The sequence below is a fragment of the Adiantum capillus-veneris genome, chromosome 20 (genome assembly GCF_014529385.1).
Source record: "Adiantum capillus-veneris isolate H3 chromosome 20, ASM1452938v2, whole genome shotgun sequence".
Taxonomy (NCBI): Eukaryota; Viridiplantae; Streptophyta; class Polypodiopsida; order Polypodiales; family Pteridaceae; genus Adiantum; species Adiantum capillus-veneris.
In genome coordinates this window covers 64,048,086-64,192,264 of record NC_140950.1, presented here as the reverse complement: position 1 = coordinate 64,192,264, position 144,179 = coordinate 64,048,086, and the positions used below count along the sequence as shown (strand labels likewise).

General features: G+C 43.6%; 1 protein-coding gene and 2 pseudogenes across 2 annotated transcripts; 1 reads left to right on the top strand and 2 right to left on the bottom strand.

Annotated features, from left to right (window-relative positions):
* Nucleotides 1–2,998: 2,998 nt before the first annotated feature.
* LOC147432622 (syntaxin-52-like) lies at nt 2,999–3,927 on the bottom strand (annotated as a pseudogene).
* Nucleotides 3,928–4,711: 784 nt separating this feature from the next.
* On the bottom strand, nt 4,712–5,634 carry LOC147432621 (chaperone protein ClpC1, chloroplastic-like; annotated as a pseudogene).
* Nucleotides 5,635–55,049: 49,415 nt separating this feature from the next.
* Nucleotides 55,050–118,678, top strand: LOC147432620 (uncharacterized). 2 transcript variants are annotated; one of them, XM_086491613.1, is made up of 3 exons: nt 55,050–55,174; nt 117,339–118,036; nt 118,179–118,678. In XM_086491613.1, exons 1-3 carry the CDS (start codon nt 55,105–55,107, stop codon nt 118,296–118,298), a joined length of 888 nt encoding a protein of 295 aa, XP_086347739.1. In that variant the 5' UTR covers nt 55,050–55,104; the 3' UTR covers nt 118,299–118,678. The 2 variants fall into 2 exon arrangements, with proteins under 2 accessions (XP_086347739.1, XP_086347738.1); XM_086491612.1 differs by having other exon boundaries at nt 117,339–118,090.
* Nucleotides 118,679–144,179: the final 25,501 nt, after the last annotated feature.

Sequence of the window (144,179 nt, the reverse complement as noted above, 5' to 3'; positions counted from 1 at the left end):
CTTGGGAGAACGAAAAAATGGAAAACGTGTCTTGAATCTTTTCTTGTTATGAACCATGATTATCACTCACTAACCTTTGGAGTGTGTAGTTAGTCATTGTTAACATATCAGTACTAAATTTCACTCTTAAGAACATCCTAAAAGTACAAATATCTTCCTGAGGGTATGCCAAATCCCAAAAAAATTGCCAGCGTTCTGTTTGTAAATCGACTACTTTTTCAAAATCACCCATAGACTTCCATCTTGCAAGAGACCCTCACATGAGGTTGAAGGCATCTAAAAAGATATTTTATGTTTTCTATTTTCAAACTATTAATCCTTATTATGTCACTAAAGCCCTGATTCTCAAATGTGATAACATACAAATTAGATGCAAGAATTCAAGTGGGACATTTATCACAACCTAGTCCTGGTAAGTCTCACGTCTCTATTTCTATTTGCTGAATGTATCACCATCAAAAAAGAAGGATTTATCAAAATGTAATTCACAGAAAACTACAAGCATATACTACTTCCAATTTTACTGAGTAGGTGCAGATGCACCTACCTATATGATGATAATTCCTTGTCTGTACCCGATGGATCATAAGGGTTTGATGATTCACGTTCATCGAGAATGGTGTTCAGCTTTTGAGTGGAGAAAGGTTGCACCACCGGATCATGTGTGCATGTGAGTGTGAAAATACGAGGAGAGAGAGCCTACAATGATTTTGCAGATAGCGAGCTAACGATATCAGGAGCAGTTTTTTGACGTTCAAGTGTTTGCCTCGTATCTGCATAAGGGCGAGAGGGTGTGTGTGTGTGTGTGTGTGTGTGTGTGTGTGTGTGTGTGTGTGTGTGTGTGCACACGTGCACACGTGCATATCGGCATCATCTCTAGCCTAAGAGCATGTCTGTGTGTGTAAGAGAGAGAGAGAGAGAGAGAGAGAGAGAGAGAAAGAGAGAGAGAGAGATGAAGAACCCTACAGGATGCGCGCGAAGTTGAGATCTTCTGTGAAAAGGATTATCTTTTATGGCATTCGATTCTCAACAGAGGTTGATCTGATGCAAGTTAAAGGCTGTATAACAATAGTATGTGTAATTCACCTATTTTTAAATATGTTTGTGCTCATCACATGCATTTCCATGTGCTGCCATCTTGTGCAGGGCCTAGCCATGTGTGTGTTCCCCATGTATAGAAAGAGTACTCACTTCATTGCAGCTCCCTGAGTGCTGCAAAAATTTATATCAAGAGATCATAGTTGGATTGTATATCATAGCCACATTATGCGGGCCCTAGCCATGTGCGTGTGCCCCATGTGCATGTATAGAAAGAGTACTTACTTAATTGCAAATTTCTGACTGATGCAAAAATTTATATCTAGAGATTATAGTTGGATTGTAAATCATAGCCAAAAATGGTATTGTGTGTGTGTGTGTGTGCATGCGCGCATGTGTGTGTGTGTGTGTGTGTGTGTGTGTGTGTGTGTGTGTGTGTGTGTGTGTGTGTGTGTTTTTGAATTGGTTTATTGCTTCCAATGTGAGCTGAGAGGGGCGAGCATAGATCATGCCAGAACGTGATGCTACTACAAGGATGAGCATGAGTAGCCAAGGACAAAACCCGCTCTTAATAGGGCTTATAAAATGAGAGTGTTACCATGCACCGAGAGATTTTTTCCGAGCAAGGACAAACCCGAGCAAGTGTTTGGACACAATATAGTAAATTTTATCATCAATAGATCATTTATCATTTGTTATATATTCATGCACCACAACAAAAAGGGTTATCCATGAATAGATTACCTCCTAAATTCCAAAACATCAAAGTTTACTTTTAAGAAAATAAACACAATATTTGAAAATATTATCTTCTCTCTTAGGCGCGCTTGGGCTTCACATGTTTGAGCATAAAGTAAGATTGATAGAATAATAAGAGCTCTAGCCCTGTACTTAATGTTCAAGTCATCGTAAGTTTCTTTTTGTAAGGTCATTTGTAGTGCTCCTATGTCTAGTACTTTGGTTCTTGATTGTCATTTTTTATACTTGAGAGCATGTGCATCCTTCCTCATCTTAGACGCATCAATTTGATAGCAATTTATTGCACCTCATTAGTTCATTTATACACCAATCATCTTTTCCATGTCGTCTTGTCCTATCTATACTCTACAAGGCTGTGATCTTCATACAAAGACACCCTTCTTACACTACACATCACTGACAAACACCATAACTAATTATGAAAGGCTTCTTTTGTTACAATAAAATCATGTTTTTCTCAATTGACCAATATAGGAATTTTTTAATCAATTTACAAAGACAACAACAAAAATTTATAGAGTTATATGCCTAGAATTTTCTAGAAAGGCATCGTCCTAGGTGTTTGGGAAAAATGTGTCTCAGCTTAATATCATGTCCTTTTCGATTTCAAAAATGCCCGTTGACTCTCCCTCTCCCTCTTATTTTTAGAAAATGCCAGGCACCCCACATGGTGCATGAAATAACTCTCTCTCTCTCTCTCTCTCTCTCTCTCTCTCTCTCTCTCTCTCTCTCTCTCTCTCTCTCTCTCTCTCTCTCTATAAAGAAAAAACTAATCCGTTACTCTAATTCAAGACAAACATCACAAAATAAGACGTCTCATGTCTTGCTGGGTATTCGGTATTAACAAACCAGATACCAATCTTTGCTTACACAGAAGGCAAAAAGTAGTTCAGCCTTGATAAAAGGTGGTCCTCCAAACAAGAAATTACCCATAGCATACACACACGCTATGTTACAGCTTCCTTTTGAATCACCGACCATAGTCAATGTTGAGGCGGCTTTGATAGAATCATAGGACATGATGATTACATGCATTACTTATTTGTCAAATTTGTTTTTGCCAGCAGTCACTTTAGAAGTCAGCAACAGCTTGTGAATTCCAAAGGGTCACATACTGAAACCTCACCATCAATCCTTTGCTCGCACAAAGACACCTCACACAGTACCCGATCAGCACAATTATGACGAGGGCTAGCATACCTCACAAATATCGAATCAACGCAATTATGACAAGGGCTAGTATCACAATCAGAAGAACCATCAAGATGAGGGACATCACTGAACACCCACTGCTTGTCTTCTGCCCCAGTACGCCTAGCCTCCTCTGCATAGCGTTCAATTGTGTATTTGTTCTATCTGTGTCGTCATCTAAATTATCCAAAAGCTTTGTGTGCAAATCCAACGTTTTATTTACAGCCAAGGCAATGTTTTTTGTGCTTGTCACTGTCTCTTCATGATTCAAAAGGTCATCATCTTGCTCCCGCATGATGTGTTAGACTGTCATTGAAGCCGAGCAATTCCATAGTTATCTAAGAGTGTTGTTCTATTGTTCTCTTTAGGTTCCCCTCTCCCATCCTGACCCAATAAATTAATCCTGTTAGAAGCTTGGGAGGAATTTAGGCTGTTTGACATCTGATTCATCCTAGAATGAAGACTCAGAAATCTGTCTTGTTGTTTGCTTAAGTCCTTTTCATTCAAATATTTGGTGAGGGAAGGATTGCTCAAGAGGGATTGAAGGCTGTCAAGGTGGGTACCAAGCATGGTGATATTCCGTCTGCAGTCAAGACACAACAAGCAATCATATACGATCAGAGTGCCATTGAGCACATGGACAACTTTAAGGGATCCATTAGTAAGTGAGGCAATTTTGGATTCACAGACAACCACAACACAAAGTTTCAAAAGAACAAACATGCAATATCACTAAGAGATGACTGAGTGAGCATAGGAGGTCAAAGAGAGAGCAATGTATTACTAGCTTGTGGCAAAAACAAGGCGGGAATTGTTAGCAGCACAGGACCCACTGCCAACGGGGGCTTCGGAGTTGCGCTCTGCAATGCAGGCTGCTATATCCTCTACAAGCCAGACTGCATCTTCAAACTCTTGGATCCATGAATCATTATGTGCCATCATATATGACCCTACAATGACGTGCAAAGGAAGAGCGGTCCCAAGGTCATGCGGGAACAAAGGGCGGGGGCACCTTCAAAACGCGTTCACAGTCCCTCACATCACGCCAATGTCAAGTTGAAAAAACAATATGCTCTCTCTCTCTCTCTCTCTCTCTCTCTCTCTCTCTCTCTCTCTCTCTCTCTCTCTCTCTCTCTCTCTCTCTTTCTCTCTCTCTCTCTCTCTCTCTCTCTCTCTCTCTCTCTCTCTCTCTCTCTCTCTCTCTCTCTCTCTCTCTCTCTCTCTCTCTCTCTCTCTCTCTCTCTCTCTCCTTCCTCTGCAACCCGCCACCTCTAGCGGCCTCCTTTAGGCGTCCCTTTTCACCTTTCCATGCGAGGCTCGGCCCTCTCAATTCTGCAGACCCGCCCCATCTAGGCAACCTCTGTAGGCAGCCCCTACTCGGCCAACTCTGGCTTCGCGACTCGGTCCTGCTCATGATAATTAAATGAAGAGAGAGAGAGAGAGAGAGAGAGAGAGAGAGAGAGAGAGAGTTTTACAGCAGAGATGGTTGGAGAGAATATGGGGGTTTGGTCTCTTAGTTTTTTTTAAAAAAAACTCTCTGAAAGAGCGCGCGCGCGCTCTTTCAGAGAGTTTTAAAAAAAAAACTGAGAGAGAGAGAGAGAGAGAGAGAGAGAGAGAGAGAGAGAGAGAGAGAGAGAGAGAGAGAGAGAGAGAGAGAGAGAGAGAGAGAGAGAGAGAGAGAGAGAGAGAGAGAGAGAGAGAGAGAGTCATTGTGCGAGAGCTATCAACTGAGAGCGAGGCGTTTCTGCTGTGTGAGGGGGTTATCATTGTTGTTGTGTACTGAGGGGGTGTAGAAATGGAGCAAGGGCTACCTCAGAAAGTGATCGAATGTCCAGGCTGAAAATCCTCTTTCCAGCTATAGCCTGGGAGACATCTGCACTGCAAGCGATCATTTGTGCAATGCCCTCCACAATGGCAGTCTTTCCCACGCCAACCTCGCCCACAAGGCATGGATTGTTCTTAGTCCGCCGGCCGAGAATTTGGATTGCGCGCTCGATTTGAGATTTTCTACCAATGACAGGGTCGAGCATACCTTGTCTTGCGAGCTTTGTGAGGTCAGTAGCAAAAGCATGCAAATAAGACATGAAAATTGTGTCTTTTATTGCTGGCGGGAGTGATGGTGATACCCTCAGGCGGGAATATAGAGATGCCTTTCTTCCGCCTAAAATATCGATTGGGAGTGTTTGCAGTGGTACCGCGATCGAGCATGTCAAGTGCTTCAATATCTTCGTATAGGGCCATCATTTGGATCACTTCACTTCTGACACGAATATAATAAACTCCAAGTGTGTCTAACATAGAGATGGCAACGCTACATTCCCTTTCTCTAAGTAGTCCCAGCAGCAAGTGCTCGGGGCCAACAAACCGATAACCCAAACACCTTGCTTCAAAGCAAGAAAGCTTCTCCACGACGTGTTGTGCTTCGAGACTTAGCTTGATCTGAGGAAATAACTCTTCGTCTGCACTATTAATGGAGCTGCATCTGGCAGGATAGTTGACCGGCGCTTGTGCTGTGCTAGTGTAGGTAATGCAGTCCTTAGTGATGGCGCGCAGGGCTTGCAAGTGAACGGAATTGGAGGTGAGAGCGATGGCGGGGATAGAGGAGGCATCGTGCAAGAGAGCGATCAAGAGATGGTGGGAGCCCATGCACCTACTTAATTGTGTGCTCGTCCACCACCAGCTACTTACACGACGTCATTAGTAAGCCTTAAAATTCTCTATTGGTCCCCATTCTCATCCGCTTTGTACCAAATCTGCACTACCCAGTTTACTGCAAAATGTGGGATCTAAGAATGCCCCAAATCAATCCGCAGACTGATTGAAGGGGTTTTTGCTTAAATGATTATAATATAAGGCCCCCACCACACACACTGAGATGGAAATTTTTGATTCAAAGTTGTGACTTCCATGGCTCCGTCGGTGGCTCGACCCCTTGCCCATTCCGGAGGGTCATTGGACACAACCAAACGCAAGGGTGTAAGCGTGCTTGAGCCGAAGAATTGGGGCCTCCATGCCTAATAGCTGAATCCAAATGTCGCCAATCCTCTACCGTCAAATGCCCTATGCAAATATTGTGGATGTCCTTCAGGTCCTCAAATTCCTTGCAGATGCCATCCCTCAAATCTTCATTTGGAAAGATTCAATGGAGTTTATAAAAAATTGATTAGCTACAAAGTAGTGCTTGAATATATGGAGATGGAAAATTATTTTGTCGACCAGACGGTACCATTTCTCAAAATTTTGGTTTACCTGGATGGAGCTTTAAGTTTTGATTGTTGTGTGTGTGTGTGTGTGTGTGTGTGTGTGTGTGTGTGTGTGTGTGTGTGTGTGTGTGTGTGTGTGTGTGTGTGTGTGTGTGTGTGTGTGTGTGTGTGTGTGTGTGTGAGAGAGAGAGAGAGAGAGAGAGATGTGGATGGACTTTTAAGTTTTTATTGTTGAGAGAGAGAGAGAGAGAGATAGAGAAGAAGAAGAAGAAGAAGAGAGTTCTAACATCAGAGTGAGTCTACTTCTGATAGATAGATTTTATTATCGTCCTTGGAGGTCAAATATGACCTATGGGACCAAAGTTACATGTGATGTGGTATGTGTTTGAGTGATGAGCGACTCTCGATGCTCCAAAACTGTGGTGATGAGAGTCGCAATGGAGAGCCCACACTGTGGCTAGGAGAGGAAAGTGTGTAGGTCTAAGTCATTGCTGCAAATGTGAGAGAATAAAGTGCGGATGTGACCAAAAGCTGAGCACTCTGGTACTCAGACTCTGGAACTTGCAATGAGCATAATTTATGCACAATTGATTTGACTCTTCTCCATTGCCCCAACACCCTATCTCGCATCGAAGGGAATGTGTGTGTGTGTGTGTGTGTGTGTGTGTGTGTGTGTGTGTGTGTGTGTGTGTGTGTGTGTGTGTGTGTGTGTGTGTGTGTGTGTGTGTGTGTGAGAGAGAGAGAGAGAGAGAGAGAGAGATTCCTTTCTCGTTCTCAAAGGTCAAATACAGCCTCTAGGACCAAAATTTAAAAATTATCATGTGAGTGCAGTCACTACAAGAGGTTATGTGCTCTTGTGACGCTCTTAGCGACGGAAATACACTGGGTTTTTATAACCCCCGGCGTCGCTATAAGCGTCGCTAAAAGCGTCGCTACGAGAGCGTCGCTATGAGCGTCGCTATAGGCGTCGCTATAGGCGTCGCTATAGACGTCGCTATATAGCGACGCTCATAGCGACGACTATAGCGACGCTTATAGCGACGCTTTCACAGAAGAATATAGCGACGCATATAGCGACGCTACAGAGCCATAAATAGCGACGCATATAGCGACGCCTGAGAGAATATTTTTTTGGTGGCAGGACATTGAATGCCTGCCACCCATCAACCATATTGTACTTGATTCACTTTTTAAAAAAAGTGCAAAGGTAAATAATAGACCCAAAATAGTCACCCACAAGACGCATTGTTTGCAAAATTGACAATTGTACACATCATAGACAAACTGAATTGATTGGCAAATGTAATAATGACAATTGTACAACATCATAGGCATAAAGAATTGATTGGCAAAAGGAATTGCGGTGACAAATGTAATAATATACATGGTTCAAAAAGACGTATAAAATCCGTCTCATGATACATAAGCTATGAGAAACCCTAAACTAATGCTATCTAGATACGGCTAAACTGACGTCGTCTAATCAGACGTCTCATCGCGTCCAAGCGGCGTATCTGTCGGATTCTGCAAAAAAAGAAAATAAGACAGTTTTCAGTAAGTATAAACATATAACGACATTTATAAAACAATACAAAAAATAAAAAAGAGTAAACCCTAATACTAACCATGCCGCTGCGAGAACTGAGAATGTCCATCAGGGCGTTTAAGCCCTTCCTGCCTGCGTACTCGCGCTCGTACGGTGTGGGATCACGTCCTGTCATCGACCACTGTCAAAACATACAAAGATTTCATTATGTTAGAACTAAAAAACTCATAAACCCTAAACTATCGAACATGCATAAAGAGCAATGTGAAAAGACTTACAAAATCGGCCTCAAATGATGCCCATCCACCGCTCCCCAAGTGGTGCGAGCTCCCTGCCTCTACTCGCGCTCTGGCTGCATCCTTTTGTTGCTTCCACTTGTCGGGATTCTCGCGCGCTGCTTTCTTCGCATTCTTCCAATCTTCTTTGGCCAGCCAATCTGGCCTATTCCACCCATTCTTGATTGCTTTTTGCACTTCGGAACGCTTGTGTTTGCAGTATTCGCGCATTCGAATCTTCATCAGGTCTTCATTGAAGCGCTGATCCCGTGTTGGAACGGGAAACTCATCATGAAGTATGCTGATGACTCTGTTTTTTAAATCACTTGGTACTTCACTCCATTTGTTTAGTATATAGTGTCTAAACAGCTGAGAGCAAAGACCACGCATGCGCGAGATCACCTTCTTGCCGTCATCATCCATGATGATGCCGCCGCTGATGTCGACGGAGTAAGGCAAGCCCTCTGGCCGGTGACGCGTGAACCTGGGTGTCCCGGCAGGGGTCTCTAGCGGCGTGTCGATGGGGGTACGGACGTCAGGTGTCTCCACCGGCGTCTGGGCCCCGAAGCGAGGAGTGTCGAGTGGGGTGGCTCCTGGCGGAGTAGGTAGAGGTGTGTAGCTTCTAGGAACAGTCAGCCGTGCAAAACCTGGCGTAGACGGCGATGCTGTGGCTGGTGTGGGGGCGGGCAAAGAAGGGGAGGGTAAAGAGCCTCGTCGAACACGAGGCGGTGTGGAGGCATCGGTGGCGGAATCCCCACAACAACCGCCACCGCCACCACTAGAGCGCCGGTGTCTAGAAGAGTGTGACGCTCGTCTCGTCGACGCCGAAGCTTCGGAGCGCGCCGAATGCTCCGAAAGAGAGGGAGATGCGGATGGTGTAGGAACGCGCGATGATGCGCCAGAGCGATGACGCTCCACGTACCACTGTCTCTGCTGCGGTGACAAAGAAGAAAGAAACTCCTCATCATCCATACCTGCATTAAACACACGAATATTTAAACTTAATATTGAATGAATAGAGTAGACAATGACGCAAAGACCATTAAATACAATGACGTAATGACGCATATAAATACAATGACGCAATGAATCGAGTGGTAGAAGAGGCAAGTCGAAAACTCAGAATTTTCAATCAAAAGATGTGAGCGCGAGTAGAAAAGAGCGTTACACAGCATGGAAGCTACTTAGAGAGCTAGAGCTTTTACAGCACGGAGCAAAATTGTTCAAATACAATATTTGTGGCTTTAAGAGATCTCTCTCTCATCCTCGCATAACTCAGCATAACTTCCTATATCTATATAGAGCTCTCCGTTTAAACACATATCCTCTGTTTCATTTTGTAGCTCCTCTGCATGCACCCCATATAGAGCAGTAGCATCTTGATGCTCGTCTGGCACCACCGCAGCGGCTTCTGATTGAGCATCTTCTCTGATCTCCTCCATTGATGTCGTTGTGATTGGCACATGGTAGCCTTCATACGTCCTTGCACTACGAGGGGCTAACTCTATGACGTACCACCAGTTTGATGTAGACTTTGTAGGATGAAATACTACCTGCCAAAGCCACATAACTTACATGAGAGCTTTCAAGCACATAACTTGTAAAAGGGGGATGTTAACTATTTATATACTTACTTGTTCACAATGCTCGGGTAGTACGAAAGTGTCTCTTAGGTCAGTCCATTTCTTAGTAGAATCCACCTCAAGAAAACCAGACTCTCCTCTACGCACAGTAGCGTTTCGACCCTCCATGATTATCTTGAACCATTGCACGTCGAACAAGTCGACAAAAAATCCTCTGTAATCGATCCTCAAAATCTCTTGCAGCGTGCCGAAGTAAGTGAGTTCCGCCACCACGGGATCTGCATCAGAGGAACGTCGTCGACTAGACTGTTCAAATTTTGCCATGATTCCACAATCTTGAGTAAAACGCTTTTTGTCGATTCGTTCCACCCTAAAATGTCGACCTTTACACCATGCTGCTGTGTATGACTTATACTACAACGAACAAAGATTATAGTGGCCGTTCAAACGTTTATAAATAGTCACTTGCTAGTCGTACATTGCAAACTTACCTTGGTCGCGCAACCCCGAGAGTACTCCCACTCTTCTTCAGTCACTTCGTCACCGCATTGTTGTGCGCTTTTCAATTGGTTGTGCAACCATCTTAAGCTCATGAAGGTTGGTAGGCTCTCCAGAACCGCTGGATAGTGCATCGGTGGTCGTCTTCCCCGTCTCCACTCGATTCGTGCCCTTTGTCGCTCTTGCTTTGCATCCTCATATTGTGAAATCCACTTTTGCATCACTGGATTGTGAAGCATGCAAAATCGGTTGATTTTAGCCTCTAGATCTTCCGTCATCTTCTTCTCAACACCGAGATTGCACATGACAATCCCAGATATGCGCTCATCATCTATGGTTCGCCATAGCGTGTCCCGGGATTTATCAAATCCGTCTAGCCACTCTCCAATGTACACTAGGGACTCTGATACCAACCAACCTTCTGCCATGCTACCCTCCGGACGTGCCTTTTGACGCACATATCCCTTAAGCGTTTTCATGAAACGCTCTAAGAAGAACATCCATCTGGAATGAACTGTGCCAGCTATTTCCACCTCATCAACTATGTGAATAAGAAGATGCACCTGAATGGTTAGCATTGTAGTAGGAAAATGTTTCTCAAACATGCACACAAGCTCCGCAGCATTTAGTTTGGCGAATGGTATGGAGTCTACGTCGATCTCCTTTTGTGAGATCCATTGCACCAGCTTTGCAAGTTTGTAGATTGTGTTACGGATGTCGAGAGACAAACATCCCTCAATGGCAACCGGTAAAATAAACTGTAAAGTATGTGCAGCAATGATATTAAAGTCTACATTTTATGCAATGATATTAAAGTCCACTATGAACGTACCTGACACATTTTATGCCAATCGTGTGACTTCAAACCGGTAAGCTTTCCTTCTTTAGTAAAACACGTTCGGAGCGAGTGCATTACGCACGTGGGGGTCCGCAAAGATCGAATGGCCTCTTTTACTTTGCGTTCTTGGGCTCCTGTGAAAATCCATGGTGCTTTAGGAAGTTTTATCGATCCATCAGACGCTGTTTGCGGCCAATATTGCTCCATACGATCCACATTTCTAAGGTCAACTCTGGCTCCCAAAGTATCTTTCTTGCCGGTCAAATGGTCCCATAGTAGATTACCCACATTCTTGAATATGTGCATTGGATCGAGCAAGTGATTGATCACGAGTCGAGGCCAGTATGGTAACTCGTACCATAGAGATAGTCTCTTCATCCCTGGAGGCAATCCGTCATCGCACATCTCCTTCTGCTCTAACCATGCTTGTGCAGACATCCTTGGTGGCTCTCTTCCCAAAAAGCCGTCGCGTAACACATGATTCTCCGGAAGATACGCTTGATGACCTTCGTAGATTTGCTTCTTCAGTGAGGGTGCCCTACGTGCATTCAGTCTAGGTCCACATGTGACACATGCTCTGTATCCGCTTGTTTGAAGCCCTGCATGTATACACATGATAATAGATCAACTATGGGGAAAAACCAGATTTACAGTGTCTGAGAGAGGAGTGTCAATAGATCACCTGAGCATTCTGTTAGCCCGGGATAGTCATGCATGGTCCACATTAGAATACCTCTGATCAAAGCATTCCGTCGTCCTGTGTGTCGGCTCATATCCACCACCTCTATGCCAATCCACAATTGTTGTAGCTCTTCCAATAGTGGACGAAGATACACATCCATATTCCCCACTTTATATCGCCCTGGCACAATCAAGCTTAGCCATAGGTGCCCCTTCTTCGTAGTCAACCACGGGGGAATGTTGTAGTTGACGATGACAACGGGCCATACACTGTAAGATGTTGATCTTTGACCAAATGGATTTACGCCATCCATAGCCAGGCCTAAGCGCAAATTTCGAGCTTCCCTGGCAAAATCCGACCATGTTCCATCTATATGTTTCCAGGCTGCGCAATCTGCAGGAATTCGTAGCACACCATCCGAAGATTTATTCTCCTCATGCCATGATGCTAGGGCGGCCATGGACTTACATTCGAAGAAATGCTTGATGCGAGGAAGCAAAGGAAAATGTCGCAAAACCTTTTGTGGAATTTTTGTCCCGTGGAGATCTACTCGATATCTTTCGGAATCACATTTCGGACACTTCTCCATGTCTGTGTATTCCCCTCTGAAAAGAATGCAGTCATTAGGACAAGCGTGGATAGAATTGTAATCCATCCCCAAGTTTCGCAAAATCTTTCTTGCTTCATCTCGGGAATCTGGCATCACATTGTCAGCTGGTAGAATGTGCTCTTTCAGCAATCTACACAACATAAAAATATGATACAGTCGTGTAAAAATCTATCAGATCATTATACACCATGAGTTCTATTAAAGTAAACTAATTGTAATAGATCACCTGAAAAGCGCTGTGACGCTAGTGTCACTCCATCCAAACTTTGCCTGCATGTTGAGAAGAACCAGGAGTGCTTTCAATCTAGACATACGTGCTCCATTATACAATGATGTATCGGCTTCACTTTTCATATCATCATAGATAAGCCTTTCTGAATCCATGATCGTCTCGATCATTTCATCAATCTCGGGCTCAAACATTGCCTCGTTGGGAATGTGCTCTGCATGATCATCCCCCGAGCTGTCAGAGGCTACATCTTGTGGCCTCACATATGCTGCTTGACCAAAGCGCCTGCGAATACGTCTATTGGGTTGCAAGATTGCTGCTTGTTGGCCAGCGTCAGAGTCCGACGAGTTATAATTGGCAACAACTCGATCTATAATAGATGGATCGAACTCGCCAAATTCACGAACGTGCTGCAAAGAAACACGTCTTGTCCGTCGCACAGCATGCTTGCATTGATTACAAGGACATAAGACCCTCGTTGAGAGATAGGTGTTTCGGTTGGACGGTCCCACATCCTCGTCGCTACTCATAATGAGGATAAAAAACTTATAACCTAGACAACAAATTTAATATTCTATTGGCATTCTTCGTCTTATCTCTCTCTCTCTCTCTCTCTCTCTCTCTCTCTCTCTCTCTCTCTCTCTCTTTACCTCACATTCTCTAGTCATGTCCAATCCCCGCACACCTCGGTCTAGAGGTGCACGGAGATCAGAACCACCGGGTTATAATCTCGTCTTTATTGGTCAATACCTATATTTGTGGGTACAAGAAATCTAGACACCCACGTCTACATGATACTGCATGTAGTGGACAAAATCCCTTTGCCTCTTCTCTAGCTGTAGCACTTCACTTCATCTTAACATCTTTTCACAGTAGATCTTTTCACTGTTCGTCTAACTCTAAACCCTAAACCGTAAGTAATTCTTGCGTGGACTCGATCTAACGTAAATAAGCGTAAATCTAAATAAACGTAAATCTAACTAAAAATAAAGCTAAATCTAATTTAACGTAAGTCTAATGACTAGAGGTTGTCTAGATGGTCATTGTGTCGGGGATGTAGTGACTCTTGCCGCCCTGAAGATCCACCTTCTTCCCTATCTTCTGAAGACATTTCACCAGTACTTTTGGATCGACGGAGCCCACTATGAGAGAAGGCAGCAATACCCTATATTCCATTGAGGGCTTTCTTCACCCGCTTCATGCAGGCATCGCAGTCTATGGAGACCCGCATCTAATCTAATATAACATAAATCTAAATCTAGCTTAAATAAATGTAAATCTAGTTAAAAATAAACCTAAATCTAATTTAATGTAAGTCTACATATAACCTAATCTTTAACGTCTTTTAAAATAGTTTCCTACGACGTTATAACTCTCTTCTTCCTGTGTGTGTGCGCGTGTGTGGATGTGTGTGCCAATAAAAAGAGATAAATGGTATAACCTTTCTATCACCCATGCCAAGTATGATAGATTGATTATGCCATTTCTCTTTTGAATAATAGGTCTTCAGTTCAACTCTTCGTCGGCTAGATCTTTAGGTCTTTTAATTTTAATTAGTTTCTTACGACGCTCCCTTAGTTTCTCTTTCTTTCTCTTTCAATGTGTGTGCGTTTTTTTGGATCGTATGCATGTTTTCTTTCTCTTTTCCTCTCTCAATGTGTGCGTTTTTTGTTTATGCATGTTCTCTCTCTCTTTTCCTCTCTCAATGCGTGCGTTTTTTGTTTATGCATGCTCTCTCTCTCTTTTTCTCTCTCAATGTGTGTGTGCATTCTTTGTTTATGTATGTGTGTGCGTTTTTGCACTCTCTCTCTCTCTCTCTCTCTCTCTCTCAAAAACACTATATGTGTGTGTGTATGTGTGTGTGTGTGAGAGAGAGAGCGAGGGAGAGAGAAAGAAAGGAAGGGAACATGAGAATGAGGAGAGGGAAGGAGCATACCTGTCTCTCCTTCCTCTCCTCGTGCGTGTGTGTGTGTGTGTGTGTGTGTAAAAGAAAAAGAGAGAGAGAGAGAGAGAGAGTGAGGGAGAGCGTTACCTGCTCTTTGCTTGAGGGCGCCGAAAAACTCAGATCTGAGATCTGAGTTTTTGGGCGCGCTCGGTTATTTTTTTTACCCCAGCTGGCGTCGCTATGAGCGTCGCTATAAGCGTCGCTATGAGCGTCGCAAATTTACAAAGAAATTTGCGACGCTCATAGCGACGCTTATAGCGACGCTCATAGCGACGCCGGGAATTTTTTTTTTGAGCGTCGCTGTGTGAGCGTCGCTAATGTGAAGAGCCTCTTGTAGTGAGTGCATATTATTTGTGACTCTCAATGCTTGTGAAAGAGAGAGGGAGAGGGAGGGGGAGAGAGAGATATACATGGAATGTGTACACCTATAAGAAAATTTGGTTTTTCTTGCATACATGCAGATGCCTCTAGATGTAGAGAAATATTAATAAGAAAATTTTATATTGTTTACTAACTTATTGAAACTTCATATGAAATTAAGTATTGCCATAATGTATCAAGAGTTGACAATGATATGTATGCTGTCCTCTTTGATTGGCTTATTTTGCTCGATTTTTGGTTCACTCGACAAATCTTGCTCGGTCTTTGGAATTCCTCATAAAATGAAGATGGGTGAGTTCCAAATTTAAGTTCCTCCTTGCGAGCCATGTGGAGAGTGTGTTTGTGTGTGTATATGCATGTACATAACAAGCAGAAGCGCCCTTGTTTTTATCTGCCAAGTGCCAAAAACCACCTTTAGATAACTAGGGTGTGTGTGTGTGCGCCATGGGTCATTATTTTCCAAACTGAACAGATTATGGATAAAGTATACCGGTGCATTCAAGCTTTATCTATAGCCAACCAACGTTTACCAAAGTCACTATTGTCCAGATAGACAGAGCTAGATCACCAAAGAGGAAAGCAGTCAGCCAAAGGGTTAGTCAAGGAATTTTCAGCTAGATAAGTGTGTGTATGTGTGTGTGTGTGTGTGTGTGTGCGTGTGTGTGTGTTGCGGTGCGGTGCGAGAGAGAGAAGAGGAGAGAACTGTGTGGGTGGAGCAAGCCTCCAAAATGGTGATGAGCTCCTTTTTCTTTTGGTATATGAAGAATAAGTAAAGATGCACAATAGTGGGCGGCTGCCCAGTCCCGAGTAGAGGTGTAATGCCTTTACCCCAATAGAAGGCCTTCTCCTAATGGAATTCACTTTGGATTTATCCATATGTAGCAGCTGAAATCACATGCCCCAAATAGTGAGTTTCCTTTTTGAGAAAATCACACTTAGACTCCTTGGCATATATTTATCTTGCCATAACAAGTCAAACACTTTCTTTAGATCTTGTAAGTGCTCTTCCTTAAAGGCACTATACATTATAATGTCCTCAAGGAAAATGATAACAAACTTGCCCATGTATGGTTTCAAGACACTTTCCATAAGTGTCATGAAAGTAGAGGGTGCATTGGTTAACCCAAAGTGCATAACCAAAAACTTATAGTGTTCAAACCTTGTTTGAAAAGCATTTTTGGGTGTATCAGCAAGCCTAATGCATACTTGATGATACCTCGACTGCAAAGATATGAGAATGGGTGAGCTTATCAAATAACTCATCCAATAGCCCAATGTGTTCCCAATATTATTTTGGCTTTATGTATTTATTTTTCTTATTTGTCAAAGTATTGGGTAGAGCAATTTATTGAGGGGGTACTTAAGGGTCCCTTGGGACAATATTCAGTGCCAGTTGGTTGGTTCAACAGTCTCTCTCTCTCTCTCTCTCTCTCTCTCTCTCTCTCTCTCTCTCTCTCTCTCTCTCTCTCTCTCTCTATGTGGGCACACGTGTGTGTGTGTGTGCACGAGTTTTGCCTGTGTTGGTTGCACATTTTGCTACCTCTTGCACCCTTGATGGCTTGGGAGCTTGTTCATCTTCCGTCTACGCTCATAGATCAGATTTCTCCTTTTCTTGTTCACCTTCAATTATAGCCGCATGTGACCCTTGTGGTTATCAAGCCCTCATGCGGCATCAATCCTTGCACCACCACCTCTTTGTGCTATGCTCACTCCCAGTCCAACCCACTTCATATGACACCACACATCTTGTGGTCTATACGATGCCCTCCACCATGAAGTCTATGCCGACTCCACTCCTCCCCATGATCATTTTGCATCAAGAAAAAAGTGAGAGAGACGGGGGGGGGAGGAGTTGTGAGCTTTGATATCAATGCGAGATAGAGGGAACTGGCCTACTACTACCTGACCTTCCACTTACATAGCTTGTATAAGTGGCCCCCAAGAATACATACTCCACATGTGACCAGCCTTGCCCTTGGTCGGAACCCTTGTCCTCACATCTTAATTGATCTATGGAAATAGACATTATTGGTAAAGCTTGATCTCATAAACATACATCATACTCGATGGGAATAACATATGTGCTTCCATAATGACACTCACCTCCACTTGTGAATCCAAAAGATTATCCAAAGGAGTTTTTCCATCTAGACCTCAAAACCTTAAGCTGATGGAGACTCCTAATCTACCTATTTTGAGTCATCTTACATATTTTAAAGACTTTACTCAATACCCTCTTTGTGCCAACCATCCCCAAAGTACTTCTCACCTTTGACCACATTTATTAGATCAAAAGCTAACGAACGGGATCCATTTTCATTCAAGTTGCACTGGTTATTGATCTAGGGAAATAGCCATTATTGGTAAAGCTTAGTCTTATAAACATACATCATATTGGATGGGAATAACATATGTCCTTCCATAATGACACTCACCTCCACTTGTGTATTATCCAAAGCAATCGTTCCATCTAAATCTCAAAACCTTAAGTTGATGGAGACTCCTAATCTGACTATTTTGAGTTATCTTCCATATTTTAAAGAGTTTATCCAATACCCTCTTTGTGCCAACTGTCCCCAAAGTACTTCTCACCTTTTGGCCCACTTTTATTAGATCAAAAGCTAACAAATGGGATCCATTTCCATTAAATTTGCACTAGTTAGGACTACATCAATGCTAACAATGCTACCATGTATATGGTAGTGATGTGTGTTATGACACATAAGACCACCTAAGCACTTTTTCCCCTCACAAGGAGGTTTTCTTCTCCAGTTATTTGTATATATGTCAATCACTCTTAGGCTAACTGATCTTGTAGTCAGACACTTAGTAATACATCCTCTATTGTGTGCCTTGAGCTTCCTCTCCATCTCCAAGTTGTGTGTGCATTCATGCAACCCTAAATCCAACAATTGGTATATCAGAGCAAAGTGCGTCCTCGTGAGCTTTGATATCAATGCGAGATAGAAGGAACTGGCCTGCTACTACTTGACCTTCCACTTATATAGCTTGTATAAGTGGCCCCCAAGAATACATACTCCACATGTGACCAGCCCTGCCCTTGGCTGGAACCCTTGTCCTCACATCTTAATTGATCTATGGAAATAGCCATTATTGGTAAAGCTTGATCTCATAAACATACATCGTACTGGATGGGAATAACATATGTGCTTCCATAATGATACTCACCTCCACTTGTGAATCCAAAAGATTATCCAAAGGAGTTTTTCCATCTAGACCTCAAAACGTTAAGCTGATGGAGACTCCTAATCTACCTATTTTGAGTCATCTTACATATTTTAAAGACTTTACTCAATACCCTCTTTGTGCCAACCATCCCCAAAGTCTTCTCACCTTTTCTACACATTTATTAGATCAAAAGCTAACAAACAGGATCCATTTTCATTCAAGTTCCACTGGTTACTGATCTAGGAAAATAGCCATTATTGGTAAATCTTAGTCTTATAAACATACATTATATTGGATGGGAATAACATATGTGCTTTTATAATGACATTCACCTCCACTTTTGTATCCAAAAGATTATCCAAATCAGTCGTTCCATCTAAATCTCAAAACCTTAAGTTGATGGAGACTCCTAATCTGCCTATTTTGAGTTATCTTCCATATTTTAAAAAGTTTATCCAATATCCTCTTTGTGCCAACTGTCCCCAAAGTACTTCTCACCTTTTGGCCCACTTTTATTAGATCAAAAGCGAACAAATGAAATCCATTTCCATTAAAGTTGTACTAGTTAGGACTACATCAATACTAACAATGCTACCATGTATATGGTAGTGATGTGTGTTATGACACATAAGACCACCTAGGCACTTTTTCCCCTCACAAGGAGGTTTTCTTCTCCAGTGATTTGTATATATGTCAATCACTCTTAGGCTAACTGATCTTGTAGTCTGACACTTAGTAATACATCCTCTATTGTGTGCCTTGAGCTTCCTCTCTATCTCCAAGCTGTGTGTGCATTCATTCAACCCTTAATCCAACAATTGGTATATTAGAGCAAAGTGCGTCCTCGTGAGCTTTCATATCAATGAGAGATAGAGGGAACTGGCCTGCTACTACTTGACCTTCCACTTATATAGCTTGTATAAGTGGCCCCCAAGAATACATACTCGACATGTGACCAGCCCTGCCCTTGGCTACAACCCTTGTCCTCACATCTTAATTGATCTATGGAAATAGCCATTATTGGTAAAGCTTGATCTCATAAACATACATCGTACTGGATGGGAATAACATATGTGCTTCCATAATGACACTCACCTCCACTTGTGAATCCAAAAGATTATCCAAAGGAGTTTTTCCATCTAGACCTCAAAACCTTAAGTTGATGGAGACTCCTAATCTACCTATTTTGAGTCATCTTACATATTTTAAAGACTTTACTCAATACCCTCTTTGTACCAACCATCCCCAAAGTCTTCTCACCTTTTCGCCACATTTATTAGATCAAAAGCTAACAAACGGGATCCATTTTCATTCAGGTTGCACTGGTTATTGATCTAGGGAAATAGCCATTATTGGTAAAGCTTAGTATTATAAACATACATCATATTGGATGGGAATAACATATGTGCTTCCATAATGACACTCACCTCCACTTGTGTATCCAAAAGATTATCCAAAGCAGTCATTCCATCTAAATCTCAAAACCTTAAGTTGATGGAGACTCCTAATCTGACTATTTTGAGTTATCTTCCATATTTTAAAGAGTTTACCCAATACCCTCTTTGTGCCAACTGTCCCCAAAGTACTTCTCACCTTTTGGCCCACTTTTATTAGATCAAAAGCTAACAAATGGGATCCATTTCCATTAAAGCTTCACTAGTTAGGACTACATCAATGCTAACAATGCTACCATGTATATGGTAGTGATGTGTGTCATGACACATAAGACCACCTAGGCACTTTCTCCCCTCACAAGGAGGTTTTCTTCTCCAGTGATTTGTATATATGTCAATCACTCTTAGGCTAACTGATCTTGTAGTCAGACACTTAGTAATACATCCTCTATTGTGTGCCTTGAGCTTCCTCTCCATCTCCAAGCTGTGTGTGCATTCATACAACCCTAAATCCAACAATTGGTATATCAGAGCAAAGTGCGTCCTCCTGAGCTTTGATATCAATGCGAGATAGAGGGAAGTGGCCTGCTACTACTTGACCTTCCACTTATATAGCTTGTATAAGTGGTCCCCAAGAACACATACTCGACATGTGACCAGCCCTGCCCTTGGCCGGAACCCTTGTCCTCACATCTTAATTGATCTATGGAAATAGCCATTATTGGTAAAGCTTGATCTCATAAACATACATCGTACTCGATGGGAATAATATATGTGCGTCCATAATAACACTCACCTCCACTTGTGAATCCAAAAGATTATCCAAAGGAGTTTTTCCATCTAGACCTCAAAACCTTAAGCTGATGGAGAATCCTAATCTACCTATTTTGAGTCATCTTACATATTTTAAAGACTTCACTCAATACCCTCTTTGTGCCAATCGTCCCCAAAGTACTTCTCACCTTTTGACCACATTTATTAGATCAAAAGCTAACGAACGGGATCCATTTTCATTCAAGTTGCACTGGTTATTGATCTAGGGAAATAGCCATTGTTGGTAAAGCTTAGTCTTATAAACATACATCATATTGGATGGGAATAACATATGTGCTTTCATAATGACACTCACCTCCACTTGTGTATCCAAAAGGTTATCCAAAGCAAACGTTCCATCTAAATCTCAAAACCTTAAGTTGATGGAGACTTCTTCTGCCTATTTTGAGTTATCTTCCATATTTTAAAGAGTTTACCCCAAACCCTCTTTGTGCCAACTGTCCCCAAAGTACTTCTCACATTTTGGCCCACTTTTATTAGATCAAAGCTAGCAAATGGGATCCATTTCCATTAAAGTTGCACTAGTTAGGACTACATCAATGCTAACATTGTTACCATGTATATGGTAGTGATGTGTGTTATGACACATAAGACCACCTAGGCACTTTTTCCCTCGCAAGGAGGTTTTCTTCTCCAGTGATTTGTATATATGTCAATCACTCTTAGGCTAACTAATCTTGTAGTCCGACACTTAGTAATACATCCTCTACTGTGTGCCTTGAGCTTCCTCTCCATCTCCAAGCTGTGTGTGCATTCATGCAACCCTAAATCCAACAATTGGTATATCAAAGCAAAGTGCGTCCTCGTGAGCTTTGATATCAATGCGAGATAGAGGGAACTGGCCTGCTACTACTTGACATGCCACTTATATAGCTTGTATAAGTGGCCCCCAAGAATACATACTCGATATGTGACTAGCCCTGCCGTTGGCTACAACCCTTGTCCTCACATCTTGATTGATCTATGGAAATAGCCATTATTGGTAAATCTTGATCTCAAAAACATACATCATACTGGATGGGAATAACATATGTGCTTCCATAATGACACTCACCCCACTTGTGAATCCAAAAGATTATCCAAAGGAGTTTTTCCATCTAGACCTCCAAAACCTTAAGCTGATGGAGACTCCTAATCTACCTATTTTGAGTCATCTTACATATTTTAAAGACTTTACTCAATACCCTCTTTGTGTCAACCGTCCCCAAAGTACTTCTCACCTTTTGGCCACATTTATTAGATCAAAAGCTAACGAACGGGATCCATTTTCATTCAAGTTGCACTGGTTATTGATCTAGGGAAATAGCCATTATTGGTAAAGCTTAGTCTTATAAACATACATCATATTGGATGGGAATAACATATGTGCTTCCATAATGACACTCACCTCCACTTGTGTATTATCCAAAGCAATCGTTCCATCTAAATCTCAAAACCTTAAGTTGATGGAGACTCCTAATCTACCTATTTTGAGTTATCTTCCATATTTTAAAGAGTTTACCCAATACCCTCTTTGTGCCAACTGTCCCCAAAGTACTTCTCACCTTTTGGCCCACTTTTATTAGATCAAAAGCTAACAAATGGGATCCATTTCCATTAAATTTGCACTAGTTAGGACTACATCAATGCTAACAATGCTACCATGTATATGGTAGTGATGTGTGTTATGACACATAAGACCACCTAGGCACTTTTTCCCCTCACAAGGAGGTTTTCTTCTCTAGTGATTTGTATATATGTCAATAACTCTTAGGCTAACTGATCTTGTAGTCGGACACTTAGTAATACATCCTCTATTGTGTGCCTTGAGCTTCCTCGTCATCTTCAAGCTGTGTGTGCATTCATGCAACCCTAAATCCAACAATTGGTATATCGGAGCAAAGTGTGTCCTCTTGGGCATAATCGTCATATATACCAACACCCTCCTACTTAGTTTTTCCAATTTTGGTGACCTTTGGTGAGCATCAACAAGTTAATATACTTTGGATGGCTCATACAACTCAGTGTGCTAAACTTTTGATTTGATCTCATTTGGCCTTCGTATCCACTAATGTCCTTTTGTGCAAAATTTCTTTCATTGCAAATTTCGCCATAATAGATCTTTGGTAGTCTGCTATGGTTTGTGCTATATAGAACACACATTTTCCCTTGAATTTTGCTAAGTTTGGGCTTTTTCTACATTGAGTACATTGTTTCACCCTGGCTGAGATCAATGATGTCTACAAGATGTTGTCTGATGATGAAAAATTGGATGGAGGCAGCTATCCATTGTGGAATTACATAATGGAGCATGTAGTCATTTCCAAGGATGTATGGAACATTGTTAAAGGTTATAATATACATCAAAGTTTCTATGGATATAGATTCTATGCAAGATGTTGCAAGTTCTAGCAGTTAAGCATCCTATTACTAGTGTTGTTTTACCTACATCTGAACAAGGTTCTTGCAATAGTAGAGGTGTGGATGTGGATGCATGGAGTGAATTGTTCACTTTTGAGAGCTATTTTAGGTTAGAGGCTTGGAGTTAATTATCAAATCAGATATAAAAACACACAAATTTTATTTTCAGACAACACACAAATCAATAGAAATTGAGATGGAAGTACAAAGACATGAGTTGAACAAGAGAACTGAAATTGGTTTACTCCATATACTGAAAATAGTATGATTGGCACCAGGTAAAGCTACAAGAGAGCTCAATGATGCGAAGAACAACTACTCAGTGGTTACAAGGGTTTGCTCTAGTCTACAAACTGATCACCCCCTAATATGAAGTAGTGGGTCCTATTTATAGGTATCGAGACTAGACTCTGACTAACTATGTACTGTACAGTTATTACGATAATTACAACTGATAATGGCCAGATCCAACTAGGTGACATGACTATGAACCAACGCCAAATTAAGGCATGTTCCCACCATCTACATTCCTCCTTCCCTCTCTTTGAATTTTGGTATATTCCAAAATTCCAAGCCTCCATCTAGTGTGAACGGGATCCACATGGATGGTTTCATAATGCTTGTAGGTGAAATCCTGGTTAATCCAATATGAATTGAGCACTCTCAATCCACCCAATTTCCTTCCAGCTCTCTCTCTTGATCCAATGGTTGATCTTTAGTCTCAAAACCTAGCTTGTTGTGTTCCTCTAATGTCGGAGGTTCATTTGATTTGGAGCAGTATAGCTTGATCTTGGCCCCATTATAGATCCCTAGAGGTACTAGTCACGATAAATCTTTGAGTCTACCTTTTCCATTTCACAATATCCAATCCACCTCACATGTTCTTGACTAGGCTATTTTTAGATTAGGTTTCTTTGGGCCTATATTCGATTGGTATAGCAAGACCAAGTCTCCCTTATTGGATTCTCTAACCTTAAGCATGCCAGAAGTTCCTTTTCTATTGAACCACTTATTGTTTCAACATTGCTCTCTATCTAATCTCATCCAGATTCAACACCTCATCTAGCCTATTCTTTAGTGTGGAATTAAAATCAATGTCATGTTCAATTTCCATGCTAAGGCTGGGAACAACAAACTTCATTGGCACTATTGCCTTTGCACCGTACACCATTCAAAATGGAGTCTTTCTAGTCATGATCTTATATGTAAGCCCACAATGCCATCTGAAGCTTCTCATCCCAATATGGGGCTCCTTCTATACTATCTTGGTCAAAATGGCTTTGATAGTTTTATTACTGCTTTTGGCTTGTCCATTGCATCTGGGATAATATGTAGTGTATTTTTTATGCTTGATCAAGAAGATTTTAGTTGGGATCTAGATTGTTTGATTGATAAAGTGAGTTTTGTGGTCTAAAACTATCTCAATTGGACAACCATATCTACAAACTATGTACTCATACAAGAACCATGTTGTTGACTATATTGTGTTGTTGGGCAATGCTTTGGCCTCTACACATTTGCTAACATAGCATGTGGCCATTACTATATACATGTTCTTCCTTGGAGTTAACTTCTTGAATGGACCCATGAAGTACAAACCCCACTTCATGAAAATCCCCAAAGGTTGTATAATGTTCAACATTGTCATATCTGCTGATGTGGGACTTTCCATTCATTGGCAAATGTTGCAGGCTTTTCAGAAAGCCTTGACATCAACCATCATACTTTGCCACCATATCCTTGCTTATAAGACTTTCTTGTAAGTGATTTCGGTGGAATATTTTCCCCATGAGCTCCCATTGTGAGCCTTTGTGTTGACTTGCATCCTACCTTGCATAGGCACATATCTTCTACATACCTCATCAAATTTGAGTGTGCATAATGATCGACCTATTATAGTAAACTTCAAACTCTTAATGATTAGTGCCTTTTTATTGGACTGGGATCAATGCTTTAGAAATTATCCAAACTAGAGGAAGTCATATACATCCTGCGACTTCAGATCTGGTCCATCTATTGCCATGCTCTACAATAACTCACTCATCTTTTCATGATGTTATTGAGATTACCTCTATGCTTTTGGACGAAAAACCATCACCACAGTGAGTCTTCCCTGGCTTGTGAAAAATCTTGAACTCGGATTCCAACAAGAGCATCATCCATCTGATTAACCAGCTTTGAATCACTACCTTGTCAATCAGAAAGAGGAGTGCTTGATGGTCAATATAAAAGGGGAATAGATTTCCCAGTCCCAATGCCTCTCTTTTAGTTGTTGAATATCCCTATTCAGCTACACTAAATCTGCAACTTGCAAAGTAGACTAGGTAGTCTATCTTCATAGGCTAGGCCAATATTTCTCCCATCACTTCTCCCATCTCCATACCAGATGCATCCAAATATTACTTTCCATTCTGACTGACGAAGGATTAGCTTCCTATTAATTTCTTCCTTAGTCACTAGAAACTAGCCTCACATTCTTGGGTCCATATGAACTTCATTCCCTTCTGGGTCAGTTCATATAATGGAAGGGCCTTGGTTGCAAGCATATGAATGAATCTTGTATGGAAATTGATGTACCCCATGAGCTTAATTCAGACACATTCGTTGTGCTCTAGCGTAATGCACACATTAGACTTTGCCTTCGTCCATCTCAATGCCATTTTTTTGATAAAATCTGAACTAGAAGCTGTCCCTTCTAGACCATAAAGATCTTAAAGGGATACAAAAAAAATCATTTCTCTCTGCACCACTCGAATACCATTTCCAAAAACAAGAGATGCATATCTTCTATTGAAAACACTATGAGATCATCCATAAATACAACCAGGAATTTATGAAGAACTCACTAAATATTTCCATCATACACTGTTGAAATGTTGCTAGAGCATTGCATAATCCAAATGGCATGACCAAGTACATGAATGCTCCCCATTTAGTGATGAATATTTTCCACTTTAGTGATGAGTTGTGCTTTAAGTAAGTTTTCAATTTCCTCTTTCACCTTCTTGGAATAATTAGGATTCATTGTATACCTCTGGAACCTTATTGGTCATAACTCATGCATCTGGTTTCGGTGTTATCCTTTGTTAACAAACCTCTAGATATATCCGTTTTAGGTATGTGTGTTCCCAAGAAAAAACATCTTTATACTTTTGAAACAACTGCTTGGCCTTTTCTTTTATCTCCAGCTTTAGATGTTTTTTTTTTTTCCATTTTTGGATTTTCCTCTTAGGCGAGATTCCATTCTTATATTTCTTGATTATTCAAAAATAACCAATTTGGTCCACCCTTTCCTTGTTTCTAGTGATTTTTCTTCCTCATCTATTTGTATCCCTGGTGCATATTTGTTAAAAGGGATTTCCCAAACCAGCCTCCTTGTCCATATGTTAAGTATTTCAATGAGAAGCATCTCCATTGGGCTGCCTGTAACCCTCCTTTGAATTGGATCTGCAATTACCCTTTTGGTTATTTTGGATTCCTTCCTTGTCCTTCCATCCGCAGTCACTAGTCTCTTACATGGGTTAGCCTCCTGATTCTTTTTTGGGTATTGTCGCCTCTATTTTTCTTGATCCATTAGCATCGCATTCAAGTCAATTTCTACAATAGGAAATTTTTTCATTGATGCAAGCATCTGCTTGATCTTCTCATACCATACTTCCTGCATAGTTTGTCTTGATGCATTGGTTTCTTCCACCTTTTGGTGTTGTTCATCTTTACTTGGATGCATCTATTGGGTCCCTAAATTGTTAATGTCTAGCTTGCATAGTCATGAATGGCTCCAATATTCCTATGCCAAGGCTGACCTAATAACATGTTATATGCTCCTTGAACTTCCAAAGCACCAAAAAGATGCTTTTGACTTCTCTTTTTGACAATTATTTGTAGGTTTTCTATCAATCCACTAGCCTGGGCAACTCTTTGGTCAACCATCCATACTCCGAATGGTGTTGGATTCATGTCCTACATGCCCACTGACATGTACTCCCAATATGTTTACCCCTACCCTGCCATCTAGTATGGCACTTGATAATGGTTCCCATTGTTTCCTTATCTTTTAGTCTATGTGGATGACAGGTACATCATTAGTTTCCATAGCCATCACTTTTGATGGTTTCTTCTTAACATATATTTCATCTTGTTCATTTCTAGAGCTATTTTCTAAATTGGGGACCTTCCCTCTAAATTGTTGTCATTGTAGTGCCATGCCTTTTCTGGCCTTCTTCGTCTAATGATTGATTGACCCTTTGGTGAGGTATCAAATTGCCTTAGATCTATTTTCTTAGCCTCATTCAAGTTTGCACTCACTTGTCATACCTCTTCTTCCAAGCACTCCCTTGAGGCTTTAACTAACTCTTCTTCCTTCCCAACTTCATCCCCTTACCAGATACACCTTTTATAAGCTTGATGCCATGAGATTCTTAAAGTTGTGGCGATAGCCTGTGGATGGTTCTAGCATCTGAGAACTCTGAGATTTTGGCACCTTCTTAGCCAGATCCTCTATGATCATGACTGCTAAAGTCCTCTACTCTTGCCACTCATCAACCTCCTTAGCCTTCCCCTTAGCGTTTTAGGTAGCTCTTTGCTTCTCTCCCTCTAAGAACCCAAGGGACTAGCTTACCAGATCCACCTCCCTACCACCCTATATATAGACTAGGTGGCTCATAGTCCTAGTCTAATTGGATCCCCAATCAACATTCCAAGCTGTCCAAGTCCTTGGCCAAGGTCTGTGACCCCCTAGGTTGCCCTTGGCCTTACATTACTCCCACCTTGGAGAAGTGTTTTTGTCCTCAAAAACAAAAGTGGAAAACTTCTTCATTAGAACACTAATGTTTTCCCAAGTGGCACCTTCTTCAAGTCGATCTTTCCACTTGAATAAAGCTTGTTGTGTACTCAATTGTTTAAGCACAGCCCTCCCAAGTGACTGTTAAATTTGGGATCACGATCACTCACAATGTTATTTGGCAACCCATAGAACTGTTATAGATTATCCACAAATAACTTAGTTAATTCCGGAGTCTTTATTGTTGATTTGGTTGGAATAAACTTACAAAGTTTAGTCAACTGGTCTATGACCACCCAAACCGAGTCATGAACTCGACTAGGGGTTGGTAAACCCACAATGAAATCCATAGAGATACTTTCATATTTGCCATTGGGAATCTCCAAAGGATGTGAGAGTCCTCCTACCTTCAGACGCTTTGCTTTATTGACTTGACAGTTCTATCAATGCAAGACATAGTCTTGAGCATAACCATATAAACCTAGCTAGTAAAATTGTCGTCGTATGAGAGTCTAAGTTTTCTTAATGCCTGGGTGCCCGGCACTTGGACTGTCGTAACATTCATAAAGATTTTGGCATCGAATGTCCGCGTCTGTCGGTACACATACCCTCCCCTTGTGGAGTAGGTACCCATCATTGATGGAAATACTCTTACATCTCTGTAGCTCATCACTCGATAGAGGAGAACTAAGTGTGGAGGTTAAAGATGCACTACCATCATTGGAGTGAGAAGTATCCCTCATTTGTACATGGCTCCACATGTTGGAGTATGCCTCATCATGCTCACATGTTCCCTTAAGATTCCAAAAACTTGCTTCGTATCTCAATAAAAAGAAGGGATTTGGTCTCAAGATTTTGACTCAGAGCATTAGCTACTACCACATAATATTGTCCTTTATGATACCAAAGCTTAGCATCATACTCTTGAAGAAAATCATCCTACCTACCCTTCGGCCCTTCAAGTAGGATTTAAAAACCTACAAATCCCAAGAAAATATGAATCTCTTCTAGATTTTTGGAGAGGGCCACCTTTGAATGACATCCACTTTGGATCGATCCATGTGTAACCCATTAGCAAAAATAACATGCCCTAAATAGTGAATCTCCTCCTAATCAGAAGTCATATTTAGAAGATAAGGAGCTTGGCAAGGCAATTAAAAAACCTCCTTTAAAAAAAAATGCAAGCTTGGTTTTTGAGTGGGTTTAGAAGTAAAAAACTCAAGGAACAGGAGGTATCAACACCAATAAAAAAAATCAATGGTCTATGCAAAGGGCGTTGAAGCTAGTGCAATGCGCTAAGAAGGAGAAGGGCCACAAGGGGAAAAGGGACTCGAGTGACAACAAGTCGTCAACAGAGGATTCAGAGTCCAACTTAAGTTCAAGTTCATTTGAGAGTGAGTCAAATGAAGAGCAAGAAGAAAGGGTCATGGACAAAGAAAATTGACCTTCAGTGGGCAAGGTAGAGACCTGGTGTACGAAATGCAAGTCAAAAGAACACATGTTTGACGAATGCTGCCAATGCACATACTGCAAATTTAAAACCATTCGGCCATTTATGGAAAAACTGCAAGAGCTAGATGCATCATTTTAAGAAAGAAAAAGATGTCACAATGATCACAAAGATGAATCGAGAAGTACCAAAGGGGGTTGGAATGTCAAAGGTCAGAGATAATGAGGCCAATACCAGCAATGAGCCTGGGAGGGGAAGGTATCACGACACCAATGGCACGGGGCAAGGTAGGGATGATTGTGGAAGGACAAATTTTAGCTGCTACACTTGCACGATGAGAGCGATCACCAAGCGTGTTGAAGTTGTGATCAAGGACTTAGCAGATAAGCCCGTTTGGGAAATGACACAAACCTAAGAGACTCGAAGATGGGAGTGTAAGGACAAGGGAAACCTAGGGGTCACGGACCTAGGCCAAAGGCCTGGACGGCTTGGAATGTGGACTAGGGATCCAATTAGACTAGTGTTATGAGCCACACAGTCTATATATAGGGTGGTAGGGAGGTGGATTGGGTAAGCTAGTCCCTTGGGTTCTTAGATTGGTATCAAGAGCGAGTTTAGTTTTTGAGGGAAAGGAGTAGTCACCTCTATCACTATTTGTGTGTTCATGCAATTGAGGGAGAAGGCAAAGCTGTGGAAGGGGCCGTGTGCAGAGGTGCTTGACAAGCAAGGAGGCTATCGAGCATGGGCAAGGCCGCTTAGACGAGGAGGGAGCCGAAGCTCAACCTCCATCAAACCGAGCACGGGCCAACTCGTTGGGAGCGTGCAGGCGTGGGGAGGAGAACCCGTCAAGGGTACAGGTGTAGCAGAGCAATGCATTGCTCTCTCTCTCTCTCTCTCTCTCTCTCTCTCTCTCTCTCTCTCTCTCTCTCTCTCTCTCTCTCTCTCTCTCTCTCTCTCTCTCTCTCTCTCCCCCCGCGGGGTACGTAGCCCTCAATCGTTGTAGAGGGTGCCCCTTAGTGAATTTTAGGGTTAATTGACCAAAGGGAGGGTGCGCACGACAGCCCTCTCCCCCCCGCCCCTCTTTCTTCTCTATTGCCTTGGCCTTGAGAAGTCGGGCACAAGATGTGTGGGCCACCAAGGCCGCAATCTAGGGCAAAGTAGATTTCAACTAATTCTCAAGAATTATAGTAATTTTGAGTCAATTGCTACACAAGCCAGAGAATCCCTAATTGTCAATTTTCAGCATAATCAAGCTCAAGGGTTTTACGCTGATGTGTTTATTCGGCCAATAATATGTGTGGACTACAAGCACTAAAGTGGTGCAATTTTTGGTTTGGGGAGTGGATCGTACAAGCCATAGTCTTCTCCAATAAGGGTATCAGACTTTTTACGAAGGCGACAAATTTCAGTATAGCATTAAGGTGCTTTAACGAGGGTTACGGCTTGCTGTTCGACCTCAATATCATCGACTGATGGTCTCTACAACCAATCTAAGTAATTTAAAATTTTTCTCATCCGACCATGTTGGAGGTAAGGTTCGAGCACTCTATGCCGAATCCACCTGATGTTGCCCCGCGGTCGAACAAGCTCATGGAGGGTACCCGCGCTGCACAAGGACCAAATGATACCTATGAGCTACTTGATATCCAAGAGTTTCGTGCACTACAAATACGTATGTCTATGATGGAGAATAAATTTGCATGTTTGAATGAAAATATTACTAAATTATAAGATTTAGTAGTGCAATATATGCAACAACATACCAAGGGCTCTGCTGGCACACATATGTAGGAGCTAGGCTCCAATTAGGGACAGGACCCCAATCCGGATTCTCTGCACTCTTTCACCCAAAAGGACGTGGACGATTTGTTGAAACCATCGATTTTTAAGGGAGAGGAAAGATAACGCAATAAAGATGCAATGAACATATTCCTTAGTAAATGGGATGGGATTCACAATCTGTGATGCACTTCGGATGCAATCAAGGCACTGCAAACAAGTGTGACATTAGAAGGCAAGGCCCACAAATGGTGGATGTCTCTCAAGGAGAAGGGCATCATACCATAGACTTGGGCAGCCTTTGAGGTTGTATTTAGAAAAGAATTTCTCCCACAAATGAAGCGGACATAAATTGGTCTGCTTGGGATAAGTGTTCCATGAGATAGCATAAAACACTATTGGAATATATCTTGCACTATCGTGATGTCATTCTCAAGCTAGAGGGGTTAGATACCTTTCAACAGGTGTGTGGGTTTATCCGCGGTCTAACACCATAGATTAAGAAGCATGTCAGAACTCAAGATCCCAATACGCTTGAGGAGGCAATAATGCAAGCTCTTATTCACGATGATCCCAATGAGAGACCATTGCATAATAATCACATGCCTGCCACTACACATGCAAATACACACACACAACATGGGTACAATAAAAGAAAGTTTATAATAGTTGCATCAAAGGACTCTTAGAAACCCAAGGGGTATAGGGGTCCTCTCTCCGCTCAAGAGTTTGAGAAGGCTAAAAAAGAAAAACTCTGTTTCACATCTTTAGAGAGTGGGCACGTAAAAAAGGATAGTCCCAAGGAGAAATCTGATGCCCAAGGAAAAGAGAGAGCAATGTCCATGGTGCAACTATTGCCTCTTGAGTCCTCCTCTTGTTTCTCCAATGTGGATGTAACACACACCGAGGTGGTACATGAGTGCTGTATCACGGCTTCCATGTGGTAGCTGACCTTTGATCCACATGAGCTTGTGCATATGCATTGGTCCATCCAAGGTCACAAGGTGCGGATCTTGGTGGAGGATGGTGCTTCATACAATTTTATTAACTTTATGTTAGTGAAACAGCTCAAGTTGCCTCAGACTCCAAGTTCCCACCACTACAAGGTAGCGATGATGACCGACCATGATGCCAAGGTGTGGGACACTCAAGTGAAAGATGTGCCATTGGAAATTCAAGGGTATCACACATCCTTCAACTTCCAGGTTATGCATATGGAGCAGACAGATGTGGTACTAGGTAGAGAGTGGTTACATAGTCTAGGACCATCACTTAAGCGTAGCTATGAGCACAATAGCTCAATGTTCAAATCCAATGGCATGCACATGTTGCTATTGGGAGAGAAGGATCTACCTTCTTCACCACTCATTTGTACAACAGACCTTATGAAGCTCACTTCTAATAATGGAAATTGAAGAAGTATTTTTGTGTTACTCCATGTGTCATTTTCTTTCTAATGTAAGTCATGTTTTACTTTGACGATTCCTCAACGCTATTTCTCTCTCTTTATTCCATCTATGGCCACTTCTCTCTCTCCTGAACAAGCAGATGTTGCTAATAGTTTAAAGGAATTATTGGAATATAGAGATGTATTTCCAAATAATTTACCACCAGGGTTATTGCCAACACGGGCTGTGCAGCATGGCATAGATGTGGTTGCAGGTAGTAAACCCATAAGTTGTGGAACATCAACTTGTTGACTATCTCACTAGAGGTTTTATAAAACCCAATTCCTCACTATGGGGTTCTCCTTTCTTCACCAATATTATTGGTGAAAAAAAATATAATAGCACACGTATCTGCATAGACTATTGAGGATTGAATGCAGTTACTATTAAGAACAAGTACCCTTTACCAAGAGTGGATGAGTTATTTGATAAGCTTACCCATGCTCATATCTTTACAAAGATAGACTTACGATTAGGGTAAAATCAAAGACTTGCGGATATACCCAAGACTCTATTTCAAACACGGTTTGGACATTATGAATTTTTGGTTATACCAAGGTGCCATCTACTTTCATGCTGCTTATGCACAACTTCTTGAGACCATATCTAGGCAAGTTTGTTATTGTTTTCCTTGACAACATTATCGTGTATAGTGCTTCTAAAGAAGAGAATTACAACATCTAAAGCAGGTGTTTGACTTGTTATTATGAGAACATAAGTTATATGCCACATTAGGAAAAATATGAACCCTCTAGGGGCCCTTTGGGATTAAGGTTAATTAGAGGCCAGCCAATGAGAAGAGGGTGGTGGACACACTCTATGCCCTCAAAAATGTAGGGGGACAAAGTAGTCTTACACTTTTTAAATGGGCTCTTACCTAGTGAGAAGGTGGGGTGGGAGGAGGGGGGGGCCATATGGAACCTCCAACTTCCCTCCTTTTTGATCCGGTTTTGAAAAAATCCCAAAAATTTAAAATTTTTCAAAAATTTCAAAACTCAAATTTCATCTTCTGAAAACCCCCCTAAAACTATTTTATGGTCAAAAAAGCATTTTTTGATCTCAAAAAGTCAAAACGTGCATCCAAAAACCCTAAAATTCAAAATTTTTAAAAAACTTTTGAAAAATCTTTTTTTGCTATCCAGAGCTCCCCCAAAATTAGTTATTAGGCAAAAAGGGATTTTCTCTCTCTAGAACCCCTTTTCCAACCCCTCCTTGGTTGCAACCATCACACTCATCCTCTACTCCAACACTCTCTCTCTTTACACCATCTCCATTGCTGCAGCAAGGAAGCTCCTCTCTCCTCCCCTACCACCTTCCATTGCCACACCAAGCAAGGCTTATCCACCTTCTCCTCCCAGTGCCACACCAAGCAAGGGTTGTCCACCTTCTCCTCCCATTGCCACAAGGGTTGACCATTTTCTCATATCACTTTATCACACCTACATTGTAGCAACAAGCAAGGTTCTTCTCCTCCTCCTAGTTTGCTTTGCTCAACCATGGCCAACTCTACTTCGCAAAGGCGACCAAAGGATGAGGTCACAGCACTTGCATGCCACAACACTAGAGGTGTAGATGATGAGTGGGTGCCACAAGAGTTCACCAAAGGTGCTTGGGTATACATGCAACCATCTGCTGTTGGCCCTCATCGTGTGCGGAATCGTGCAAACTTGGATCTTCATTGGAAAGGAAAGCTCCTTGGCTTCAAGAACCGCAAAGACAAGGGGACCATAGCCATTGTGCAACATGTTTTCTCAATGTCAACCATGCACTTGCAACAACCACCTCGATTTCCAACACATTGTAAGTACATGTTTTGAGAATACAAAGCTAGGTGTGAAATCACAGTGTAATGTTATTATGGATTCATACTTAACATTTGTCATGCATTTATAGTCATATTTCCATCCACGTTGGTGGAGGAGCAGCCACTACATAGTCTCTCGGGCACATTCAATGCTATACATGCGGATATTGGAGCAATAATGTTCCCGCATCTTTGCCCAACCAAACTGGTTCAAAGAAGGATTTTCTTCTATTCTCACTCCTATATTGTCCCTACTTCTACACAAGCATTTGGAACGCTTGAACCCATCAAAGTAACTTCCTTATTAAGTATGGAGTGGCCGGTCCCAGATTTGTGGTCGGTAGCATCTTTCAAGCAAAAGATGATAATGGATGTCCAAAACTCTTTGAAAAACTCGAAAGCTTCTAGGTCTGTGGGCTTGAGCTGGTGTTTGCCTATTCATTGTTTTGTGCACATTTTTAAAGAGTTTGGATTTGTGGAGACTACCACAATGCTTGTATGTAAAGATGCGCATTACGAGGAATTAGGAAGGCTTTTAGAAGAGGACTGGGGTTTTGTGGAGGGCATGCACAACGGGGACCGGTACCGTTGTAAGGTTCGAGCTTCAGGTATTGGAATGTGCTATTTGAAATCCCGCACCTCCTTGTACATACGATTTCACTATGATCGTTGGATGTGCAAGCTTGGAGTGTGGACTCCCTTACAGAGTGTAGACGGCGCTATTGCAAGCTTTGACATTGCAGTGAAGATGCCCAACGATGCTTTGGAGGCAGTTCGAGTGAACAAGCATTGGACTCTCAGTAATGTTCGAGAACATTTGGTTATTATGGGTTTTGAGGCCCTTCAACAAGCACAATTTCGTTTACAAGGTCACAAGGTGAGAATCCTTCCACCACATTTTCAATACATCATGGTTTGTCAATCATTAGATACTTATTGTAATGAATGTCCGCAGATTGGGAAGAGAATGGAAGACAAATTGAAGATCGAGGAGGACTGGGGGATAGATGGAACTATGCTATCGATCTTATAACTTTGTAACTCTTGCAATTTTCATATTGATCCCCGCTGTAATCAACATGATTTGCTTCGGTAAATCATGCCTTTGAATATAATTTTTTGCATTGGGATGAGAAATCATTTTTTGGTGAAAGTGCCTTTTTTTTTAATGTCTTAAAAAAAGGGTACATTATAAAAGGGGGGCCACCTAACTCATTCACTATTTTCACTTTTGCAACTCCTGAGCTCCTCCAGTCTCTATCCACACCCCAGGCTAAACATGGATGCTGCCACAGCCTCTGCATCTGTACCCACATCCACCCCTTTGTCATGCTTCATCCTCTTCCTCGAGGACACCAAATACAAAGGGAAGTTGGACCTCCACACCTTTTTTACTCGTCTCCCTGACCTTGACGCCACAGTTGCCCTTCAGATGGATGCATTTGAGGAGATTTCTGCGTTCATGGAGGAGCACATCATAAAATATTCTGTATCTATCCCCCCACATGCAGGGATCTGGGTGCCTTGCGATCTTTTGCGCTATATACACAAAGGTGATCGCCCATTCACCAAACGGTTGCAACGATTCCAAGAAATTGCAACCAATGCAGGCCATTACTTGGACGAGCAAGCCCCTGGGGTGTCAGCGCTCAAGAAGCGCAAGTTGGGGGTGGAGTACCTTTCTCGGCTCGCAACATTTATCTTCTTGGTGAGCAAGGAACCTGATTTGGAGGAGCTCCGCTTACCACACCTTCAAGTTGGGTCCTTTATCAAGGACACCAAGGAGCAGCAGGTTATCCCCATGAACCCTGCAGCGGAAGGAAAAGCACACCAGCTCGAGTACCCTAGGGGTCTTGAGGAAGTGGTTGAGAAATCCATAGTTGCGGCTGGCCCTAGTGACACTCCAGTGCCACTACCACTGACGGATGTGGCTATCCCAGAGGTAGAAATTAGCCGCTTCTCCTCAGTGTTAGTGGATGGGGAGGAGTTTGTGTTCCTGCATGATTTGGAAAAAGCATTTGGCCTGCGCATGGATGAATGCTTGAGCGTGCTATGCAACAGCAGCAAATGTCCCTTAGACAATACGCCAGATGCCCTAGAAAGCAAGCTCTTGCCAGATGGGGACTCTGTTGCTGACACTATTGCAGTTGTATGTGCGAAGGTCCTGGCAACAGAGCAGTTGCACGTCGCTGATGAAGATTTCCAAGGCACGCAAGCCAAGGTTGAGGCTGCTAGGATGCCTATGCCATTATGCAACCTCCCATATGATGATCCAAAGCTTGTATCTGTGGTGCATGGGACCATTGACTTGGATGCAAATGGCAACAGGGAGGAGGATGACAAGGAGCAGGAGGTAAACTGTATCCTAATTTTCATGTTACTATTTTATCCTTCGTTGTCTTTTTACTCAACCTTCATCGGTTTATGACAGGATGTTGTGGAGGTTGATGATTTTGCTGCAAGGACGGGTGGCAAGCGGACGGGCTTTGGACCTCAAGCTTCCCTTGCACATTACCTCGGACAACTCCCCCCTGGCGATGTGGCCATTATCCATAATGAATTTACTCCCCAAGCCCATTTTATGACTTAGTCGTTAAAAGCTTTGAGCAAGTTTTTGTGTTTGAGTGCCATTGCTCAAACTGCGCATCAAGTGTTCCTAGTGCGTAGATCCCTTGTATGCACAGCGTTTGGCACTAGCTTTCGTGGTAAAGTGCTTGCCCAGATAGGGATACATGCTTCCATTGGCTCAACTGACCCAAATGCCATAGCGCAGTCCCTCTTGACTGGGGAGTTGCCTTACGCGCAAAATAGGCGCCAAGAAATGGTCAAAAAAATTCTGAACTCCTCAGATACATGATGTAAAATCACCGTGCTAGAAGGAATAAAAAATATTTGAAATGGTCTCTCTATATTGCAAATTCTTTTCAATCTGATTTGTCAATCTTGAAAATTGTTTCAATTGGTGATATGAATTGTTTTTTTACTTTGTTATTTCAAGGTATGTAATTGCAGTTAATTTGAGTATAATTGTGATTTTTAAGTACCCTAGGGGGTTAGATTAGCCTATAAGGGGCAAAAAATGCCTGGCCACAAGGGCGCGCAAATGGCCCATCCATCAGTTTTGGATGGGCCATTTGCGCGCCCTTGTGGCCATGCATTTTTTTGCCCCTTATAGGCCAATCTACCCCCTAGGGTACTTAAAAAGCACAAATTTATTGCAATGGATTGGTTTTGCATCATTCATTTAAATGCAAGCTTTTTATGGCAATTCTAGTATATGTTCACACTCAAGGACACTAGAAAAGCTCAAATCAATTATGAAATGAAGTTTCCAGCAAACTATCACTTGCTTTAGTTCTACCTACTACACCCTTGCACCAAAAAGTCAAATTACATTGGACGCTTGGTTTCCCAATATGTTATTTGTTTTGATATCCTATAAGGAATTCAAAGCTTGAAATGACCAAAAAAAGGTGTCCATAAGGATCCATATAAAATATTGATGCAAAACCAATAGGTTTTAGTAAATTTGGTTATTTTAAGAACCCTTGGGGGTAGATAAGACTACAAGGGGCAGAAAAAGGCCTGGCCACAAGGGCGCGCAAATGGCCCATCCATCAGTTTTGGATGGGCCATTTGCGTGCCCTTGTGGCCAGGCATTTTTTTGCCCCTTGTAGGCTTATCTACCCCTAAGGGTACTTAAAAAGCACAAATTTATTGCAATGGATTGGTTTTGCATCATTCATTTAAATGCAACCTTTTTATGGAAATTCCAGTATATGTTCACACTCAAGGACACTAGAAAAGCTCAAATCAATTATGAAATGAAGTTTCCAGCAAACTATCACTTGCTTTAGCTCTACCTACTACACCCTTGCACCAAAAAGTCAAATTACATTGGACACTTGGTTTCACAATATGTTATTTGTTTTGATATCCTATAAGGAATTCAAAGCTTGAAATGACCAAAAAAAGGTGTCCATAAGGATCCATATAAAATATTGATGCAAAACCAATAGGTTTTAGTAAATTTGGTTATTTTAAGTACCCTTGGGGGTAGATAAGCCTACAAGGGGCAGAAAAAGGCCTGGCCACAAGGGCGCGCAAATGGCCCATCCATCAGTTTTGGATGGGCCATTTGCGCGCCCTTGTGGCCAGGCCTTTTTCTGCCCCTTGTAGGCTTATCTACCCCTAAGGTTACTTAAAATGCACAAATTTACTGAAATTGACTACAATTACATACAGAACTTGAAATTACAAAGATAATAGACAGAGTAGACACAACTGTTGATCATATTGTCATTGGAAAGTCAAATCATTACAAAGATAAGGGTGTGCAATACAAAAAGAGGGCTAACTTCGGCTAATGCTCGAAGTCTCGTCGCAATCGTCGTGCAAGCTGCATATCTTTTGGCTGTATTGTCACTCGCTTTGCATGAATGGCACATAGGTTGGTATCTTCCAACACTGAAATGATGTGGGCCTCTACAGCTTCTTGAATAGCCTCTAGCGCTATTGCTTGCATTCTATACTGATTTCCATAGCTTTGAAGCACTTCCTTCATAGTGCGAGCAAAGGGGGCGCGTCGAATCAAGAGCTCTATCGTCTTCTGGTAGTGGCGGATTTCTGCAAATGCCCTTGCTATTTTTCGGCGCCGCTGCGGTTGTCTTGGGGGCACTTGCACATTTGCTGGCGGGCGGCGTGAAGGCTTCTTGAAAAACTTAGACTTGCGTCTGTTTACATGCTTAGGGGCTGGTTCTGCAACCTGTTCTGATTCTTCCTCTTCCCTTGGTTGCCGATCTTGTCGTGTGGGGAGAGCTCCCTTGCCTTGAGGCAATGTCTTCCCCCCAACGGCCACCCGGTGTGTGCGCGGTATGTTTTCTCGCAGCCATGGTGGCTCACTCTCTGATTCAGTGTCTGTATTGACCACCCGAGTCCTGGATGGTCTTGCTTGTGATTGGGGGCGTCACGGCTGCTCCCTATCGGACTCTGATGTTTGATGGCCCTCTGCTTCTCTCCAGCGCTGGGCACGTTGCTTCATTATCTTTCTAGGTGTTATATCTTGAGGAGGTGGAGATTCAACAGTCCTTGATGACTCTCGTGCCCTACCACCATGCCCACTACCAGAAGAGTTCCTGAAACGGCCAGGTGTTCGTGGCCGTTTTCTTGTGCCTTTAAGCCATGACGACTTCTCACATCCTTGGAGGGTGTTTTTGTTGGCAGGCGGATGCTCTTTCGCGGTTTGTTTGGTGCGCGCCATTTCGTTGGTAAGAGCTCACCTGTTCTTAAGAAATGAGTGATTTATGAGAGCATGCAATATTTATAAGGGCCCATTTAAAAAGGGCCCTGTTCACACTAATTTTTTTAAAAGAAGTATTATTTTTTAAATAAACATGTCGCTAAGAGTTGGACCCTTCGTTCACGTTTAGTGACTCGCGCAGTATCCACTTTGATCCTTGTCGGACTCTGCATCGCCGCCATGCAGCATGCTTGGTGGGACCTTGCAACATTTGCCACTTGTTGCTATGCTCTTGACGACTCCATTTGCGCACTTCAATAGCGATCTTGGATTGTCACGCACGCTCCATTGTGAGCTTACGAGCAAATGTTGTGCGAGAAAACCAGTTGAACATCTCCTCCAAATAATTGGATTGCACCATTCCACCACCATGTCGAGTATTTTTGAAGTACACTCCCCTTGCTCGATAATGGGACTTCTCCATGCCTTGAGTGCTAAAAATTTCAAGCGATCCATACTTGTGCATAAAAAATGCACCATGCGCAAACAAGATATGCTGTTCACATGAGCAAACGATCCACATTAGTAAATAAAAACAATCCCTTGTAATGAATACACCATGAATGACTTACCATGTAATGTGTGATGTTATTTTCACCCCAAGAAAGGGTGAAGACCTTGGTAAAATCCGCCAAAGCTTCTTGAAATGATTGCCGTTGTTCTTCTGTTGTGCTGTTAAGGCTCATAAGCTTGACCATTTTATCAAAATGGGCCCAAACTTGCTCGCGCTTGTTTGCAAGCTCGCCATTTGAATCATTGTCAGTAGTAGCTTTGCATAACTCCTTCCAAAGCTCCCAAAGGTTACCTGCCTGCTGGTTGGAGCTGCTTTGAGCATCATATCGACTTGGCTTTCCTTGAAACTTTCTTCAAAAAGTGTCTAGCTTTTTGTCCACTCATTGACACTTGTTGAGCAATTTCATGGGCCTCCCCTGTGTTCTTTGCAGCAACTATAGACACATTTCCACCGTGACAGCCAATGGAATTCAAGAGTACCTCCACTCTTTCGATCGCTTCCTGGGACTTTTTCAACGGTTTCATTGTGAAAGCATAGTCAATGTGGAGCTTCAACAGCCTATCAAAAATACGCATGAATGCGTGTAATGTACAAAAATGTACATTGGATAGAGGAAATCGAAAGATTGGATTCCAAGTGTGGTCCTTTTGATCACGGTCTGGGGCATTGAGCATGGAACATCTCAGAATAGACGCTTCCCATTCTCTACCTTCATCTCCAACATCATGACAATCTAACCCTTGTTCTCCATGCCCTTGCCATGGAAGCATGTAACTGGCCTTTGCAGTGCTCTTATGTGATTTTTGTCCATTAGGTTTGTACCCTCGAGTGCAAAATGGACAAGGCATGAGAGAAGAAGCCCCTTGTTTGCAGCCAAGCAAACACTTTATGGTCTTCAAATCCCCACCTAAGTGCCACTCCACATCATAACTACCAAAGCCCTCAATCTCCAACTTTTGATCTGCAATTTGGGAGTGTATTACTTCTGTGATCCATGGAGTTCTCTCAAAAATCCACGAAAGTACTCCATTGGTCTCTTTGGGCACCTCAATAGCACCCAACCACCAAATGTCTTTCTCTGATTGCACGCTAAAAGATAGGGTGGGATATGGCTCGACTGAATCCCTTCGCTTGGTTTGCAGAAGGGCCTCGTTCATTAGAGTGACACTTAGCCTCTCTAACCTTCGGCCTTTCACTATTTGACACTCATCGAGTTTCACCACAAAAGCGACTTTTGTGCCAAGCACTACAAAATAAATAGTGCTAAGACCTTAAACTTCAGCTTCTATGAAAAGAATAATACCAAAGAAAAAAGTAAAGTGTGTCACCTTCTTCAGGTAACTCGTAAAATCTAAGCATGGCTTCTTGAAGCCTTCTAAGATCCACGAAAATATTATTCCACATTGTGTAAGGAAAGCCCTTATTCGAAGGTCTTATGGATTGTTTCTTACCTTTTCCCCTTGTCTTTGTTGCGCACGAAGCATAAAGGGAAGTTGGCATTGTGTCCTCAATGTGTAGGTATGTCCCAATGCGGGAGAACACATCTTCGTTTGTGGCCTTCTTTGCGAGCTTGACCTTGTGAGGAACGGGAAATAGGTTTTCCACAATGCCATGTTCTTTGAGGACATCCTTTAGGAGTTGAAAAATAGCCTGATAGGCTTTGGTGCTGATTCCAGCCTCATCACAAGCTTGTTGAACGTCATCATCATTAACCAAATTTCTTAATTTACGCATAAGGTCCTTGGTGACTGCATCCTTAATGTGCTTACCTCCAGGTGATTGTAAGATAGAAATAACGTCCTCGGTATTGAGACAACTAGTGAGAAGGTTGACTCGATTATCTTGGCTTGTTCCACCGCATGCCTCCTGGATGAAGTTTCTAGCAACAAATAAACATAAATGTTAGAAAATAGTGTGAAGTAAGAATGCAGCATGCAAGTAAAGACCAATTCACCTTGTGGCTGTAACTCGTCGTTTGCGTGCTCCTCCGGAATGTGCAAGATTTTCAATGGATGAATACGGGCGTTTGCATTCCCTTGCACCAAGGGGTGTTTCTTTCAAGTATGTGATGGTGTTGGTAAGATTCTGGATGTGGGACTCCTTTTCTTGCATTTGTTGTTCAAGACTTTTAACTACCCTCTCCGAAGAGGCAACACTCTCTTGTAATGCCATCGTCTTGAGGTGAAGAGCTTGACATTCGTGCATCCACATATGCAAAGAAGCACCTGCACCCATACACAGCCGCTTGCAATAGCCTAACAAGCCTACTTCTCCCCTCCCAAGAAATTGAAGAAATGTGAAAAGGCTATTAAACGGTGGATGGAAGCGGCTTATAGAATCGTAAGGGTACAAATGGCCATCCACCCAAATGTCAACATTGGTCTCACAAGCGGTGCGACGTTCCTGTGATGACCTTTGATCACCTTCACTAGTGGTCTTCGGTGCAAATGCCGTGGGTAAGCGAATATGTATGCTTTTGGTGTGCGGAGTACGTGGTGGTGGAAGCAAACCATTTGTGATGTCCGTGAGCACCATGGAAGCTGTTGCGTGAGGAAGCAAATGATGAAAAGATAGAGGGGGAAGGGTAGAGAGGCCGAGCAGGATGGGAGGAGAGAAGGAGGGAGGGAGGGGAGGGAGAGATTGGGGAGGAGGAGGAAGGTAGGGGCAGAGAGGGAGAGGGAGAGAGGAGGGAGGAGGATCAGAGAACAAAATGTTTATTACTTTTTGGGGGAAAAGATTTTTGAAAAAATGGACTTTCTAAGCTTGTGGGTTAAAAAATGGGTCAAAAAATGATTTTTGGATATGTATATATGTTGGGAGGGAGTTTTAAGTAAAAAACAAATAAAAATGAAATTTTTTTAAAAAAGTCAAATTTTGACTCTTTTTGACCCACGGAATTGCTGATGTGGACACACCCCTATGCTTCCTTCACTTTAAAAAAAGCTAGAGAGAGAAAGCAACCCTTTAGGTCCACATCCTACATTTGTCTAAAAAAAAGGTTAGAAAAGCCTACTCAAAACTACCTTCTTCAATGCCCTTGCCCCCTAAACCCCACACAACATTAGCCTTAATCCCTAAAAATTAGGATTCCTTACAAGGCCCATGCAAGGTTCATATTTCTCCTAATGAAAGAATCAAAGTGTAATTTTCTCAAGGAGGGATAGCTTACCTTGTTTGATTTTAACTTGTTCACACAATATATCTTCATCTCCTCTATTATCAGTGTACTCTAGATAAAATTCCTTGATTAACTCGTTGTACATCCTCAACTTGCAAGCTAGGTAATGGTAAAACCTCTTCCTTGATCAACTTGCTGTACCCTCCTCAACTTGCAAGCTAGGTAGTGGTAATACCTCTTCCTTGATTAACTTGTTGTACCTCCTCAACTTGCAAGTTGGGTAGTGTTAATACCTCTTCCTTGATTAACTTGTTGTACCTCCTCAACTTGCAAATTGGGTAGTGGTAATATCTCTTCCTTGTTACATCCTTCATTAAGGTTTGTGGAAAGTACTCTTCCCCTTCATCTTCAGTGATGTCCTCTAATTCAGCATATTGTGTGAACGCGTGTATATGAACATCAAGATCATCTTTCTTCCCATCCTTAACATTCAAAAAAGAGATTGCAAACAGCAACTTTCAGGTCATTTGATTGCTCACCATGTATGGATCTATGTTGGTGTGCTTTGTGATCCATGTGTTTGGATTTTTCCTTTTGGCATTTCTTCTCGACGGTTCTATGTTTATTGTAATGATCAATATTTTCATCCTACTTATCATTGTACTCATCATCTGTTTTGATCATTGCGTCTGCATTCTTTCTATTAGACTTTCGATGTGTTGCCTGAAGGTGCCATGGGAAGCGTGTGCGAGTGCAAGTGCAAGAGCAGAGAGAGAGACCTAGTGTTGGGTGGAGCGCACAGCAATGTTATCTTGTTGCAGCTCCTTATTTTGTTGTGTTAAAGAATAAGTGTATATAGGTTAAGTTAGTAGATGGGTTAGTAGTAAGTGGGATGTCCGGCCAGTTGGCTTGAATCCCAACAAACTCCCACTTGAAGGCCAACGCAGCCCAAGTGACCTGGTATGTACAACCGTGAAGCAGTCTAGTGGCTTCAACTTATACACATCAACTCACTGCAATGTGTAAACCGCTCCAAAGCTAAGCCTTTCGTCAAAGCATCTGCTGGGTTGTCGTCAGTGTGTACCTTGACCAAATCAATGAGCTTTTTGGCCAAGAAATCTCTCACGAGATGATACCTGACTTCAATGTGTTTCGATTTGGAGTGAAACACGGGATTCCTTGCCAATGCAAGAGCACTCTGACTATCACAATATATCGCTAGAGTCTCATCAATGCCAAGATTTCTCACCAAGCGAGATAACCATACAGCCTCTTTACTTGCATCCGACAATGCAACGTACTCTGCTTCCGTAGTGGAAGACGACGTACAATATTGTAGACATGACCTCCAAGCTACTGCTGCTCCAGCAAATATGAAGACATAGCCAGATGTCGATCTCCTATTGTCGACACAACCCGCATAGTCTGCATCCGCATAACCCACGATGGATGCATCACTGTTCCTGAAGCGTAAACACCTGTGAACCGTACCTTTGAGGTACCTAAGAATGTGCTTCACTGGTTCCTAATGCTTGCTGCCAGGATTTGGCATATATCGGCTCACCACTCCCACTACAAAAGCAATGTCTCGCCTTGTGGCTACCATAGCATACATGAGACTGCCCATTGCCAAAGAATATGGTACCTTAGCCATTTCAGCTCGCTCAGCATTGGATTTAGGTGTATCTTCCTTGCTGAGTTTCAAGAATGCCTGCATTGGGGTACTCAATGCTTTCCCCCCCTGCATATTGAAACACTACAAAACTTTCTCAATGTATGTTTCCTGAGATAACTCAAGAATATGATGTTGGCAATCTCTTTTGATTCGCATGCCAAGAAAGTGTGTAGCATCATTGCAAAATTGTTGCTAAGTGTTTTCTTCAAGTTGGCATCATTTCAAAATTGTTGCTAAGTGTTTTCTTCAAGTTGGCAATCTCCGTAGTGGATTTCCCAGCTATAAGCATGTCATCAACATACAGAACTAGAATGATCATCGAGCCATCATCAAGTTTTGTTGTGTACAAGCAGTGATCCTCTTTGCTCCTTTTGAGACCTCATACATGCATCAAATTTATGATACCACTGCCTTGAACCCTGCTTTAAGCCATAAAGTGCCTTTTTGAGCTTACATACTAGCTCCTCACGAGATGCATTCTCCTGAACAAACCCTTTAGGCTGCTGCATGTAAACATCCTCATCGAGATCCTCATGAAGAAATGATGTCTTCACATCCATTTGGACAAGTTCCATGTCCTCAATCGCTACAAGACCAAGTACGGTTCTAAGCGTTGTCATCTTGACCACAGGCAAGAAGATTTCATCAAAATCTACTCCCTTTTGCTGTTTGAACCCTTTGGCTATAAGTCTAGCCTTGTACTTTGGATTTGGATCACCTGAGGTAAATTTCTTCTTGTAAACCCATTTGCAAGGTAAAGCTTTTGCATCATTTGGCAGTTCTACCAAGTCCCAAGTGTCATTAGCGAGAATCCAGTTATACTCAGATTCCATAGCCTGCTCCCACTTCACCACATCATCCGTCATCATGGCTTCTTGGTAGCAGCTTGGCTCACTGCAATCGGTCAACATGATGTAATCGAGACCTGGCTCGAAACGCGGAAGTGGACGAGAGACTCTAGTAGACCATCTCACTCCTTGACCATTGCTATCCGCTCCCTCTAGAGCATTGCTAGTAGAAGGTACATCACTAGCCCGCTGAGTTGATTTCACTGTCTCTGAGGCAACATCCTCAAAAGTGACTCTCCGACCCTCTATTTCCTTGATAGGTTGTTTATGCATCTTCGACTCATTGAAGATCACATGTGAACTACGGATGACTTGGCAAGATTCCGGATGCCAGAGATGATATCCCATCTCTCCATCTGCACCATATCCAATGAAAATACATTTGTGTGACTTTGGCTCTAACTTCTGTTGAAGTTGTTTAGGCACGTGAGCATAATCTTCACAACCAAAAACACGTAGATGGTCATAGTGGGGCTTACGTTTAGACTATAACTTTTCTAGAATCTCATAATTCAATGGCGTACTAGGCAAACGATTTATAATGTGCACTACGGTCAAGACGGCTTCTGCCCAAAAGCCTTGTGTGAGATTTGCCATAGAAAGCATGGTTGTGACTCTTTCCTGAATCGTACGATTCATGCGCTTAGCAACTCCATTCTGAGTTGGTGTGTATGTTGCAGTAAACTGCCTTTTAATCCCCCTTTTAGCACAAAAATTGTCAAACTCCTTGGAGACGTGCTCTCCACCGTTGTCAGTCCGCAACCTCTTGAGTTTCTTGCCTGACTGATTATCAACAAGTGCCAAAAAATTTTGAAACATAGGAAGAACTTGATCCTTATGTTTCAAAGGATATGCCCACACTTTCGAGTAGAGTCATCTATGAATGTCACAAAATAGCTAGCCCCCCCTAGAGATTTGGTTGACATAGAACCACAAACATCACTATGTACTAAATCTAGAGGTTCAACTTGCTTTTGACCCAATGGTAAATGAACGGACCTAGTCTGTTTGCCATAGATACAATGCTCACAAACAGGAAAGTCAACATAAGACAAGACAAGTAAGTAGCCAAAATGAGTCAGAGCTCTCATTCCTTTTTAGCTAATATGACCTAGCCGGCAATGCCACAACTCAATAGACGGTAGCTCGGCTATAGATATGCAATTTGACGTTTCCAACACCCTCAATGTTTAGTTCATAAGCGTCACGAAGTCTCACTTTGCCACAAGAGTGACAATAAGTCGAGAACCACTCTCTATGTGGTGTCACATGGCAACTCGCACCAAAATCTACTATTCGATTCTGTGCATATTGCGTATCTTCTGTAACAAGAGCCTTGACAGGTAGATCTACCTTGAAGACCAATACGTCAGAGGTAAGTGGCATAACAACCGCTGGAAGAGTCTCTACAATAGGAGCATTTGAAGACTCTAGCACATTGATCTCCTCTAACTTTGCTTTGCCCTTGTTTGAATCATCTGACTTAATAGTTTTACCGGATTGTTTATCCTTCTTGCTTTGCTGCCATTTCCTACAATGCTTCTTCACATGCCCTTTTTTATGGCAGTGATAGCACTTGACATTACGCATAGAACCCCGAGACTTACTATGTCAGCCCCCATGTTCCTTGCTTTTGGCACGACTTTGAGTGCACCCCTCTGTCTATCACTAGCAACATACACATCACCATCCTTCTTGCCTTCGAGAGATTTCCTGCGAATCTCCTCGGTAAACAGACTCCCAAGGACGTCATTGTACACTAGACCGGTAGCATGTGTTGAGTTGCTAATTGTAGTACAGAACGCATCCCAAGACGAGGGTAAACTGCATACAAGAAGATACATTTGATTTCCTCATCGAAGACCAAACCCTGAGTGGTCAACTGAGTGAAAATGATATTGAAATCATTAATGTGAGTAGAAATAGTACCCTCTTCCTTCATACAAAGGTCAAACAACTTCTTCATCAGGAAAACCTTATTAATGGCACTTTTGTTCTCATAACTGGAGCACAAATTATCCCATACATCTCTAGCATTCCTTTCTCCAACTATAGTAAAGTACATAGATTTGACCAAATGCAAACGGAGGGTAGATTTGGCCTTAGCATCAAGTTTCTCCCACTCAACATCTGTATACTCGCCCTGTGAGCACTTCATGATAGGATCTAGCTGGCCTTTTTGTATAAGAACATCTTGAATCTGCTCTTTCCAAATAGATAAATTCGTCCCATCAAATTTTTAGATATTGTAAATATCCTTTTCACCACTAGATGACATGGCTGCAAGCTAAAGATAATATGGCAATAAACACTGGTAATTCTGGGAAAAATTCGGCAGAGTTTCCCAAGAAAAATTGGCAAAATCTCAATCCAAAATTGTCACAAGAGATCAGTAACGCATCAAAAGTAATGCTCTCAAAGCATAAGATAGGCGTATCAACCACTAATTGTGCATAAAAAGTCAAAAAGTTGAACCAAGGCTGCCAACACGGTGTCAAATGCACCTAGCCCTCTCTATACATGTCCTATGACGAGGCCATGAAAAAGGGATACTTCAGCAACCTGTATCACCGAAAGGATCTCAACATTCGAGAATCCCCCAGTTCAAGAAAAGCTCACTCTATCGACCCTCACAAAAGGTTATGCAGACAAGAAACCAGCCTAGTCTCAGAAAGGGCATCCGAACCGAGTCTCAAAAATGGCGGGACTACCAGAACAAGCCAAATCGGCTCCACAAAAGGTACATATGGCAGTTTCCGCAACTCAACGTACATCCACTGTCAACAATACTGCAAGATGCAGTATACGCGCTCAAACAGGGGCCAAACAAAATGTGCAAGCAGTAAACAAATCCCTGTGGGGAGTAAAACGGCTCTCAAAAGAGCTCAAGCATTATCAAAAGTGCCAAAAACAATGCATATGCGCATCAAGTACTCCCACTGAAATCTGTGCTGATGCAAAACACTACAACCTATAAAAAACCTGGATGTCCTGTATGTATGCAAGAACCTGTGAGGAGATGGATGTTTTAAAAACCCAAGACAATGTCGATGCCGAAAAGTGCTCCTAATCAGCCCATAAACACCATCTCAATAGCACATAATAGCCATAAAATGGCTATATACAATCCCAAAATAGTCTATGAACAACCTGCACATGTGTCCTATACCTATACCTGTACTTCTAGCAAAAGTGGAGTCGAAAAATACAACTCCTGAAGTGTAGCTCGGATGAAGCTTTCAACTGCACGAACAGCTTCGAAAGAGGGGTAAAACCGTAGGACACCTGTTGGGAACGCTCTCGGAACACTGAATTTGCCGATGCCAAATCGAAAACTTGTTTGCACTTTTGAAAGTACACGCGCGCGGACGCAAAAACGGCAAGAACAAACCTTCTCTGATACCAGTTGAAGGTGCCGCGGGAAGCGTGTGCGAGTGCAAGTGCGAGAGCACAGAGAGAGACCTACTGTTGGGTGGAGCGCACAACAACGTTATCCTGTTTTGCAGCTCCTTATTTTGTTGCGTTAAAGAATAAGTGTATTTATAGGTTAGGTTAGTAGATGGGTTAGTAGTAAGTGGGATGTCTGGCCAATTGGCTTGAATCCCAACATTGCCTTTTGGCTTTGTATGCTATCATCACTACCATTTGTCTATTCCTTCCTTTGCCCTTCTTATTGACCTTATGTGACCCCTGTGAGCAAGATAAGAGCACTCTCTGAATGTCTTCTCCGTGACTAAGCAGAGTGCTAAGAGCCCCCAAACCCATCAACATCCCTATGGCCATGGTTGACATTTGTCTCCTCATTCTCGAAATCAGGCCCACCATGAGAACCCTACTCCAACTCTTCAACCATGGTGTTGATATGATCCTGTTCCTCCACAAATATTGTGGTAGGTCTCCTCTCTCGTCTTGATCATCTGGGTAGAATTGCTAGCTCCAAATTCCAACTGAAAGATAGGTTCACTATCAAGAGCTTGAGCTGAGCACCGTGATTGCCAAAATGAAAATGGTCACTTCCGCGACAACTATTCTAGGTTGGAGACTTGGAGTTTAATTATCCAAATCAGATATAGAGACCATATTAGACCAAACAAAACAAAAATCATATAGAAACTGAAATGGAAGTACAAAGACATGAACTTAACAAGAGAACTAGAACTGGTATATTCATATACTAGAAATAGTAAAAAAACAACGAATTCAAGAGGAAGTAGAAGAGCTCTAAAAGAAACTAAGTAGGAAATGCTTTAAAGGAGGATCACAAGATGTGGCTTGAAGCAAAGGTTGAGCTTCTCGATCTGCAAGCCATAGCACTTGTCCTCAAACTTGAGACTACCAACCAAGCTCACTTTTATAGAATAATAAAGGTCAAAGGAAGAAGGGACCTAATATCACGGATGACATAGGGAATGTATTCCAAGCCCAGAATGATATGGCCAAGCCATCTAAGCCAAATTATAGGTTAAACAAAAGTCTTCTTGCAACTGGTTGAGGAGGTGTTTTGCCAAGAGAAGTGAAATCCCTAGAAAGGCCCATATCAACTAATGAATGTTGGGGCCCCTTGAAGACATTAGGGAAGGAAAAGTCCCCTAGGTGGGATGGACTGTCAGTATAATTTTTCAAAGATTTTTGGGAGGATCTTAAATTACCACTAACCCAAATGACAAACAAGGCCTTGATACAGGGACAAATGGATGCTAGCATGAAAGAGGGTAGCTTACAAGATCATTGCCAAGGTTATAACACTTAGGCTTGATCCAATTCTAGACAAAGTAATCACCCCACATCAACTTGGGTGTATCAAGGAAGATCAATCTATGACAACATCTTGGCAGCAATGGTCAGCATCGAATATGCAAACTTCACCAAGCAAGAATGTATCCTCCTACAACTTGACCTCAACAAGGTGCATGATACAATTTCATGGTCATACATTGAAGCAACCGTGAAGGCATTTGGATTTGGACCTAGAATATGCGCAATAGATTACACCCTAGGAGATGGTTATTACTTTGAGCTCCTCTTCAACAATAAGATTGAGAGAATGTTTAAAGTAAATATCAATCAAACAAGGTTTCCCACTTTCCCCCCTACTATTGGCAATTAGCTTTCATCCATTGGCAATGTCACTCAAGGAGAACGTTGTGAAAGGGGAGATTCAAGGACTATCATTGCCAATGGGAAAACAACTGCTGGAAAAATTATTTGTCAATGATTCTTTTCTCTTCATAAAATACAATTCCCATATACTCTTCATCAAAGGCAGGATTTGGCAGTCATGGCTTGGTATATGTATGACAAAGTAGAGCTCTACTCATAAGGAGTCCCTCGAAAGGAGACTAGAATGTACGACAAATTGTGCAATCCAAGCTGGGCTTTTCTAAATCCAATAGGTTGCACATGGGAGCTACTAAGAAAGTGTAGTAAAGCAGCATTATAGTTGGAATGGTGGCATAACTTAGATACAAACGGTGCTCCATCTTGCACTGCCCCCCTTGGCTCTCAAAGTTATGAGGAGGGTCCATGAATACCTTTTGGAGGGAAGTTTCCACACATGCCAATAACAAAGGGATCTCCAATCTAGCTCATCTTTGGGATGTCAAGAACTATCGGTGACCAATTGGTGATGCAACATGGGTTGAATCTAACCAAAAGGATTTTGATCAATAGAGTCTCATAAGCTTTGTCCAATTACCCAAATTCCTATAGGCTACTGTTGGGTCAGAGCTAAGATTGGAAAGTTTGGCATTGGCCAAAAGATAGAACTTTTGCACTTTTGAAAACATTAGAAATGTAATGCCTAGAAAACAGTGTAAATAGCATTTGGGATGTAAAATGGCCGAGCTTAATGAAGATATTCATTTGAATGTATTGTGGGGAGACTATCCTAATTGGAAACAAGATTCTTGTTAGAGGGCTTGGCCCAGACACTTTCTCTGTATGTAAAGTAGCTTTAGAGGATTTCTTGCATCTATTTAAAGACTGCTCTTCTTTGCGGGGCTCTTGCCGCTACATATGGGTGCAAATGACTTGGAAGGTTATCCTCTTTGTAAATGACTTTTTCCTAGCAGGGAGAAGGCTTCAAAACAAAGAAATTTTGGTATGCACACTAATTACCATTTAGTATTACTTGAAGCAAATCTAGAAAGCAAATAAATTCAAGTCTTTGAGAGAACCTTTGTTATAGCTCAGTTCAAGGATCTCGTGCATGAAAGCATGGACCTTATCCTTATATACATATATATAGATATATTAGGGTCAAGAGTAGAGTCTAATGTACAAGCCAAATAATGAAAACATGCTCTAGGTGCATCATCGGCTTGAGCTGAGGAATTGTACACCTTGTTTTTCGGTGGTGAGTTTCATTGCACATTCTTTGTTGAATTAATATATAATCTCCACTCACAATTGTGAGTATGGGAAACGAAAAAGATAAGTAGATTTGAATCATGGTTGAGAATGCTAATCAAGAGAATTTGAGCTTTTTTGGATTTTTAAAACAAGCCTTAAAGAAGGAGAGAGTTCAGCCTACATTTGGCTTTGGCATGTGAAGCATCATTGAATTATTGAAATATTTATTGGTATTTTAGTTTGTTCCTTTTATTTTTTCCGGCATAGCAGAGTCCAAAGACATAGTATTCCCTAAACTATTTGAATAAACTAAAGATTTAAAACTTAAATATTATTCCAAGAGATTATAGTGTTGGCTCAGAAATAAAATTGTTTGATTAGACTATGCACTCTTTGAAAAAATATAACTTTTCCTCACTCTTACCTAGGCAAGTTTTATCGTTCTTATGAAATTTGTATGTAGGCTTTGGATTGCTACCTCAATTTCCACTCACAATCTCTAGAAACAAATAGACTTGCCAAACCTATTTTGAGTGCATGCGCTTGATTGATTTGATTAGGTTAAAGACCATTCAAACTCCATTAACACTTTTGCAAAAGCTTGATGGTGTACTATTTTAATGTTGCAAAAATACACAAATCCTTTATAAAATAGTTTTTTAAAAATATTTTTTAATCTCAATTGTTGGACCTTCTCTAATATAAAAACTTTGCAATTGGTGAATTGTACTCCACATTAGAGGGCCTCATGAACCTTTCAACTCATGTTTTAAAATGCCAACGTGATCCTTCACCTTGTTTAACAACTGTCAACTCATGGCTTGTCTTGAAACTTTTAAACACAATTAATAATTTAATAAACACATGTTGAACTACACAATTATAATTTAATGGACACGCGTCGAACTTCAAAATGCAATGAATAAAAACTTTGAGAACGATATTTTTGTTTCACGGTCACTTATTACACATGGCAATATGTAACTTCTATACGTAGACAACAAACACAGACACATACAGAAATGAAGAAAACAATGTTTAAAAGAGTATATTGTATCGCATGAGTTACCTAGATATGATTATTAATACATAAAAATGAATACTTTTGGTATACATTAGAGGGGGGTGGATTTTTAAAAATAGGCCCACAATGTATATGTAACATGTATATTAGGGCATTCTTAATAATCTCTAGAATGCATGCTATACATGGAGCTTTAAATTAGTGATTGCCCCAAGGTCAACACACATTAATCAAATTCTCACCCAAAAAATACCGTAGTCGATTAGAAATGAATCATTGTTTAATACACAATTTCATAGCATACCCCCAAGTTTAAAAGCAATTTAGTGCTTGCTATCGAACACATGTGACAGTCACATCATGATCCAAAAAAATTTCAAGGGTCAAAACTTGTAAGAGAGGAAGATTGTGAGTCACATGTAGAATAGGAAGATTGCCTCGAAACCCAAGCATAGCAAACTTATGTGAAAAGAATAATGTAAACGTCAATAAAGAGGTAATTATAAACTGTAAGCATTGTCATTAATCTTTTGAATGATATGAGCGTAGATTCTATGCCCTTAAATAGTTACAATAAATTAAAAATAATCACAATAACTAACCATACTCCAAATCTATGAGCTAAGGAATCGAAGCACATATCATGACAAAGCCATAGCATATACAAACTACTCTATCATAAAACTAACATTATTGTTGTAAGGGCAACATTGGCATACCCCTTTCGGCATAAATATCTTAGTCCAATTGAAATAAATCTTCCCGAGTCACATGAGCTGATAAAATTTTGGGAGCATTGTTTTAGCGAAACTCACAATTGTGACTGAATTATATTGAACAACCCAAAAAATGACAAGGTCTTGTCATGCTCTTGTTGAGCCATGACATCATCCAAGGACTATAATTACATCGGTTATCAGGCCAGCCACCCCCACCAACTTGACGCCTCCTCCTCGATATACAAAGTCCAAAAATTTGTCCTTATGAAATCTTTTATTTACCCATGGCCAAGATTTTCCCCCGTCCTAGGCATTCCATCTGCTGACAGCAAGGCACAACTAGTCCTAGATCAATCCTCCGAGTGTTGCTTGCGCCCGAGCGTCTATATTAGCACTTTGCTTTCTTGAGTAATTTCTGCGAAGCTTGCCACCTCCAAACCTCCTTCAAATACACGGCGGTTTCTTGTTTGCCATACATTATGTAAGAAGAAGTATCTGGCGATTTGAGTGCTAAAAATAAAAAATAAAAAATAATTTTTTTTGGGAGCATTTCCTTTGTACAAGCCTGCTTTCCTTTAAAAAAATGAAGGAGAGCCAAAGAAAACTAGTAAGGTGTATAAATGTCATAAAGATAATTAAAGAAATATTAGTTTCCCAAACCAAATTTGCAACAGAGTAAAGCAAGCTATCTAAGAATGAGCAATAAGTTAGAATAGATTGAATAAAAACGCAATGTGGCTTGCCCATAGTGGATTTGTGGTGGGCATCATGATTTGATCACTTGTTTCTCTTTGTCTTTCATATTTCTTCCTTAAATTGTTTTTGGTTTTCTTGTGTGATATATTGAGCAAAGCAAGCATCTCCCTAAATTCTTTGTAAGAGTGCTATCATGTATACTAAATAGTGATGGTTTTGGGGAAGCATGCTACTTTCAAGGATAGTTCTATTCCATACCATATAAATCTCAAAAAATAGGTGCATTTTAAAAAGTAGAAGGTGGCCAAACCACCCTCTCCACTCTAGAACCACAACCGCAACTAGTTGTTCTGATAAGGAAGTTATGTAGATGTTCGCTTCAAGTGTGAGGGTATGTTGGCTCGTCTTATAAGTCTTATACGTTGACATGCAGGCTAGAGAATTTGTGAGAACTCACAAAGGCTTACCTGTAGTGGAGAGAGAGAGAGAGAGAGAGAGAGAGAGAGAGAGAGAGAGAGAGAGAGAGAGAGAGAGAGAGAGAGAGAGAGAGAGAGAGAGAGAGAGAATCTTTAGACAAAATACCTCCAACTATAGCACACAATGGAAATGACTTACATTTGACCATATGTTACAAAGGCTTGCAGGCCCATGCACCGCAAAGACAAAGAATTGGGTGATGGATCGAGGAGCCGGTTTAGGGATGCTCAAATTATACGGACCGATTTAAATTCTAATCTTCACATTTCAATCTTGTACATATTCCATGATTTTGAATCAAAATTATGTCAAAAAAAATATCACTTGAAATTCTTTGAGTACAAAATGTCTACCTCATCAAGTATGTCAAATAATACCATGGATTTATTCAAATGCTCGCCTATGGGTTGGCGCTCTAAAATGCCTGTTAATATTTCTGTCATTTACCCCATGTATTTTTATACTTCCGCAAAAACAAGGGGTAAAACAGAGAAAGCAGCGCTGCTACGAGTTTTTCTTGGCTTGCAATGCCCTCCGGACCCAAGAAGCGCAAGGCCGCAAAGAAGGCGCGGCAAGCTGCAACCGCCTCGGCATCAGGTACTCGAGCTATTCTGCGGATGTTCGCAAATATATGAGAGAGAGAGAGAGAGAGAGAGAGAGAGAGAGAGAGAGAACCATTGGATGGTAAGTGATACTATTGTGACCGGTTCTCTACTAGCCTTTTTGACAGAGAAATGTGTTTAGTGATCTTTTATGTGTGTCTTGGGCTTGCTTTGTGGCCCCTGCCTGTAGTCGTATAAGCGTAGAGCCTGTTCAATCTTGGTGCACATCTTCAAGGCTATTTTTAGTTTTATCTTGAAGCTATTTTAAGATAGCGCTCTCTCTCTCTCTCTCTCTCTCTCTCTCTCTCTCTCTCTCTCTCTCTCTCTCTCTCTGCGCGCGCAGGCGGTACTGCCGTCGTTGGCTCGATAGTGACGACCACTTGTTATATTTAAAATATGCTTAGCTGCATGGTCTCAGTTATCATGCACTGTGCAATCAAGCTGGTAATCAAATACTGGATGAACATGAGGGTGGTTTTGAATACACGCATGAGCGGTAGGCACAGGCACTAATTACTCATGCATGTGAGCGCACAAGTTGGACTAGTCAATTATTGCACAAGATGACTAATAAAAAACAAAACACTTCAAAAATGAAAAAGATGGACTAGTTAAAAGTAAAAGATGGAGGACAGAAATTACACTCTTCACATACACACATAATAGAAAGGGGATAAAGCAATTCTATCTGCACCTCTTTAGGTGCAGTCATTGGAGGTTAACCCCCCCCCCCCCCCCCCCGGCAATGTGTGGGTGGCAATCTTTACCAAAGTTCATCAACAGCCCAATTCTACATTCCAATCTTCCTTTCTAATACACTAGAGTGCCTCCATTTTCCTTTGAAAGTTTCATGGAAAACAGAGACCTATATGCACTTCACGTGTTTCATGTTGCAAAGGTTCTTGTGCTGGAATACCTCCAGCTCCTTGAGGAAATCCCCACAATATTCCATTGACCTCCCTTTGTTGCCTCATCATGCATGGCCTTGGTGTTGAAATATGTGGTGCCCCATATGGTTAGCTCCCCTAATGCTCTTATATTTGCATATGTTCATAAAACGTTTTGTGTCAATTCTTTAGTAGTTTACCCAATATATATATGAATGAAAGGCAAGGCTGTTCAATGAAAACTAAGGAGAAAAAGGAAGTCCAGTTCAATATGAGTAAAATTCCAATGAAGTGTTAAGAAAATACATGTGGCATAACTTAATGAAAAGCAATTCAAGTTTCTGAATGTGCATAACTTCTCTTAGAGAAGTGTATATCTTTTCAGTCTCTTGGGCAGTCCTAGAGCGTGTAGTGCTACCTGAGTGGCTGATGTGTGCATAATGGTGGAGATGCGTGTACCCGGAGAATATTGTGCGTAGTGAGGACTTGAATAGTTCTGCAACTCTTCGCCACGCCTCTTCCCAAGCGGCAGCAGCAACACTGTTCTACTCCCCAAACATCAGCAAATCGGCAGCGCTTGGCTTCAAATTTTTACGCTGGCTGCAATCTGCAACCTTTTGCTGGCTAATATACTCGTTAACAAACGATAGCTCATTTATAAAATGGAGGGGTGGACCAAATTCCGGGCGGCCTATGGCCACTTGAACTTTATTAAAATCATTCACCTTAACTGTGGATATTGCATCGTTTTAATTACGTACAGCCACCAATAGCACAACCCATTGTCTGGTGCTCAGTTTCCCTTGCATTCTTTCGCGGTGGCTCATGGCCGAGGAGGACTTTGAAGTGATTCTGCCTTTCCTCTCTTACATTGACGAAGTCTCGGAGGAAATCCTTCTTAAAAATCCTCCTCCCCTCGAAATTATCACAATACCCGATACTCCCGAACCCGAAATTATTGAGATTCTAGATTCTTTTGCGCCGGAACCCACCGAAATACCTGTCCCAATTTCGCCCTTTCCTGCAGAGAATCCGTCTCCCACGTACTCTCCCGAACTCCCTAATCCTTCAGGAAGAGAGTACCTATACATCTCGCAACGCCGTTTCGGGTTCCAGAGGTGGTTAGTTTGGCAGATTACCATTCGGTGCGAGCAGACAGAGCTACCACACTACGAGTTCATTTTGACTTGTTTCCCATTCGTCGCACACCACATTCCAACTTGTTACGTGGATAACCTCTCCGAGATCCAGACTTCCCACACATTGATTCCTTTCCACGCAGAGAAAGTCGTGCCAGATTACACTTCACTGACTCTAGAGCTCGACGAGATCGAGGATTTCACGGAGGACGACCCGGCATTCGCCGAGTTCGCGGAGCCACTACACACACCGTCTACTTTGCCTACAGGTTGGTCTTTTCTAGCCTTGCCTCGCTACGAGCAGTGAGCTCGTCATGACTCGGAACAGGGCAGGAATAGGTGGACGGAGCCGCACTCTTGGCCTCTATTCAACAACAATTTGAGGCCCAAGCTTCACGACAGGCCCAATTCGAGTCCATGCTCCAGTCCTTATCAAATGAAGTCAAAGCCCTGACACAGCCGACAACTCAGTAGGATACCAGTTCTACATTATCAATGTGCGGCAAAGATCAACCCATGCCAGATCCACCTAATGAGGTTAATAATCTTACTCTTAAATATTTATTTCGATTAATTACGGAATCTAATAAAAAACAAGTGGACATAAAACCCGCGGAACCTTATGATGGTTGTTGCAATAAGCGGGTGATTGATCAATGGATATTCAAAATGGACAATTATTTCAATAACTTGGATATAATGAAACAAAAAAAAGTAACTTTAGCTACTAGCCTCCTGAAAGACACTGCCTTTCTTTGGTAGCAAAATCGGGTTGCCTTAGGGAAACAAACGCCGATTTGGGCAAAATTCAAGCGCGCAATGTGCAAAGCCTTTGTGCAAGCAAGTTCTGATTTTCATGCACGTTCTGCGCTGCGCCACTTAAAGCAAACAAGCTCTGTGGCTGCTTACATATCTCAGTTCCAACGACTAAACTTGGAGATAATGAGCATTAGTCTCGACGATAAATTGCACTTTTTTGTCGATGGACTTGAGCCCACCCTGCGCGATGATGTACACAAGGAAAACCCCCCTACAGTTGAGGATGCCATTTTGTATGTGGAACGGCTAGGAAACTTTCATAGAGACCACTTCCGCTTGGTCGAGCCGATGATCGTCCATTTGGTCGCGGATCCCGTGCCCCTTTTCGAAACCATCGTGACGTCTCTTATTCAGGCAATAGATCACACAGTGGTTCTAATGTTTCACAGTCTTAATCAACTGCTAATTCTTTGTCCCGATCTAGTGTTTGGAGTCCGAGAGCGCATAACAATAGACCAAATTTTCAAAATGATCGGTCTAATTTCAATCGATGTTGTCAAGGCCGACAATCTTTTCGGCAAAATTCTTATCAGGACAGACGTTCGTATAGAAATCAAGCGTCAACTTCTGCCGCTCCTCCACAACAGTTCAGTTCGCAACCGTCCAAAGATGGATTATGTACACTTTGCGGTGGACCTCATCGATGGTTCCAATGTGATAAGTAGCCTCAATCGTCTAATCTGCGACGAAACGGAAATGGAGAGACATCTGTAGTGTTATCTTTTAATTCTGACCAATCTGCAGATTCTACTTCACAGCAAGACATATGGAAACGTGTTAATACAATACGGGTTTCCAAGGTGGCTACATTTTTAATAAAAAATGCCAAGAATACTATGCCTATACCGAGCAACTTGTCTAATGAAGTCTTAAGTCTCCTTGGCTTCATTCATGGCAAACCAAATAACATTTTGGTCGATAGCGGATGTTCCAATAATTTTGTGAGCATCAACATTGTGCATTGACTAAAATTGCCTATTGTCTAGAGTACTCAACCATACAATGTTGGGCTAGCAGATGGTTCATTTTTAACGTGCAACACAATTGTTCAACAGTTTCCCTTTGACGTCCAAGATTATCATGACAGACTTACTTTCGAAGTAATGCCATTATCCACTTATGATATGATTCTTGGCCAATGCTGGTTATATCAATATGATCCTCTGATCAGCTTCCGAGGACATACTTTAACCGTTTACAAGGATGGGCGGCTTATGACTTTGAATGGCTTATTTCGCGTACAACCGGTGACTGTTGTTTCTGCACTACAAGTTAAACGGATGGTACGAAAAGCTGAGAACTTCACAGCACTTTTAATGATACGTAGCATTGAAGATTTCGCAACTAATACAATTCAATTCAAACCAGTATCAAAGCCAGCAGATTATGTAACAGACTTGGACATTCCAAGTCAAGAATCTACCACGACAGCACCAAATAACTGCTTCAAAACAGTTCACTGTTCACAATTGTTTCAACACTAGCCCGACGGAGTTCCGTGCCTAGAGATATTGGCCCCAAAGACTGGCGCCCCTTTCGATATTTCTTTTTGCATTAATTTGAGTTCAAAGTACAAAAGTGCGGGCAAGCACTCACACTCAGACTGTGCGTCCAGCTGCTCTGAGAAGTGGGAAGCCTGCCCATTTATTTAAAGGGTTTACAAGGGATGCCAAAAGCAGAGCCCCAAAAGCTATACATCAAAAGCTTTCAAAAATAATGCTATCTCTCTCTTGCTTATTGCGTAGAAAAAGCAAAATCAAAGGCTGCTGTTGTCTTGTCGTAAACAGCGCCGCAAAAAGCGGGTTTCCGTATAGCAGTGCCACGTGGCTGATTTTCCGCGAAGTGTGCCGCGTTTTCCGGGGCTGCCGTATTGCCATGCCACCTCAGTATTTCAGCCAGGTTCTCCGAGGGTATGCCAGCCGGGGGTGGGTCTTTGTGTGCACTGGGTAGCCACATCACCAGTTTGTGACATACCCCCCTCTTGAAAGCATTGTAATCGCCCTTGATTACGCCTGCAAAACAGATAGAAATCATAAACTGCCTTAGCAGACATTGACTGTTAGTACCTACGTACTAGGAACACACATCTAGCACATGTACCAATCAACAGTCACATCACACGACATCACATGACATTCAACATTCATTCGGATCTTAGACCATGATTTATCGGCAATGTAGCTAGCAATCGCATCTAGATCCAGTGATGGCCGATTGACTAACCCCTATTGAAACCATGTCTATTCAAGATCAATTAGACCAAAATGCTGTAGTCATTTCGTTTATCAGTTCCTGCACTTACAAACAAGTCAAGAACAAATCATTTTCATATTCAGGAATTCCATTTCATAAAGTCATACAACAGAATACTATCAGCTCTTAGTATCCCTGAAGCTCAAAGAGACATCAGTGACTCTAGTATACAAAAATCAAGGCATCTGTTGACAAAGGAGCGGAGTAACTCCCCTCTTGTGCATCCCACTGCACCAGATCTCCGGCCAAGCTAAATTCTGGGTTCCATTTGGAGTAGACTATGCTAAACCAAAAGCTTCGAGGTAAAGTTTTGCAATCTGAGGAGTATCTGCTAGGTCCTCCTCCTCCATCCACTTCGCATCCAATGCAGCATAGTTCTTGAACTTAACCAAGAACCGCCTTCGGACTTTACCTTTATTCTTTGTGTCCTTATGTGCCAAAATCTGTTCAGGAACAAAGATCTCCTCGTTTTCTTCCACTTCGGGTTGCTCATCAGGCTCCCCATTATCAGGCACATCACCTTTAAAAGGTTTCAAGAGACTCGTATGGAATGCATTGTGAATCCTCCAAGTGTCAGGCATTTTTAGTCGGAAGGAGACATCATTGATCTTTTCAGAGATCTGGAAAGGTCTGTAGTATCGCATGCTAAGCTTTGGAAAAAGCCTCTCCTTTCCCTTCTTTCTCAGGCGTGCCTTCTCAAAACGTAAGAGCACCCAATCATCCTCCTTCAATTTCAAATAGCGACGATAGCGATCCGCTGCCTTTTTCTGTCGTTCTTGAGATTTCTGCAAAGCCTCGCGGACCTTGGCAAAAGCTGTGTCTAAGTCTTGCGCATACTCGTCCGCTTCAAAAATGTGCTTAGGAAGGGTGGAACCTTCGCAGCACCTTCAACAATCTCAAATGGTGCCTTCCCCGTCGAAGAGTGTATCGTGTTATTGTAGGCAAATTCCACCAAAGGTAGATACTTTTCCCATTGAGTCTTCTGATCCGAGATATAAGACTTCAATAAAATCTAAAACCACTGAATTGGCAATCTCAGATTGCCCATCAGACTGCGGGTGGAACGATGACGAGAACTGCAACCGCGTGCCAATGTTCTCCCAAATTGCCTTCCAAAACAAACTCGTAAATCTGGGGTCCCTGTCGGAGACAATCGTCTTAGGCATGCCATGTAATGTGAAAATCTGGGCCACAAACAGTCTCGCTAAGTGATCGGCTTGACTGTTTTCTTCACTGGAATGAAATGAGCCTGCTTGCTAAATCTGTCAATAACAGTCCAGATACCATCATGACCACTCTGTGTTCTCGGGAGATCAAAAATGAAATCCATTGCAATACTTTCCCAAGGGCGGTTGGGTATGGGCAAAGGATGCAACAATCCGTATGCTTTATGCCTGTCAAACTTGACCTTCTGGCATACCAAGCAACTGCGCACAAACTCTTCCACATCCTTCTCGAGTCTCGGCCAAAAGAAGTATCTCTCTACCCCTTTCATGGTGGTAGCGATACCGCGGTGACCCGTAAAAGGTGGACAGTGACATTCAGTCATAACCTTTTCCCTCATGTGTACGCACAACATGGTTTTTCTCATCAAGTAGCTATCCCGAATGGAATATCCGGCTACTGTCTCCCCATCTCGTATCCATGTGAAAACGTCTGCAAAATTTGGATCAGTGGCACACTGGTCGACCATATCCTCGAAGCTCCTATGATGTATCGCGGAAATAGCCAGAACCAACGGCTTTCGAGACAAAGCATCTGCCACCACATTCTTCTGTCCCTGAACATGGACAATCTGGAAGTGAAACTGTGACAAGATGTTCGCCCACCGCATCTGCTTTTTCGATAGCTGCTTCTGTGACAAGAAGTAGCGCAAACTTTGATGGTCTGTAAAGACAATAAAATCCGCTCCAAGTAGGTAGTGCCGCCACTGAGTAAGAGCATGGATAAGCGCCAAAATCTCTTTCTCATAAATGTGTGCTGTCATTTTCGGCCTTGAGAACAATCGGCTCTTATAAGCAATGACATGGCCTTCTTGCATTAAGACTGCACCCAGACTACGACCACAAGCATCACAATATACTTCAAAAGACTTCTGCAAGTCCGGCAGAGTCAAAACTGGTCCCGTAGTTAATTTCTCTTTCAAAGTCTGAAAGACAGTCACCTCTGTGGATCCCCACGAGAAATGGACTCCTTTCTGTGTCAAGATATGCAAAGGGGAAGCAACCTCTGCAAACTTTCGAATGGACCGCTTGTAGTACGAACACAGTCCCAAGAAGCTTCTAACTTCATGGACATTCTTCAAATCGGGCCAATCACGGATAGTCTCTATCTTGGCCGGATCCATTTGCACTCCCGCTGCTGAGACAGTGTCCCAAAAAGTGTATCTCTGGTAGGAAAAATTCACTTTTCTTTGCATTAATCACTTACTTGCGATCTCGTAATGCCTGAAAGACCTGAAGCAGATGATCTCTATGTTCTGCCTCATTCTTGGAGAAAACAATGATATCATCAAAGAAAGGGCCAACAAATAGCCTGTACTCTCGAAAAGTCCTATCCATCATCCGGGTAAATATCGCAGGAGCATTGGTTAAGCCAAAAGGCATCACCAAAAACTCAAATAACCCAAAAGTCGTCCGAAATGCTGTCTTGTAGACGTCTCCCGGGGCGATTCTGATCTGATTATATCCACTCTTCAAATCAATCCTGCTAAAGCACGAGGATCCCTGTAATCTGTCGAGTATATCATCGATCCTAGGGATCGGAAATCTATTCTTGATGGTGATTTTGTTGAGAGCTCTATAATCGCTACACATTCTCCAAGATCCGTCTTTCTTCAAAACCAACAACATTGGAGAGCAATACGGTGAAGTACTAGGCTGGACAAGACCCTTTCCAAGAGGTCTTTTACTTGGTTCATAATCTCTTCATTCTGTGCTTGGCTCACACGGTAAGGTGGCCGGTTCGGTGGTGTGCTTCCAGGTATCAGATCAATGGTATAATCTTCAGGACGAGCAGGTGGTAACTCGCTTGGTAGGCCCTCTGAGAAGCAATCGGCGTGAGTGGAGAAATCTTGGCGTTCTTTACCAGGTTTAGACATATTTGTCCTATCCTCATCACCAAACTCTTTCATAAAAAGATCGAGTAAACAAACAGACTGGATTTCATTAATTTAGAAATGGTCGAAGTCGATACAATAGGGACAGACTCGCCCTTCAGTTTAATGTCAAGTACAATGGTTCTGCCCTTCTCTGTAGTCAATGTCGCTTTCCTCGCCCGATAGTCGACCACAGCGTTGTTCTTGTGGTACCAGGGAATTCCCAAGAGAACATCACAGCCTTCCAAAGGCATTATGTAAAAGTCCTCATGCCCCAAATACTCGTGACAATGCAACTGAAGTTTGCCAATGATAGGTGTAATGACTACGTCCCTGCCGGGTGCCGCTAGAACAGCCTCCGCAAGTGGTCCCATCCGATCAGGAGTGATCTCGAGCCCCGCCGCCAATTCCGGTGAAATGAAGTTGGCCTTGGCTCCTCCATCAAAGAAGATCAGGGCCTCTTGGTCTTTCACTTTGCCCCAAGCTCGGCAAAGTTCTGTACTGTTGTCCATTGTGTTGGGATCAGTATCCACACAATCTGGAACCAGTCCTGTTTTCATCTTGCCTTTTCTTCCACGTTCCTCAACTACTCTCGAACTCTCATGCCTTTCGTTGTCCTTGTCATTCTGTCCTTTCTGTGCCTTTTTAGGGCACTTTGCGGAGATATGTCCAGGTTCCCCGCATCCGAAGCACTTCCCCTCCCTTCTGAAACGAGCTCTCTCCTGAGGAGTAAGCTTGGGTCGTGCATCCTTCTTTTCTGGGTTGCTCTTTCTCTTTCTACTTTCATTTGTTGAAGTCTGTTCGGCTCGTTGTGTCATGACCTCATCGGTGGGGTAGTCCAGACTGCCAGAGTGAATGGCAAAACCCCGTTTCGCATGACTCATCAACTCCTGAATAGAAGCTGACTTCTGTCCCAAGAAGTGATCTCGGATCTCTGTAGGTAGACCCAAGGTAAACCGCTCAATCTGTTCTCTGAACGAGATCCTCTTGAATGAAGAGGCGGGTAGAAAAGAGCTCCAGAATCTCTCGCAATAAGCGTCCTCTGTATCTTTCTTGGTCATCTGAAGATGGTTCCAAGCAGCTCGTATATCGCGTTCATACTCTTGAGTCAGCCAAGAAGAAATAAAAAGCTTCTTCAATTTCAGCCATTTAACTGGCGCAGTCTTGTTTAAAAGAAGCGTGGACCACCAAGTTCGAGCTTTCTGAATCTTATAGTGCTCTGAGTAGCGTCCTCCTGCGAAAGCGATGTTAAACTGCTGTACAAAAGACAGCCTTCGAAGCATCTCTATATCCCGAAAACGTGTCAAATTTAATTGACTGTCCACCTTCCTTAAACTCTCGGACCTTCTTGCTTTTATCTTCCAGAAAGTCATATTGGTTGGATTTATAAAAATTCTTCTTCTTTGCATAAAAGTTGCTGTCATCAGAGTCTGAATTGTCTGTAGACGAGTCCTCTGTAGAATTGTCACTCACTGGGCGAGATTTAGACTTCTTTGCCTTTTTCTTGCCCTTTCCGGAGCGTTGTTTCTTGCTTCGCTTTTTGCCTTCGCGGTCTTCTTCGCTCAAGTCAGATGAGCTAGAAGAACTGTCAGAAGAAGAAGAAGAAGAAGAAGAAGAAGAAGAACTGGGTACTTCTTCAAATCGAACACGCTTCTTCTGTTTCTTTGCCTTTTCAAATGTCGACTGACGACCCAAATAACTGGGGAAGTCAGTGCCTTTCTTTTGCTTTTTGCCGTGCTTTTTAGCTTTGTTTTGCGCGTCAAAAAGCTGAGCAATCCGTGCATCAACCACCTCTTCTAATTCCTTCTCTGAATATTTCTTGTGAGCAGAAGGTTTCTTAAGAGCGGGTTTTGGGGGTGGTGGTGTGGTTTTCTGCCACTGCGCATGCACTTCCTGAAAAGAAGTCTCGCTCATATATTTTGCAAATTTTGGGTCCTTCGCAAAATTGAGCATCATCTTTGTTGCATCGCCGATCAATTGACGACGCTCCATCTCTCGACGCTCTGTCTGAGTAGGCCGAGGCGGGCCATACTCCTTGCCGGAATCTTCGTTGTGATCCCTTGCCGCATCTCCGGATGCAGAGGGAGTCGACTGATCCTTGCGTGGAGCCATAGGCACTGCGGAAAAAAAATTTGGGATTAGATTTCCCGTAGAAGAGAAATTGGCCGTGCTCTGATACCACTGTAACAAACTTGGGACACTCCAAGTCAAGAATCTACCGCAACAGCACCAAATAACCACTTCAAAACAGTTCACAGTTCACAATTGATTCAACACTGGCCCGACGGAGTTCCGTGCCTAGAGATATTGGCCCCAAAGACTGGCGCCCCTTTCGGTATTTCTTTTTGTATTAATCTGAGTTCAAAGTACAAAAGTGCGGGCAGGCGCTCACACTCAGACTCTGCGTCCAGCTGCTCTGAGAAGTGGCTGTCCACTTATTTAAAGGGTTTACAAGGGATGCCAAAAGAAGAGCCCCAAAAGCTATACATCAAAAGCTTTCAAAAATAATGCTATCTCTCTCTTGCTTATTGCGTAGAAAAAGCAAAATCAAAGGCTGCTGCTGTCCCGCTGTAAACAGTGCCGCAAAAAGCGGGTTTCCGTACAGCAGTGCCACGTGGCTGATTTTCCGCAAAGTGCGTCGCGTTTTCCGGGGTTGCTGAACTGCCATGCCACCTCAGTATTTCAGCCAGGTTCTCCGAGGGTATGCCAGCCGGGGGTGGGTCTGTGTGTGCACTGGGTAGCCACGCCACCAGTTTGTGACAGATTACCTTGAGCAACCTTTCTATAAACCGTACTTGGATCTTTTTCCTGATGATTTGCCGAGCATCTTACCTCCTCGTAGACCAGTAGATTATCCGATTGATCTAATTCCTGGTAGTGCTCCTCCTACACGAGCTCCGTATCGAGTCTCATATTCTGAATCTCAGGAAATTCAGAGACAACTGGCAGAATTGCTAGATAAAGGTCACATTTGTCGAAGTAAAAGTCCTTTTGGTGCTCTATCTTGTTGGTTAAGAAAAAAGATGGTTCAATGCGCTTGTGTATTGGCTACCGTGCATTAAACAAATTAACGATTAAAAGCAAATTTTCTCTTTTACGGATTAATGAACTGTTTGACCAACTTTTGGGTGCTAAAGTATTTTCGAAGATCGACTTGAAGTCTGGTTATCATCAAATCAGAATCAAAGCAGGTGATAAGTATAAAACGACATTCAGAACAAAATACGGACTTTATGAATTTCTGGTAATACCTTTCGGATGAACTAATGCTCTTGCATTGTTTATGACCTTAATGAATGAAATTTTTGGTCCATATCTGGATAAATTTGTCATCATCTGGATGACATTCTGGTTTTTAGCAAGGATATTGCAGAACACAAAGAACATCTTCGTTTGGTGTTTTTAGTATTGCGGATTAATGTGCTTTATGTCAATAAGAAAAAGAGAAAATTTTTCAAGAATCGAATCGAGTATCTTGGTCATGTTATATCAGCTGATGGAATAGCAGTTGACCTTCAAAAAATCAAAGTCATTATGGAGTGGCCTCTTCCAAGAATAATCTGATGTTCGCTCATTCTTGGTATTAGCAAATTTCTATCGTACCAAGGTTTACAAATTTTCGGACATTGTTGCTCCTCTCTCAGGGTTGACGAAGTTTGACAAGCTTACCTGGTCTTTAGAAGCAGAGAAATCTTTTAATGATCTCAAACAGCCTTGACAACTACTCCGGTGATGGCCATTGCGGATCCTACAAAACCATTTCTTGTGATGACAGATGCTTCGGATCGTGCTTCTGGTGGCGTATAAATGCAAAATGATAGGGTTATTGTATTTGATAGCAAGAAGTTTACCGTGGTATTGCGCGATAAGTAGCAGAGAGCCAGTGCTGGAGGAGAGAGAAGGGCAGTGTGGAAATACTGGTTGGCTGTCCTTTTTTTTCTTTGACACGACTCTTGATATGAAATGATTGATTTTGGTAATCCATGGATTCGAAATATATGTTGCACACATAATGATGCAATATCTGGTGCTAAAGCAGTAATTCTGCAAGGTATGAAATGTGCCATTTTGGAAAATCGATCCCCTATCGCCAATATCTGATTATTGTCTTTTGAAGATTTGGGCAACGTTGTAATGAAGTCCATGCTGATGCTTTCCCATCGTTCATTTGGAATTGGTAAAAGCTGTAACAATCCTTGTGCTAATTGTCGTGACGCCTTCATAGTTTGGCAAGAGTGACAAGCTTTGACAAAGTTCACCACGTCTTGCTTCATTTGAGGCCAATAATAAACAACTATCAATAGATTATACGTTTTGTTGATGCCGGGATGAGCAAAATAAGGTACTTCATGCTGTTCTTGAATAATCATCTTTCGTAAACGCGAATTATGTGGTACACAAATTTTGTCCTCATAATACAATAGTTCATCTTCTATTGTATATGCTGCAACCAAGTTTATTTCTGCCTGTGTAAGTGTGTTTGTTCGAAGCACTTGAAAAATTTCAGTAAAATCTCGATCAGTCAAGTATTCATCCTTAAAACAATCAGGAATATCAAATTTAACTGTAGATATCGCCATATTCGTAGCTTGAGGCATTCTACTAAGTGCATCTGCTACCGAATTTTGAAGTCCTAGCACATATTCAATGACCATGTGGAAATTTGCCAAAAATTCCACCCAACGTCCTTATTGAGGATTCATAACCGATTGTGTAAAAATATATTGCAATGATTGATGATCTGTCTTGACAACAGAGTGAGCTCCCAAAAGGTAATGTTTACGATAAGATATGCATGGATAATGGCTATAAACTCTTTGTCATAGACTTGATAACGGATCTATATAGCAGTAAACTTCTTGCTATCGAATGCAATAACCCTGTCATTTTGCATTAAACACCACCAGAAGCACAATCCAAAGCATTTGTCATCACAAGAAATGGTTTTGTAGGATTTGCAACGGCCATGACTAGAGTAGTTTTTTTTTTTTCGAGAAAAAGATCCTTCTATTAGTTAATGAAACTGCTTATAGGGCTACAACCACCTCTTCAAGAGAGGGCTACAACAACCATGATGGGGAGACTCTCCCAATGAAAAAACCAGCATATGTAGAATGGGGCTAGATCAAGAAATGGGGGGAGGGAAAAGCCACACAAGTGGTCGGTAGTGCCATCGGAGTACACCTTGGACCATGGTGTAGAAAGGCCCAGGACGCCAAAGTCGAAGGAAAGCCTCTTTGTGCTCCCGCATGCGGTCGGAGTTGTCTTGTAGTCTCTCAAGCTGTCCTCTGAGAGTGTGGATCAGCTCTAGCCAAAGATCGTGAACAGTCTCTGCTGGTGGCACAGGGCGAGCCTCAAAGATGCGGAAGCCAGATGAACCAGAGTGTCAGGCCACTGATGAGCTCCCAACACTCCTTTCTCTCATTGCACCACTCCTGTGGAGTAAGCTCTGTGGCAGGCTGGAGTGTGGGTCGCCCCTCTTGCATCACTATCATCCTGTTGGTGGAAGATAGCTCAAACTGAAGTGCCGGGCCCGTTAGGGTGGACAAGCCGCTGCTCCCCAAGTGTACTGTCGAGCCGTGGAAAGAGCAGGCATCAGCCGAAGAACTCGAAGCGACACCTGCTGTGCCAAAGGACAGTCCCAAAGACATTGACGCTGACTCTCCACAAGATGGTCACAAGTTGCACATGCGGCCGAGAGACCACTATGCACTAGCCAGCTCCCAACTGCTGTAGCTCTGTGTGCTACCAAACACTGAAACAAGGTGACTTGCCTCGGTGTTTGGAGTCCCACAACCTCTCACAGAAGGCTGCCAAGAACTCAGTTGTGAGACCCTCCTCATGCCAATGAGGTGCTGCAGCGGGGCGGGCCTCTCTCTGTGCTGCTAGTATATGACGTCCCAGTCGAACAGTGTACTGAAAGAACGGGACACCTGGGTGGTCTGCAGAAGAGAAAGGGTCCCTCCAAAGCCACTCACCAGGATCCCACTATACTCGTGCCAGTGGACAGCACTCCCAAGCCCACAGCCTCCAGTGTCCAGTCTCAAGAGCTACTGGGTCAGGATCGATGACACAAGTCCTCCCACAGATGCCCACCACTCGGATCCTCTGAAAACAGCACTCTGTCACCTGCGGGGCCTCTACTGCAACTCGCTGTAAGCGTCCCTCACCTTGTAGCTCCAAGAAAAGGGATGGAACAGTCTCTGAGCAGGCCCAGATTGAGATGAGAACCTCCAGTCGTGTGAAGGCCCCCATCGAGCCACTCAGCTGGAACTGCCTCTGAGATGTCCTGGCACATGCTCTACACCCCTCTCATGCCTTGTAGCTGGAAACCCTGCACCTCCTCTGACAAGCCTGAAAACTCTAACCAGTCACCTAAAGAGCGTGTTGGACCCGCTGCCATGGGACTCCAGGAAACATGACCCCAGGTAGCAAGAACTCCTTCCAGGGCTCCTCACCTGGAAGAAGTCCTCTGACTATGAACTTCCCAAGAAGGGCTTTGCTCTGCTGTGCTGGGTCAATGATCCCAAGCCCTCCCTGTGAACAAGAGTGATGACCTACCAAGCCACTTTGGCTCGGGCTATCTGAGTGTCACGTCCTGACCAAAGGACGTTTCTGATCAGCCTCTCTACCTGGCTGATACAAGAACTCGAGAAGATCCAGCAAGAAGTGATGTACCACATAGTCGCCAACAACACCTAGTTGGCCACTACTACTCTGCAAGCCAAAGAAAGTCGTGCTGAGCTCCAGTGTAACAACTTCCTCCTGATAGACAGGAGGAGGGGAGCAATCTACTGCTCGGGAGACAAGTCCTGATAGCCCAAGTACCGAACTACAGTCCCTGGGGAAATCCACCTAAAACCCTCTCGTGGCATCCAATCGGGCACAGGAGCACTATAAACCGAGAAAGCCACTTTCTTTCTCCAGTTGATCAATGCGCCCGATGCACAACAAAAGGTCTCTAGAGCCTGCTCACGCCTGTGAAGGTTGGCCTCCTGGCCATCTAAGTACAAGGCTGAGTCGTCGGCAAACTCAGTGTCTAGTAGCTCATCTTCCCGAATAGGGAGTGCTAAGCCCCGTAGACTAACTTGCTGCGACACCAAAAACCTGCTCATCGCCTGTGCATAGAACAGAAAGAGGAAGGGGGCAAGAGGAAAGCCTTGTTTGACCGAATGTGTGAGCATGAAGCGATCACCTCTACCTCCTGCCAAAAGTACCTGACTGTGAGCTTGTCTGTACAAAGCTGACACCCCTCTGATCCAAGCATTTGAGAAGCCCATCCTGCGTAGAGTGCCCTCTAGAAGGTCCCAGTCAACTCTGTCGTATGCCTTCTCAAAATCGAGAAGAAGAATCACCAGGTCCTCACCAGGGAGCCGTGCTAGGGCAGAAGCCTCCCAAAAAGTAAAGATGTTGTCTAGGATACTGCGTTCCTTGACAAAACCTGTTTGAGTCCCGTGTATAAGGCTCTCTAGAAGTGGCTGGATCCTCAAACTCCGAGCCTTGGCAAGAAGTTTGTAGGCTGAGTTGAGGATGGTGATGGGGCGCCACTGTCGAATCTCATCCAAGGAGCCACCCTCCTTGGGAATGAGGTAGATCAAGCCCTTGCTCATGCTGTCAGGCATCACTCCTGTGTGCAAAATGTACTGAAAAGCACAGAGATCTGGGCCAAGCAAGTCCCAATACTCCAAGAAGAAACTAGGAGTCAACCCATCCTCACCTGGACAGCTACCACGGGGGAGGGCCCTAAGAGCCGTGTGCAACTCCTCAAGCTGAAGTGGCAGCTCAAGCCTTTGACGCAGCATCTGTGCCCACACCTGCTCCCTGCATGCATCTCGACGCTCTGACTGAGGCTCTGCAGAGAGTAACTCACGGTAAAAGTCAGTAGCAGTTGCACGCATATCCTCGGGCTCGGAAGCAACTGACACGTCGGGCCTCCTCAATTGACTAACCTTGGCATGCGAATGCCGAGGTCCCATTGCCTCGAAGAAAGCACCAGTCACTCTGTCGCCGACCTATGTCCATTGAGATGCCTGTCGATGAAAAGCAAACTCATGTCGCCGCTCCTCTGTGCTAACAAGCTCCTGGCGAGCCTGCTGTAGCTGCTCCTCCAACCAAGGACTGCTTGGATGCTGCTCCTGCATCCTCTGCAACGAAGCAATGCCCCGTCCGAGATGCTGCTTCTCCTCTATCGCTGCAGCCCGGCGAGCCAAAGACTCCTGGAGAAAGAAACGACTAATCTGAGCTAGTCCTGAGGCCACTCTGTCAGCAGGAGAATCCTGCCTGTCCAAGCTCTCTGTCCAGAGAGCCTCTACTCGCTCTCTGAGTGCAGAGTCCAGCAAGACCCTCTTTGGGATGCGAAGCATCGTGCTCCCTCTCCTCTGCCTATCTTCCACTGTGAGGATCACTGGTGCATGCAACATGGTCCGAGAAGGAAGTCCCTGCTAAAATGCCAACTGTCCCTCCCAAGTCACTGAAATGGTCACTAGTGTAGAAGCGATCTATCCGCGATAGATTCACTGTTGTAACCTGAGCTAGGGTAGGTGCAGCTTGAGGCAAGCCATGGTGTGGTGCTGACCAGCAGATGCGAGAAGAGAGAGAGAGAGAGAGAGAGAGAGAGAGAGAGAGAGAGAGAGAGAGAGAGAGAGAGAGAGAGAGAGAGAGAGAGACACCAAGAAAAATAACGCTATGATTGAATTGATTGTAAAGCCTTATAAAGTAAAAATATGCCATGCAAACTGTAAGTGGCCTGCATGCCTTGAGTCTTGTTCTCACGGGTTGACCGAAAGCGGGCTTGAACCCAACAATCCCCCCCTCAAGCCCGAACTAGACAAGCAACTCATGATACCTCGAGTTTTTGGTATACCTCGAGTTTTTGGTATACTCGTCAACCGTGAGTTTTAGGTTTTCTCACAACCAAAGGATTTCTGGTGTATCCATAATCTGGTGCTAGAACAGTAACCCCCCCTTGAACCAATAGGGTGTAGGTCAAAAATTAGCTACCAAAAATATTGGAGTTTTTGGTTCACTGCCAAACCTTGGGGTTAAGGTGTACCCAGTAACCTCATGAGAAGCGGAAAAAAACAGGTTGAGAACTGAGAAAAATGGGAGGTCTTACCATTTATGGATGGCAGTGTCTATATCCCGTACAAAATTTGGCATGACAGTGAATCAGCATGACAATAATCGACTACAAGGCTTTTGACAGGAAATATATGATTGTTTTTGACAATAGATTGTAAAAAAACTGACATAAAATAGGACAAAACAAATGATGATGATAATCGGTTTTGAAAAACCAAACATGTCGGTGTAAATTCATCTCGAAGGAAATATGTCTTGGTTGTTGTGAGCATCGATGTCTCGTAATTCTTGAACAATGAAAGTTTGCATACATACCAATATGTGTTGCATCTGTTGATATGCCGAGTGCTTTGAAGAAAATCTTCTTTGAAAAGAGTCGGAAATTTCTTGAGTGATAAAGCTTGCTTTGCATGCATTTGAATCTTGTCCATGCAGGACGGCGTGTTGAGAAGCCCTTGGGTACGTCGCACATACCGCCAATGGTATTTTGAAATTCTTGATGTAGCCAAGCAATTTTTGTGTGTTCTTGCATGCATTTTGATATGCTTTTCCAAGTCAAGGACAAGACCTTTGAGCATCTCAAGATGATATGGCAGAACTTCCACCAAGCTATTGACTGCGTTTTAAGATACTGCCTGTGTAAACAACGTATTGAGATGCCCTACAGGTTGAGCTCCTGCCTGCGACACCATCGAAATGAGAGTGTTTCAAGATTTGACTGGTGGGGGTGTGAAGACCCTCTAGCCAAGGCTCAAATAAGACGGCCAATTGGAAGATAGTGTGAAAATCAACAAAATAAACACAGCAATGGCGAATTCTCTGTAGCAGCAAATAGCTCTGATGAAAAAACTGTCGTAGCAGGCTGCAAAGGGCGAGTTGGGAAAGGCCACAGTGTCGAAATTTGTTGGTTAAGCCAAGGCGATGCTGTTCATGCATACTGTGTGCGATATTAAGCAGGCCGATTGTGCTTCGTTCCTGCTGTTGAGCAGCTGTACCCGCGAGGGCTTTGTCGAGGTTTGCTTGTCAAGCGCCAAGGCCCAGTAGGGCTCTGATACCAGTTGTTGTAACCTGAGCTAGGGCGGGTGCAGCCTGAGGCAAGCCATGGCGTGGTGCTGAGCAGCAGATGCGAGAAAAGAGAGAGAGAGAGAGAGAGAGAGAGAGAGAGAGAGAGAGAGAGAGAGAGAGAGAGAGAGAGAGAGAGAGAGAGAGAGAGAGAGAGAGACACCACGAAAAATAACGCTATGATTGAATTGATTGTAAAGCCTTATAAAGTAAAAATATGCCATGCAAATTGTAAGTGGCCTGCATGCCTTGAGTCTTGTTCTCACGGGCTGACCGAAAGCGGGCTTGAACCCAACATTCACTCCTCCCACTCTGCGGTCCGAACGAGAGAAGGCAAGGCTATCTGGGGGTCTCACAAAACTAGAGTGCTGCCAAACATCCGAGACCCTCAAAGTCATACAAAACCTCTCCCAAGCTGCCAGCTCAACTCTATGCACAATAGCATGGCTACCACCAATCCTGTCAGAAGGGTCCTCCAACATGTTGAAGTCCCTCCCTATGCACCAGTGTTCTGCCTGCGGTAGAGACTCAACTATCTGTGACCAAAACTCTGCTCAAGCACTCGCCACATTGGGCGCATAGATGTTCAGGAAGCCCACAAGGCAACCCTGAATTTGCATAGTAATCCACTGGGCCCTGCCTGGCACAATAATCCCTCTGCCCACAATGGCCTACTGCAAAGAATCCGCAATAGTCATACATACCCCACCCTGGATGCCTCCAGGTCCAAAAACAGCTGACCAGAAAGTATCATATCGTCCACGCAAGAGCTGACCACAACGTCTAATGCGGCTCTCACACAGATGGTGCTCCTAAAGCATAAGGAGATCAATCTCTCCTCCCACAAGGCAGCGCGGAAGCTCCTGACGCAGCCGGCCCCGCTGACGCTGAAACTGGGGCCCACCAAGTCCCTGCACGCTCCATGAGACGATCCTCATGGGGAGCGAGAGAGAACAGATGCTGCCGCAGCAGCTAAACGGGCTATCTTCGAGGCTGGCTTGGATGGGGAGTAATCCGCATCCGAGCGTCCTCTAGATAGGCATGACTGCAACGAGTGCCTGGCCCAAGCCCAAGCAGAGCGAGCCGTACGTAAAGCAACCTCCTCTGTCCAAGAGTCCTCATGAATGTGTACATAGCATGGCGAGCACTGTGTATCGGCAAAGAAGTAAACCACAGTGTGTCTACATCCTTTTGTATCTGGAGGTGTCACCGTAAACTTGGCAATGGCCACAGAGTCTGAAGCATGTTCGTAACTCCTAGTTCTCCCATGTGGTGAGAGAACTCTAGGACCTGTGTGTGCAACCATCCTAACACTGATTCGAGAGTTCACTTAGTCTAGTCCCTGCCGCAAAGGGGAATGGAGAAGCCAACCGCTGAGTCCAAGGCCTCTGTCCCCCTAGTTGCAAGGAACAGAACATGGACCCTGAAGCAGGCTGCCTCATGGTCGCCGAGAAAATGAGTAAAGTCGTAGTCGAAGAAATCCCATCGGCGCCAGTGTCGATGCTCGTCAGACCACGAGGGATAGCTGCAAGGGGAGAAGTCTGTACCTGCAGAGGGGGTCGCAAGAAAGGTTGTCCCTCTCTCGCCAAGCGACTCGTGGCAAAGGCGCTGCCAAGAGATCTCCTAGCAGCCGGAGAAGGCCCTGCCCCCTGGGTCGACTGTGGAACTGGAGCGGGAGGGGGGCGAGTAGGAGCAGGGGGAAGAGGTGGAGAAGAGGGGCGGGGGGGAGCGGCAGAGGTAAAGGGGCGGGGGGAAGAGGCGGCGGGAGCAGGAGGCAATGGGGAGGATGATGAGGAGGGGGGGAACTCTGGGGGAGCAGGGGCTGTCGAGGGTGAAGCTGGGGTGGGGGTTGGAGCAGGGACCTCATCCTGCTCAAGAGGACCGAACCGGTTCCCCATGGGAACCCACTGCTGCTTGGTAGGCGTCTTAGGACCACTCTAAGTGCCAGGCTGTCGTTGTGGCCCCTGTCATCGTCGACCACGGACTTGCTGCCATCCATCCCTCCTCCGCTGGAACCCCAGGCTCAGAGGGTGGCTCTGCATGTGTGCGTTGTCTCTCTATCGGTGGCTGCTGGCCAGCCCTTGCATGCTGGGGTTGAGTCTGTGGTGTAGGTCGAGGCCTCCTCCGTGGACAGGCCTTCGCAAGATGGCCCATCTGTCGACAAATGAAGCACTGGTTCGGGAGGCCTGAATACTCCACGCTCTGTCTAAACCAACCCCCACTCACCCGAGGCAGGAGAATGACCTTCGGGAGCGTGTGAGTGTCCCTAACCAGAACGCGAACTGAGGGAATGCCAGCCGCCTTGGTAGCTATTGAAGCTGCCGTGCGAGGTGTCTCCAGGACAGTCCCAATGGCTGAGCCTATCCTGGACAAAAGTGGTAAGTACTCTGTCACAAAGTGATGACGTGGCGGACAGCAGAAACCCTAATTTCTGCCAGAAACCCTAAAATTCCTGCAAACCCTAATTTCTGCCAGAAACCCTAATTTCCGGAAATCGCGGAGGCGGATAATTAATTTTTTTTTTTTTTTGTTTTGGAAAATGATGAGCGACGCGAATTTTGCTTTTGCTTTTATAAAAAAAAGAGAAAAGACTCTCTAAGGGAGAGAGAGAACTGATGCTTTTGATTTTAAAAGCTTTTGGGGCTCTGCTTTTGGGCATCCCTTGTAACCTTTAAATTAGTGGTGAGGGCCTCACTTCTCAGAGCATCTGGACGCAGAGTTTGAGAGTGAAACCCTAACCGCTCTCTTGTACTTTGATGATTGATTAATATAAAAAGAAATACCGAAAGGGGCGCCAGTCTTTGGGGCCAATATCTCTAGGCACGGAACTCCACCGGGCCAGTGCAAATCTATTGTGATCTGTGAATTGTTTTGAAGTGGTTATTTGGTGCTGTCGCGGTTGATTCTTGACTTGGAGTGTCCAAGTCTGTTACAGTGGTATCAGAGCACGACCGATTTCTCTTCTACGGGAAATCCGATCCCCGAATTTTTTTCCGCGGCACCTATGGCTTCAGGCAATGATCAGTCGACTCCCTCTGCATCTGGAGATGCGGGCTAGGATCACAACGAAGATTCTGGCAGAGAGTATGGCCTGCCTCGGCCTACTCAAGCGGAGCAAAGAGAGATGACGCGTCTTCAATTGATCGGCGATGCAACAAAGATGATGCTCAATTTTGCCAAGGACCCGAAGATGGCAAAATATATGAACCAGACCTCTTTGAAAGAGGTACAGATGGAGTGGCAGAGAACCACAACACCACTCCCGAAACCCGCTCTCAAGAAACCTTCTGCCTTCAAGAAAATATACGGAGCAGGAACTGGAGAACGTGGTTGATGCACGGATTGCTCAGCTTTTCGACGTGCAAAAGAAAGACAAAAAGCACAGCAAAAAGCAGAAGAAAGGCACTGACTTCCAGGGATATTTGGGTCGTCGGTTGACATTTGACAAGGCAAAGAAACGGAAGAAGCGTGTTCGATTTGAAGGAGTACCCAGTTCTTCTTCTTCTTCTTCTGACAGTTCTTCTAGCTCCTCGGATTAGAGCGAAGAAGACAGAAAAAGCAAAAAGCGAAGCAAGACACAAAGCTTCGGAAAGGGCAAGAAAAAGGCAAAGAAGGCTACATCTCGCCCAGAGACTAACAGTTCTACTGAGGACTCGTCTACAGACAGCTCAGATTCCGATGACGGAAAGTTTTATGCGAACAAGAAGATTTTTTTTTTTTACAAAGCCAACCAGTATGACTTTCTCGAAGATAAAAGCAAGAAAGTCCGAGAGTTTAAGGAAGGTGGCCACTCGATCAAGTTTGATACTTTTGAGGATACTCAGATGCTTCGAAGGCTTTGTCTTTTATACAGCAGTTTGACATCGCTTTCGCGGGAGGATGCTATTCAGAGCACTCCAAGATTCGGAGAGCTGTCTCTTACTTTAAGGGGAATGCTCGTACTTGGTGGTCCACGCTTCTATTAAGCAAGACTGTGCCAGTTACATGGCTGAAATTCAAGAGGCTTTTTATTTCTTCTTGGTTGACTCAAGAGTTTGAGCGAGATATACGAGCTGCTTGGAACCATCTCCGGATGACCAAGAGCGATACAATGAATTCTTATTGTGAAAGATTCTGGAGCTCTTTTCTACCCGCCTCTTCATTCAAGAAGATCTCGTTCAGAGAACAGATTGAGCGGTTTACCTTGGGTCTATCTACAGAAATCCGAAATCACTGCTTGGAACAGAAGTCAGCTTCTGTTCAGGAGTTGATGACTCATGCGAAGCGGGGCTTTGCCATTCACTGTGGCAGTTTGACCTACCCCACAGATAAGGCCATGACACAACGAGCTGAACAGACTTCTGGGAATGAACGTAGAAAGAAAAAGAGCAACCCAGAGAAAAAGGATGCACAACCCAAGCTTACTCCTGAGGAGAGAGCTCGCTTCATCAGAGAGGGGAGGTGCTTTGGATGCGGGGAACATGGACATATTTCCACGAAGTGCCCTGATACGGCACAGAAAGAACAGAATGATAAAAACGACAATAGGCCTGAGAGTTCGAGAGCAGCTGAGGAATGTGGCAGAAAAGGCAGATAGAAAAGCAAAATTGGTACCACATGGCGTGGGACCTGCACCGAATCTAATGAATGAAAGTACAAACTTTGCCGCTTTCGGGGCAAAGTGAAGGATCAGGAAGCTCTTTTGAAGGAGCCAAGGCCAACTTCTTTTCACTTGGAATTGGCGGCTCGATTTGGAACTACGCCCGACAGACTGACGCCACAGGCGAAGGTAGTTCGACTGGCACCCGGATGGGATGTTGCCATTACACCGAGCATTGGCAAACTTCGTTTGCAAAGACAGGGGTGTTCAGGGCATGCGAGTGACGTTCTACTCGGGATCCCTTGGTACCACAAGAACTACGCCGTGGTTGACTACCGGGCCGAGAAAGCGACTTTGATAAATGAAGGGCTTAGAGATTGTACTTGATGAACTTCAGTTTTCTTACTCATTCTTTTGGGAGAACTGAACGATGGATAAAGGTTGAATATGTTTTGACCTGAAGAAAAGAACGCCAAGATTTTTTTTCTCCACGCTCATGCCGATTGCTTTTGAGAGGGCCTGAAGATCATACCATTGATCTGATATCTGGAAGCACGCCACCGAATCGGCCACCTTATCGTGTGAGCCGAGTACAGAATGAAAAGATTATGAACTCAGTGAAAGACCTCTTGGAAAAGGGTCTTGTCCAGCCTAGTACTTCACCGTATTGCTCTCCAGTGTTGTTGGTTTTGAAGAAAGACGGATCTTGGAGAATGTGCATCGATTATAGCACTCTCAACGAAATCACCATCAAGAACAGATTTCCGATTCCTAGGATCGATGATATACTCGACAGGTTACAGGGATCCTCGTGCTTTAGCAGGATTGACTTGAAGAGTGGATATCATCAGATCAGGATAGCGCCAGGAGATGTCTACAAGACAGCTTTTCGGACGACTTTTGGGTTATTTGAGTTTTTGGTGATGCCTTTTGGCTTAACCAATGCTCCTGCGACATTTAACCGGATGATGGACAGGATTTTTCGAGAGTACAGGCTATTTGTTGGCACTTTCTTTGACGACATCATTGTTTTCTTCAAGAATGAGGCAGAACACAGAGATCATCTGCTTCAAGTCTTTCAGGCATTACGAGATCACACGTTAGTGATTAATGCAAAGAAAAGTGACTTTTTCCTACTAGAGATACACTTTTTGGGACACATTGTGTCAACGGTAGGAGTGCAAATGAACCCGGCCAAGATAGAGACTATCCGTGATTGGCCCGATTTGAGGAATGTCCATGAAGTTAGAAGCTTCTTGGGACTGTGTTCGTACTACAGGCGGTTCATACGAAAGTTTGTAGAGGTTGCTTTCCCTTTGCATATCTTGACACAGAAAGGAGTACCTTTTTCGTGAGAACCCCCAGAGGTGACTGCCTTTCAGACGTTGAAAGAGAAATTGACTACGGGACCTATTTTGACTTTGCCGGACTTGCAGAAGTCATTTGAAGTATATTGTGATGCTTGTGGTCGTAGTCTGGGTGCGGTCTTGATGCAAGAAGGCCATGTCATAGCTTACGAGAGCCGTTTGTTCTCTAGGCCGGAGGTGACAGCACAGATCTATGAGAAAGAGCTTTTGGCGGTTATCCACGCTCTTACTCAGTGGCGGCATTACCTACTCGGAGCGGATTTTACTGTCTTTACAGACCATCAGAGTTTGCGCTACTTCTTGTCACAGAAGCAGCTTTCGGAAAAGCAGATGCGGTGGGTGAACATCTTGTCACAGTTCCACTTCCAGATTGTCCATGTGCAGGGACAGAAGAATGTGGTGGCAGATGCTTTGTCTCGAAAACCGTTGGTTCTGGCTATTTCCGCGATACATCATAGGAGCTTCGAGGATATGGTCGATCAGTATGCCACAGATACAGATTTTGCAGATATTTTCACACGATACGAGATGGGGAGACAGTAGCGGGATACTCCCTTCGGGAAGGCTACTTGATGAAAAAGACTATGTTATGCGTTACACAGCCGTTGAGGGAAAAGGTTATGACTGATTGCCACTGTCCACCTTTTACGGGTCACCGCGGCATTGCTACCACCATGAAAGGGGTAGAGAGAGATTTCTTTTGGCGGAGATTGAAGGAGGATGTGAAAGAATTTGTGCGCAGTTGCTTGGTATGCCAGAAGGTCAAGTTTGACAGGCATAAGGCACAGGGATTGTTACAGCCTTTACCCATACCCACCCGCCCCTGGGAAAATATTGAAATGGATTTCTTTTTTTTTGATCTCCCGAGAATACAGAATGATCACGATGATTTTCCGATTACATGGCACGCCTGAGACGATTGTCTCCGACAGAGACCCCAGATTTATGAGTTTGTTTTGGAAGGCAATTTGGGAGAACATTGGCACGCGGTTGCAGTTCTCGTCATCGTTCCACTTGCAGACTGACGGGCAATTTGAGATTGCCAATTCAGTGATTTTAGATTTATTGAAGTCTTGTATCTCGCATCAGAAGACTCAATGGGAAAAGAACTTACCTTTGGTGGAATTTGCCTACAATAACACGATACACTCTTCGACGGGGAAGACGCCATGAGAGATTGTTGAAACTGCTGCGAAGGTTCCATCCTTCCTGAGCACGAAAGATTAGAAATTTGAAGCGGATGAAAATTCGCGAGATTTGGATACGGCTTTTGCCAAGGTTCGCGAGACTTTGCAGGAGTCTCAAGAACGACAGAAAAAGGCAGCGGATCGCCATCGTCGCGACTGGAAACTGAAGGAGGATGATTGGGTGCTCTTACTTTTGAGAAGGCACGCCTAAGAAAGAAATAGGGAAAGGAGAGGCTTTTTCCAAAGCTTAGTATGTGATACTATGGACCTTTCCAGATTACTGACAAGATAAATGATGTCTCCTTCCGATTGAAACTGCCAGATACTTGGAGGATTCACAATGCATTGCATGTGAGTCTCTTGAACCCTGTTAAGGGTGATGTGCCTGATGATGGGGAGCCTGATGAGCAACCCGAAGTGGAAGAAAACGAGGAGATCCTTGTTCTTGAACAGATTTTGGCACATAATGATACGAAGAAAGGTAAAGTCCGAAGGCGGTTCTTGGTTAAGTTCAAGAACTTTCCTGCATTTGATGCGAAGTGGATGGAGGAGGAGGACCTAGCAGATACTCCTCGGATTGTGAAACTTTACCTCGATGTTTTGGTTTAGCATAGTCTACTCCAAACGGAACCCAGAATTCAGCTTGGCCGGAGATCTGGTGCAGTGGGATGCACAAGAGGGGAGTCACTCCACTCCTTTGTCAACAGATGCCTCGATTTTGATACTAAAGTCACTGATGTCTCTTTGAGCTTCAGGGATACTGAGAGCTGACAGTATTCTGCTGGATGACTTTATGAAATGGAATTCCTGATTATGATACTGATTTGTTCTTGACTTCTTGTGAGTGTAGGAACTGATAGACGAAATGACTGCAGCATTTTGGTCTACTTGATCTCGAATAGACATGGTTGCAATAGGGGTTAGTCAATCGGACATCGATGAGGTCCTGATTGGACCTAGATGTGATTGCTAGCTACATTGCCGATAAATCATGGTCTAAGATCCGAATGAATGTTGAATGTCATGTGATGTCCTGTGATGTCGTGTGATGTGACTGTCGATTTTGTACATGTGCTAGATGTGTGTTCCTAGTACGTAGGTACTAACAGTCAGTGTCTGCTAAGACGGTTTATGGCTTTTGTCGGTTTTGCAGGCGTAATCGCGGTCGATTACAATGCTTTCAAGAGGGGGGTATGTCACAAAGTGATGACGTGGCGGACAGCAGAAACCCTAATTTCTGCCAGAAACCCTAAAATTCCTGCAAACACTAATTTCTGCCAGAAACCCTAATTTTCGGAAATCGCGGAGGCGGATTATTAAAAAAAATTTATATATATATATATATATATATATATATATTTTTTTGGGAAAATGATGAGCGACGCGAATTTTGCTTTTGCTTTTATAAAAAAAAGAGAAAAGACTCTCTAAGGGAGAGAGAGAACTGATGCTTTTGATTTTAAAAGCTTTTGGGGCTCTGCTTTTGGGCATCCCTTGTAACCTTTAAATTAGTGGTGAGGGCCTCACTTCTCAGAGCATCTGGACGCAGAGTCTGAGAGTGAAACCTTAACCGCTCTCTTGTACTTTGATGATTGATTTATATAAAAAGAAATACCGAAAGGGGCGCCAGTCTTTGGGGCCAATATCTCTAGGCACGGAACTCCGCCGGGCCAGTGCAAATCTATTGTGATCTGTGAATTGTTTTGAAGTGGTTATTTGGTGCTGTCGCGGTTGATTCTTGACTTGGAGTGTCCAAGTCTGTTACATACTCCCTCTGCAAACTCGGAAAGCAGACGGAGATGGGGATGTTTGCCTCCTCTACCAGAACATCCGAAGTAGGGTCGAAACCATGTCTCCACTGTCGAAAGTGGGCTCGAGCTGCTCGGATGGTCAATGGACTCATGGCGATGGCCTTGGACGCCATCTCGGAGGTCTCAAACTCGATCTGATAGTAACCTCGTTCGAGTATCTGTATGTCCAATATCTTGCCCACCTCTGCGAGAAGGCGGGCCTGGAGAAGGTCACGCAGCTCTCCTCTGTTGGGTCGGGTGCCGAGAATCTTGTAGATGACAGGAGTCACCTGCAAGCGCTCTACCTCTGCGGCTAGGCTCGCTTGCTTTGTCGGTGAAAGAGCAAGTCGAATGGTGGGCTCAGCGGGGTCGGGCGAGGGGGCTTCGGACGAGTCCCTCTGTGGCGGAGAAGCGGAAGGAGAAAATACTCAGCAACAAAATGCACCGAGCACTGTCTAAAGAACAACACTGCCAGACCAATTGTAGGGAATCTTTGGAAAAGAGGCTTAGAGCGAAGAGAATGGCCGGGGGGGGGGGGGGATTGCGAGCGAAGACCGGAGCGAGGGGGGGGGGGGGGCTGGAAAAGGCAGCTGGCAGGGGGTGGCAGCGCGAGAGGGCAGCGGAAGGGCGGGCTAGGTTGCCGCGCGCGAAGGACAGGCAGGGGGGGCAACGCGAGGGAAGCGGCGTGGGGGGGGGGGAGGGCGGGGATGGCGCAGGGGTGGGGGTGGTAGCAGCAGTGAGCGCGCAGGTTAGCTTGTTGTCCTTGAAGATTGACTGGAGTAGTTGTCAAGGCCTATTTGAGATCATTAAAAGACTTATCTTCTTCTGAAGACCAGGTAAGCTTGTCAAACTTCGTTAACTATGAGAGAGGAGTAGCAATGTCCGAAAATTTGTAAACCTTGGTATGATAGAAATTTGCTAATCCCAAGAATGAGCGAACATCAGATATTGTTGTTGGAAGAGGCCACTCCATAATCACTTTGATTTTTTGAGGGTTAAATGCTATTCTATCAGCTGATATAACATGACCAAGATACTTGATCCGATCCTTGAAAAATTCACTCTTTTTCTTATTGACATAAAGCAAATTAGTCCGCAATACTAAAAGCACCAAACTAAGATGTTCTTTGTGTTCTGCAATATCCTTGCTAAAAACCAGATTGTCATCCAAGTAGATGACAAATTTATCCAGATATGGACCAAAAATTCCATTCATTAAGGTCATAAATGATGCAAGAGCATTGGTTAATCCGAACTATATTACCAGAAATTCATAATGTCTATATTTTGTTTTGAATGCCGTTTTATACTCATCACCTGCTTTGATTCTGATTTGATGATAACCGGACTTCAAGTCGATCTTCGAAAATGCTTTAGCACCCAAAAGTTGGTTAAACAGTTCATCAATCCGTGGAAGAGGAAATTTGTTTTTAATTGTTAATTTGTTTAATGCACGGTAGTCAATACACAAGCGCATTGAACTATCTTTTTTCTTGACCAACAAGATTGGAGCACCAAAATGACTTTTACATGGACGAATGTTATCTTTATCTAGCAATTCTGCCAGTTGTCTCTGAATTTCTTGAGATTCAGAATGAGACTCGATACGCAGCTCATGTAGGTGGAGCACTACCAGAAATTAGATCAATCGGATGATCTATTGGTTTACGAGGAGGTAAGGTGCTCGAAAAATCATCAGGAAAAAGATCCAAGTACGGTTTATAGAAAGGTTGCTCAAGGTAAGCTGCTGGCTTTGGTGTTGGTTTGGATTGAACTGTATCAGTTGCAATGCTACGTATCATAAAAAGTGCTGTGAAGTTCTCGGGTTTTCGTACCATCCGTTTAATTTGGTAGTGCAGAAACGACAGTTACCGGTTGTATACGAAATAAGCCATTCAAAGTAATAAGCTGACCATCCTTGCAAAGGGTTATGCTATGTCCTTGGAAGTTGATCAGAGGATCATATTGGTATAATCAACATTGGCCAAGAATCATATTATAAGTGGATAATGGCATTACTTTGAAAGTAAGTCTGTCATGATAATTTTGGACATCAAAGGGCAACTGCTGACAATTGTGTTGCACGTTAAAACTGAACATCTGCTAGCTCAACATCGTATGGTTGAGTACTCTGGACAATAGGCAATTTCAGTCAATGCACAATGTTGGTGCTCACAAAATTATTGGAACATCCGCTATCGACCAAAATGTTAATTGGTTTGCGATGAATGAAGCCAAGGAGACTTCTGGCTTGATTAGACAAGCTGCTCGGTATAGGCATAGTATTCTTGGCATTTTTTATTAAAAATGTAGCCACCTTGGAAACGCGTATTGTGTTAACAACACGTTTCCGTCTGTCTTGCTGTGAAGTAGAATCTGCAGATTGGTCAGAATTAAAAGATAACACTACAAGTGTCTCTCCATTACCGTTTCGTCGCAGATTAGACGAGTGAGGCTGCATATCACATTGGAACCATCGATGAGGTCCACCGCAAAGTGTACATAATCCATCTTTGGACGGTTGCGAACTGAACTGTTGTGGAGGAGCGACAGAAGTTGACGCTTGATTTCTATACGAACATCTGCCCTGATAAGAATTTTGCCGAAAAGATTGTCGGCCTCGACAACGTCGATTGAAATTAGACCGATCATTTTGAAAATTTGGTCTGCTGTTCTGCGCTCTCGGACTCCAAATACTAGATCGGGACAAAGAACTAGCAGTTGATTGAGACTGTGAAACATTAGAACTACTGTGTGATCTATTGCCTGAATAAGAGATGTCACGATGGTTTCGAAAAGGGGCACGAGATCCACGACCAAATGGGCGATCATCGGCTCGACCAAGCGGAAAGTGGTCTCTGTGAAAGTCTCCTAACCGTTCCACATACAAAATGGCATCCTTAACTGTAGGGGGGTTTTCCTTGTGTACATCATCGCGCAGGGTGGGCTCAAGTCCATTGACAAAAAAGTGCAATTTATCGTCGGGACTAATGGTCATTATCTCCAAGTTTAGTCGTTGGAACCGAGATATGTAAGCAGCCACAGAGCCTGTTTGCTTTAAGTGGTGCAGCGCAGAACGTGCATGAAAATCAGCACTTGCTGGCACAAAGGCCAGACACATTGTGCCCTTGAATTTTGCCCACGTCGGCATTTGTTTCCCTAAGGCAACCCGATTTTGCCACCAAAGAAGGCAATGTCTTTCAGGAGGCTAGCAGCTAAAGCTACTTTTTTTTGTTCGGTTATGTCCAAGTTATTGAAATAATTGTCCATTTTAAATATCCATTGATCAATCATCCGCTTATTGCAACGATTATCATAAGGTTCCGGGGGTTTTATGTCCACTTTTTTTTTATTAGATTCCGTGATTGATCGAAATAAATATTTAAGTTCAGGATTATTAACCTCATCAGGTGGATCTGGCATTGGTTGATCTTCGTCGGGCACTAATGATGTAGAACTGGCATCCTGCTGAGTTGTCGGTTGTGTCAGGGCTTTAACTTCATTTTATAAGGACTGGAGCATGGACTTGAACTTGGCCTGTCTTGAAGCTTGGGCCTCAAATTGTTGCTGAATAGCGGCCAAGAGTGCGGCTCCATCCACTTGTCCCTGCCCTGTCCCCGAGTCGGACATGACGAGCTCACAGCTTGTAGCGAGGCGAGGCTAGAAAAGACCAACCTGTAGGCAAAGTAGGCGGTGTGTGTAGTGGCTCCACAAACTCAGCGAATGCCGGGTCGTCCTCCGTGAAATCCTCGATCTCGTCGAGCTCTGGAGTCAGTGGAGTGTTGTCATAATAATCAATATCTAATTCTCCTAAATGATTTTCTCATGTTAAACTGCTCATTTAATATGGGGAAGTGCTAGGGAGAAAAAGCTAGAATATTGGTTAAGTTAGCAGACCAGCCACAGTAGGGATCCAAAGGAGGGAAAATAGGGATCCAAAGGGGGGGCCATCTGCAAAAGAGCCATGTGCAACAATGGGCTTAAAAGACCCTAAGGTTCAGCCCATTAAGACTTCCAAAATGCTAAGGTTCCAAAATTCAAAGGTTGTGTCCAAAGGTCAAGCATGGGGGGAATTGGATGCTTTGTGTGTGTCCCAAAAGTCTTTATCAATCCCTACATAGGAGGGGGCGAGCCTTGGGAGTAGGGGATGAGAGAGAGACTCACACACACACAAGCTCCCTTTACACAAAGGGAATGAGGGACACATGTCAGCTCCCTAGCCCAGATGCCCACAAGGTGTACCCAATTCCTATTGGATGGCCTTGGAGGTGGACCAATGAGAATTAGGCTAGAGTAAATCTAGTTTAATTAATTTAAAAACACTTAATAAAAGAACCAATGAGAATTAAGCTCTCTAGAAGACTATTGGACAGTCTTCCAAGGGGACCAATGAGCATTCAGCAGCCCAATGGCTTGCCTGATTCCTATTGGCCAGGAGGCAAAGGGTTCCAATGAGAGTTTAGTTGCATTTATTAATTACATAAAGCTCTCACAAAAGGAGAAAGGGGGACACATGTCAGAAGGCTATCACTTATACTGCTTAATTATCATTGGCTAGCCCTAGGGAGGTCCAATGAGACTGTAGCATGAGCAAATAGCAAGAGGGGTCGACCACCAGAGAGAGGGGGCTGATTTTGGCAAGGCATTATCACACACACACTCACACAATCTCATGTGTGAAGAAAAGAAGACTCTCTCTCTCTTCTCAAGCTTTAATGGAAAGCTTATCACCTACTCCAAGCTTGTGAGAAGGGAGGCCTACACCAACAACTCTTGGCTTTGTAATGCAAATCCAACCAAGAGCCAAGCTTCAATGCATGCTCATCTCCTCCACCATGCTAATTACTAAGCTAAGCTATGCTAATATGAGTGATTATGTGAGGAGATGTACATCTTTCTCGTAAGAATACTCCTTCCTCTCAATCTACTCTCATACCCCGCTAGCTCTCACCATCTTTGAAGGTGTGTGAGGTCTTGGGTCTGAGACCGGAGAGAATTGATGTTGTGTTTGATTAGTGTTTTGCTTAGTGTATGAAGCTTTCATCTTCATTGCACTAGCTAGTTTTGAAGGAACACAAAGAATTGTATTGTACAATGTCTCTCTTGATGAGAGAAACCATAATACAAAGCCTTTTGGAAGGGGGACTGGCTCCATGTAAATCCGGTCCTCAACTGTTGTCAATAGCTTAATTTCTCTCTCTTTTGAAAGTATTGTTCTTGCTATCTAACTAGGTGTTATGCTTTTTGTTGCTCTCTCCACCCAAGCACTCTTGTAATTCTCATTAGGAATCTATTCTAATGAAATGCCCACTATGTTCATATTAATTTCCGCTACACACAAGTTACTAGGCCATTAAATGTTACATTGGTATCAGAGCCCAAAGTTTCTCTTTTCTTGCTCAAGAAGGGAGGTCCTCAAGCTAGCTATAAATGGTTGGTATTATTAATTGCATGTGAGTAAGTAGAATAGGGATTTTTCAGCCTTGCAGTGCGCGTGCAGTTAACGGGGCATCACCGTCAAGAGCTATGGTCTTAATAGTGGAGTCCTACGGGGCTTGCCTACGGCTTAACCACTATTGAGCTATTAGAAGCTTGACAGGAGCCGGTGCTGTTTTGGTGTTGAACGACCACGGGTACAGTAGCTTGAGTGCTTTTTCTAAAGGGGTAAAGAGGAGTAGCAACTAGGGCTTGAAGTGCCAAAGTACACCTAAAAAGTTTAAACCTAAAAGTTGTTAGAATGGCTGACAATAGTAAAGAGAGTGAAATTAATGTTGATAACTTTGATTTTGCTAATGAGCAAGTTACTAATGATGCCCCGATGCTTGTCAACTATCTTGTTTCTAGGCTTCAACAAGCCATGGGCAATCCATCTCTCCAAAGTGAAGTGCAACGGCAGCTCCGTGCTCATGGGATTCTCCAAGCTCCCCACCATGACGAGAGAACACCTAGGAAGCCTCCTTGTGAGACTTCCAAAAGAGGTCTCTCTCCGATTTGGGAAGAAGAAGAGAATCCATACGGCGGGCTCAAGAATTTACTTCTTGATGATGCATCTCCTTCCCAAAGGAGAACTCAAGAGCCTCCACCGAAGGAACGAGAAAGAAGTGAATCTCCCGCCACCTCGGCGGAGATGGCTCCACGAAGACGGCGGGCTAAACGCTCTCCATCACCTCCAAAACGGAGAAGACCATCGCACCCTTCTCCACACCATAATTCAAAGAGGGATGACAAAAAGCAAGAGAAGAAAAAGGCGAGAAAGAGGACACCCTCTTCTCCATCTTCTTCATCCTCTTCCTCTTATGAAAGTGATGGTGAAGACGATGAAGATCAAGACAAGAAAAAGGCGAGAAAGAGGTCACCCTCTTCTCCACTTTCCTCAAATGCTTCACCTTCTGAAGAAAGTGATGGTGCAACCTTTGAACCATCAAAAAGAAGAGGCCATAGGAAATGCTATGCCGCATGGAAGAGGTCGTCCAAGCTGAAAAAGTTCAAAGAGAGAGGGAAGAGCATCTTTTTCGTTACCTATGATGGTACCTTTGGTGCTACGGACAAAGTCTTGGCCTTTATCCAACAATTTGATGCGGCGTTCGGAGATGAGGGCTTCACGGAGTCCTCTAAGCTATGCCATGTAGCTATGCACTTTCAACTATAGTGAATAGGAAAGAAGAGAGTGCTGGCTCTTGCGAGAGTAGGTGGGCTCAAACTGACTGATAGTTATATGCGCGGACAGAGCATTTGCTCGCTGTGCTCCCAGTTAGAAGGTCGTTCGCTTTCGCATTTGCTGATGAATTGTTTGGCAGTTGATGATTCTAGGGGGCGCTGGCTAAGCTGATTCAACTCCACCTTCAACGCTATTAACCCGTCGTTGGACCCTAAAGAAAGGACCGTTATCCTCCTTGGTGGGGAGGCTCGCGGGAAGCGGATGCCCTTCTGGGTACGCCGTGATCCGCACTCGAGGGATGGAACCGCAGGGCACGTGCCTGTGGCGAAGTTCTTCGATGAAGTTTTACCCCGGTACTTGGGTGCTCTGCATAGGCGGATGGGGAGATAATGCTTCCCTTCCTATGCTTTTATTTTGAATCCGATCCCTTCCGAAGGAAATGACGTAGTTCTCCCCAAGCGAAGCCAAATGAGCTACAAGAGCGCCCAAGTGCCTTTCCCCCACCGGGGGGGGGGGGGGGGGGGGGTCAACTTCACCTAAAAGGGGTTGGGAGGTGCAAAAAGGAGACACCGCCAACCTCAGCGGATGCCACCTGTGAGCCGACGCCCTTCCAAGCGGGTATGGCATTTCCTAGGGAGAAACCGTCGGGTTACAAGGGCAGTTTAGTGAGGTGAGTGATAAGTTACTTGGAGGAGGCAACTCCAAAGGGAAGACTGAAGCAAGTCCCACAGTATCTGGGCCTCTAAACAGAGGTACTTGGTCGCTGTCACACCCATATCAAGTTAGCGAATTGGGTCTCTCAAGGGCATGGCTTCAAGAGTGTAGATAATTATGGCCTCTCGCAGTCCAGAGGAAACTAGTGACTAAAGCGTCTGCCCTAGGATTCTGGGTGTATAGTCCTGGTCGTTCTTCTTGTGCACTTTTCCGGTGTATTAGGAGAGCGGCCGGGAGTGCCCTACTTTACTCCTAAAACAAAAACAAAAAATCTACAGATTGGAGTGGGACTTCAGTGCATCGGACTCTCTTGGAGAGTTTACCCGCAAGATACGGGAGATCAGGCATACGCGACTACGTTCGGAGTCACCCGGAGCTTGGCTTGGATGGTATTGCAGTTACTCTTCTACACTCCTAATCATTTGGATTGCTTCAGAGTTGCTTACACTCACCCTTGATAACCTTACAACAGACTTATCCCTCGACCTGGGCAGTAAGCGAGTCTCAACTCATTCACATTGAGAACCACACTAAGATGCGGTTTGGTGGTGTTGTTGGCACGGATTTTGTTTCTGTTGACACTGGATGATTGGAGGCAAGAGATACAGGCTAGATGGCGCAGACAGATTGGTCTGGCCTTTCCTCTTCTTATAGTGCAGACTGCTTAGTTTGGCTTCCTACTTCTACAGGAGGATCACGGTGCATATAGCTTGGTTTGACCACACCTCTTCTTAGAGGCCCTTCACAACGCAGATTGTTGAGTCTGACTTTCGCCTCATCTTGGATTACCCTACCTACTGACAGGATACCATCCGTTGGTGGTCCGTGCGGTCTATGGGCGATTGTTGCAGCTTACGGTAGCTTCTACAGTGCAGACTGTTTAGTCTGGATTTCTTTGATTCAGAGGACGTTTACGGCGCAGATTGCTACATCTGGCTTTCCTAGAGTTTTTCACAACTTTAGCCACTTGGCCACGCTGGGTTACAGATTCATGCATTGACAGGCTTACGGTCATTCTCATGACGGTTCTTGGGCTTCCCATTTTCCCCAGACGGTTTGACTACAGACACCACAGATCCTATTGGGCAGGACACTTGCAGGTCTATTGGCACTTCTTTTACGACAAGGACTTGTTTTCACACTCAGTTCGGGACCTTCACACAGTACATTCACACTATATTAGAGGAGTACAGCAGTTTGCTAAACTGCTCATGGCGGCACTTTACCATGGAGATCTCTCGGAGGTTGGGACACCCAAGACTGTTGCTACACTCATGGCGTACCCTTCAATGGACATGGCAGCAGACATTGTCATCATTTGCCTCACATCTTCGGCTTCACGCAGTTTGTTCAGCATCCGGTGCTGAGAGGGGATGCTAGACTTACCCCATCCTATTGTTTCACAGGTCTAGGGCATGCATGTACGGCTAGCGTACCTCCGGTCTGGCCACCCTTTGCATATGCATTTAGACTGCATTGTCTGTGAAAGGATGCCGTGTGCTAGTGTCCACCAACCATGCTATCTTATAGCCTCTCCCTAGCATATACACTGTCTGGCCGTGCCGGTGGCCTTGCCCGTAGGACCTGTGTCGTTACATTACCCCCCCTTGGAGAATCGTTTTCGTCTTGCATACCATAACTAGAATCCACAGCACTTTGCTCTTGAGAATTCACAAGACTTGGAGACAAGCAGTAACACAAAAAAACTTCATCCATTAAATCTGCTTTCTGTAAAATAGAAAGCTCGGCTGTACATATAAGAGGTACAGATGGTATATTTTTCTCACAAGCAAAAAAACATGTTTACCATTGGCTGTCACCAGCGTGTGACTACTATCTATCCTTTTTGTTGATTTCTTTCTTATTATCTATTTACTTTCACTTTTTGGAAACACCCCTCGGGAAATCTAACTACCCTGCATTGCATAGCTAGTGTGGAACTGTTCAGAGGGAGTCCAGGCCTGAGGGCAAGAGAGCACTAAGGTTGGACAAGGACTATGGTTAGCCAAGTGGGGTCATTGACTAGCCAAAGTGGAATCCTTTGCTACAGAGGCTACATTTCAGTTCTGGATGTGGCCGCAGTGTACAAAGAGGGTCGGATGACCTAGAAAGATACAATGGCAGCATCTCCTAAAATTTAGGGAACTGCTACTTTGGGACCTGAAAATGTGTTGACGTCATTACCTCCGGAATGACAAGGGGAACATTTTCATACTCTGCCGTGAAGTCAACTGGGCAACCGGTTGGGAGATTTTTAGACGGCAACCCCGAAACGGGAAAATGCTTGTAAATGTGCCAAGTGGCACCTTCTGGTGCACTTGCCTCATGCAACAAGAAGTGGCGCTGAATTTAGGAGGGGGAGAGCCTCATTTTGAGATTTGTCACAGGTTAAGAGCTATGGAGTGCTTGCTTTCCCTCTTATGCACAGTGCGGTGCCAGGAGTGATGCCCTGCACGCTACGCACTGCCCTCTCTCTCCCCTTTGGCAGTATGTTATGCCCCTCTAGTGGGCTCTTCATTTGACCAATGTACAGTTGTGTGGGTTCATGCGCGATTGCCGAGGCAAGAGCCTCTTGCACAGGTACTGGATTAGCTAGCGGCTAATTCCCCCGCAGGTACAGGTGAATTCGGAGAGGTTTCACGCCAGAAATCTCGTCCGATTCAAAGGGCAAGTAGCCCTACAGGTGCGGGAGCTCGAGGACTTGCTACGGATGCGACCGGCACGCGAAACGGAGCCCGAAACAGTAAATTACAGCCTGCTGTGTATTTTTGCAGGTTTAGGGTTTTGGCCCGAAACGGACCCTAATACCCCCATGAGGTTTGGGGACGCAAGGGGACCGCTGTACAGGTGATCTGGCGCATTTTCGGGGCCGAAAACAGAGAATTCAGCGTGCTGCAGATTCTCGCCAGGTTTTGCAAAGTGCCCGTATGCGTCGGGAAAGTCATTCAATGCGTGGGAATATTGACTGTGAAGTGTCCTAGTACAGTTATGTTGCCGAAATCGGGTTGGAACAGTGGAAATTCAGCCGAGTTTGTGCGGGGCAGCTTGTAGGGAACCACAACGTTTATTCCCTCTTTTGAACAATAAAGAAATACCGAAAGGGGCGCCTGAGTTAGGGGCCAATCTGGTGTCCGTCTACTCATACAGGTGCAATCTAGCAGCCTGTATCCCTCTCCCCTTTGTTGTGTCTTGAAAGTACAGGTAAAATAGACGACTAATAATGGGTGAAAGCTAAATCAAGGTTTGAAGTAAAGTCTACTGCCCTTTTTGGATTGAACAGGCCGGTTACATGGTTCCATTGCCGGGATTAAATCACTTTTTCCCATAGAAGTGAGCCTTGGTCAGTTTTGGGCTTGAAGACACAGGGGATCATAGACCAGACACAGGGAATTGCAATTATGGCTGACAGACCAGATGATGTGACTGAAGAGGTTTCCTCTTCACAGGGTCAACAGACACATGAAGTGGGTGAGTCCTCAAGACCACCACAGACAGATGACGATATATTGAGGACCCAGTTGGCTACTGCTGTGGCTATGTTCACACAAGTAATGCAGAACCCGAGGTTTTTAGCCTTTCTGCAACCTCCTGTTCCGTCTCAGCAAGTTGGGTCACTGGATCATATTCAAAAGCCTGTTAAGGCTCGAGCACAGGTGATTCATACCGCACAGTCAATGGAAACACCTGTACACTTGACGGAGAACATGCAGTCTCCACAACCTATGCCTAAGGTGCAAGAACAGGTGGCTGAGATGCCAGTTTTTCAAGCTGTACCAGTTCAGCCCGCCACCTTTCAGCAGCCTATAGCTGGTTCTAATGTGCAGGGAAGCAACTTACAGGCTATGCAACAAGTCTTCCCACCACCTTCAGTACACCCTGGCTATTTTGGAGGTGGATCGGTATTCCAGAGCATGGCTGGTCATGCACCTGGGAATCAGTTTTACACGCCAGGAACAGTGTTTGGGGGTGCTCAAACGATGATGCCTAACCCCATGTACAGTGTCATGGGTATGCAACCAGGGGTTCAGAGCACTCAGGGCCAATTTGGGATGCCACAAGCAAATTTTGGTATGGCTGGAATTACAAATCAGCAGCCAAATATGGCGTTTCCAAGTCAAGTTAATAGCGGCCAAGGAACACAGATGAACCCTAATAGTGTTCCCATGTTTCAGTCACTTCCATATGACAATTTAACGCCGCTGGAGAGGCCAACTCCGTACAAAGAAGGTGGCAAAGGTGTGTCATTCACGACCTTTACAGGGTTTGATGACAGGAAGAAGGCTCTCTCATTCCTCCAGCAGTTTGACAAGGCCTATGCAGGGGGAAACTTTACAGAGGCTTCAAAGGTCCGCAAGGCAGCCACTTTCCTGACAGAGAATGCGGGACAATGGTGGACAACTTTATTACTTCAAGGGCAAGCTCCGTCCACATGGATTTATTTCAAGCAGATTTTTGCAGCAGCATGGTTATCTGATGACTTTAAAGCAGATGTCATGACAGAATGGCACCAGCTAAATGCTGCCACTTGTAGAAATCTGGATGATTACAATCGGAAGTTTTGGAAAGCTCTACTTCGAGTAACTTCCTATAGGTTTGTGCCATTGACAGAACAGATTGAAAAATACTGTTGTGGCCTACCCAAAGGATTGAGAAAATACTGCATGAAGACAAAAGTCACTACTTTGACGCAGCTCATCGAGGTAGCAAACACTGGCAATGGTTTGCTCAAGGGAGAAGATTGTGAATTTAACACTGGCGTCAAGGCAGGATCAGGCAAGAAAAATTCAGCCAAGAAGCACGTTCCCAATGAGGCTCCTAAAGGGACTCAGGAGTCAGCCAACGCAGGGAAAGACAAAGCTACGGCTGAATCAGAAAAAGGATCAGCAAAGAAATGGAAAAGACGTTTTCCTTGCAAGTCAGAAGAGCAAAAGAAGGTCCTGAGGACAGAGAAAAAATGCTTTATATGTGAGCAGCCTGGCCACATTGCTTACAATTGTCCTACAAAGAAAAGGCCAGCTGATTCTGATGACAAGGAAGACAAGAAAGGAAAGAAGCCCATGGCTGGTCTAGTGCTAGATATGGTGGGCGACAAACCAAATTCAGATGCAAGTGAGCTTTGCAGAGCATGGGGAAAGGTCAGGGATCAAACAGTGCTTATCTTCTTTGATCCAGGTGCCAAAGCCAACTTCATTTCCCCAGAATTGGCTTCAAAGTTGGGAATCAGACCTGAAGAGATGGGGTATACAGCAGAGGCAGGTTTAGCATGTCCTGGCCATACAGAGGCTGTGACACCCATCATTGGAAAGTTGCGTCTACATATCCAGTCCTATGTAGATGCTGAAGAATTTTACATCATGCCACTGGACGGATGTGATGTGTCGTTAGGTATTCCTTGGTTGTTTCGTGTACAGGGAATCATGGATGCCTACAACAAAAAGATCATTGTACAGAGCAGGGGAAAGACTCACATTCTGGATGTAAAGCTTAAAGGGGAGTCTATTCCTACTGTATCAGCTTCTGCTATTACTTCTGTAATGAAAAAGCATCTTTCTGCGTACTTGGTTTTTGCACGTGAAGTGTCAGATTGTGATGAATCAAATTTATCTGTGCTAGATAAAGAAAGGTCAATGTTTTTACAACAGTATAGTGACTGCTTTTCCGATTCATTACCGTCTCAATTACCGCCAGAGAGACCCGAGGACCATGCGATAGATTTGGTGCCAGGCAGTAGCCCACCAAATAAGCCTCCGTACAGGGTTAGTGCGGCTCAGCAGAAAGAGATAATGGGCCAAGTACAAGAGCTGTTAGAAAAGGGGCTGATTCAGCCCAGTTCATCTCCATTCTGTTCTCCAGTGTTGTTGGTGCAGAAAAAGGATGGCTCATGGCGTATGTGCATCGACTACCGTGCACTGAACAAGAATACCATCAAGAATAGGTTCCCTACCTAGAATTGATGATATTATGGACAAATTAGAAGCAGCAGCTATGTTTAGCAGGATAGATCTAAAGAGTGGGTACCATCAGATCCGCATTAGATCAGAGGATGTGCACAAGACTGCTTTTAGAACAACGTTTGGCCTTTACGAATTTTTAGTGATGCCCTTTGGTCTCACAAATTCTCCTGCTACGTTCAATAGGATGATGGACAGAATTTTCCGTCCACACCAGCAGTTTGTTGGTACATTCTTTGATGACATGATAGTCTATTCAAAGAATGAAGAGGAGCATAGGCATCACTTGGCCATTGTGTTCAAAGAGCTACGCAGTCATAGGTTGCTCATCAATGCAAAGAAAAGTGAGTTTTTTCTGGAAGAGATTCACTTTCTGGGACACATTGTCTCAAAGGATGGTGTCAGAATGGATCCTGCAAAAGTTGAAGCGATCAAGTCATGGCCAAATTTGAAGACGGTGCATGATGTCCGAAGCTTTTTGGGACTATGCTCCTATTACAGAAGGTTTATCCGAAATTTCGCTGAGATTGCTTCACCTTTACATGCTCTTCAAAAGAAGGCAGTCACCTTTAGATGGACACAAAAAGAGATTTCAGCTTTTAATCTCTTAAAGGAAAAGATGACTTCAGATCCAGTCATTGTGTTGCCAGATCTTAGGAAGTTATTTGTTGTCCAGTGTGATGCCTGTGGTAGTAGCATTGGTGTAGTGCTAATGCAAGATGACAGGATAGTAGCCTATGAGAGCAGAATTTTGCAAGGGCCAGAGATGACTATGCAGGTCTATGAGAAAGAGTTACTGGCTGTGATTCATGCGCTCTTAAGTTGGAAACACTACCTGCTAGGTGCAGATTTCGTTGTCCAAACGGATCATCAGACCTTGCGATACTTCTTGACACAAACAAAGTTATCTGAGAAGCATATGCGATGGGCAAATATCTTGTCCATGTTCCATTTTCAGATTGTGCATGTGGAAGGCAAGAAGAACGTTGTGGCTGATGCCTTGTCAAGGAAGCCACAAATTTCAGCTGTGTCGATTCCTTATCATCATGAACTTGATGATATGAGAGAACAGTATGAAAATGATGAAGATTTTGCAAGGGTCTTCGAGCAGCTAATGCAAGGACAACGTCATGAACACTATCTTCTTAAAGACGGGTTCATGATGATGCATGGCAGATTGTGTGTCACAAAGCCATTGCGACGCAAAGTTATGGAAGAGAGTCATGTCCCACCGTATGCAGGGCATCGTGGTATCGATGCTACAGTTAAAGCGGTTGAGACATTCTTCTATTGGCCTACATTGAGAAGGGATGTGGATGCCTTTGTGCGAGAATGCCTAATATGCCAAAAGGTCAAGTTTGACAGGCAAAAGGCACCAGGGTTATTGCAACCACTACCTATTCCAGATAAACCATGGGAAAGTACTGCTATGGATTTTATCTTTGATCTTCCGAGAACGCAGACAGGAAACGATGGTATTTGGACCATTATTTGCAGATTCAGCAAACAGGCTCATTTTATTCCTGTCAGGAAGAAGATAAAGCCAGATCAGATGGCACGCTTGTTTATGAGCAATATTTTCAAGTATCATGGCATGCCACAGTCGATTGAGCGACCGTGATCCACGCATGACAAGTTTATTCTGGAGAGGCTTGTTTGAGAATATGGGCACTACGCTCAAATTCTCTTCGTCATTTCATCCTCAAATAGATGGCAGTCAGAAGAGGCAAATTCTACTGTCCTAGATCTGCTGAAGTGCTATGTGTCAGAGCATAAAGGAAAGTGGGAGCAGTATTTGCCATTGGTGGAGTATGCATACAATAATACAGTGCATTCATCAACTGGCAAGGCACCCTTTGAGATAGTTGAAGGTGGCAAGAAAGTTCCTCCCATACTGCATACAAAGGATAAGATATTTGAAGCAGATAAGTATGTTCAGGACATGGATGAAATGTACAAAAAGGTCAAAGTGGCCTTGGAAAAGACTCAGGCAAAGCAAAAGAAAGCAGCTGATCGTCACCGTCGTGAAGTGGTATATTCACTTGGTGATTGGGTGCTTTTACGCCTTGAAAAGGCAAGGTTAAAGAAGATGAAGGGCAAGGAAAGACTGTTTCCAAAGCTCAGCATGCGTTACTATGGGCCTTTTCAAGTGTGCGACATAATCAGTGATGTTGCATATAGGCTGAAATTGCCTGACAGTTGGAAGATTCACAATGCGTTTCATGTGAGTCTTCTCAGACCCTATGTGGGTGATGTGCCAGAAGATATGCCAGCTGAAGATTAGCCGGAAGTCGAGGAACTTGACGAGATCTTGGTCCCTGAACAGATTTTGGCACACAAAGAAAGGAAAGTGAAAGGCAAGGTTGCTAGGCGTTACTTGGTAAAGTTCAGAAACTATCCACCAATGGATGCTAAGTGGATGGAAGAAGGTGAACTTGCAGAGTCACCAACTGTGTTATCACTTTATCTGGAAGCCTTCGATTTGCAACCTACCTTGACCCCTTGAGTTTCAAAGCTAAATGGATTTGTCAGTGTGACAATGGCTTCTGAGACAAATGATGTACATTGTATTTAAAGTTAGCTCAAATCAAATACCTGTTACATGAATGTTAGAGCTGTACAGATTGTCAGTTTGGCAATTGCTCTTATGGAATGTCCAAAAGTTTGGTTAGTGCTATAGAAGTGAGTATTTCTTGTCAGTTTGTCAAGGATACAGTGATTGCTTCTATTGAAGAGTACATGTGTAACTGCATTCTTAAACTGTCGGTTTGGGTATGCTCGAAAGTGTTACCGGATCCAACGTGTACTATAAGACAGTGGCAAAATGTGCAGCTACCATTTTGTCATTGGAAAGATAGTGACTCAAAGCAATGGCAGAGTGCGAAGCTACCACTATGTCATTGGGACAGGGTTCACACGTAGGCAATACATGAGTCGACGAGGTGTTGAATACACCAGGGTTGACAATGAGCATGTATGTGTCGTATATATGTCGACAGGTGTTGAATACATCAGTGTCGACAGGTGTTGAATACATCAGTGTTGACAGTAAGCATGTACGACATAGATGCAAACGAGGACGTTTGAGATTTCAAGAGGGGGGTATGTCACCTGCGTGTGACTACTATCTATCCTTTTTGTTGATTTCTTTCTTATTATCTATTTACTTTCACTTTTTGGAAACACCCCTCGGGAAATCTAACTGCCCTGCATTGCATAGCTAGTGTGGAACTGTTCAGAGGGAGTCCAGGCCTGAGGGCAAGAGAGCACTAAGGTTGGACAAGGACTATGGTTAGCCAAGTGGGGTCATTGACTAGCCAAAGTGGAATCCTTTGCTACAGAGGCTACATTTCAGTTCTGGATGTGGCCGCAGTGTACAAAGAGGGTCGGATGACCTAGAAAGATACAATGGCAGCATCTCCTAAAATTTAGGGAACTGCTATTTTGGGACCTGAAAATGTGTTGACGTCATTACCTCCGGAATGACAAGGGGAACATTTTCATACTCTGCCGTGAAGTCAACTGGGCAACCGGTTGGGAGATTTTTAGACGGCAACCCCGAAACGGGAAAATGCTTGTAAATGTGCCAAGTGGCACCTTCTGGTGCACTTGCCTCATGCAACAAGAAGTGGCGCTGAATTTAGGAGGGGGAGAGCCTCATTTTGAGATTTGTCACAGGTTAAGAGCTATGGAGTGCTTGCTTTCCCTCTTATGCACAGTGCGGTGCCAGGAGTGATGCCCTGCACGCTACGCACTGCCCTCTCTCTCCCCTTTGGCAGTATGTTATGCCCCTCTAGTGGGCTCTTCATTTGACCAATGTACAGTTGTGTGGGTTCATGCGCGATTGCCGAGGCAAGAGCCTCTTGCACAGGTACTGGATTAGCTAGCGGCTAATTCCCCCGCAGGTACAGGTGAATTCGGAGAGGTTTCACGCCAGAAATCTCGTCCGATTCAAAGGGCAAGTAGCCCTACAGGTGCGGGAGCTCGAAGACTTGCTACGGATGCGACCGGCACGCGAAACGGAGCCCGAAACAGTAAATTACAGCCTGCTGTGTATTTTTGCAGGTTTAGGGTTTTGGCCCTAAACGGACCCTAATACCCCCAGGAGGTTCAGGGACGCAAGGGGACCGTTGTACAGGTGATCTGGCGCATTTTCGGGGCCGAAAACAGAGAATTCAGCGTGCTGCAGATTCTCGCCAGGTTTTGCAAAGTGCCCGTATGCGTCGGGAAAGTCATTCAATGCGTGGGAATAGTGACTGTGAAGTGTCCTAGTACAGTTATGCTGCCGAAATCGGGCTGGAACAGTGGAAATTCAGCCGAGTTTGTGCGGGGCAGCTTGTAGGGAACCACAACGTTTATTCCCTCTTTTGAACAATAAAGAAATACCGAAAGGTGCGCCTAAGTTAGGGGCCAATCTGGTGTCCGTCTACTCATACAGGTGCAATCTAGCAGCCTGTATCCCTCTCCCCTTTGTTGTGTCTTGAAAGTACAGGTAAAATAGACGACTAATAATGGGTGAAAGCTAAATCAAGGTTTGAAGTAAAGTCTACCGCCCTTTTTGGATTGAACAGGCCGGTTACATTGGCCATAAAGGATAAGGAGTTTTTCATAACTAGTGTGCAATGTGTTTCCTAAACCATGCAGCCACTCTTGTCCTAAAACTACGTCAGCACGGTCCATGTTCATAACTTGAAAGTTAAGGGTCATTGTATGATCTTGAACAATAAGCTCAACCCCTTGAACTACCGTAGTTCAGGAAGTTATGAGTTGCACCATCATCCACTAAAATATGAACACATTGTCTGTTATTAGTGCCATGCATGCGAATCAACTCATGGGGGCCAAAGGTGGGCTGCTACATTGAAGCAGGCACAGAACACTTGTGCTTTTCTTCCATATGAAGAACCTCTACAACACAATATTTAGGAGATGAATCTAATGTGAGGCGTTGCACCATGTGCATGGACTTTTCTTTGCCTTGCAAAAGAGGACAATCCTTCTTGTTATGTTGGTCCGAAAGACATCTGAAACACAAATTGTGTTTCTTTGCACGCTCAAATCAGCAGTGCTAAGAGACCCACGTGGAGTATCTCGTGATTGCTTAGGCTTCTTAGCCTCTTGTTGGCGTGGAGAGATAGATTGTCTCTTGTTCCTCTTGGAACGTGTGGGAGATCTACCTCGCCATTGGCTCTTAGCCGAATTGATCTTAGCAAAAGTATTCTTGTAGGGAACATTTCCCTTCCTCTCTTGGTCATCATCATATCTTTGGGCATGATCGATGGCTTCTTTCAAAGTTTTTGGATGTTGGGTCTTGACATGAAGACGATAGTCTTTGTCAAGACCCCTATTAAAACCCCGTATCTTTTGGAATTCATCTAGATCTTCTAGTTTTAATATGATTTTCCGATACTTAGAAAGATACTGAGTGAGAGAGAAGCCAGACATGCGGCATGCATCCCATGCTAGCCAATTCTTATCTTCTTCATTGGAGTCCAAAAACTCTTTGGAGAAAGAAGCTCGAAACGCAGCCCAAGACTGAGGACGAGCATCTATTGGAAATGTCATCTATCCTAATAGGCCTTGCCTTTAAGAGATAGACTTTTTTCTGTAGCTGTCTTAATATTTGGGGTGTGTCTCAACCTATGAATATCACTCCAGAACGTATTGACCGCATCCTTGTTGCGATCACGCTCTTCACCGTGAAACTCAGGAATGGTGATATTCTTAAGTAATGCATTGCTACCTTCTGCATCTTCTGAAGCACTTGCCTCATGGACTCCTTCAGCCGTGCGAGCTTGGGGTTCCTTGAACCGTGCCAGCTGAGGCTCCTTGAGCCGTTTGCGAATTTATAAATTTCACAAGTAGCTCAGTAAGATTTGTAACATGTGCATTAAGTGCAGAGAGGTTGCGTTCAAGTACGCTTTGGCGATTTTCCAAAGTCTTGAAAGCAGCCATATCCACAAGGCCATGATCTCCTAGATCATCATCGTCGTGCATATTAATATCAGCAGCACCCGTGGTGACGGGATTTTGATGTGCGTGCTCAAAATCAAAGTGTGTGTAGGTGGGTTATCTTCGCCGGCCATGGTAAACACAGGCTAATGTAGAGAGAGAAAAAACGTCAACGTGTACCTTGCAAAGGTTGAAGTCTTTGTGTTTTGTATGCTCGACAACTTTTGTGTTGCATGTGATTCTCGCCTTGCGAAAATGGTAGCGCTTCACGTCTTGTTCTTCGTAAGAACACCTTCATTGATTCTTCACAAAAACTCGTCGTTTTTGTGAAGGCTTTTGTTTACTTGTGAAGCTTCCTCCTTGAAGAAAAATGAATTTTGAAAGAAAACTTACCTTTCTCTAAGGAGTGAAAAGGAAGGGTGAAACTACTTCCTTGAAGTTTGTAGCTTTCCTTTCCTTCTAGCTTTCTTTGTCAACTCAAGTATGCTATCTTTCCTTGTTGTATACAACAAGGCCCAATAGCTTGGATGGTAGGGGTGGATTCAACCCTCCTTCAAGCAAGGGTTTAGAGGGCCTTCCTACGCGCACAGCCAACGGAGTCTCGGTGCCGTAGAGTTGCCGGTCGAGTTTTCCTTGGTCGCCCGCCTTAGTCGTGCGCTGTGGAGGGCGTACGTGGGGCGGCTGCAGTCGTGCGCTTGGCTGTCTGTCCTCCCGTGCTGTACACAAAACTCTGCGCCTGTCTTCTTCTTTGCTGCACACACAACGTGCGTCTTCCTCGCTTGTTGCCTGCGGATTGTGAGAGAGGAGTTGCTCGTCGCATGCACATGCAACACGCTTTTCCCCTTTCTCGAAATAGCTTGGATACCAGTGAAAGGACGAGAGTAATGCTGTGTGCTAGTTAGTCTCCACCCAACCATGCTATCTTATAGCCTTCCCCTACCATACACATTGTTTGGTTGTGCCGGTGGCCTTGCCCGTAGGACCCGTGTCCTTACAGTCCGGCCGCCAACTTTTGGGCGGCCGCCCACCTTGTCCGGGCGCCAATGATCTTTCAGACGTGCGAGAGGTAACTCTCCTGGTAAACCTTCAAGGAAACATTTAGCCTGAGCTTGTAGAAATTCTTGTCATTCCTTGTTGAGGTTAGACATATTTGACCTTTGATCATCATTCAGTTCTTTCAAGAAGATTGAACAAAAAAACTGGATTTCTTTACATCAAGTACAATCTCTTTGTCCTGTTCATTCTTTAAAAGGGCTTTCCTTTCCCGATAATCGAATACGACGCTGTTCTTGTGGAACCAAGGGATTCCTAGGAGAAAGTCACACCCTTTCGAAGGCATGATGTAAACGTCCTCGTGTCCGAAATACCCCTGACAATGCAAACATAGTTTTCCAATGACAGGTGTAATGGCAACATCCCGTCTGGGTGCCGCTAGAACAGCCTCGGCCTGTGGCCCCATTGCCTTGGGCGTAATTCCAAATCGAGCTGCCAATTTGATTGAAGTTGGCCTTGGTTTCTCCATCAAAGAAGATATTCCTGGTCTCACACTTTGCCCCATGCTCTGCAAAGCTCGGTATTTTCATTCATCTACAAAATCTCGTGGTCCCTACAAAATCTGCTACGAGTCATGTTTTCGTATGCCATTTTCTTCCACGCTCGACTGCTGCTCTGTAACTGTCTGGCTTATCTTCTGGTGGTCCGTTGGTTCATCTTTTTTTCAAGAGTTCTGTCCAGCTCTTTCTGCAAGTATAGGTTCCGCTTTTATGCACTCGTCTATCCTTTCAGCTTTCCTCCTTACCTAATAGGAGAATCAATGGTCTCACGCCATCTCGAGTAAATCTCATCAATTGGGCAATTCTTCAGGTGTTTCGCAAATCTTGGATCTCTAGAGTACTTGACCAAGCAAGAAAATCAATAGCACCATACGGACAGAAACTTCAAAATCACTAAACTTTGAGAGAGAGAGAGAGAGAGAGAGAGAGAGAGAGAGAGAGAGAGAGAGAGAGAGAGAGAGATGGCCCGGCGTAGTTCCGTGCCTAGAGGTTTTGGCCCTAAAGTCTGGTGCCCCTTTCGGTATTTCTTTATCATTAATCATTGCAAAGTACAACTCCCGAGGGACCTCTACTCTCAGACTTTGCATCCAGATGCTCTGCAGAGTGAGGCCCTAGGGGCTCTTATAAACCTACAAGGGATGCTCAAAAGCAGAGCCCCAAAAGCACTAGACCCAAAAGCATCTGCTCTCAAAAGCTAGCGCTGGTTGGGGACTCCCAAAAAGCAGCCAGCGTAATTTCCGGAAATCCGTACAGCCTTCCACGTGAGCACGAAAGCGCAATTTACGGAAAATTCTTACAATCCTGCCACATCACCATCCAACGTGTTTTTTCGGGCGTCCGTACAGCCTGCTACGTCAGCAGCCAGCGCTAGGGTTTTTATTTCTTCTTTATGTCCCTTGGGCCCATCGGATGGGACCCCATAAGTTGGAATAACTTATAAAATCATTTTATTTGTCAGGGATTGCCCGGGTGGTCATGCCATGTCATCACTTTGTGACATACTCCAAATCTGCCAAGGGCTGACCTGAAAACCTTGCGAGAGGTGCCCTCTCTAGTCGCCAAAGCACATCAAAGAGGAGGGGAGTGGCTGATTGCATGTGGACGGGGAAACTAGGAAAAGAATTCTGCAGCTGGAGAGGCTAAGTCGTCGTAGGAGAGTCACCTGATGGCAGGTTGCCTCTTCCATGAAAAAAAAAAAAACACAGGTGGCTGTCATTCAGCCCATAGATCTGCAAATTTTAGTGGTGAAGGAATGGATGGGGAGGCGTGGGGATGGGCTGTCATGGCTTGTCGGAACGCCACGTTGCAAGCAGCTCCCCAGATGCAAAAACGAAAGCACTAAGATCATGCTGCCCCAGCTTTTTGAAAACGCTAGCAGCCAAGTATCCATGCTGATGGCGATTTGCAAAACGAGCAGGCCAAAAAACACTGCAGGAAGGCCTCTGCGTTTTGCAATAAAAACACTAGTAGATTTGTAACATGGGGGAGGGGTCCTCGGGAAGAGGGAGCCTGATATTTGATACCTTGTGTGAATGAACACACAAGGCAAACACCTAACTATGTGAGAGTGGAAGAGAGCAGAAAAAATGAGATAGAGACAAAGAGGAGATAGAAGAGGGCATGGCAGTCCGGTGTGACCTCAGATGGGGCACCCCCCCCCCCCCCCCCCCCCCCCCCCCCCCCCCCGGTGGGGGCCCCCTGCATAGATACAACAACAGAATGGGAGAGGGGGCATGGCTGCCTATATATGGGCATCCATCCCAAGTTTAGCCTCATCTGGGACCCCACAACCCAATAATAAAATCATGGAGAAAAACCCTATACAGGGAACTTGGACAAATGTGGCAGGCACAATGCACATGCATGTTGGTGGCGAGCTCAGATGTACACTAGTCATACATGTATGCAGAAGGTGAAGCAACAAAGTGGTGTAACTCTTAACACTGACATCTAGCCATGTACGAGTGACATCTTGTTCCGCTATAGGTGAGGCTAGGCTAGGCTGAGCTCCCTACAAATAGCGGTGATTCATCATTGCCCTTGGATCAGGAGCTGTCCTCCTTCAACTTTGAATGGTCCTTCCCGGCGACGGTCTTCTAGTCTTGCACATTATGAGGCAGGTCCACTTGGATTCGAACCTATGGTTGTCGTTGCGCTCCTAGGAATCCAACTAAAAGGTTGACTTGAATTTGTACCTGCAATCCGCAAAAACAATATGTAAGTGAGGTTCTGCATGCACAATCAAGTTAGAACTGCAGGGTGAGAGATTGGACGATTGGAATTTATCTTACTAGAGTGCTTAACATGCCTGTGTACTACTAGAGATGCACTTACCAATAGAATATTCTTAGTTATACCTACAATTTTTTATGGAGCCTGCTCTAATAAATTGATGGGGAAATTAGCTTGTGCTGTAGCATTTGTTGAAATTTCAATGTAGAGATTGCATGAATAGTTGTCTTCAAAAATGCTTTTATAATCACTACAAGTTGGGAGAAGTGCTTCAAAAGGAAAATATTGTTAGTCTTTCAATCAACTTGAGCGTTATACTTTGTACATCATTTAATAACATCGTAAATTACACCCAATAAGTTTCTTGCGACAAAAATCACGATGAAACTCAATTCCTTAAGTAATTAAGTGAAGATTGCCACAAATGTGTGCAAGAGAAGAGTCCATTCTATCGGCAAATCTAGATATCCGAATAGCCAATATAGGAATCTTCCGTTCTCACAATATGATCACCAATGACATCATACTCACATCCTGGGTGAAACACCACAATAACTCACATAACCAACACATCTAAGTAAATTACCTTTCTTTGGTAGATCTCTCTCCTTCTTGGCTTAGAGTACATTGGCTAAGCATTAAGCTCCCTAGGTGGGCTTTGGAGGAACATATACCACTTGGAGCGTTGGTTATGTCCAGGATGTGCGAGTTAGATCTAAACCTGATGTCATTATTGATCATGTCAAAGCGACTCTTGTAGTTGCCATTTCGATATCTTGGTTTGCCCAAAAAATGGACCCGTTCTTTTACACGTATTTGTTGCAATGCTCACTTAACTATTCAACCCATTGAGTTTCGACACGATTTTGTTGTCAATAAGCTTAATGGATGTGATGTACTTTGAAGGATTAAATGGTTCACGAAGCATAATTTTTGAGTTGATTAGAAAACTAACAATATTTTTAATGTAAGTATTTTTCTCGACCTATCGTCATACGGAAAGAATTTTAAAAGGCAACCGCACATGTAATCTCTACATTGTAGTTTTAACAAATGTTGTCGCACAAGACTATCATTATGCCATTAATTTGTCAGGAGCATACTTGAGATATCCCGTGGGTGGTGTTGAGAATGGTCCATCGGTCCATTATGCCATTGGTTTGTCAGAAGTATACTTGAGATATTCCGTGGATGTTGTTGAGAATGATCCATTGGTAAGTCTATCTCTAGTAGTACCGTGGCCGTCGGATAGTTGAATATGTTAAATTCCATTGGTAAGTCCATCTCTAGTAGTACCATGTGCATCAGATAGTTGAATACATTAAATTCCAGGGGTGATTTTTGATCACTTTAATCTCTTGCGTTGTGCTTCTAACTTAATTCAACATTCAAACCCTCACTCATGTAGTGTATGTGCATTGTGCTGATTCCCTGTACAAAATTGAATTCAACCTGTCAATAGGAGCACGGCGGCCACATGTGAGTCCAGACCAAAGTGGATGTTTCTCACAATGTTTAAGATTTTCTTGGCTGCTCACCCTATTGTGTCCATTGCGCGTATTAGCCCAACATGAGTGTTCTCCCCACAACACCTGCTACATGTTTTTTTGTCACCCCCGTTTTGGTGGGAGACAAGGTGGTGCTCCTACACATTCAAAGTACCTTTTAGCATTTGAAAGTGCTCTTGAGAACATGAAAGGGCTTTTCAGCACCTCAAAAGTGCTTTTGATTTATCACAGGTGCATTCAAGTGCTTTGAGATATGCTAAGTGATGTGCTTAGAAATGCTCAAATGCGCTTAGATGTGCTTAAAAGTGTAGAAGAGTGCCTTGCAGATGCTTTATTGCTTTGAATTGCTTGCTCTGCTTTGAAGTGTTTAGAAGTGCCTAAATGCCCGGATGTTGCTCAAAACTGCTGAAATGTCAGGTATTGTTCGAGTCACTATCATGTCAAGGACAAATAAGTAAAATAAATACCTGACAGACAAAATAAATAATAGGATTATATTAGGAATTTGAGATGCCTAAACTTTAACAGTTCTCCCTTGCTGTGGCCCGATGTGAAGAAAATGTGCATCACCTTGATACTGGTCATATTGAAGTACCAGGCAACAGAAAAGAATGGATTCCTTGCTTTGGAATGTAAGGCGGCGCCATCGGACCACACCCAGTGGCGCTTCACACTGCATCTCTAATGTTTGAACTACTTGTTGTGCAGAAGAAAACAGTGTTGCACAAACAAAGTGTCATGATGTCACCCCTATCTCTCCCGAAGGTAGTCCCGTTACCTAGAGTGAGTAGTGGATGGATCTGCTAGAGCGTGGAGCACTCTAAACTCCCGAGCGAGTGCTTCATATGTAGACAGATGGGCCATCTTGCAAAGGCTTGTCCTTGTAGGAGGACCCGACCCACGACACAGAATCAGCCTATCAAGGCTGGCCAGGCACAACAGACAGAGACCCAAGATGTTCCAGTTGGCACCTCCTCAAAGACGGATGCCGAGGCAGCTGATGGCTGGCAATAGATACATGGCCGTTGCCGCCAAGGATAGGCACGCCGTACAGTCCTCCCCCGTGGCCAACCTACGATAGGCCAGCAACGTTGGGTTACCACAGGGAATTGTTTTGATCCTTTGCAGCAGGATGCCCCTGAGAAGACTCCTTCCACCTCAGCCTCACCACTGCCAACTCCCCCTCCTTCTCCACCCATTGTCCCCCCTCCCCCCCCCAACCCCCCCAACCTCCTCCCCTTGCCCCTCCCATCTCTCCCACTAGACTCGTAGCCTCGTCTCCTAACCCCTTTCATACCCTACCACCGGCCCAGGAAACAAGGCATTCCTCCGCAGCTCGGAGATCTCTCGGCAGTGCTTTTGCTACAAGCCGACTGGCTCGGGAAGGACAGCCCCACCTAAGGATTTTGGTGCAGGCTTCCCCTTTTGTGTCAACCCTGTGAGGATTGACCAGCTCAACATTCATCTAGGATGGGACTTTTTTTACTACGGCTTTACACACTTTCTTGGCGCCCCTGACCTTGAAGCAACTTACTTCAGAGTTCATGTTTTTATTTTTTTTCTGAGAAAAAGATCCTTCTATTAGTTAATGAAACTGCCCATAGGGCTACAACCACCTCTACTAGAGAGGGCTACAACAATCATAAGGGGGAGACTCCCCCAATGAAAAAACAACATATGGACAATGAGGCTAAATCAAGAGATGGGAGGAGGGAAAAGCCACATAGGTGGACGGTAGTGCCATCTCAGCACACCCTGAACCATGGTGAAGAAAGGCCCAGGGCGCCAGAGTCGACGAAGGAAAGCCTCTCTACGCTCCCGCATGTGGTCGGAGCTGCCCTAGAGTCTCTCGAACTGTCCTCTGAAAGTATGGATCAGCTCTAGCCAAAGATCTTGAACAGTCTCTGCTGGTGGTACAGGGCGAGCCTCAAAGATGCGGAAGCAGCAGGCCCGCCAGATGAACCAGAGTGTCAGGCCGCAGATGAGCTCCCAACACTCCTTTCTCTCACTGCACCACTCCTGTGGAGTAAGCTTTGTAGCAGGCTGGAGTGTAGGTCGACCCCCCTGCATCACTATCATCCTGCTGGTGGAGAATAGCTCAAACGTGTCGGGCCTGTGAGATTGGACCAAGCAGCTGCCCCCCAAGTGTATTGCCGTGCTGTGGAAAGAGTTGGCATCAACCGAAGGACACGAAGCCAAATTTACTGTGCCAAAGGACAATCCCAAAGACAATGGCACTGACTCTGCATGGGATGGTCACAAGTTGCACATGCTACCGAAAGACCACTATGTACAAGCTAGCTCCCAACTGCTGTAGATCGATGTGCAACCAGCCCCACTAGAACAGAGTGACTCGTTGCGGCTTTCTGGAGTCCCACAACCTCGCCCACAAAGCTGACAAGAACTCAGCTGTGAGGCCCTCCTCCTGCCAACGAGGGTGCAGCAGCACGACGAGCCTGTCTCTGTGCTGCCAGTATGTGACGTCCCAGTCAAACAGTGTACTGAAAGAAAGGGACACCTGGATGGTCGGCTAAGGAGATCTCCAGGATCCCACTACACTCGTGCCAGTGGACAGCTCTCCCAAGCCCACAGCCTTTAATGGCGAGTCACAAGAGCTGCTGGGTCAGGATCTATGACAAAAGTCCTCCCACATATGCCCACAACTCGGATCCTCTGAAAACAGCACTTTGCCACCTGCGGGGCCTCTGGCATCGAAATGCGTTGCCCTGTGTTGTACCGAAGTCCCCCTCCCCACCATATTTTACTCTGTAGTAGCGCCCATGCGTGTCTGACACGGGTGCGTCAATATCCTTGTCCTCTGCGTCAAGGGCAGCACGCTCTGAAATAGGGGACTCCGTTCCCCCGCCACTACTCAAAAAACAGGGAGGGTACAATCTTTGAGCAAGCCCGAACTGTGATGAGAACCTCCAGTCGCGTGAAGGCCCCCATCCATCTGGGCGCTGCTAACTTGAGAGGCGTGAGCCACTCAGCTGGTACTACCTCTGTGATGTCCTGACACATGCTCTGCACCCCTCTCATTCCCTGTAGTTGGATGCTCTGAAGCTCCTTTGACAAGCCTGAAAACTGTAGCGACCTAGAGTGCGTGCTGGACCCTCTGCCATGGGACCCCAAGAAACGTGAGGCCTACTACCAACCAAGTGGCCTCTCTAAGTGCTAACCATGGGGTTCCAAACAAGGGGCTTTCTCAGGCGCTCCTCCGTGCAAGTAGGCTGATGCTGCTCCAGCCCTCTCCGCAGCTGCTCCCAGGAGCGGAGCAGACTCACAGCAAAACGGTCCTCCAGTCTCTTGCTCAGGCCAACTCTACGCATCTTTGTGAAAATCCATCTGGTCGAAGGTCGCAGGGGCCTCCAGTCTGAGGCACTCTAATACTAAGCCGCTAAAGCAAAAACTCCTTCCATGGCTCCTCCCTTGGAAGTAATCCTCTGACAACAAACTTTCCAAGAAGGGCTCTACTCTGCTGTGCTGGGTCTATGATCCCCAACCCTCCCTGAGAACAAGGAAGAGTTACAACGTGCTAGGCCACTTTGGCCTCGGCTATCTGAGTGTCAGCTCTGACCAAAGGAAGTTCCTGATCAGCCTCTCTACCTGGCTGATGCAGGAACTTGGTAAGATGCAACAAGAAGTGATGTACCACATAGTAGCCAACAACACCTGGTTGGCCATTACAACTTTGCCTGCCAAAGAAAGTCGTGCGGAGCTCCAATGTAACAACTTTCTCCTGATGGACAGGAGGAGGGGAGCAATCTGCTGCTCAGGAGACAAGTCCAAGCCAACCTGGCAGCCCAAGTATCGAACTGCAGTCCCTGGGGGAATCCAGCTGAAATCCTCACTTGGCAGCCAATCAGGCGTAGGAGCACTACCAACCGAGAAAGCCACTGTCTTTCTCCAGTTGATCAGTGCGCCTGATGCACAACAAAAGGTCTCAAGAGCCTGCTCACACCTGTGAAGGTTGGCCTCCTGGCCCTCCAAGTACAAGGCTGAGTTGTGTGCAAACTCAGCATCCAGTAGCTCATCCCCTCGAATAGGTAGCACTAAGCCTCGTAGACCAACCTGCTGTAAAACCAAAAACCTGCTCATCGCCTCAGCATAAAATAGAAAGAGGAAGGGGGCAAGATGGCAGCCCTGTCTGACCGAACGTGTGAGCATTAAACAATCTCCTCTACCACCTGACAAAAGTACCTGATTGTGTGCCCGTCGGTAAAGAGTTGACACACCTCTGGCATCTCAGAAGCCCATCCTGCGTAGAGTGCCCTTTAAAAAGTCTCAGTCAACTCTATCGTAGGCCTTCTCAAAATCGAGAAGAAGTATCACCAGATCCTCACCACATAGGCGCGCAAGGGCAGATGCCTCCCAGAAAGTAAAGATGTTGTCAAGCATACTACGCTCCTTGACAAAACCAGTTTGTGTCCCATGTATGATGCTCTCTAGAAGTGGCTGAATCCTCAAACTCAGGGCCTTGGTAAGAATTTTGTAGGTTGAGTTCAGGATGGTGATGTGCCGCCACTGACAAATCTCATCCAAGGAGCCACCCTCCTTGGGAATGAGGTAAATTAGGCCCTCACTCGTGCTGTCAGGCATCTCTCCTGTGTGCAGGATGTACTGAAAAGTGCTGCAGAGATCTGAGCCAAGCAAGTCCCAGTACTCTAAGAAAAAACTGGGAGTCAAACCATGCTCACCTGGACAACTACCACGGGAAGTGCTTTGAGAGCCGCGTAGAGCTCCTCTGATTAAAAAGGCAGCTCAAGGCTCTGGCGCATCTCCTCAGTCACAAGACAAGGCATCTGTGCCCACACTTGCTCTCTGCATGTATCCTGACGCTCTGACTAAGGCTCTGCTGACAGCAAGTCACGGTAAAATTCGGTATCAACTGCATGCATGTCCTCTAGCTCTGAAGCAACAAATCCGTCAAGCCTTCTCAAGTGACTGACCTTGGCATGCGCGTGTCGGTGCCCCACTGTCTCAAAGAAAGCCCTATCACTCTGTCACCCACCCGGGTCCACTGAGATGCCTGTCGATGAAAAGCAAACCCCTAGCGCCTCTCCTCTATGCTGGCAAGCTCGTGGCGAGCCTGCTGCACCTGCTCCTCCAACCAAGGACTGTCTGGATGTTGCCCCTGCATCCTCTGCAAGGAAGCAACGCCTCGTCGGAGACGCTACTCCTCTCTCGCTGCAGCAAAGTGGCCGTAGACTCCTGGAGAAATAGTCGACTAAGCTATGTAAGTCCAGAGGCCACTCTGTCAGCAGGAGAGTCCTGCATGTCTAAGCCTCTGTCCAAAGAGCCACCACTCGCTCTCTGAGCGCAGAGTCCAGCAAGACCCTCTCAAGGATGCGAAGCATCGTGCTCCCCCTCCTCTGTCTATCTGTCACTGTGAGAATCACTGGTGCATGGTCCGAAAAAAAGTCCCAGCCAAAATGTAAACTGACCCACCTAAGTCACAGAAGTGGTCACTAGAGTAGAAGCAATCTATCCGAGATAGATTCACTCCTCCCACTCTGCGGTCCGAACGAGAGAAGGCTAGGCTATCTGGGGGCCTCACAAAGCTAGAATGTTGCCACACATCTGAAACCCGCAGAGTCATATATAACCTCTCCAAGCTGCCAACTCAACTCCATGCACAGTAGTATGGCTACCTCCAATCCTGTCAGAGGGGTTCTCCAACATTTTGAAGTCACCTCCAATGCACCATTGCTCTGCCTGCGGCAGATACTCTACAATATGAGACCAAAACTCTGCACGTGCATTCGCCACATTGGGCGCGTAGATGTTCAGGAAGCCCATGAGGCAACCCTGAACCTGCATAGTAATCCTCTGAGCCCTGCCTGGCACAATAATCCCTCTGCCCACAATGGCCTGCTGCAAAGAATCCACAATAGTCATACATACCCCACCCACACTGTCTAGTGCGGCTCTCACAAAGATGATGCTCGTGTAGCATAAGAATGTCAATCTCACCACCCTCAAGGCATCTCTGAAGCTTCTGTCACAGCCGACCATCTCTGACGTTGAAACTGGGGCCCTCCTAATCCCTGCACATTCCAGGAGATGATCCTCATGGAGTCAGTGAGAGAAAACAGATGCTGCCAGAGCATCCACCTCGCTATCTTTGAGACCGGTTTGGATGGGGAGTAATCCGCATCCGAACGACCTCTAGACAGGCGCGAAAGAATTGACTGTCCCGCCCAGGCCCAAGCCGAGCGTGCAGCCTGAAGGGCTATATCCTCTGTCCAAGAATCCTCATGTACAAATACATAACTAGTAGGGCCCTGAGTGTTAGCAAACAAATGCACCACAATGTGCCTGCACCCCGCTGCATGTGGAGGCGTCAGGCTGGACTTGGCAAGAGGCCAAAGTGTCTGCACCAGATTTGTCACCCCTAAGTCTTCTGTGTGGTGTGAGAACTTAGTAGCTTGAATCTGTAGCCAGTCAAGAACTGTGTGTTGGGTCCACTCTTTGAGATCCATACCGCACAGCAGAAAGGAGAAACCCACCGTTGTGTCCAAAGCCTCAATGCCTCTAGCTGCAAGAAAGAGGACATGGACTTGAAAGCAAGCCTCCTCCTGGTCAGGAGGAGAGTCACCCAGAAACCGTGTGAAGCTGTAGTCGAAGAAGTCCCAGCGTCTACGAATGTCGAAGCTAGTCAAACCTCTAGGGACTACTGCAAAGGGAGAATTCTGCAAGAGGACGTCACAACCTCCCAAGGGAATTACGTAGAAGTCCTTGTGCCCTAAACACCCCTGACACTGCAAATGAAGTTTGCCAATGATCGATGTAATGGCAACATCCCTTCCGGGTGCCGCTAGAACTACCTCCGCATGTGGCCTTAGCCTGTCGGGCGTAATTCCAAATTGAGCCGCCAATTCAAGTGAAAATAAGTTGGCCTTGGCTCCATCAAAGAAAATGATGGCTTCTTGATCTCACTTTGCCCTAAGTGCGGCAAAGTTGTGTACTTTCATTCATCTGATCGGTTTGGGCCCCACGCAATGTGGTGCTAGTTCTATTTTCATCTGTCTTTTCTGCCACATTCCTCTGCTGCTCTAGAACTCTCTGGCCTGTCTTCAGTCTGTTCTTGCTGTGCCATTTTGGGGGCACTTTGCAGAGATGTGTCCAAATTCCAGTCTGTCAGGGTCGTGTATCTTTCTTTCCTTTGTCTTGGGAACTCTTTCTCTTTCTACTTTCATTGTGAGAGGTCTGTTGGGTTCTCTGAGTCAAGATCTCATCAGTGGGGTAAGTCAAATTTTCGGAATGTATCGCAAAACCCCGTTTCGCATGACCCATCAATTCTTGAATAGAATTCAACTTTTGTTCCAAGCAGTAGTCTTGGATCTCTATAGAAAGTCCGCAGCAAAACCGCTGAATCTGTTCTTTAAACAAGACCTTCTTAAACGAAGAGGTTGGTAGAAAAGATTTCCAAAATCTCTCGCAATAAGCGTCCAAAGAATCTCCCTTGGTCATCCGAAGATGATTCCAAGCTGTTCGTATATCTCGTTTGTACTCTCGAGTCAGCCAAGAAGAACTAAAGAGCCTTTTGAATTTCAACCATTTAACTGGAGCTTCCTGCCTCAGAAAAAGAGTGGACCACCATGTTCGAGCATTTCCCTTTAGAGAAGGCTATGTCAAACTGCTGAATGAAGGCCAAAGCCCTCGGAGCATCTCGGAACCTAGAAAAGGATTCAAATTGAATCGACTGTCCACCTTCTTTAAATTCTTTTTTTTTCTTGCTCTTGGCTTCGAGGAAGTCATATTGGTTGGCTCTGTAGAAGTGTTTCTTTTCTAGAGTGCTTGTCCATGTCTTTCTGCAAGTACAAGTTCCGCTTTTCTGCACTCATCTGTCTTTTCGGCTTTCCTCCCTACCTAAGAGGAGAAGCAACGGTCACACGCCATCTCGAGTAAATCTTATCAATTAGGTGTTTTGCCCCTCTCGGGTCCTTGGAGTACTTAATCAATTTGTCCACAGATATGCCAATTTGCAGTTGACGTTTGTACTCCTTTTTGGCAAACTTGTCCGAAAATTTTTTGCCCAAATCTTCATTCTTTTCTTCAGTTCCCGCGTCGGATTTTCAACTTTTCTTTGCCTTCCTACTGAGAGGTGTCATCTCTATCAGATTCTTCATGACAATCCATGTGTAATCTGGGTTCTTTATGACTTTATGCCCTGTAAGACAGAGCGATGAAGACAGGAGCGCGCCCGATGTGCGATGTATGAAGGGTGGGAGTAGCTAATAGGTCCGGGGTCGGGACACGAAGATTCTTTTCCAAAAGCTGTGTGCGTTGTAAAAAAGGATCGGATCCTCCATAGAAGAAGAATCTTTCTGTGCTCTGATACCACTGTAACAAACTTGGACACTCCCAAGTCAAGTTTCTACCGCGACACAGCAAAGAGTCACTTCAAAACAATTCACAATTCACAATTGATTCGACACGGCCCGGCGGAGTTCTGTGCCTAGAGATATTGGCCCCAAAGACTGGCACCCCTTTTGGTATTTGTTTTTGTATTAATCTGAGTTCAAAGTACAAGAGAGTGGGAGGGTTCTCACTCTCAGACTCTGCGTCCAGATGCTCTGAGTTGTGAGGCCCTGCCCACTAATTTATAAGTTACAAGGGATGCCCAAAAGCAGAGGCCTAAAAGCTTTCAGTGAAAAGCCTTGAAAAATAAAGCAACTGGACCCCAAAAGCTGCCAATTTCAGCCCATGCAAATCAGCCTGCTTTTAAAGCAAATTTCCGTATAGCCTGTCCACGTCAGCAGCCAGCGCAAAAAGCGGAATTTCTGTACAGCACTGCCACATCAGCACTTTCAACGTCAATAGTGGCGCATTTTTCGGAATTTGCCACATCAGCCTGTCTCCGCGGGTGCTGCCAGCCGGGGTGTGTGTGTGTCCTCTGCTGCCCCATTTTTAAGTGTGTCCAGGGCCATGACATGTCACCAGTTTATGACACCTTATGCTTGGGATTATTGCGAGTGCTCTCAAGAACATAAGGGCATGGTGAGATTTTCCCTGGCTATTCGGCAAGGTGGTCCTCAAACCATGTGAGGCCTCTTGAGGTTGTCTTGACTCTTGCCACAGAATGACAAGTCCAATCAAAGCACTTTGTCGTCCTTGGGATGGCTTGACATGGATTGCATGAACATCCCAAGGGGAGCTCCTCTCCCTCACCATGTGTTTGATGAAACTTGAGAGCTTGAGACTTGAGAGGAGGTGAGCTTGAAATGGCTTGAGAGAGGTCTAGAGTAGAGTGGGAGATGGCTTGAGAGGGCTTGAGAGAGCTTGAGCTACTGAGGGTTTGAGAGAGCTCGAGCTACTGAGGGTTTGAGAGAGCTCTGAAGGAGAGGAGCCGGGAGCACAACGGAAGTGGAAGAGGAATACGCAGACACACTCACACACACACACCACCATAGTAGACACACACAGGTTGGAGGGGGAGAGCCTTCACACACTGTGTGCCCCCTTTCTTTCTTCTGTATCTTATGCACTAAGGCACAATACACACTGTACTTAGTGTTAGTGGCTCACACAAGTGTATAGCTGTACACTTAGGGTTAGTAGCAGTTAGTGATGGGCTGTCGGCCACATGGCCACAAGCTCAAGTAGGTGATGGCTTGAGAGACTTGAGAGGGATTGTGTGAGTGCATCACTCTTAAGAATGCCTTGAGCCTCGAAGCAAGATGAAGGAATGAGGGCCCTTTTATAAGGGCTAGCCTCTTGAGTCTTTGGGGGGGAGAGAGAGACAAAGGGGTTGGGGGGGGTCTTTGGGGGAGAGAGAGACAGTGAGGGGGGCGGGGGGTGGTCCAGTTCAAGAGCCTAGAGGCTTGAAGGCTTGAGCCCTTAGCTTTCATGCTACAAGAGGCAAAGGCTCTGAAGGTAAACTAGGCACCCAAAATGGTCAAAAGTTGCCATTAACGTCCACAAACTGCCACATCAGTAGATTCAGACGGCCCTCTTTATACTGCAGTCCGTATATTATGCTGTACGGTCTGTCATATGTGGTACAGAAACTAGTGTGTGCTCCTAGGTGGTTTATACTGCAATATTCCTATATGCCTGTACTCCTCCAGTTTGTACTCCTTCTCGGAGATAGGCCCCTTGAGCATCCCCAGAGGTCTCTTGTGCATAATATATACTATATAGCTCCTTTTCGATGAGAGAGAGAGAGAGAGAGAGAGAGAGAGAGAGGTTTCCTCAGCCCTGCACATCCTGTGAGATGGGCTTTCTCTAGCATCTCCAGGGTTCTATTGTACTCAGCTTTATAGAGATGATCTTCCCACAAAGAGAGAGAGAGAGAGCAGATATTTTTCTCTTCTTTCAAGTGTAGAGCCAAAGGAAACTGCGCAAAGTCCGCTATCTCCTCAAGTTGAGGCATCTCTTCTTACAAGTGTATGGCATCAGGCAACATCACAAAGAGTTGAGTCAATTGATGAGAATGCCTCAAGTGTAAAGGATACTTCAGAAATTGTGCAGCAGATAGATGTTGGCGATGAGGAAACTTGGAGGGAGGCTTGTACAGACCATCTCAGTCATAAAGCAGTTGAAAAAACAATCATTACAAAAGATATTTCACATTTGAAAAATGTTTCTGAAAAAAATCAAAATGCAGAAGTCGTTTTTACATTCATGGGTGCAGCACTGGCAGAGGGGGATGCAAAGACACTATTGACACAACCGGCCTTCTCTTCAAGTTGGAATGAAGATAAATCGTTTGTAGAACAAAGACACCAGCAAGAACAAGATACTGAAGCTGCTGAAATAAAAGAAAACGTGGCTTTTGCTCGTCGATCCTCGGAAAACGAGGAACATTGTGCCTCTTGTGTTGAGCAAGGACAGGGTGTAAGCTTTGCTGTTTGCTCCTTGGAAAATGGGGAAGATTGTGCCTCTTGTGTTGAGGAAGTACAGGAAGTAAGCCCCTCTCATGTAGAGCATCTGAAAGGCTCATTCTGCAATGAACTTCATGCTACTGCCACCTCCAAAAGTACAGAAAGCATGGATAAAATTTCCAGTCAAATGCCAAGCCTGGTTAGTGACATCCCTTTAAGCACACCGATGTATCTTGATGAGGAAAATTGCAACGTAAGCAGTGTTTTTCATAGCTCTTGGCTGTCGGATTAACAACAGTTTAAAGCAGCTACTTTAACAGGCTCCAATTTACCTTTTGCAGGTAAGCCAGGTTATGCTACCACGATCCAATCCGCCTGCTAAAGATCACATAATTGTACCACAGTCATCGAGATGGTGGAGTTGCTGTGGAATTTTTGACTGGCTACTAGATAGAAGCTAGGATTATGATAACCAATTCTTTTGCCATCCAATTCTTTTGCCATTCATGACAATAATCAGTTCTGCTTGTATGTTCTACCTTGCGAGAAAAGCCCATAATTTACCTTTTGCAGATAAGCCAGGTTATGCTACCACGATCCAATCCGCCTGCTAAAGATCACATGATTGTACCACAGTTATCGAGATGGTGGAGTTGCTGTGGAATTTTTGACTGGCTACTAGATAGAAGCTAGGATTATGATAACCAATTCTTTTGCCATTCATGACAATAATCAGTTCTGCTTGTATGTTCTACCTTGCGAGAAAAGCCCATAATTTCAAATTCTTTTGTAGATAATAACCAGGAATATACATGTGCTGCTTCTATGCAACTTTATACTATCTTTTGCAAGGGCAAGATAACAGAGTTTGTTAAAATGTGCACATTGCCAACAGCTCTTTTATAAACATCAGACCCTGGATACAAAATGTATGTGTTTCTATTTCCCCGCATGATTTCTCTATATTCTTCAGCCACAGCATAAATTGCAGCCCATTAAAGCTCTCTCTCTCTCTCTCTCTCTCTCTCTCTCAATTCAAGCTGTATAGTCTGAAAAATGTCTACGAGAGAAGCCTAGCTCCTTGCCCTCATTCCGTCTTTTTGTACCCAAGGCTCTTTAGCTTTTTCTTTTAAAAGCTTCTTTCCTTAAGACTAGTTTGATACTATAAAGGACATTTTCTTGTCCTTTTTTTCAGGATTTGAATAAAATGGTAGCTAGAGTACTATTGAAGTTGCATACGAAAGTGAGGGATTATATTTTTTATGAGTAACAGTAACTACACCCATAAAGAGCACCTGCACAAAACAGTAGTTGATGTTTCACTAAAACTCGTATCCTAGTTTATGACAAAAAATGAGCAAGGTGTCCCCAAAGAGTTCGTCTAACAATAAAGCTTTGGTGTCTCAACCTACGGGTTGGGGTTCAAATCCCTCGTTGGGTCCTCTCTAGAGGCACCTTGTGCTCACCTTGCTAGGGCTCTTGCCCTTGAACACTCGAGTTGCCTATTGTTGTAGTTTGTCATTGCCTGTTGTCATAGTTTGTAGAACACCATACTTTCTATATTTCTCTTCTATAATTTCAATTTTGGGATCCAGATGGAAACATGGTTTTGTGGTACCAAAAGTGTTGTCATTGGCACTCCTATGGAGGGTGGTTTACTATGCCTTTTCAACATGGGTCTCGAGGAAATTTTAGGGACAAATTACAATGTAAAGAAAAAGGGAGCATTTGACATGAAGTTGTGATAGCGTCACTCTCCCTCTCTACTAATGAGTGCACCCACCCTCTCTCTCTCTCTCTCTAGGTGCGTGTGTAGTTCCCCCCCGCCCCCCCCGCCCCCCCCCCCCCAAAGGAGCTTGTTCTTGGAGAACACATTGAAGCTTCCCCTGTAGTATCCATCAAAAGCAATGGGCTTCCAACCATAGATATGCAGTTATAGGCGTCCCATCAGTCTCACTTCCAAGGAGACCAAAGATGATATGGTTATAATTCATAACGTCGTGATAAAGGGCCATTTGGTCTAATTTGGGTGGTTTAATGCACAAAGCCTTGAGAGCAACGAGAGAGTATTGGGCTGCAAAACAAAGAGAGCATCAAGGGAAACTAAAGAGTATGAGGTATCAATTGACATGCAAATATATGACAAAGAGCTACATTAGACAGACCAAGGGCATACACATACAGACACAAAGACATATATTCAAGGAGCTCCTACAACACCCTAAATTTAGGGAATTATAACTTGATGGTATGAAGTACGATCAAGGATCTATGATGAACATTCGGAGCACAGTCACATGTGAAAATACCCAAATCAAACATTAAACTCTCTGGAAGCAATCAATACTCTTGAGGAAGAAGGACTTGTAGGTGATTGTGGAGCATGTAGACCTCTAAGCATGGAAAAAGTAGCAGAATCTTTGAGAGTACACAGAGGAAGTCCAATGAAATCCCAATTGAACTTGGAAGATGATGGAGCTTTGCCTTTGGAGACATGCCAAAGATGACCACCTTAGAGTTACATTATTACATTTGACATCAAAGACTTAAAATCTTTAAGTTTTGGAGTATACAAACACGTCCATCGCCCAATAGAAAGGATGTTTGTCAAAAGACAATTTAAAGATTAGTAGTTATCACACGTCCTATTCATTTGCTTGATAAGCCTCAGGTACCTATCACCTACTTATTGATTGCTTTGTCATCTACTAGTACTGGGAATTTACTAAAAGTGGACATTTCTCTGATGAAGACTTTGTATGAAAAGTATAGACTTTATTCAAGCAAGGACATTTTTTGGTGTGAAACGTGAGTGTGGAAAAAAATTGTTGTAAAAAACACTTTTTGTTTTTTCGTGTGGTTTTGAAATCACTTTGAGGATTATTGGTACTTTATATTTACTTTGTATTAGCGTTTTCTATTCATAAAAGTTTTTTTTTTTGATTGGCAAATCATGTTTTATATTGTAAATCTCTTTGCATTGAAGAAATAACTTTTTGTTGTGAAAATCATTGTTAGAGTTACTACTTTGGATTTACTTTGTAATAGCACTTTCTACTCTTATAAAGTGTTTTCAAAAGGCAAAGCACTTTTTATAGAGAAAAGAACTTTCAAGATTACTACTTTAGATTTACTTGATACTAGCATTATTAACTCATAGGAAGTGTTGCTTTGGAAGGAAAAGCACTTTTTAAATTGGAAAGGTGTTCACGTTGGATAAAGCACTTTTAGAGTTACTCTTACTTTTGATTTACTTTGTATTAGTTTTTTTTGCTCATATGAATTGTTTTTGAAAATCACTTTAGAGTTACTATTACTTTTGATTTACTTTGTAATAGTACTTTTTAATCATCTGAATTGTTTGTGAAAAGAAAAGCACAACGGATGGCCAACACAAGGTGGGAAATCATCCTTAATGGTGGCCTATCAACAACAGCTACGAAAGATCACCAAACACTGTCTCATAGTAGTATCCAATAACAACAATTGCACATAGCCAAAACATCAACCCAATTGTCACTTTCTGGCCTTCCAATTGTGTTCTTTGGAACTGTGCTTTTGATGATGACGAAATCTGCATCTTCCTTTGCATTAGTAGAAAAATTTTCTCCCACAGAAAAAACAATGCTTAGGACATATGGATGCCTTGCATATGGGTATGCATTATCCTCATCCTTGTCACTATTGTTTGCTACATGTTCACTCAATGGTTGAATAGTGCGGTATTCCTAGCTTGTTAGAATCGCTTGTTCTTACATCTTCTCCATCACATATCCATGGATTTGTCACAAAAGCATGATAACAAGAAACATCATATGCAAGCATGTCTGGGTGAAAGCATGTTAACCTGTCTCGCTTTTTGTGCTGGTTAGCAGTTTCAAGTTAGCACATGTTCAAAAAGTTGAGCGTCCGGTAAATTTTTTACAAATAATATCAAAATTTGTCGGAGGTTGTACATTTGGATTCCTTGTTTCAAGTGCTTTCTATTGATATATCATATGTCATAGATCTTGGAGATGTAGCTCAAGTTATTGTACTAGTTAGCATATGTCAAAATTGTGCTAGTTAGCATTGTCCGGGACATGAAAAAGCATGACTGGTTAACATGCTTTCACCCGTCTACAATGGCATATCCATTCGCTAAATGCATCAAGAAGACTTGACTATCCGCGTGTAGCCCCATGTGTTGCCTATAGGCACATCCGCTTTATTAATATCCGCTAGTATCCGTGATCCTTCAACCACCTATCAGGAAGAAGCATACAATGCTAGAAAAACATTATATCATGTGTTTTATCATTATCGGGAAATGTAATTATGGTATTCTTTTTTACATGTTTATTTTCATGGACATAGGTATTGTGTACCAATATTGTGACCTACTCATTGTATAGTTGATTCTCATTTTTCTTCTTGAAAGTATAGCTCTTGCAAAATTGATCACCAAAACAACGTCACCATCAAGAAATCATGTGAAATACTTAATGTGCTTGCCATCTATAGTTAAGTTGTACTCAACAAATCTCCCAATCTTACTCTTCATGAATAATATGTGAAGGAGTACAAGCGGAAGTGCGACGCGAGAGAGAGTGCGAGAAGAAGAGCACGACGATATGGTGAACTCGCTCTACTGTAATGTGTAGAGCATAGTGAGTTCTTATTAGGTTTTTACAAAAGAATATGTGTACATACCTGGCGGCCCGCCCACTTACCTGGGCGACCACATTGGGCTTTATACCCCAACAACCTCCCACTTAAAGTCCAATGTGGTACTTTAAGTGTGAGAGAAGCTACTATACAAGCTAATATACAAGAGATGTAGAGAAGTGATGTACTACCCTACACCTAACTGCTTGCGAAAATGCGCAAAGCTCTCTGAGGGAAGTCCTTTTGTAAGTAGATCAGCAGGATTTTCTGTGGTGTGAACTTTGACAAGCTGAAGTTGCTTATCCTCGAGCATTTCCCTGATGAAATGATACTTCACATCCACATGCTTTGTCTTTGAGTGATAAACTGGATTGCGAGCCAATTGTATAGCACTTTGACTATCACAATATAACACAGGCATCTCTTCTTTGATTCCCAAATCTGTTACTAGTCGATTAAGCCAAATTGATTCTTTGCATGCCTCTGATGCTGCAACATATTCAGCCTCTGTAGTAGACTGAGTAACACAATCTTGTAATCTAGAACGCCATGATACTGCTCCACCAGCCAATGTAAAGACATACCCTGACGTAGACCTTCGGTTGTCTAAGTCACCTGCATAATCTGAGTCTGTAAAACCATTTACACTTAGCTCCTGACTCCCATAGCATATACGCATACTCTTTGTAGCTTTCAGGTATCTCAATATTCCTTTCACTGCCTCCCAATGTTTCTTGCCTGGGTTTGACATGTATCGACTTACTACTCCCACTGCAAATGCAATGTCTGGGCGAGTAGCAATCATTGCATACATCAAACTACCCACTGTAGACGCATATGGAATCTTATCCATTTCAGCCTGTTCTTCCTCAGACACAGGACAATGTTGTTTGCTAAGTTTCACATATGGTGGCAATGGAATACTCAATGCCTTTCCCTTCTCCATATTGAAACGTTGCAAAACCTTGTCAATATACTCTGTTTGAGATAACCAAATCAACTTCTTTGATCTGTCTCTCTCAATGCGCATACCAAGTATATGACTTGCCTCACCCATGTCTTTCATGTCAAACGATTTTGCCATCTTTGACTTCAAAGCTGAAATTTCTTCCAAGTGCTTGCCAGCAATCAACATGTCATCCACATACAAAATAAGGATCAGCCAACTACCATCCTTAGCCTTCTTTGTATATAGACAGTGATCGAACTCACTACGTTTATAGCCTTGAGAAAGCATAAACTTGTGGAATTTATGGTACCATGCCCTCGGTGATTGTTTTAAGCCATAAAGACTCTTTAACAACTGGCATACCCAATCTTCCTTGCCTTTCTCAACAAACCCTTCTGGCTGCTGCATGTAAATTTCCACATCTAAATCACCATGCAAGAACGTTGTCTTGACATCCATTTGGTGCAACACCAAATCTAATATGGCAACCAATGCAAGAAAGCATCTCAATGTAGTCATCTTGACCACCGGAGAGAAGACTTTATCAAAGTCAATGCCTTGTTCTTGCTTAAAGCCCTTGGCAACAAGCCTTGCTTTGTACTTTGGCTGACTATCATGAGCGGTGATCTTATACCTGTAAACCCATTTACAAGGTAGAGCCTTTTTGCCCTGTGGTAATTTAACTAGCTTCCATGTCTGGTTTTTATGCATGGCCAATTGCCAATTCCCGGAGTCCTTCATTTGCACTTCTTCCTTGTAACATGAAGGCTCATTGCAATCAGTCAACATGACATAGTTCATAGATGGAACAAACCTATCAGGAGGTCGCGTGACACGTCCAGATCTACGCACAATAGGTGGCTCAGGCTCAGCCACAACCTGTGGCTCCACTCTATCCTGTCCTTGCTCCTCTGGAGCCCTGACATTATTTCTTGCACGTGCAGGTCCATATTCTTGGAAGACAACTCTTCTAATCTCCTCAACCCTCTCTGGTTTAGAATGATATTTGGATTCATTAAAGTGAACATCATTGCTGCGGACAACCTTTTTGGATTCAGGATCCCAAAGTCTGTACCCCATCTCCCCAGAATTACCATAGCCTAGAAAGATGCACTTTCTACTCTTTGGATTAAGTTTGTTCCTAAATTCCTTTGGAACGTGAGTATATGCCTCACAGCCAAAGACTCTGAGATGCTTGTATGAGGGCATTTTGCCTGACCATACCATCTCTGGCACTGAATCCTTCTGCAAAACCTTGCTAGGAGATCTATTTACAAGATGAACAGCTGTTGATACAGCTTCAGCCCAAAACCCATTTGGCAGCTGTGCATTAGACAACATACTTCTGACCTTCTCTTGTATGGTCCTATTCATCCTCTCAGAAACACCATTTTGAGGAGGATTGTAAGGAGCAGTAAGTTCACGTTTTATACCTTTTGACTCACAAAAGTCCTGAAAGGCCTTTGAAACATACTCTCCACCATTGTCAGTGCATAGGCATTTAAGCTTCTTGCCACTCTAATTCTCCACAAGTGTCACAAACGTTTTGAAAACACTAAACGCTTCATCCTTGTGCTTGAGAAAGTAAACCCATACTTTCCTCGAGTAATCATCTATAAATGTCATAAAGTAAGAAGCTCCCCCTAGAGATAGGTTAGGCATAGGTCCACACAAATCACTATGAACAAGTGCCAACTGTGTATCTCTTCTACTGCTTCTATGCTTATGTGGCTACTGTGTTTGCTTACCATACAGACAATGTTCACAGAATTCAAAATCATTAAATGAAAATCCAGGTAAATAACCAGAACGAGACAAGATTTCCATTCCCTTCTTGGACATATGTCCTAACCGGCTATGCCACAAAGAAACGTTCGGCTGCTCGGTTACATTGATTACATTTTTAGAGACATTTGATACATAAATCATGTAAAGTCCTCCAGACTTTACTCCATGTGCTAGTGTCATAGAACCCTTGGATATCTTCCACATGTTCTGTCCAAAAGTGGTGACGTGGCCAGCATCATCAAGTAAACCTGTGCTGATCAAGCTCTTTGTAATTGCGGGAACATGTCTCACATTCTTCAGCGTGAAAGAAGAGCCATTCTGAAACTTCAATTGAACATCTCCAACACCTAAGATCTCACATGTCTGCCCATTGCCTAGCCGAACATGATCTTTAGTGGTCACATAAGAAGTAAACCACTCCTTGTTTGGAGACACATGAAGTGATGCTCCTGAGTCTATAATCCAGTCACTCAGTGCATTTCCATCAGATGCTGTAAGAAGAGCTGAGTCCATTGTATTCTTCAAGAAGTAGATGTCTCCTGACACTAGACTGTCATCCTCTGCAACAGTGTTTGTCACATTTATTTCTTGAATCTTCACTGAGGACTTGTTCTTCTCACCATGGTCTTCAGCTTTCTCTTTGCCTTTTTCTGCTTTCCATTCTCTGCAGTCTCTTTTCATGTGAACCTTCTTGCCACAATGGTAGCATTCTATGTTACTCTTGCCTTTAGCACTGCGGGACTTGCTACGAGACTGATTCCTCTTTCCACCTTTGTACTTTTCTTTGGTCCTTCCCCTGACAACTAAGGCTGTTCCTTTGCCTTTGTCCATTGTCTTTCTATTGGTTTCTTCAGTAAGAAGACTTCCTTCTACACCTGCTATGTTCAAACCATCTGGAGGAGTAGAATTACTCAAAGCTGTGCGAAAAGTGTCCCAACTTTCTGGCAATGTGATCAACAGGAACATAGCTCTAACAGGTTCATCAAACTTGACACCTTGAGCTGACAACTGAATATAGATTGTGTTGAATTCATTCAGATGATTGGACATAGGTGTCCCTTCTTTCATCTTCAAGTCAACAAGCTTCTTAAGCCAGTATACTTGTGAAGCTGCACTCTGCTTCTCATAAAGATCACTCAGCTTTAACCATGCTCGATAAGCCGACATCTCGTCTGCTACATTGAAGTAAACGCTTTCTGCCAAAGTCAGCATAATGGTAGAAAGTGCCAATTCATCCATTTCGCTCCATTCATCTTCGTCCATATCTTCTGGTTTTATCCCCTTGAGCTTTATAGGTTTTATCTGCTTCTTTTGTACCAACACGTGCCAAATCTGCTTCTTCCACAATGGGAAATTGGTTCCACCAGCCATAGCTACGCTTCACAATAGTTTACTTTTCTGGGAAAAATTCGGTAGAGTTTCCCCTGTAAACTGACCTCTGAACCAATATCAACCTGTCAAATGAACCAAGAAAGCTTCAGATTCTACAGAAATTTTGGCAGAGTCTCCTTTGTAAAATAGCTCTGGTGTACTAAAAACAGACCAAAAAAAAAAAAGCTCAAAAAAGCACTGTCTCTCTAACACTGTAAGCTGTGGGTAAACCTGTCCTGCACCTGTACTGTCTCTGACTGTCCTGTCACTGTCCTGTAAGCATAGACAACGACAATGACTCAACGGCAGTAAAGCAAAGATGCAATCCCAACTGTCTAACTCACAGTCAATACATCCTAGCTGCCTATCTAAGGGTGCTCGAGGGATCGCTCCAAGACCTGTATCACCGAAAGGATCTCAACATTCGAGAATCCCCCAGCTCAATAAAACCTCACTCGACCCTCAACAAAGGCTGCATTAAATCTGACAGTACATAGACTTCCCACAAAGTCATACATCCACAAATTTCCCACTGTATGCTGTAACCGTTGCGGCGGTTGTTTGCTGCATGACTCACAGCCAGCAAACCCTCAACTGACATACATCATCTCTGACAATACATCCCATGGGGAAGTACCTGCAATGTCAGGATGAAATCTGGAATATCAAGCAGCAAACACAAGCTACCTGATGAACTAGTGGATGTCGCCTACAGTCTGTGTGTAGATACGCCCGTGTCGTATGTGACACGTCTCCAAGAACTGTGAGCCATTCTTCGATGTGTAGACAGCCACAAATCAACACTCTGGGAGTGTCGATATCCGCAGCACCTGCAGTCGTAGGCCAAAAACCCCAAATTTGCAGAGTCGGATCTGCACCCGTCGAGACCACGTAGTCGAAAATGGCATGCGCAGACCTTTGTCGAAACTGAACGGTGGCCTAGATGACCTCATAATGAAATTCTGACAACACCAAGCCCTTCGGGCTTGCCCACGAGATTTGGGGCCGTGTCTTCGCGTGTCAAATTTCACTCCAATCTGAGTTGGTGACTCTAGCCTCTTGCAGTGCTGCCCCGAGCCTCGATCTGAGCTCTGATACCAGTTGAAGGAGTACGAGCGGAAGTGCGACGCGAGAGAGAGTGCGAGAAGAAGAGCACGATGATATGGTGAACTCGCTCTACTGTAATGTGTAGAGTATAGTGAGTTCTTATTAGGTTTTGACAAAAGAATATGTGTACATACCTGGCGGCCCGCCCACTTACCTGAGCGACCACATTGGGCTTTATACCCCAACATTATGAAATATGGACATCATGTGTTTTCGAGGCATTTTTTGTTTGCTTTGTATCACCTTGTTGTCTTCTCTTTCTCTATCTTCAAACACCTTCACATATAGCAACAATGATGTGTTTGTCTCCTCATCTAGGCATAGAAGGAGCTTTTTGATTCCACACTCAACGCATGTTTTAAAAATGAATTTGTTACCATGGAATGATAAATCTTCTTCTTTGTTGCAAAGCAAACACTCTAATCTCCCATAATTGAGTCACAACATTGTAAATTGGTAAACTTGTTGTGCACTTAGAAGTGATGGCGGGGATCTTTATGCACACCAGCAAGCACAAGTGCACCTTATATCATAACTTTCTTGCACATGTAATTTAACACTTCCTTGATGTAAAGAATTTAGACATGGGCGATACTCGGGGCGATCATTCTTCAAAATATGTATCATACCCTGTAAGTCAACTGGAGGGGATTAATAATAGTCCAAAATGTCTACTTTTTTGTATACTTTAGAGGGGGATCAAATTTTTTTAAATGTAACATGTATATTGGGGTATCATTAATAATCTCTTGAACACACATAGTATAGGGAGATTTCATGGGGGGGGGGGGGCTTCCCACGAGAGAGAGAGAGAGAGAGAGAGAGAGAGAGAGAGAGAGTTAAGAGGTGGAGGAGAGGGAATGCAATTTTTAAACAACTAATTTAATTTGGATTTCAAAAAATACTAAATGGTTCTAATAACTACTAGGATTAATATAAAAAGCCCTTAACTCTTCTAAACACAATTTAACACTTTCACTCTTGTTTTTTCAATCTAGTGCTTATTTTTTCCACTCTACTATCATATCGTACATGATAGTCTTCCCATCGTTCAAAATAGCTTTTCTCTTTATGAATGGGAAGATTGTTTTAAGGGTTAAGTATCTACACAAGCATGTGTGCTCCACAAACATTACTTCTTTACGTGCAATTGTCACGGTTGGGAGTGAAGACATGACGGTGCCACTAAAGAAAACAAGCAATCACTTGGGAGAGGAGTTTTATGTTGTGGACGTTCTCTCTCTACAAAGTTAGAGGTGCTAGTCGAAGATGATACAATCTTATTTGAGTGGCTTGGCTGCTCCTTTGGTGGATGCTCCATACATAGACCTTACTAGTCCAAGCAAGGAATAACTCTTTGGGGAGAAAACATTGCAGAACTCTACCAAGGTAAGGAGAACAAATAGTATTTTGTCATTTTTTAATGCAATGAAGAAGCCCAATACCTTGACTAAGCTTCTTTCAAAGATAGTGGAAAACAATCAAGTGTCCGAAATACCAAAGGTGTATAATGGTCATGGTTACATGGTGTTTGAGTTTCCACCAACCTTAGGAAAGGTTCATACATTGGATGCTATGGAACATAAGTATGATCCACACCACTTGCCAAACCGCATACCTCGAACGTTGCATTTCTTGGAGTGTGTCACAAAAGTCAGTGTGCAGGTGTTCTAAAGTGTCTCATTTAAAGTTGTCCCAAATTGGTTAATTCTGGAAGTCAAACACAATGCATTTCAATGGAAGTATGCTAAAATTACCTTGCATGGGCGAGTTTTGCGACGGACTTGGAGACAAGCTTACTTTGCCACTATTATGAACAGCCACCCATTTGTTTGCATACATTTGATTGCTTTGTATATTATGTCATGCCAAGGGATGAAAGCATGAGCAGATTGATGGTACATTAAGGAATTCACCAACATGACATGAGGGATGGTACGTCGAAAGGGCTCATCGATAAAAGTAAAGAAATGGTTGCACAACTTCTCAGTGTAGATAGACATGCAGGCGTACTAAAGGTACAAATGTGTGTGGAAAAGGAAATTATGAAAACAACTTTGATGCAAGAGGGGGGGCTCTAGCCACGTACTTGGTGAGTAAGAATTTCTAAATGTTGTTGAAGCAATGGGTCCCTTAGTCGAGGACAATTGGTGAGGATGATTACTTGTGTCTCTTGTTTGTGCATATTATTTTAAAGTAACTTGACTTTTTAATACAGGTTTTGAAGGTCTGTGTGGCAGCAATAAGAAGTGGGCCAACAAAGGAGATCTTGGTGTGGAGTCCTTGCTGTGGCTAAAAAGGGATTGCACATATGATTTTTTTTCACAAAAGAAGGTTTTCCAGGCAAGGAGCGGAAGGGGAGAGGTGCTTTGTGTGCAATATGTCCCTCTAGAGAGACAACTGTAGCAGAGTCTCATCTCCTTCGACAATGGTGGCGCAATCAAAATTGCATGGTAAAAATATTCTTGTAATGGACTCTTTGTTAAGTTTGCGGGAGGTGCATATTGCACATTGGAGGAGCATCATGACAACAGTAGAGACAAGTGTTGATGGGGCACTCCAAGAACCAACTTTGTCAAGAGTATGCATGGGAGTTGTCTTGCAAGGGAAGGGTTAAAAAAAATTATAATTGTATGACACATGTACTTCGGATATGCCGAATGCATTATTACAAAGCACGAAGGCAATTTCTTACTCTCAAGGTAAACATATTAGAAAGGGTCCTTCACTAGAGAGACTCAAGGAAATACTTTCCTCTAGTTCAACACAAGGGGCATGGACAAAATATAGTGGCATGTAGTAAAGGTACTCCTGCACTATCCTTTGAGGGGTATAGAAAACATCCAAACGGGTCACTCATATAGTGGTTCTGAGTCACTATGTGGTGGATCACTCATACGGGTCACTATGTGGTGGATCATAACATAGAACCAAGGCAAGCTCCTCCTCCAACAATTTGGCCGGTTGATCTAGAAACAAATCTCACTGATGAAGAAGATAAAATATTGCTTGAAGGAGGATTTAAAGTGGAGATAATTGGGAGAGATTAAAAGAGTGCAACAACAATGCAAATTCATCCTAGGGGTGGAGGTGATTCCTCTTTCGCTTTAACAAAAGCATATACAACAGTGGTTCAATAGTAAAAAATGGCATAAGAGTCAAATTTTGGACTTCCATTGCAGAGGAGGCGGCTAAGAAAATTGGTTGGCTCTTTGTTTAAAGGCTAAGGTGACTGAAGAGAAATGTATTGTAGACAAATCACATGACGTCTTCAAGGTTGAGTATCACACAATAGATGAACATGTGGGGGTGTGTGAGGTGCACTTAAAGGATGAGACCTATTGCACATGCCCTGATTTCACCGATAGGGAGGCCAAGAAAAGCAATTGTACATTTTCTTGAGAGTGCTTGGATTGAGCCAAAATGAAAATATGTTCATACATCAACACGTGCTAAGCAAAGTATATGTCTACACTGCTCTTAACCGTGAACGCACATATGCAAACTTAAAGCCCCATGATTGTACAATTTTGTGACATTTTTTGCCATGTATTGAAAAAGACAAAGTTGATATGGATTGAATAGATATTGGACCTTTGGCTAAGATGTTTTGGATTATCTTGGTTTACAAATCAGTTTGTCTCTGTTTTTGTTAAAATTATTAATGATGTAAATTGATTTAGGTGTATACTTCTCCTTGTGTGACACACACACACACACACACACACACATACATACATATATATATATATATATATATATATATATATATATATATATATATATATATATATAGAGAGAGAGAGAGAGAGAGAGAGAGAGAGAGAGAGAGAGAGAGATTGTGCAATAGGGTATAAGGCTATTGAGGTGTCACATCAATAAGAAAATAATGAATATTAAATCAATTCTGTTTGGAAAAAAACTATAAGAGAGATGAGAGAGGCCGAGACCGACGGAAGATTGAGAGAGAGAGAGAGAGAGAGAGAGAGAGAGAGAGAGAGAGAGAGAGAGAGAGAGAAGTAGCAAAAAGCGATGGTGATGACGATGTTTGATCGATGCGTGTTTGCCAAGGGAAAAAATCTATGAATGAAAGAGAGAGAGAGAGAGAGAGAGAGAGAGAGAGAGAGAGAGAGAGAGAGAGAGAGAGAGAGAGAGAGAGAGCAAAAAGCGATGGTGACGACGATGTTTGATCGATGCGTGTTTGCTAAGGGAAAAAAAATATATATGAATGAGAGAGAGAGAGAGAGAGAGAGAGAGAGAGAGAGAGAGAGAGAGAGAGAGAGAGAGAGAGAGAGAGAGAGAGAGAGAGAATGAGAGAAAGCAATGGTGACGGCTATGTTTGATCGAGGTGTACTCGCTAAGGGGAAAAATCTATGAGTGAGAGAGAGAGGTCGAGGCCAACGGAGGATCAGGAGAGAGAAAAAAGGAGCAACAACGATGGTGACGACAATGTTTGATCGAGGTGTGTTTGCCAATAGAAAAGAGAGAGAGAGAGAGAGAGAGAGAGAGAGAGAGAGAGAGAGGCCAATGGAGGCTTAAGAGAGAAAATAAAGTTGAGAAGAGAGAAAAAGAATCTTTTTAAAATCTACTTGTTGGATTCCAAAAAAGAGCTCATAAAAAATGCTCGTCAAAAAATATTCCCCCCGTGCCTTGGAATGCAAAATATATGCCATGGATTTAATTCCCACTCCTTAATTCCTTTACCTAGGAAACCAACTACTATTTTAACCCACCCTTTCAATGTCCATGTACATATCTTGCATTGTTTGTGGGTCATTCTAATGAAGGGGAGGATTGAAAAGGCAAATGGGTTTCTCCTTGAAGATTTTGTAACCACTACACAACCTAGTTAGCCTCAATACAAGTCCAAAACTTAATCATATCCCAAGAGAGCTTGGGTTTTGAGAGGAGGTCTAGGTGGGGGCCGTGATGACAAGAAACGGGCAATGCTATGCATATTCTTTTGGGCCAAATATTGTAGATCATTTGAAAGGCCACAACATGACCCAGCCATCAATGGGTGATACCAAAGAGAATACTTAAATCCAACCACTCCACCATATTACTTAGAAGATGCACTCTCATGAATCTATGTCAAGGGAGAAGGTTCTAAGGGGATAAAGCCACCACATCTACAAAATCTTTGCAAGAGGTACAATGTTACTATACAACCCCATGACTATATGGCCCAATATAGACAAGTATTATATCTATAGAAAGTAATTAATGTGTACACCATGGTTCAAGGATATTCCATTACATTAGAAGGGAAGGCTTTAGTATGGTTTCAAGCCCTACAAGTCTTGGTTCTTTACAACTTCAAGGTCATGTTCAAGGAATTTCCAAAGGAAAACACAAAAGATGGAAGAAAAGACACAACACTCTGATGAAAATTTTTAGGTTTAAATGAGAAGCCAAGGGGATTGTAATGGATGTCTTAGATTACATGAAAAGAAATATTTCTAGGTACCCTTCAACAAAGAAACCAATCAAAGAGTGATTAATCTTAAGCTTCTTAGAGGGACTCAACACAAAACTCTCCACGTTTATGTGTTTGATAAACAAGTCTTCTCCAAGCCCACCTTCTCTTGGAGGTGGGAATGATAATCAATGTACAATTCCTTGGGTGTAGCTACTGTCAGATTGATTTTGAGACTCTTGAGATGGCAATCAAGGTCATTTTGATAAGCTCATTGGCCCTCCAAGGATTCAAGGTCCATTTTGGAGAGTGGTGCCATGGTTTTGGCCTTGCCTTTGATGTTCTTGATGAGGAAGCATATTAGCCTACTTTCCCAATCTAAGGAGAAAGTACCTCCCACTATTATACACGATTGGTTTTGATAATGGGACGTCTTAGAGACCCCACACACAATGACATCTTCAAGTGCTGCCAGGGTAGAAAGTATGCCTCTAGTACTTGTTTGTGTTTGAGTTACTCACTCTCTTCTGAAGATAATCCTACTTCGTTGGGTGAGTGGTGGATCATGGTTCTGCTAGAGCATGGTGTATTTGATTTCCCAAAAGATTGCTTCATATGTAGATATACATGCCATCTTTCAAAGGAATGTTCTTGTAGGAGACCCCAACCCATGCCATAGACTCAGTGTACCAAGGCTAGTGGCTAGACATAGTAGATAGAAACTCAGGGTGCACCAGCTAGCACCACCTTAGAGATTGGTGGCTAGTTAGTTGATGGCTGCTTGTAGGTGCATGGCAATTGCTGCTAGGGTTAGGAATGTCACATAGTCCCCCCTTGATGGTTGATCTATGACATGCCAATAACATTGGGTTCCTAAAAGGGACCATTTTGATCCTCTGTATTAGGGGGAACCACCATTATACAAGCAAAATTTTATGAGCGATACGAGCAAGTCAAAAGAGATATACTCTTTGTAGAACCAATGTGAGGAGTGATCGTTAAAAGAAATCCAAAAGATATTTCTCTTGGAAACTACACACTAGAGATAAGAGCTCTACATTTAAGGATTTAATAACTCAATAAGAGCTCATTATTCAAGGGTTTGAAGTAGAATGCAAGAAGTGTTTAAAATATTCCATAAGTCTCATTCTAATAACCAACAATGTAAAAAAATGTGCCATGTCAAGCTATTCTATAGCTGCTTACTACAATACAATTAACCATTAAACATCAAAGTAACTAGAAGATAAGCTTTTAAATGAGACAAAATCTTGTGTCAGTCCCAAAATAGTCAGCTACATGATCACTACTTTAGATTTTGATCCACAAAAAATTATATTCTGATTGCATAAATATACAAAAAACAAATCACAACTTGATACAAAAATGTCCTATATAAGCCTTCAATTGTATACAATTTGATTTCATAATTGCCACCATATTTGCAAGACAGAATAAGATTTTCTTCAATTCAAAATAAAACTACAACTTGATGCAAAAATATACTTAGACCAAAAAGTGTATAGAAGTTCATAATTGTCGCTATATGTGCGAGAGGCAAAAATCTTTTCTCTAGACAAAAACAAGTTGCAACCCATACAAAAATCTACCAAGGAGATCCATATCACTCGCATTTCTCTGCTCACCTTATCCCATTGATTGTAGAGATTGATGAATCTCTCTCTTTGTTAATGCAACTTGGTGGGAAAACTTTTGTTGATTCATATCAAGTTTTAGATATTTGACGAAAACAAAATAGAGATGCTTGCAGGCCATGTATTTTTTGCCTCCACGTACCCGTATTTGAAGGTTCTTACAAGTACAAGAGGGAAAGATAGAAATCACCACATTATATGATTCTTCATTCTTTTTGCTCCCTGTTTTTGATAAGCTAAACTCCACATGTTCACTTGCCTCCACAACATTGATATTGTCGATTGTACAAACCATCTCAATTGCTCTATGGATCCATGTAACCATATCCTTAGTAATGGCTCTATAGATAATCACCTTCTTTCCATCACGTTGTAGGGAGCGAATATCTGCATCATTAAATTGAGTGCTTGTCCCCTCCATTTGCACATATGGAATACGTGTTGTCTCCACAGACACATCCCAATTAGAGTTCTGCAAATCAAAGCCTGCATTCCATAGTGAAATCTTTTCCTCAAGACCCAAGCAAGCACCAACTGCAATTGGCTAGACAATAGGTCGACTTGTAGGTCTTTCAGTCACAATATTTGTTGGAGTTGTTGTGTGGTCAATATTATCTCCACAAAACCACACAAGATGTTTCTTCTCAACTTGTGATGTAACTTGTACCACCCCTTGAAAGCATGGAGCAGGTACACTTACTAATCCTACTCTTCTTTTTTGGTCAATTAGATTATTACATTTTTTTCTCTTATCATGGGCGTAGCCTTGACATCTTACTTCACTTCCAGGATCGATCCTACTTATCGCCCACCTACTAGGATGAATGTTGGTGTCAACTACTTCATGAACCTGTTTATGCTCTTCTTGTTTTTTCCTAGTTTGTTGCACGTGTTGTGTGACATACTCATATCCTGGATGATGGGAGTCACCTTCCTTAATAGGTGTTTCAAGTGTACCTCAACGCATTCTCCTTATTGTGCACACATCACCATCAATGAATACTCTCCTCTGGGATATATTCAGCTCCACTGCAGCCTCATTGGTTAGATCAATAACTTTGTTCACTTCTATTGGCACCGTAGACACTGAAGCTCTCCTTTTTTTTTGCAGTCCTAGACCACACCCTTTGTGTCCACCTTTGAGAAATGAGTCATATCTTGATTGTTGCAGGAGAGTAGTGGTCAGATATCCTTGACAACAAGTAGTATACAAGGAGTCTTATTTAATGCCATCATTTGAAGCTAACCAGCTACCATGGATCGACTCTGCCAAGTTTGCCCTTGGAACCATATGCCTCTCATCATTCTCAAGGCCTTTTGCACACAATGAAGTTAATTAGTGAAAGAACTTATATAGAAAACAAGAAAAAATATAAAAAACATACCTGCATCATGTATTCTCCCCAATGGGCAACTCTTGCATGCCACCATACCAACCATGTTTGCATAGAGATATATGTCTTGCCTGCATGCCCATTTCTTAGCCATGATTGTAGTTTCTCAAGCTCTAATTTAGCTGCTTCTTCAGATGGAGCTTCCCTCCATTGTCTACACCTATAATTAAACTCCTCTTGGCTATGAGAGGGTATACAACCTTTTGTATGTTGTTGCAAACTCTGCTCCCAATGAAACAAAGAAGACCTTTCTTTCCCTGCCAGCACTTTGTCTGGGCCTCCATTGTATACAGTCCTTATTGCATGCCAATTTGCTTGAGCTTCATCAGCCATGGACCCTTTGAATTCAGGTTTGTTGCATCCTTTCTTTAAGCACATCACTTTTAAAAAAAAACTCTAAAAGAATGTTTGTGCTTTTGTATCCTCTACTTTGAAATTCCCAATCGCGATAGTTTGCATTTCTTGGACATGAGGATTTGTAAACATGGCAATCCGGTGTTGTCCATTCATGCATTCTTTTCACAAAATCAAAGCATAACCATGAATTTCCAAGTTCATCTCCTAGTCTCCTTTTGTTAACAAGTTCTACACCATTTCCAAGCCCCTATGTGGAAATTTTAAATATATGACACCTACAAATCCTGAGAATTCCAACTGCCCAAGAAAGGACATGCTTTGAAAGACGTCAAACAAAAATCCTCTTTTTAACTTGAAAATTCCATCATAATCTCCCACTGCTTGACCTATCTCTACCTGAGCCTCCTTTTTCCATCGTGATAATCTTCTATTGTCAAGCAAAGGTGCCAACTTTGCTAACAAATCACTCAGATCCTTATCTAAAAGTATCTTTCCTTTTGAATGGTCTCCAATGAGCACTGATTGCATCACAATCTCCTTCGCTATCTTTTGTTGGATTGACCTTGGTCTCTCAGTAAAGTCTTTAGCAACTAGCTCCCTGACCCTTGTCTGGACCTCAGCCACGGCTTGTTCTGTAACACCCTCTGCCACAGGGTGCATGTGATACCCAGGATGTATAACTCCTCTACTTAGTTGTTTATTTTCAACTATGGAAGGAAAACAATAAATAAGCTTGCAAGAGCACTCAAAAATGCACATGGATGACATAGAGCAAAAGAAACATTTTAAACTCCCAAACCCATTTTGAAGGCTAGTAAGATAAACAGGGAGCAACAGATAAACGGGGAGCCTTGAAATGGGTTTTGTTGGAGAAACCCTTATGAAGGTCAAGAAACCCTTCTTTCTAGTTTGACATTTTGTTTCCTGTAATACATGTATTCCAGTTTTGCCTGGCCCTGCCCAGTGGGTTTCACCAGCGAAACCCTATTGAGGGCTCTCAAAAGAGCTTTGCAAAAGATTTTGAGCAGGTTGCAGAACGCGTGCACATTGTGGTTTGTGTGTAGAATGCATAGATTTCAGGTTTTCCAGAATACGTAGATTGGATGCAAATTTCAAAACTGTTGCGGGAGAGACTCACACACCCATGAAGTGCATGCAAACACTACCTAGATCAACATAATGTCAATCGAGGACACAGATGACACGATAGGCACAGGGAGGAAATCTCTTTAGCTTGTCAGATTGAGACCATCCTACACATACAACACTCTGGAAGGCCAACTATACCACAATCAAGAACCTCACTGCTCTCAACTACACCACCTAGCCACATACACACATACGGAAGGTAACTCACCTAATCATGCCAGATTCGTACAAAACTTAAGGAAGACCATCCCCTCACTAGGATACACCTGTCCCTAAGCTTCTACACTCAAATCCCTCACTCTAAACCCATCTACGAAAAACGCGTAGGATGACAGAGCAGAATTTTGAAAGTGCCTGAAACTGAAATTTATGAGTACCTATGCGTAGCTTATGTCGCCATGATTCTATAGACTACTAGCATGCAAAAAACAGACATCGTTTGATACACTTACGGCCACAAATAGCTCATAGATGCGTCGGCATGTGCCCTTCGTCTCGCGTGGAATGCTTGGCGTTGTCGCGTAGCTCTCCTCGAGCCTACAACAATGGTGCAGTCGGATCTCCAATGTGTTGAGCGAGCCGGGCGTAGCTAGAGGATAAAGCTCACGCTCACTCTCTTTCTCTCTCACACACAGTAGACGGCAACGCTAAAGTTTTGATTATGATTAAAGTCTCCTCCCTTTACAAAATGACCTAGGTACCTTATATACTAGGGCTACCTTAGGTTTAACCAAAAATGGGGTTGAAAGGGTCAAATGGCTTTGTATTTACAATCTGGAAGTGCCATTGCACCCCGGCTTGTGAAACTAGAATAATTACTCATTACAAATGACGTTTATAGCCATAATCCACAGCATTTCATAACTCGCAAAAAATAAGACTTTGGTACAAAACTTGAGTTATGTTGTGTTGTTGACCCAGCGGTCAACACTCCCCCCTGCCCCGTTCATGTCGTCCCCGACATGACCTGATTGTCGATGGCGATGTGGTCTTTGCTATCGTTTTGGCTTCATCTGTTGCACTGCTTGTAACTTTGTCGAACCACAACAAGAACTATGATCCATTAGAGCGGACATCTATCATCATAACCATTCATCTTTTGAGATCCTCTGATTACTTTTATGTCTGCTCTTCTTCATTGGGGACTTCTTTGTTCCTGTGCAATCATGTTGTTAGTGTTGTCTGCAGCTTTGTCATTGTAGGCCATTCTTCGACTCACCATTGAGGAGAAGTATGCTATGATATGAAATTGGTGCTCCAATTCATTTGTCAATTGATTTGAGTAGCATTTCCTTATTGTTGATGTAGAAGGAATATGTACAAGAGGATGGTGATAGGTGTCTTTAGATTAGGGTCTAAAACCTGGATGACCAAAGGGAAAAAACCCGGTGGGAAAAAAAATGCCTTTGGTATACGCTCTTATTGGAGTTGAGCAGTTGAACGTGAAGTATATGTTCATGAAAGGTGAGTGCTTGGGTGAAACACAGAAAGAGTGCCTGATGCAAGTGCCAATTATGGGACACTCTATATGCATATGGAAAATTTGTCACCAAAAGCATGCAATGTGAAAGAAGGAGATGTGGGTGTTTCAAGGAATAAATCTAGCACATGTGACATCAAAAGATGTCTCAATATCTTCCACCTTTCCAAGAAGGGTTGTCGATGTAGAAGTTTCTCCACTCGTATCTCATTGTGCTCAGTACATGAGTGTCTTTTGGACCTTCTCCTTCACTTCACCAGACTTAAGTACTTAGACTTCGACTCTTTTGCTCACCTATACCAGCATGAGCGACACAACGTAAATATGCTCAACTCTTCCAGCTTGAGCAGTACCTAGAATAGCTAAGACGCTTAGACCACAGAGAATATTACTTGAAGCTTTGGGACTAACACCTTACTCATTTTGTGGCTTAGCTACTCGACGTTGACTTGTATGACTTGTGGATTGCATGTTGACACTGCTTTGTGACAGGTTCTTCGGTTGTTGTAGTGGCTGCTGAGACATACTTCGTGAAATTTCATCGTTTTCCTGTACCTTCTTCTCTTTGTAGTGCTCAGGAGTCTCGTCAGTCTTTTCTTCATGTGGATTATGGATTTTTAAAATTTTTCTTAATAATAAACAAAGAAAATCTTAAAACAACTCAACAAAAGAAAAATCATTCAAATAGAAATCTAAATGCTATGTACACTATACACATGTCCTAGGGGCTCATATATGGATTTTGTCCCCATACTCCTCTGTAACACTACTATGAGGGCATATACTCTAAATTTTGTCAAAAAAATATCACAATAAAACGCAAAAATTCAATGCATCTCACAAAACATTGCCCTCTAATAGTCATAATGTTAGGTCCACATTTAGAATGCCTCCCCCCCTTCCTATTTGGAGTCATCCTTTACGACAGGGTATCACAAAGGATATGTGTTGTGCTTGGGCAATTAAAAGTTGTGCCTATGCAGGCCTTGTAATGTAGCCCTATTATGCATACACAGTCAATGCATGGAAAAGATTTATGTTGTGCAAGATGTGGATATAAGCAATTTGCTTATTGGCATTTGTTGGCGAGGCTTCCTATTCTAAGCAATGTAATGGTCTTTGAAGCTCATGTATCGTTGCTTGATTGAAGCGACTTGCTCTCTTCTAACTGTACTGTAATCGTAGGAAGAATTGTAAGAATTCAAGTGGCGATGCACTGACAGCAGATTTGTTGTTCTTCTTTGGGACCCATTTCTTTGCGATTATTGGCTGTTTTGTTGCTGATGCTCATTTGGGAACCCATACTTGCCCATGCTTCATTTGTGTTTGAAGAGACTTCTTTGGGATCCACCTTTTTGTTGTGTGAGTCGACAGTGGTCTTTGCTTCAGACCTTGTACGCTTGGTTGGGGACTGGATTTAGGCTTTGAAAGTTGATACTGTGGTTGTTTTGGAATCCAAATGAATTCCTGATTTTTTTGTGCTTGAATCAACTTCTTTGGAGCCCAAACCTGAGTTGTGAAAGCTTGCAACTTTGTGATATTCTTACCCGTTCGTGCACGCTTTCCTTGTTTTTGTTTTGGTGTTGGATCTTGTGATTTGTCATTAGAGATCTTTGTCTTCTTGATCCATATCTGTTTTTGGCCGATCTGGCTTTTTGGTATCCAGATTTGTCGAGCTTTTTGGCTTTGAATTGTTGTCCTGCTCTTTTGACCTGTCCTAGTTGTTGCTGAAGTGGTTGGTGATAGTGATGGCTTGAGTTGATGATAGGGGATGTTGTAAGATTCATCACTACCGCTACTATCCTCAACAAGGTTGACTTCTTGTACTTTCCCTTGCTTTTTTGGCTGGTAGTGGAAAGTTACTGTCTGTTTTCTCGTGGGTGGTGGTTTCTTGGAGGACTTTTCTAGCCCATTGATTAGAGCATTGTTAGCTTGTTGCTCTGGTCGTATTCCTCCTAGCTGAGTCTTTGCATCCTTATTAGGAGCCATGTATGAGGATGCTTGTGGTGGCTGTGTCTTCACCGAGGACTTTGGAATCCACTTTTGATGCACTTTATTCGTGTAGCGATGACATTGATTCCCGGGTCGTTGATCTTCTTGAAGCTCGAAGTGTTCTACAGAGTCATAGAACTCGTCGTCTTTTTCATCTTTTGATTCTCCACATTTCTTTGTTTTGCTCCTTATTTCGAGAGCTTGTTGATGTCTGGATCTCTTCGTTTTCCTAAATTACACTCACTGCAAAATAAGGAACGACATCATAGCCATTTTCATCACAAAACTTTGTTGTGGGAGCATCCTCCACGGCGCACACGTCCAGAGTAGCCAAGATGTGTTCCCATCCAAAAGGCTCTAACTCTTTCTCAGGAAATAGTTCTGGGATATATTCCATATCCTCTATAACCCGCTCTAGGATACACTCCTCAAGTTTCAAGCTGCCACATTGTGAAGCTCCACACATCCATAGTTCTTTAGGCTTACCTAACGAAGCTGGAAGTTCTGATCCTGCTACTGTGGCGGAATCAAACTCCTCAACCGGTTTTCTCGTCACATCCCTATAGCTATGGTCCCTCAAGTTTATCTTTGTTATGGTTTCCATATGTCTCAGGTATATATGGTCATAACCCCAATCTTGGACCATTTTCAATTGTCGCATGAATGGTCTTCCCAGAATGATGTCATAGTTGTTCTTCTTGCCAAAGTCAACAATAGCAAAAGTGTGTTCATATTCAATGCCACAAGAAGTAACAAGTACTTTTTCTAGCAGTCCTAGGGGCTTTTCCTTGTGTCTGTCTGCAAGCTGCAGGGTCATTCGTGTGGATATCAAGGCAGGTTTTTCCCATTTTTTCCAAACCTCTTTGGTTGCAATGGCCACACCAGCTCCACTGTCAAGGATTGCCATGGTTTTTACATTATTGAATTCCATAGCAAGGGTGGTGTTTCCATCTTCTCCCTCGTAATACTCGCCTACCTTGTTTAATGGCACTGGCCTAGTATTTAGTTGAGGCATTTCAAGCTCTTTGATGCCTTCCTTGATTTGAGTCATTGCGGTTTTTACACCAAATTTCTCTAGACATTTACCCACATTAGCCCACATGTTTGGTCTTACTCTGAGCAACTCGGATAACATTATTGTACAGGTGACTGGGGTAGATATAATATCTACTAGCCCCTTTGAATCGATGGCCTTGTTGGGAGACAGTCTCTGTGATGGGACTGCAACCACATCTGACTTGGTCTCGTACTCTCCCATGTAGGATGGTAGTGTTCTTAGCGAATGGGGTTGACTATCCATAGATTTTACAGATCCTTTGTCGCCCCAATACGATCGCACGTCTAGATTCATTTGAGATCCAGTCTCAAATTCCTCTATTGGTGGTAGAAACACTCCTCGTTCATCACTAGTCTTGTCTACTCGTCTTCTTAGGTCATCGGCTTCATTGGCCTCTCTGACTTGTTTCCACAATTTGTCAAGACCATCTATCTCTTTACAATCCTCAGGTATAGCTTGGTGAAATGAGTTATCCGTGGTATTCAGTACTATCCTTGGTTCTAATGCTGGGTCTTTGAGGTTTGGTCTGTGCTCATGACTAGAATCTGGCTCTTTTAGTTCCTGGTTTGGTGGGATTACTTGTGTAGGCATGACACGGATCACATCCTCAGGTTTTGCAACTGGTGGTTCTAGTAAAGCTTGGGCTATTTGAATCATTTCCTGGCACATTTCAAACCTTTGATTTTCTAGTTTCGCATAGGGATATGTCATCCACCTGTGTTCTTGGTTTGATTGTTTTTGAACCTCACATCATAGGCTTTCAAGAGGGCATCTAATGTCTCATTAACCTTCTCTGCCAACACAGATCCTCCTGAACTAGCACTTCTCAGTTTCTCATCCGTGGATGGTTCTTCTAGAGGTTTAACCATCTGTGTAAGAGAAGGTGCCTCCTTTTCCTCGTGTTGTTTTATCTTCTCCTCAGCTAGGGATTTTTGCTCTCGTTCCCTGCGTGCTTTCATCCTAGTCTTTCTAGCTTTCCAACTATTTCGTTTGCTCTTGGTTTTCTGACTAGGTGTGTCTGTCTTTGGTCCATCATCTGTCTTTGGATTCGTGTCACTTTCCGTGTTCTTTGTCTTTGGATTCTCATCATCTTTCTTTTGAGCTTGTGCTCTCGTAACTACTTGAACTGGTACAACGTTTTCATTTTCTGAGCTACTAGGGAGCTGAACAATCCCTAATACATTTGTCGTGATTTTCTTGATTTGGTTTGGTTTTTTCGGGCAATCGGGGATCAAGTGAGTGATGCCACACTCAAGAAAATAGGCATTTACTTCAGTGATCTCCGTATGAGGACATTGTTTGACCAAGTGGTTGTCACGACTTTTGTGACAATCTGTCTCTGGTTGAGGAGATTATTTTAGCATTTCCTCTTGGCTATACGCAAGCTTTGACCTAGATAAGCCGCTATTTGCAATGAATCGCAATGTCCTTTTGTCCATTTCATACCTCTTTCTTTCGAATGAAACCCAGGAGGTGGAGGTTGTACCGACCTCACCACTCCATGTGTTTCTCTCACATTTTGTTGCTCTGAAGGGTAGTACTCACTTTGGTTGCTATACCACATTGTAGATGGTACTGGCGTTGGTTTATTTGATGCTTCCATCATTGGCATGTATCTCATGTCTACAGGCATTCTAGCACCTGGCAGCGGAGGTTGTTGTCCTAAGACAAGCTGTGGCCTTAAAACTCCTACTGGTCCTGGCGCATTCCCCGTAATGTATCTAGGTGAAGTAGGTGCTTCTGGAACAGGTTGTACATACCTCTCCCTAACATTTTCCATGCTATAATAGCACTCTTCCTCCGTATGGTTCGTCCATTTTCTCTCAATTTCACACCACTTCGGCTCTCCCGAATCAGACCTTATAAGAAGAATCAACCTCTTGACCAAGTCGTTGATAAACTTTTCTTGATCAATAGGTTCCGTTGGCTCGGCAATGGACTCACTTACTTGTGAAACACTGTGCTGCGAGGATGTGT

Bases quoted from the DNA above. Each gene is read 5' to 3' on its own strand.
- LOC147432620 (XM_086491612.1), top strand. From the start codon at position 55,105: ATGCCCTCCGGACCCAAGAAGCGCAAGGCCGCAAAGAAGGCGCGGCAA. The intron at 55,175-117,338 runs GTACTCGAGCTA...TTTCAAGTGTAG, and splicing joins TGCAACCGCCTCGGCATCAG to AGCCAAAGGAAACTGCGCAA. The intron at 118,091-118,178 runs GTAAGCAGTGTT...TACCTTTTGCAG, and splicing joins TTGATGAGGAAAATTGCAAC to GTAAGCCAGGTTATGCTACC.